At 42.4% G+C, this 112218-nt stretch overlaps 5 protein-coding genes and 3 long non-coding RNA genes across 14 annotated transcripts; 4 read left to right on the top strand and 4 right to left on the bottom strand.

Moving 5' to 3' along the window:
- Positions 1-4706: 4706 nt before the first annotated feature.
- On the bottom strand, positions 4707-23863 carry DUSP29 (dual specificity phosphatase 29). Its single transcript, XM_042862688.1, has 4 exons — positions 23758-23863; positions 17613-17819; positions 9576-9796; positions 4707-5004 (listed from the first exon to the last, which is right to left on the bottom strand). The coding sequence occupies exons 2-4, from the start codon at positions 17795-17797 to the stop codon at positions 4757-4759; spliced, it is 654 nt and encodes a 217-aa protein (XP_042718622.1). The 5' UTR covers positions 17798-17819; positions 23758-23863; the 3' UTR covers positions 4707-4756.
- On the top strand, positions 13344-27974 carry LOC122175230. The gene is made up of 3 exons (XR_006177354.1): positions 13344-13361; positions 22069-22138; positions 27928-27974. It is a non-coding gene; the product is annotated as an uncharacterized LOC122175230 (long non-coding RNA).
- Positions 27975-40606: 12632 nt separating this feature from the next.
- LOC122175574 (dual specificity protein phosphatase 13-like) lies at positions 40607-63655 on the bottom strand. 3 transcript variants are annotated; one of them, XM_042863335.1, is made up of 4 exons: positions 63525-63655; positions 48257-48445; positions 47352-47572; positions 40607-41117 (listed from the first exon to the last, which is right to left on the bottom strand). In XM_042863335.1, exons 2-4 carry the CDS (start codon positions 48442-48444, stop codon positions 40903-40905), a joined length of 624 nt encoding a protein of 207 aa, XP_042719269.1. In that variant the 5' UTR covers position 48445; positions 63525-63655; the 3' UTR covers positions 40607-40902. The 3 variants fall into 3 exon arrangements, with proteins under 3 accessions (XP_042719269.1, XP_042719268.1, XP_042719270.1); XM_042863334.1 differs by having other exon boundaries at positions 63485-63654; XM_042863336.1 differs by lacking the exons at positions 48257-48445; positions 63525-63655 and adding an exon at positions 48164-48229.
- On the top strand, positions 41819-44807 carry LOC122175577. Of its 2 annotated transcripts, none has more exons than XR_006177439.1 (3): positions 41819-41882; positions 42974-43113; positions 44242-44807. It is a non-coding gene; the product is annotated as an uncharacterized LOC122175577 (long non-coding RNA). The 2 variants fall into 2 exon arrangements; XR_006177438.1 differs by having other exon boundaries at positions 41824-41999.
- A 1952-nt stretch (positions 63656-65607) lies between the features above and the next one.
- Positions 65608-89825, bottom strand: LOC122175575 (dual specificity protein phosphatase 13-like). Of its 3 annotated transcripts, none has more exons than XM_042863339.1 (4): positions 89801-89825; positions 68849-69056; positions 67503-67723; positions 65608-65983 (listed from the first exon to the last, which is right to left on the bottom strand). In XM_042863339.1, exons 2-4 carry the CDS (start codon positions 69007-69009, stop codon positions 65757-65759), a joined length of 609 nt encoding a protein of 202 aa, XP_042719273.1. In that variant the 5' UTR covers positions 69010-69056; positions 89801-89825; the 3' UTR covers positions 65608-65756. The 3 variants fall into 3 exon arrangements, with proteins under 3 accessions (XP_042719273.1, XP_042719271.1, XP_042719272.1); XM_042863337.1 differs by lacking the exon at positions 89801-89825 and adding an exon at positions 79908-80059; XM_042863338.1 differs by lacking the exon at positions 89801-89825 and adding an exon at positions 73989-74156.
- Positions 76756-81639, top strand: LOC122175578. Its single transcript, XR_006177440.1, has 3 exons — positions 76756-77229; positions 77402-77611; positions 81139-81639. It is a non-coding gene; the product is annotated as an uncharacterized LOC122175578 (long non-coding RNA).
- Positions 87023-90003, bottom strand: LOC122175576 (dual specificity protein phosphatase 13-like). Its single transcript, XM_042863340.1, has 3 exons — positions 89801-90003; positions 89277-89494; positions 87023-88078 (listed from the first exon to the last, which is right to left on the bottom strand). The coding sequence occupies exons 1-3, from the start codon at positions 89959-89961 to the stop codon at positions 87879-87881; spliced, it is 579 nt and encodes a 192-aa protein (XP_042719274.1). The 5' UTR covers positions 89962-90003; the 3' UTR covers positions 87023-87878.
- Positions 90004-94610: 4607 nt separating this feature from the next.
- Positions 94611-109933, top strand: SAMD8 (sterile alpha motif domain containing 8). Of its 2 annotated transcripts, none has more exons than XM_042863261.1 (6): positions 94611-94684; positions 100427-101031; positions 102521-102616; positions 103293-103410; positions 104211-104361; positions 105303-109933. In XM_042863261.1, the coding sequence occupies exons 2-6, from the start codon at positions 100454-100456 to the stop codon at positions 105605-105607; spliced, it is 1248 nt and encodes a 415-aa protein (XP_042719195.1). In that variant the 5' UTR covers positions 94611-94684; positions 100427-100453; the 3' UTR covers positions 105608-109933. The 2 variants fall into 2 exon arrangements, with proteins under 2 accessions (XP_042719195.1, XP_042719196.1); XM_042863262.1 differs by lacking the exon at positions 94611-94684 and adding an exon at positions 95946-97599.
- The last annotated feature ends 2285 nt before the right edge of the window (positions 109934-112218 follow it).

Here is a 112218-nt window from a genome sequence, read left to right as displayed (position 1 = left end):
TCAAGAAGGACATCTGTCCCAAGGAGCTCCTGAATGCAATAAGTTTTTAAATCAAGTGTGTGTGAACGTATAAAAAAAAAAAAAATCTAAGTGCTTTTCAAAATGCTTTTAAAAGGTGAGCATTGCCACTGAATCTCTGTCAACCCCACTCTGACACTGCAAGAAGAACACTGTTTCCCTATTCTGGTCTGTGAAAGAGCTTTACAGGTTTGATTCTGTACACTGAGAAATCAGAGAAAATGTGTATTTGGTTAAACCCTTTAAGTGTATGGTGTTTCCAAATCAAGAAATGGATTCTACAGATCCAGGCACATAATCTGTTCAATTTTATATAATGGGCACAGTAGTCTAAAAAGCAGATCTGGATGGGAGATGAAGTATCCTGTGTAATGGTAATTTGGAATAACTTTTTTTTTTTTTTTTTTTTAAAGAATGCTTGATATATGGGAGAGAACAATAAAACTAATACTTTTTTCACATTTGTTTTATGAAGGCAAAGAGAATTCATAGTACTTAGACTATGTGTGTGTTCGTCTTCATGAATTCACTGTCACATTTTGTTATGCTTGGGGAAAGAAAAGGTGAAAACACAGTGTGCAGCCTTTGTGTATAACTAGGACTGCTCATCTTTATTGAATTATTGTATATCAAAGTAGCACTGTGTCTTGCAATGTTTTACTTACATGTTTTTGTAGTAAATGAAAGACTCTTGGATTTTTATCTACTGCTGTGGAGTTTCAGATTCCCCAACCTTTAGCAAAGAGGCAAACAGACCTTCATGCCATTTCCGTATGTGGTAACCTGAAACAGAGTATCATGACTCCAGCATATTTCTGAAATCCTGTATTTGCAATGCATGGATTAAAATTTGGGTGGAGAATGATGTATTGTGGTTGCACAACAGGCAAGTTTCCAGTACTACTTTTTGAGAACCAAATTCTTTTCAGTGGGACAAATGACTTTTGTGAATCTTTTCCCATAGTGACTATTCAGCTGCAAATTGCATTACTGCACTGAAATTTCTTCTTAATAAGAACTCTCATCCTCGACAGATCTAGCTGTTCTATGTATTGTCTGCCCATCAGAGTATCAATCTCAATTGTGTGCTTTAGCACCATTCCAGATGAGAATTAGTTTTCTTCTAGTGCCTCAAAAGAATTCTTCACAAAGTTGTAGTAGATGATTCTTGTGAAATGCAGGATGTTTCCTTGCCTGTGCAATCACAGTCTTCCCATAAACAAAAGTCGTGGTTAGACACTAAAACCAAAATGCTTTATTTCCATAGTGTCTTAAAATAAGGAAATAAATGTGCCTCATTCTGCATTGCAGACCTGCTTTCAGACTCAACATTTATGTGACATTTGTGATGTGGTCACTTACTGCTGTAGATTGTGTTGAGTGAGGTTGACTGGTGATTCGATGTGCTGAGCTGCAAGAGTTGCATACGTTGTGGAAGGTACATGTTCCAGAACTTTGCTTTTTCTGATGTAGTCTAGTTGATTCTGGGAGAATCAGAAGCTGAAGGGAAAGAACCTGAGAAGTAAATAATGAAGTATGTTTACTTTAGAATTGTAATTGGCATAGCTATACCAGCAGAATGCTTAAGGCAAGACGTGGTTCTAAGGAAGATTCTTGCCATTGGAGCAGAACCTACTTCATATGGAAGCGGGTGGATCACAATATTCCTGGAAACTGCGCTCTAGCACTTTTGGAAAGACAGGAGTGGTAAGTGTTGTGATGTTCTTGCTACCTGTTCTCATAGCAGTGTGCAAAACACAACCAGTTTTTTTACTTATTTTGTAAGAAGCTGTGTAATGTGAGCAGAAACAGAGGACTTGTAAAAGTGCAGAATTCTGACATTAGCCTGCTTTCAGTGTTTCAGTGTTTCAGTTTTATTGGATGCTTATTATGACCGTCAAACAGACTAATGGTAGTTTGATAGAAACAAATAATAGCATACAGGGAGGTAAATTAAGAAAGAATGGGCCTGATGACACTACCTATACTGCTTAGGATTGTCCTATTACAATCTCCTCTGTGGAGACTGAGACTTAGGAGCAAGTAAATCAACCAAGGGGAGTAAAGAGCCATGACAGTTTTTCTTTTCCAGTTACTGAGTGTCATTCTCTGTATTAAAACTATACCCAGGGTTGTTTGTGTCCTTTATAGTAATACAGGTTAGCTCTTCTGTAGTGAAACTCTGAGATATGCATGATCAAAAGTTGTTGCTTTGGGCTTTGTGAGATGGCAGAGGATTTATAAGAATATGCAAAGCGAACGACTTCAGTCATTTTTTCCCCCAGTCCACTAACTATGATTAAATGAGTGTAAGTATTAAGCTCATTGGTCTGCACTGGACGACGTATTGCCAGTGGGTCCTGGGAGCTGATGCGTCCTCTCTGCTTAGCGCTGGGAAGGCCACAGCCGAAGTGCCGTGTCCAGTTCTGGGGCCCTCAGTACAAGAGAGACCTGGGCATGCTGGAAAAAGTTCAACAGACTGCCACCAAAATGATGAAGGACCTGGAGCACCCCTCCTGTGAGGAGAGGCTGAGAAAGCTGGGCCTGTTCAGCCTGGAGAAGAGGCTCAGAGGGATCTCATCAGTATCCATAAATACCTAAAGAGAGGATGCAAACAGGGCACAGCCAGGGTCCTTACAGTTGTGCCTATGCCACGGCAAGATGCAGTGTGCACAATCTGTAATACAGGAGGGTCTCTCTGAGCATCATGAAGCACTTCTTCAGTGGGTGGGTGACTTTAATCATTGGTGCAGGTTGATCAGAGAGGTGATGACTGTCCCTGCTTGAACAGGGGTTGGATCAGATGGACCGAGAGGTTCCTGCCAACCTCAGCCATTCTGGGAAATCACGCTTAACACCTTTACACAGTACTTGTAGAAATAATGGAATATGGGGTTCTATTGATCTCCTTTTTTTTTTTTCCCCCTTCACATGCTGCTTTTCATTTCCATGCTAGAATGACGGCTCCTAATTTATGAGTAGCTTGGAATCCCATCCTTTGGAAATTATAGGAACATTTTTCTGTTGCTACATCAGTGTTGTTATTTGCCTATTTCCTAATCTTGTGTGTAGGATAAATGACTGGGAACTACTTATGGCTTTCTTGTGTTTTGTTTCCAGTCAGTAGATGGGGACTGCTCTTCAAAGGATCTGTTAGTTTCCCCTTAAAGCAGCAGAGCCGCCAGGAAATCAAAATTTTCTCCGTCTATTTTCACAATTTTGCAGAAGAATGTCCTATCTCCAGGCTCCAGGAAACCCTGTTAGTGTGCAGTTGTGCATGCAAATCAGGTACAGATTCTCTTCCAGTTACAGTAGTCATCAAGCTACCATGCAGGGTAGAAGAGAGAGAATAACTTATAACCGATACACTGAATTAAACAAAATCCCAATGGGGAGAGTGATAACAATCTTTTCATGGCTGGAAGAAAGGTAAATGTGGTTCAATTTTGATCTCTATAGTGTATTAGTATTATTATTAGTCTATTAGTATATTTTGATACTCTATAGTATGTTTTAAGGTGTAGTATTGTTGAGGTGACAAAACTCCTATTGTGTCTAAACACAATTACTGATGTATTAAATTCAGGTGGAAAAGTAGATCTGGCATCTCCATTTGCATAGTTGGACTATTGTCAATAAATAACATTAGCAATTGCTTTTGAGCACAGTAATGTATTAGGATGATTGAAGCTAACTTGTAAGTAAATATTTGTTAGTAGTGTTTGGAGGTGCAGCAGCAGCTTTCTACTTGTTAGTACACAGAGATAGCTTTTTAAAGGCTTCATTTGTATCTTTTGTCTTATTAAGCATAACTAAAATCTAGTGAGAAGTGGTTATAATTGATGATTTTTTAGAGGACTTAGGGAGTTCCATGGGAACTTCTCTGTAGCAATATCAAGGACACGGTATATTTCTTGTGTATTGTCAGAAGCAGAAGAAAACAAGTCACAAAACATAATTTTCTCAGTGTGGTGGGTCTTCTCTTTGAGAGGAGGGGGTTGTGTGTGACCTAATAAATTGAGTTGGGTAATGTGTGTGTTGGACTTATAGGGTTCAGCCACCTGAGTTTTAGGAAAGGCAAGTTGGAAATGAAGCTGCTAAGATGACGTGTGTGTATCTGCCTGAACTGTTACCCGTTGTGTTTGTTCATGCATCTGATCTTATCAAGGATTTTGCTTTGTTTCTAGTATGCATATTCTGCTGCAAAGTCCGTTGTGAAGACTTGTTTGGAGGCTCTCTAAACACTGTGCTGCTCTTAGATTATGTGAAGAAATGGCAGTGCCAGGAAAGAACATAAAAGACAAACTTCTGGGAAGTTCTTCAGGACTATGGGACTAAACAATTTGTCTGTGTTGCAACTATCTCAACATTTTTCCTGCAAAAGCTCTTCAGGAATTGCTAGTGTCTCTGTTTTAAAGGTCATATACTTGGACTAGGATCAGGATTTTAGGGGTACTCAGATGTTTTCATTTAAGTTACGCCTGGTTTTGTGCTGGATACATTTTATAGAGGGAAGATTTGTTAATGTTGAGATTTCTGTTAAAGTTAGAATATCTTAAGGTGATAGGTTTTAAATTTGACTGCTTTTCTTTCCCATCCTGACAGCATTTGAAGTGATTTCAATATTCTTCCTTCTAGATAACAAACAAGCCTTGTGACTGTGTGATTAACTACAGCTTTTCCTCCCCTCATTTTATAGAGTTTATTTTCCAGTAGCACAACCCTGCCAGGAGCAATACTAGATTGTCGTGCTGTTCTCATCGTCGTTGGACGGTAGGCTGTTTTTGGTATTTCTCCTCTGCAGTGCCAATGCTATGTCCAGTTCTCTCAGCTGCTTCAAGAAGCCTCTGTTTGGCAGAATGCATCGGTGCCGTGATACTTGTTCAATGGCATCCACCACTGTCATGTTCTTGTAAATCATCAGGTAAGCCAAGACCAATGTGGCTGACCGGCTGCGACCCATAGCACAGTGCACGAGGACCTTGTCTGTGGAAATAAAGAAATATGATGCAGAGAAGACGGTGGCAGATTTCTTTTTCTTACAGTGAAGTTTTCTGTAGTGCCCCTGCTCCATTTGGAGGCTTGACTACGCTTACTGATATCTTTTGTAAGATCTATTTTTTTACAGGTTGGGAAACTGAGCTTAAGTCTTTCTATGGTAAGTATTTCTGTAGTACATGAACACAGAACACAATCTTTGTGGAAAATTGCCTGTTTAATCCTAAACCAGTTATCTTTGCTTTTATTTGTAAACAATTGCTGCAGAGAAGCTCTAGGGACCTTGCTTCAAATAACAAAGCAAGCCCAGCTGCGCCTTGTATTTATCACAGAGGTGTGGGAGGGTTTGTTGTGCTATCAAACCATCCTTTCATGAGGATAAATGGAATACAGGGAGGTGCATTTCTTGTTACTATGAGCTAGAGATAAAAACTGACAAAAAAATATTCTTTTTGTCTTATACCATTTTCCTTCCAGATCTGAGTCGCATTACTTTGGCCCAAGTATTTGATGTGTAAAACATTGCTGACAGGGGTTAGTGCTATTTTGAGAGTGGAAGGCATTAGTAGACTACCATGTGGATAGAAGAAAACCACTTCTTAAACTCTGAAAAGCTTATTTAGAAATCTTCTCTGGCTAGTCACTCCTGAATGGAATTCAAGTCATGTTTTTGTCAACCCACTGTGTAACTCCCTCTTTTATAGAATTGTGTCCTTGCAGCAGTGGCCTGTACTGTAAATGCAGTCTCTGCTAATAGTCTTTTATCTGTGGAGAGTTGTTTTAGCTTTATGACTTTGCTTGGTTTTAACTTCAGGCTTCTGGTGGCAAAAGTCTGTTTCCAGGTGCTGGCAGGATACAGCCTTCCTCATTTGCCATGTTTAGGGAGGTGGAGAAAGCAAGTAGAAAGTGGGTTCGGATCTGATTAACGGGCTTGGAAACTCTTCAAAAAATTTCCAGAAATGATTCAAAGCCCTTAGGGGGTCACACAAAGGGCTGAACTGCTGAAGGAGGTAGATTTGGAATGGTGTCTCTAACACTCTGTTAAGCTAAATTGCCACAGGAAAATAAAATGAACTAAAAAACAAAAAAACAAAACAAAACAAAAAAAAAACCAGCAACAAAAAACTTGTCAGGGCCAATAATAGTTTCTCTATCAGTTCTGCCTTGTAAGAAGTGTTGGGTGCAAAGCCGTGACTCCTGCCGATTAACTCCTTTGCTTCCAGGCACGAGACAATGTGTTGGCACAAGTAGCATTGCTGTGTAATGGATGCAACAAGAACTGCCAACACTAAAGGATTAATGGTTACAGTCTGCATCCTAATCCCAGCAGATAGTCTTAGAAGCATCTTGGCAAAGTTCCAGTCTCTCTGATAACTGTAAGTGCCTCTCCCTCTCTTGGAAAATGATAATCCCTTCTATTATTACTCCAAATATTTCAAATGGATGAAAACTATCAACTTGTTCAGCTCCTCACGCTTATCTTCAGAACTTCCTACCTTGTAAATGGTTGTTGAGATAGAACAAGGAAGCTTTGCTTTTGTGTGGGTGGGAAATGGGATCTCGGAGAAAATGTGCATTTTCATATATTAACTAAGGCAAAAAAATGGCCTTAGAATTTTCTGAAATGCCTTCTAGTTGTAGGAAAGTTAAGATGTTGCTTTCCTGTGTATGTTCAAAATCTGACTGCCTCTTACAGCAAAATGATGTAATTCTGCAGAGCTGTGTGCCTTCTGTGCTATTGTGTAGTCTCTTTAGTTTTCATGTAAAAAAAAAATACGCAAGTCCTCTTTATGAAAGAGGAAATCCACTCTTGTAGTCTGTCTGATTTTGGCCAGTTATACTTAGTGGCACCTTGAGGGTTATGGAACCCCATGGAGCCAGAATTCTGCTGAGTGGAGTCAAGTCTCCGAATTACTCTGGTTGCTTTGCTCGGAGTTTGGGCTTGTGCTTCTTCCAAAACTTGTCTAGATGCAGCTTTCACTTTCCAGAGCCAGATGGAGTAGTAAATGCTGAGATTTCTGCGGTCAAATGCTTTGGGTCTTTCTATCTATGTTTAATTCTTCTCCGTTGCCTTTTTTTAATCTCCATGTGTAATGTGTTGTTCTTGTTTTTCCCATGATGTTCTTTGCAAGGAAAAAAAAAAAAAATGGTGTTCTTGTCCAGTTTACTTTTTGAGAAACTGTGACACCAAGAGAATGAATACTATAGAAATCTTAAAATAGTGCCTTCCGTTATGGTAACCAGGTCTCCCTGGTATAAAATTGTAAGATGTCCTAAGGTCTGAATTCTGTATTTTGGTAAATCCTTAAGCACAGCTGAAGGATAGCTTGCATGATTGCAAACAGAAGGTGTTTTCATAGAATCCAGCATCATAGAATGGTTGGAAGGAATGTTTATCATCTATTTCCAACCCCCCTGCTATAGGCAGGAACACCTCCCTCTAAGCCAGTTTGCTCAAAGCCCCATCCAGCCTGGCCTTGAATGATTCCAGGGAGGGGGCATCCACAACCTCACTGAGCAATCTGTTCCAGTATCTCACCACTCCCACTGTAAAGAATTTCTTCCCAATGTCTAGTCTAAATCTACCCTCTTTCAGTTTAAAACAGCTTCCCCTTGTCCTATCACTACATGCCTTTATAAAAAGTCCCTCTCTAGCTTTCCTGTAGGCCCCCATCAGGTACTGGAAGGCTGCTATAAAGTCCCCCCAGTGCCTTCTCTTCTCCAGTCTGAGGAGCCCCAACTCTAGCAGCTCATCCTCAGAGGGGAGGTGCTCCAGCCTTCTGATCATCTTCATGGCCCTGGAGTGGGTCCTCCTCTGGACCCATTCTAGCAGCTCAATGACCCCAGAACTGGATGGAGTACTCCAGGTGGGCTTTCATGAGAGCAGAGTATAGGGGCAGAATCATCTTCCTCACCTGTTTTCATCTTAAATCCATCTGCCCATGCTCAAAGTCTGCTAATACTGCTCTGATGAAGGAGCCTTTCACCATCACAAAGATTTTGAAGTTAGCCAGAATTATTACATTAGAACTATTGTGGCAGCAGGAAAATTATCAGATTTTCTGTCCTGTTGGAGAAAATCTTTCTTCCTTTTCCTCTCTGTTTGCATTTCTTGATCTCTGATGCAAAGTAACAAATGACTTTAATGGATGTAATTGTTACTGATCAGAAGTGTTTAGCACCTAATACTGAACCCAAGTCCTACATATTGAGTTTCAAGTATTTTGTAGGTTTTGCAGCCTTGCCTGGTTCTTGCTTCTTTCCCTCAGTGTGGCAGGCAGTGATGTTACAGGAATAGGAGAGGTACAGGGGTGAGGAAGTCTGCATTTCTTATTTCAGCTACTGCAGTCTGATGGTGACCTCTGGCCTCCGGCCATGGCTAGACACAGATGTGATACACTTACCCAGTCCTTCCCAAAGGCACTGCTTTAGACAGACTGTTTGAAATGCCAGCTACCTTTCTTCTCAAGTCAAGTCAGCTCCTGAAGCACTTTCTCCAGCTATTTGGACTTTGATTTTAAAACATCTGCTTTCAAGACTTTCTCTTGAACAAGAGAAGAGACTGTTGCTGTAGACTGTACTTGCTGAATGGCTAAAGTTGTAAAGTCTTGGCTGGTTCTTAGAGGCGAGCCAGGTAACAGCTTGCTGCACCTGAGCTTAACAGCCAGGAACAGAAGCTGACAGGAGACTGGAAACTTGATATGTGACCCTCTGGTATTAAGGTCTTTGTAGCTGGAAATCTGAAGTTACTCTGCTGTTTTTTGGTAAAATAGCCCGTTGAGAATGTTTTAAAAAGTTTTGGGCACAGGGGGAGAGCAAGAGGCAAAGGGGTGAAAGTGACCTTGAAAGCCAGTGAGGCCTAGGCTTTTGTAGCCCTTCAGCACTATAAAACCTTCTGATAGAGCTCTGCTGCAGGTCAGCAAATAATGGATTCTGGTAATCAAGCTGAGAAATTACAAAGGCTTTAATGAAATATTTCGACATCTCTGCTGTCAAGAGTTTTTTCCATCCCCGGCTGCTCCATATATGACAAGTCTGCTGCAGCTTGGGGTGGATGTGGTGGCCAGGTAGGAAGGTGGGTTTTGTATTTGTAGAAAATGAAGCAGTGGAGTGGCAGCTTGGAGCCTCTGCAGAACACCCCCTTTCTTAGTGGGGTCTAATTTAAGAAAAAAGACAGCTAATTCAAGGAACCTATTTAATCTCTGATTGTGTCTGAGCTGTTTATGAAAGAAAAAAAAAATCAACAACAACAAAAAAGAAGAACAACAGAACACCTCCCTGACAGGAAACCTTAATGCAGCCTGTTATGTGGACTTCTGTCAAATTGATCAGTGTAGGTGTTGTTCAGCTGCTGCTAGCTCTGCACTGAGAAAGGTCCCATGTGCAGTTACCATCACTATCTTCTCTTAAACAACTAGTGCCATGCTACTGACTTGGTATTCCTTGTTATCCTGTATTGGACTTGTTTCATTCTCACAGAGTTGGATGCTGTGAGCTATGCTTATATTAGATGAGGCAAACAGTGTCCTGTTTTTAACCATTTTCAGCACCCTCCTTACTTCTTTCATCCTGAAGTGCATTATCAATGAATTTAGAAGCAGAATAAAAGAACTGGCTGAGATTGAAAGTGGGAAGATCGTCTGCTTCCACTCCATGGTACTCCACAGTCATGTCTTGGTAATATTCTGGTCCCGTATCCACGTTGCGCTGACCATGAGCTGCATTGAGGATGTGAGTGAAGCCTGCCTTCTCAAGGCTGTAGCGATCTAACGCTGTTTTCCTGTTTAAAAAAAAAAACAAAACAGCAGTCTTGTAAATGACAAGAAAAGCAACAACAAAAATTATGATTTGGCGTACGGTATTGAAACTCATGATGTTTGAAAATGCATCATTTGTCATTGTAAAGGCTGTCAAATATTGTCACTTCTGGAGAATGATCCCTCTGTAGTCCATACTTATCTTTGCCTGACACTCAGAACACATTAAAAATGAATGTTTTCCTGGCACCCTTGAAATGCGTGCAATACCAGTTTCTGTCCATCTTATACAAGAAGAAACTCGAAATACAGAAAGAAATAAAATGAATTATTTTAAGTTGTAAAAGCAAATCAGTGGCAGAACTTGAAATAGGACTTTGTGAATGCTGCTTTCCCCTTCTCTCCCATCATTTGATACTGCAGAGCTAATGAAAGAGTCAGTAATAAGTGAGTAGTAAGATCATCTGGGATTCAAAAAGAAGTTGCTCTTTTCTAAGAGAAGTTACCAAGCTTTTTCCCCTCAATTTATACATAAGAACAAGCAGCAGAAAGAAACACCCTACCTATGGTCACAACACCCTGTCAGATTCGTTTACTGTCCTGTTGGGTTAAATCAGAGATCTAAAGCAAAAAGAAGATATGAAATCAGACATTGGTGTTCAGTGAAAGCTGAGAGTCATACATTTGGCTTAATATCACACTTCATTTTTGTCCTCTCTTCCCTTGGATAAAGGATGTGAGAGAGGAGAGAGAATCCAATGTTTTTGTTTGCTCAGTACCCACTGTATGTGCTTGTTGGCAGCCTGGAATTTCTCAAAAATTACATTGCTTATGTAAAATTAAATGTAAAATTAATTTTGTTTGGAAAATTCTGTTAGAGAAAGCTTCTAATTTTGGAAGGTTTTCTTTGGTAAAAGCTGTCAAGTTTTATTAGCGTATAGAAAGACTACTGAACTTGAAAAAAAATAAAAATAAAAAAGGTATCTGCTTTATTTTGTTAATATATTTTCACTTAACTACTGCTGCCATAGATGAATTAGTACATAATGAAAAACTGCTTTTTCCAATCAAAAATACTTCTCTCTGTGAATGTTTTTTGAGCATTTCAATGTGTAAGTGTAGCTTCTGTCACACAAGATGTCATTGTGTGCTACCTGTTGTGCTTCGTAATTCTGGAGGTGACAGCTCAGAATGGCTTTAAGTTGACTCCACCTGATACTTGGATAGAGAAAATGCTTTCCATGGACCATATTTAGCTGAAAGCATGAATTCAACAGTGAAAGACTGATGTTCCCAGGTGAGAACCGTGCCCCACTGGAACAGCTGCAAGTGAGATCTTAAATATTGAACGTAGAGTAGGATTGCATCCTAGTTAAGGCCAATGAAAAAGTGGATGAAGTTTTTGATAGGCTGTAGATACTACCAAACTTGGCTTCTGCAAGCACTTCTTAGACTAATATGTAGGATTTGAATTAAATGATGAAGTTGTACTGATCAAGGGCAATACCAAAGAGTAGGTTGCATGGCAATCATATTTAAGTTTGACACCACTACATTGATCTGGAGTCCAATTTTCTTGTTGCTTTGATTAGGTTCTTTGGAGATTGCCTTTTGTTATAGTAAGTGCAATTAATGCATTTGTTTCTGACAGGCTTACTTAGTCTTGTTCAGTGGCTCAGAATCTTATTTTTAAGAGTTCGGTGTCCTCAACTGTTTTAAAAGGTATTCACAATGAGGGATACTGTCCTTTGCTAACTGCCTAGGCAGTCAGCTATGGTACAGTGAAAATAAGAGCTGTGGGGTAGGGGAAACACGTACTGTGGCTGACACAACCATTATATAGGCTGTTAAACTTGAGGTCTTGCTGTGTCTGCTGCATGTTGACTGCCATTTAACAGAGAGCTAGAAAATGGCTGGCAAGTTGTAGGGAGGCCCATACACTTGTAAATGCAGATGTGGTTGTGCCTCTTGATGTGTTTGATTGTACTGGCTTTAGCCCTTCAGTGATCTCTGACCTTGTGTGTAGCATGGTTTTGCTTTCCAACCTCAGCCAAATCTGTTGTGTAGCACCATTCTGGAAGTAGACTTAACTGCCTGTTTATTCTGACCACAGCCATTGTTGCTGTTGTTTCATTTTGGCTGATACTCTTGTTTACATCCAGCATGGATGGGAAGGAATGCTTCTGATCTTCCTTGCAGATTTCACGATGCCCGAGGCATTATTTTAGATGAACAGAAGGAATAGCTCAAGCTTTGATATCTACAGGTGTTCAGTTAGCTGAGGTAACTAATAGCATGGGATCACTCAGAGACTGTTGTATGAATTGTAATACCTTTTGGGGGGATTTCTAACTCACTTTCAGCTGAAAATGGTGGAGGTTTTTCCCTTGCTCAGTACCAGACTTCAATGGTCAAGCTAAGACTATTCTTTTCTCCACTTCAGGTGCTGCTATTTCCTAATAAAATACAACTAATATTTCCATTTTAGTGATAGTAGTTGAATTTAAAGTAGACATTGCAAAGAAGTTTGCTACAATTGTCAGTGTGGGTGAAGCCATAACATTTGAATATTCTTTCAATTGCTTTCATTTTGTCCATTGTCACCATCTGTGCTGCTGGCACTTGATTTCCTCTTACACTGTGGAGTTGCAGTCTCCAGTGTTTGCCCTGAATGTGTTTCTACGCAGAGGAGGTGAAGTGTGGCACTGAGAGATAACAGTTAAAGTTTCAGTATAATTCCGTTTAGTAAGAGATGAACCGGGCAGATTGGTCCCATATAAAAACTCATTAGCTCTTTAATTCAGAGCACATAAACATATGCTAAAAGTTAAACACACCCATAAGTCTCCCTCTGGATAGCAACGCGGGGTGAGCAAAAGCTCAGTGCTTTGCTGAATCAGACCCTGCATTTGCTGTAGGACAGATGGACTCATAAAATGTTTTTAAAGTTCTGAGGCAAGGGGGAGTGCTTCAATATGGGAATGCCACCTAAATAAAGAAAATGAGAGAGAAAGTAACTTTCACATGGGGAAATATTCGTAATATTAGACTATCACCAAGAGGGAGCGACTGGCCCAAACAAAAATGTCATCTACTTGGAGACGGTTCCCAAAGGAATATTTACATCTTTTAGGCTGTGCAAGGGCAGGTAAAGGTCTGCCCGAGGCATAACTGTGCCCACTGTCAGTTTTAAAGCGAAGATTGTCACAAGTTTTTCATGTGAGCAAGCACCATAGTAAATTTAGCATTCTGGAAGCAGCAACCTAACTAGCTATAATGTAAAAGAAAATTCTTCCTTTTAATTTATCGTCTCCAGCGTACCAAATCCCTTTCCTGTCTTTTTCAAATACTGCCATTAAGAAGCTGGAGCCTGGCTGCTTCCGTCAGGAAGATGCTCAAACCATCAGAGTTGGAAGAAAGGGAAAAACAATTTTCAGGCACCTTCATCTGAAGTATGAAGTATTTATCAGCAGCTAACAAAGAGAAGAGAAGGTGGCTCAGGACGAAAACCCAGCTGTATCTAAAAGAAGGGAAGGAATCCTGCAAGACTCCTTGTGAGCAAAGTGGGCAGAGCAGCTCACTCCACAGGTAAGTCAGCTCTTCATAGCTGGTGCTGGCTGACTACAACTGGTGTGTGTGTTTGTGAGTTGCAAGTAGAGCCAAGTCTCTTAATCTTCATGTGAAGGTTGAGCATTGCAAACATGTTTCGGTATAGGCTGTGAAAGCCCATAGATTGACGTGACCCAGATTGACAAAACAGAAGGAAATCTGAGGCAACACGTTACTAGAAGAGGAATCGTCCTTCTCAAACTTTCCCGTGTTTTTAAAATGCTTGATGCAGGATGATATCGTACCAGATGGTCAGTGTCAGAAAGAAGCTTCCTGAATACAGGCAACACTGACACTTTTTTTTTCTTTTTTAAAGAAAATCTGGCAGTTCTCCCTGCTGAGGAGAGATGTTGAGAATTTCTAATAATACTGACCCAATTTCCTTTGGTAACTTTAGCACTAGAAGGAATCTAGCGATGGTGGAGCGTTGTATCCCCTTTTCCTTCGGAGGTGTTGCTCTGTTTCTGTGGATACCTCCTGTTCAGTGTGAATTAGAAGAATTTTGTTACCACTGAAAGTACTGAACAAGATCTTCATAACTTGTAAAGGAAAAGATTTAGCAGTTCATTTTCCTTTATTTCCAAATGGTGGATTTTTTTATTTTTTATTTTTATTGCATATGTGTGTTTTTGCAAGTGATGCAACACAGATAAAGGAAATTCCTCTCAGCTTTCTATATAGCAAAAGCATCAAGCCGGCTCCTAGACTGAAGTTGGCTTCGGTCACTTCTGTGCCACATCAAGTGCTAGAAATTATCTGCAGCCTGGGATGCTGCCTTGGGAAGACCAGAAGGGTAGATGACAAGTGTTACTTGTCTTGGAAATGGTGCTTTAAGAGGTTTTTTTGTCCAGTGTTACAGATCTGATTTGGATTTTAACTGCTGGTAAAATTGGCAGATTCCCATTCTAACAGAGTTGAAACTGTGTCCTTGTGAGTATTGTTATAAAATGTACATGCACTCCTGTTTTTTGTATGATTAATATCTTATAAGTCCTAGAAGTTCATAGTGCGAACTAGTGGGAGGTAACTATTTGTTACTCTGAGTGAGCCCCATCTGTTTTCTTCTAGATCAGCATAAATCGTCTTTGTACTTAGTCACTTGGAAATCTTTCTTTTCTTTTTCTGGGGAGAGAGGGGAGAGCATGGGGGAAGCCAGTATTTAAATTTTAGTTACGTATTTCAGTTATCATAGGCTTCAGTCTGTAGGTGTGAGCTACCTGCGTGTTTTATTGAACGTCACCTGTATTACTTCTCAAAATCAAAAGCCCTGAGCCTCTCCAGAAAGAAGCACAGACATTCACTCTCTTGAAGTGTGAGCCCAGTTCAGCTATTTGACGAAAAATTGGTCTTTCATATTTAACCTATGAGGAATTAGTCTTCAGAACGCTTCCTAGGAGTAATTTGGGAGCACAGTAAGACTTGAAATTGTGATCACACCTAAAATCCTAATGAGAGCTAGAGGGTGGCTAAGAGGAAATCACAGTCATAGGAGGCCTTTGACTAACACATTCTTTCAAATTAAGAAATATGGAATCACAAACATCATCTTGGGCAAAAACGCAGTTGCAGAAAAGACACAAGGGAGAAACTGGAAGCTGCGTTTCTGGGAGAGACTTTCCATGAGATTGTGGTGAACCAAGCAGGCTTGAGATTAGTCAGTAAAACTGCCCATGCAACCTAGTGACCACTGAGAGAAGGAAGCAAGACAAGAGATGCTTTTCTGTCTCTTCAGAAGGCGTCTGGACGCAAGGAAGACACAGGCAAGCACTAATCTTGGTAGCAAATAAATCAAAATCTTGGCAAAGCATGCTTTATTCCTATCACTGGGCTGTCTCCTGCAAGTTCCAGTGCGTGGTCTTTAAAAGTCCTTGGAACTTGCTGGAGGAAAATTTCAATTGGAGCTGAACACAGCATGTTATATTTTGAGGCTTTGATTATTCTGGGCCTGACAGGCTCGTGGAGATTTCATTGCCTCTGGGCAACATCTGCAGTGAAGTCTTGTAACAAAGGCACTGAGTGGCCTCACAGGGCTCCTCGATAGTCTGTGTTGCATTAGATGGAAGATGTGGTTATGTAGTCAGGGTAATTAATTAGCATTTCCATAAGCATCGCAAGTCCTGTTAACCTTGTAAATGCAGGAGACAGGAATGAAGCACAGATGTAGAGGCTCTGTGGATAAACTCTGTGTGTATTCACTTGATTTTGTTGATGAGTTCCACTAAATTCTTTTAAGATCAACCTTAATTTAGCATGGCTAAGGATGCAAATACACCCAACATCTGTTCACGTCTCCGTGGCAGCTCTTCAGCGAGCAGTGCTACAATGAGATCTTAAAAATAATGCAAAACCCCTGCCATTCTGAAGGAAAAGCTGTTGATCAGGAGTAGGATCTGGAGCTAGCTGAGGAAAGATAGTAATGGTGTCTGGATGCTGCCTGCTTAAAATCAAATGCGTGTTCTGGTCGTGAGAGCTGCATCTTGCCTGCAGACCAGCTCTCATCTCACATTTTCTGATACTGGACATCACATTTGTCCTCAGCATTATTTTCATCAGCCCTGGCTGATGATAGTCATCCTCTTGCTGGGAACCCCATTTCCTGCAAAGCCTTACTTCTATTTCTCCTCATCACCTATTTCCCAATTCTTTTTTTCATTTCTGTTGGCACTAGACGCTTGCTTTCTCTGGTTAGTTTGCACCAAGTGAACGTGTGTATTTTATTCAGCAACACCTCTTAGAGTTGATGCCATTGCAAGGTGTAACAAGTCCCTGTTACAGGAACAGCTGCAGGAAAGACAGTTGGTGGGCAGTGTCTGAACTTGGAGACTGTGCAGAGAACTGTTGTTCCTCTTTGCTCAGAGGGCAGAGTTGTAGCTTCATCGCAGAGGTACAAAGCAAATTCTTCTAACCGCTTCATTCAGAATAATGCTGACGACTGAATGACCAAGTAGGAAATTAATGCCAGAAGAAAATGCTGTAATCACTGAATAGAAATATCTAATGAGTGGCAGGGTAGGATAGGAGGAAGACAACTCAAGCCCATTTTCCCTTTTCTTGAGCAAGCATAAGATTTTTTTTTTCCCTTCAAGTGACAGCCCATTACTTGGTTCAAGCCCAGATCTCGTGTGTCTTTCTATGGCCTCTGGCGCCACAGAAGTAATTGGTCGATGATATTAGGAGCCTCGTAACTTCCAAGATTGTATATCTTTCGTTTTATAAGCTGGCAACAGATGAATTTTAGGACCTTTTAAAAAATTATTGAGAGCTTTGGAGTCAGTGGGACTGCTGCTTGTGCCTTACGGTGATGATGTAAAGTAGATGTCATGTTTGGGAAGGGTGTTGAGGAAAGTGGGAAGTGTACCAATAGTGCCTAAGGGGCAAGAAAAGCTCTCTAGCTCTGCTCAGGGTTTGGTTTGGGGTTTTTTTGATGGCCTGCCTGCTGCAGCAGTTGGCTCTGTGTCAGAATAGCCTGTTTCAGCTTAGTCCTGTGTTCTGCAGTGCTAAGTCCATCTTGCAGGCTTGGGTGTTTGGGGTTTTTTGTTTTTTGTGTTGTTTTTTTTCTCCCCAAAGTCATATTTGGTGTGATCAGTGAGACACAACTCTGCAGCTTTGCCCTTCCACAGGCTACCATCTGTTTTAATCTCTGGAGCAATTTGGAGATGCAGAGCACTCTGTGTACGCAAGAACAGGCTTGGAAGCACAGAAACACTGCAGCAGGTTCAGCTGACTCTTCAGTCGCTTTTTAAAAATTACATTTTAGTCTCAAACCAACTGAAGCTGTGGTACAGCAGGTCTAGACAGTGCCCTTCAGTCAGAGTAACTATGAAGAGACTTTCATATGGAGATAAATGGCAGGTTACTGAGCGATTCTGAAATGATTTATGACTGACTTTAACTTGAGAAGACCATACGAGTTCCAGGACAGCTCTGTGGCCCCATTTTAGCTGTGGGCCCCTGTGCACCTGACCAGTGCTTCCTTGAAGCAGCAGCATCCCGAGCTGTGTGCCGGTGTTCAGGAAGGACTGTGGCAGCAGGGTGCTCTGCCAACTCTGGCAGCTGTCAGTAGCACATCAAAACAGGCATTACTGATAAAGACTTGCTAAAGGGTAGGAGGAGAAATGAAACTGCTCAGCTGTTTACGGACTGCACTTAGCGCAGCTTACTCATCTCCTATATAGAGATGTACTTTGTGAGCTTACTCATCATCTGTGCAGAGGTACCGATAACACTTACTCATCTCCTATGTAGAGGTTGGGCCAGACTTCGTTGACATGAGTGTACTTTGGGCATCCTTTCCAGAAGAGCCGCTCCAGTTCAAATGCACCTGGGGTACAGTAATCCCCATCAGGATCCACTTTGATTGCTGTGTATGCATTTTTCTTCCCGGCGTTCAAACCTGTTGATGACATCTTCTCCATGGAGCTTGGGCCGTGCAGGAGGCTGGAACACAACGCAAACAGAACGCTAAGATGAGGAAGCACAAAGCCTGTGAGTTCTACTCAGCGCTCGGAGCAGCACTGGCCAGATGCATTGGGGCACATTGTAAGCAGGTATCAGGTGGTTGCTCAGCACACCAGTTCTTCTTTTTCAAGATCTTAATGCAGCCCTGCACAGTGAACCTTGTAGGCTATTTCTGGGAGCAAGGCTTTGCCTATTAGCAGCACTTCTCCTGCAGCCAGTGATTGACAAATGATTCCTTAACGAGGGTGGGCTCAAGGACTTTATCTTCTCCAGGCTCGCTACTTTTCTTTTTTTTTTCCCTTTTTTAACCTGGATCCATACAGGTGCAGTGCTGCTGCAGGAGACAGAGAAGGCAGATGGCATCCCCATACAATGTGTTGGGTGTCTTTAGGTCAAGAGGTTCTCCAGTAATTTGTTTCTAAGTTTTTGACATCTTGAAGAAAAATTTGAAGGGAGAGTAGCGACTCCCACATATTTTTGTGTGTTGTTCACTGGTGCTGTTTGTGTCTGTTTCCAGACAAGGCACGATCTGGCTATTCGTAGAGCATTTCTGCAAGCAAGAGGACCATTTTTCACTGCCATCCCACGTTCTCAGAGGGTTTTGTTCCTTGGCTTAGACTCTTCTGTGCCTGTCATGTTCTGTTTCTCAGCAGAACTTGCTAAAGCCAAATAATCCCCATTTTTCAACTCCAGAGCTAGGCAAGATTGTGGAGTCAGTTTTTGTCTGGCATATGTACACCTTTGTTCAAAAACTGGCTTACTTTCACTGGCAACGGGATCTGTCTTTCAGCTTAGCTTCCTAAAATGTGATGATGTTTAGCTAAGTGGTCCTCTGAGATGCATAAGGGGCTCTGAGGATTAATTCCTAGCTTATTGCCTTGTACTTGGTCCTGTATGCCTTCGAGCAATGTGAGGTCCCATTCCTGTGCCTCCAGGAGCCATTGCCTAGGAAAGCCCTCCTTCCTTCAGATCATGCTGACTCTGTATGCAGACTCAGTGAAGTAAGTAATAATGGACTGGCAGAAAGCTGGGCTTTGAGAGTGGAAGGACTGCTATCTAGAACATGATAAGAGAGACTGTTTGTCTCGTAAGAAGTGATCCCAGCATGAGAGCCTTGATGCTGAGGGACTGAGAGCATTTTATTCAGAACTCCATAAAGTAAGGGGAAGAAGAGAAATAAATGAGATTAGTAATTATGTCCGGTGTTCATTACACCCTGTATGTAGCCCTGCTCTTACATTGCAGACCTCAAAATGTGACAGCTACACTGCAAACGTTTGTTTTGTGACTACGTGAAACCGACTCAGTCTATAGGTCTGTCAATGCTTTGCAAGTTAGAGATCTGCTGAGAAATGCTCATCTCTGTGTCCTGGGAAGCCGTAAGCTCCCTGAATTTTATGCTCTTTATTCCTTGCCAATGTTATCTTCTGCAGGGATTTTTAAATTGAATTAAAGCACAAGCATCAGTTGAAAATTCCTCTGATAAAATAAATATTTCGGATCTAACTGTAGACTAAGTGTAAAGTAGTGGAATTTCACAGGAGGGGAAGAGGGGGAAAGGGGCTGATGTGCTGCTTGAGCTCTGGAATGAATTACCGTGAATCATTTGGTTGGGGAGGACAGAAAGGTTTGCATCTTTCCAGAAATCAGTTATAACACTTCATTCTTATTGACTGCTCTGTGTAGACCAAACAGAGCTGAGAGGAGACTATTCTCATATTATAAGCCCTCTTAGACTAGAAAGAAAGGCAGTGTCAGGATTTCTGGCACTGTGGTGGATATAAATGTGACCACTGGCCCAACACAAGCCCTGGCAGCAAAGCCTTGAGTGCCTTTTGCAGGGCACTGGGTCCCCACAGGTGTTCAGCTGGTGTGAAGGGGTTCCAGGGCTGCCTGAAGCAGGTCCCAGCCACGGGCTGTGAACTCTGTGAGGATGGCCCTGTTGTGTGAGGGATTCCCAGCTCCCTCCTCACAATGCTGGTCCTCAGCTGTGTGCCAGGGATGCCTTTCTGGGACCAGGGCACCTTCTTAAGCCAGTGCAATTTGCCTGTCTCATTTTGCAGGTTCTGCTTCTCAATCCTGGGTATGAACATAATGCTGCACCACTGCTGCTCACCAATTATGCTGCCATGGACTTAAGTGTAAAATCAGAACAAGGATGATAAAAATTCAGTCATCTGCATTTTTATACCCCAATCTTTTTCTTCATAAATAAGACTGAAGTGCATGTTATCTAATGGATTTTATTTGTTAATCATTTGGATGGTTGAAATATTTCCCCTCCTTGGCTTATATGTGTATAAGTGAAAATATTGTTAGTGATTTCACAAAATGGTAATTCAGAATAATGGAGAGTTGATCCTCTTTTCATTAGCGAGCCACTTCAGGACGTACACTGTGGCAAATTACACTGCATTTTAAGTTGTTCTCGAGTGCTGTGCACTAGAAAAAAAAAAATTAAACTATTTTTGCATTGATAGAAGTAATTGTGTGGCTAATTTGGATAAGCAGCATCTATTAGGCACAGCAAAGGAATCTCTTCTTTATGCTCACTATCCACTCTACAGCTGCCAAATGGAATTGCTTAGTGCTTTTTAGCTTATTTTATTTTTAACAAAATGAGGAGGGAGGAAAGAAAATCTGCCAGTCTGTCTGCTGTTAATTCACAGAGAGCACAGTCTGGTAGCTGAAACAGACACAGCCATTAAAGGTTTCCTTTCTGCCCCTTCTTCTTGGTCCCTTGAGCTACTCAGATTAAATTTACATTTCCAGGAAAGATCTGGGAAGTTGCAGAGTGTAGGGGCCTTGTTCCAAATTTGGGCAACTGGAAGGATGTGCCCTGCCACCCCAAAGCTGCAGAGGGGTTTTGGGAGACACAAGTCACAAGCAGTACTGGTTGGTAATCCCACAGTCTGTGGAGGGACTGAGGCTCATGTTTGGATGTGCATGTCATAGTTTCAGTGACAGTGTGTGCATTTCTAATGCTGGTTTTCCAGATGTGGCAGTTTCTGAGTACTATGAAACTGAAAGCCATAAGTCATTATGTACATCACAAAATACTATATTTCTTAATATTTTTGGCTCTTTGTGCTACACAAGCCTTAGCATTGTATATAAAGATGCCAAACAGTTTGGCAAGACTTATGAGTGCTTGACTGTTAAGATCCAAGTGAGCTGTAGAAATTATAGAAGAGAAACAAACAAACAAACAAACAAAACAAAGGGATGCAGAGAAAAGGACTGCTTTTGTCTTTGTCCTTTGCAAGAAACTGTGCACCTTCTGCTCCTCTTTCCTGCACCCCTCCCTGGCCCAGGAGGAGTTCACAATAACATATCTGCTGTTGCCCCAAGCAAATGTGCTCTGGCTGCTAATTCACAGCTGTGCCTGTGTGCCAGAGGCTGTCGATCCCAGGTAGGGTCAGAGCCCAATGGTAGTGGCATGCTGTACAAACGTGCAATGAGAGAGGCTAAAGAAATAAAAAGTGGGAAGGAAAATGGAGGCAGATAGTGATTTGCTTTGCTCTTTCCTTGAAAATAAACAATTGCAATGCTATTAGTTGCTCTGGAATGCCAATATTGGCCACAGGACTTCCTTGCCTTGCTGCCTACTTCAACACATACTTATATGGCAGAATAGTTTACATTCTTTACCACCTGTGTTTTCTGCTCTTGGGAGCTCTCTCAGCCCATATGACATTGGCCAGCTTTGCTTGTGAGGCTTTTTTGGTGCTGGCTTTATTAAATCTAATTTGGTGTACATAAGTGTACCAGCTTCAGTTTTGCACTCAGGTGCTTCTTATCTAACAGGCATTAGCTAAAAGGTACTTCTTGCTGAATATACCAAGCAGTTCCAGCTGGCTTAGCTGGGAGTGAAAGGTCATCAGCATCCTCAGAACACCTGAAGGATAGGATTTTTTTGTTGCTATGAGCATTGAACTTGGAAGATGAACCACAAAGTAAGGAAAAAAAGTTCTGTAATTATGGTTAAGAAATGTTTTCTTGTGCATGAAATGCTTGTTATTAAAGAACGTTTGCCATTTCGTTTGATGTTGTGTGGAAAGCTAACGTATTTGAATGTTTTTATTTATCAGGAGGAATTCAGCTTTGCTGAAATTGGGAAACACTGAAATCAGGGGACAGCTATTTTTCAGGGGTCCAACACTCCTTTGTGTGTTCCCAACAACTCCAAAAATAATGCTTTCATTTTTATTTACTTTTATTTTTCCAGTTTAATAACCACCTCAGATAAGACTATGAAGAAACAGCACCCATAATGAGGGGGAAGTACCTGGGAGGAGGTAAGGATGGAGAATGCCACTTCTCTTACACTTTCAAAAAGATGTGCAAAGGCTTGAATCCCATATACTGACCACTTGCCACATAAGCACTTCCTCAGTGTTAGAGAGACAAGAATGAGCTCTAATAACGGCAGGTCTTAAAAAAGAGCAAGAGAGGATCTATCAAGTAAGCTCTCGAAATCTTAAGAAAATTTTTGTTCTTTCCCTTCTAGCCAGCATGCAAGCTACATGCTTCCCCTCAGGACAAAAAAGTACTTACCCTTTTTGAGTATGACTAAGCACAGGGCTGTTTTATGCACTGGAAAGTTCTTGCAGAAGTTAATGTGCATGCTGTCTGGAGTGCAGTGTTTACACTCGGGAGGAATATAAACAGTGCCTTGGTTTCTATGTATTTCATGATAGAAGTGCATCATCTGAGCTGAGAGCTAGCAAGCTGCAGCAACAAAAGCTTGCTTTGTTGGATGATTTAACTAGATTAATTTAAAAGTGGTGCTCCCTGTTATGCCACCCCCGTGACATTTTGCTAGCAAATAGCTAGCAATGCCAGCAGTAGCCACAAAGGGCTGTGTGCTTTCCTGCATGAACCTGGCACTTGCTGCACCTCAGAGGAATGAGGTACTGTACACCAAAGGTTCCTTGGATGGTTTTTTTTCTAACACTAGACCAAAAAAATATTAATTTTGTACAAATATTCCTTGGAAGGGGAGCAAGTCTTTACAAAAAAATCTTTTTATAAAAAGAGAGAGCCCCAAAAGAATTAAGCTAAGTGCTGTACATACAAACTGGAAATCCTTGGGTATGTGCAGTGTATGTAAGTGAAGAATTACATAATCCCATATTCCTGTTCCTATCCCAGTGTTCACCAAAAGCAGTCGTTCACTTCAGTTCCTTTATTTTATCCCTGCATTTTTATGCTTGAAGCAGACTGTAAAACAGTTCTTGCAATGCATTTGTCTTTAAACGATTTAGAACTAGAAGAATCATAGCCTCTGTGTAATTATTTCCCAAAAACCTCCCCGCTGTGAATATTCAAAACTCACCAACTATTTCAATAAATTTCTAAGGCACTGGTGACTTTTTAAAAACTTATTTTTGCTCTCATTCTTTGTTGCCTGAACTGGTTAATTTAAAACAGAGTAAGCTGAGATTTTGTGAAATATTTTTGGGAGTGCCCTAAGAAACTTAAAACACAGCATTATCTGAGAGAATGGTTATTGGATTGGAAAAGTTAGCTTCAACAGGAGGGTGGAGCGATTATCAAAGAACAAGAAAAATATTCTGGGATGTGTGTCACAAAATGCTTGGAAAACTGCATGTTCCATCGTTTAAAATTTCAGTTCTCCCTCTAAGATAAATCCAGTTGCTGTACCCTATTTCCCAGTTTATCAAGTAACTTCTGTAATAGAGACACTTTGTTTTATATTTTTTTAAATCATAAATTTTGTTTCCTAAAACTTTTTGTTTCTGTATTAGCTTTTTTCCCTCTGCAGCAATACTAGGCGGCTGCCTTGGAAGGGTTGCCAGTTCTCACTCCTCTCACTGACCTGCCAGACTAAGCTATAAAAGGAAGCGAAGGGGCTCAAGAAATACAGCAGAAAATGAGTATTGGTCAGACTTACCTGTGAGCTTGGGCAGGTGCTCTAGGTGGCTGGGCTCTGTGGAGTGTGGCAGGGTGGCAAAAGAAGTCTTACAAACTTTGAATCTGGAGCCTATTTTTAGAGTAGGATTTGCTGACTCTGACCTTTAGTGCTACCCACTCCAAGGGACGGTCTTTGCATCTGCTGGTAAAAGTATTCCCTGATGTCACCTGAAACATTAAACCTGGCAATTTAGTTACCTAGCCTCAGTGAAACTGATAATGGGATGTCTGTGGGTTGACTATAATAATACAGAAACAATCCTTTTATCTTCTTGTCCCTTTGTCGAGCCCAATGCCAAGTTCACCACAGCAAATGTCAATTTCAATTCTGCTTCCTGCTACCCTGCGCATGGGTGGTTTGGCACTGGCACAGCAGTGGGGTGACCTCCATGCTGTGCAGAGATCTTCATACCCTGCTTGCGCACTTGCCCTACCTGCTGCCTTGTTTTCCTCCAGCTGCTGCTCTTGGTATCAATATGACTTCTAAAATGCTTTTTTCCACCTAGAAAGTGACGTGGAGCTCTGATGATATGGCAAAACGTTACAGAAAGAGGAGGGGAGGGTACACAGGTGGAAGGTGAGCACAACACACTCCTACCACCAGCACAGGGAAACATCACCTCCACTTAGGTTGTCCCCTGCGGCGTGAAGGTGTGCTGGGATGTGCCTTGCTGGGACCGTCTACACAGTGGCTGGGCGACCTGTTCTGGGGCTTTGCCTCCAGCCTTGGCCTCATGCCCTCAATGAACTAGCTGTTGATGAATACACATTGGGTCTTTTCTCATCTTTTGTAAGAGAGAAATGGCTGCTGTGCATGCCAATGCCTGTATCCAAAGCTTAGGTTACCCATGCATTTTGTCATTTCTTTTCCAAAACTGCCCCAAGCACAAGGTAGGTGCCATTAAGTTTCAGAGGGACACTAGCTCCAGTCTCTTGGGGTTTTTTTAATGAGAGTGCAGCCACCTCTGTTATCCCGTCTGTTAAAAGCTAAAAGTCCATTCCAGAAGGAGCAGGCCCAGTCTTAGTCATGGCTGTGCCTAATACTGCAGTACAGATGTGAAGGAATAACAAACAGCTTCAGTTCAAGTTCTGGGCGCTGGACCCGCTGCTGTTTTATGCTAACGGCAGCGCTCCAGCCAAGTTTCTGTATTACAGAGCGGCCAAGCTCCTCCCTGCCAATTATTCAGATAGTCCCTCTTAAAATGCGAGAGAGCTTAGATGTTAGGAACCCGCTGTGCCTTATAAGTTACCTTAGGAGGTTGTTGTGCAAATTAATTCTATACTGATAACAGCGAAACTTGGGTGGAGGAGGAGATACAGACCCTGTATAACAGAAACTAACATGGGTTGCTTTATTTTTATCCCTGTAGGCGACCCAATACCGGGGAATATGGGTAAAGTGATATGGCAGCGCAGGCAAGGAGAGACCGCGTGAGGTGCAGATCTGAGCTCTGCGTGGGGATGGCAGCGGCCTCCTGCTTCCCTCCGGCTGTCGCCCCACCAGGTTGTCTTTCTGATGTCAGGCCGATGGCACGGCAGTGTCTTGTGGTATTGTTTTTTCAGGCTGACATTTTGAGTGCCAGGAATATTAAGCTGAAACAGAAGTATTTGTTTGTCTGCCTGGCTGTCAAAACAATGCGAGCCCTTGTGCCCCTCACTGTAGGGTCCTGAGAATGTGTAGGGAGGGATCATTCACCTCCTGGAAAAGTGTTCTATTTTGGGGAACATTTGTGTGTGTTTCCATTAGTTTTGCTTTTGTTAGGTAAAAAATACTAGCTGCTGAAATGTTTTAGAACAGCTGACGAGTTAGATTGCTTTGGAGCCCAAACACTTGGGAAACGTGGCAGGCAGGCTCTTATTTTGAAAGAGGTAAGCACCTGCCCTCTGAGAAGTTGAAGTGTTGTCTTGGGCTCTTGGAAGCAGATGTTTGCCATGCTGTTGGTCAGTTCTGAAAGTCTTGGCTAAGCTGATGGCCCTTTGAATGCCTGGTTTGCTCCCCTTCCTGGGGCTGTCTATGCTGGTGGGGCTTGGCTCTCACTTGTGCTCACCCACTGGTCCCACTCTTCCAGCTGAACAAAGCAACTGCATCAGCACCAGTCGGAGCACTGCCCTGGAGCGAAACTCTTTGTCCCTTTATTCTTCATGAGTGCTCTGAAAGTGTGGTAGGACCAACCAAGAAGAGTGCCAGGCACTGCTCAGATGCATAACAAAAGGCAGCTCCTAGCTCTCACAGCTAATATTCTAGATAAAAGACTTAGGTAGCAAAAAGAAGGACACCCAAGTGGAATGAGCACTACTTTGGCTGGAAGGGAGCCACAGACCAGCTTCATAGGTGGCAGTTCTTGTAGCACAGGGTATGGAGCTGTGGGAAGGATGAGAATTGAAGTCCCTTCAAGAGACAGGAAAGGAGAGAGGGAGCAAAAGCTACTTTTTAATTTATTATTTTTCTTAAATCTTAGGAGAACTAAATTTCTTCCACAAACCCTGGCTAAAGAAAAGGAGAGGGGAGAGAAATGATAGATTTCTGGCCAGACCACACTAGAGCGGTGGAAAAATCTGGCGTTCTGTTTTCTAAGGTTTGAAATTTAAACGTTAGTTGAAAGTAAAAGTTTTGAGTGAAGTTCTTCTTTAAAAGACTTCCCTCCTCCACTCCAACCTGGTGGACTGGAAGATTTCCTCTTTGCTACAGAATATGCTGGAAAACCAGGATTTTTAACAATTGCATGGGAAGAATAAGTGTATAATTATGAGACTGTCCTAATGGACATTTGCAGCTGTACTGAGATGTGAACAGCATGCAGAAACCATTACAATTCCAGTTGTTTGGCAAAACTTAAGAAACTTCATATATATATATGTTTTAAAGTTAACTGTAAAGTAAATCCAGATGGTTCTCTCTTGCGCAGATGAGCAGTCTTCAAACTAGACATGTAGCTGTAGCCTAGCTATAACTTGTTTTGATTACTGCAGATAGAGAGAAATGTTTTAAATGGCTGTGCGCCCTCCTCACAAAATGCCGCATGCCCCTGATTCTTGCTGAAGTCAACTGGTGTTTATGCAGCACTACATAAAACTTGTTGTCCAACACCTTCCCTGCATGAGAGCCTGGCTGAGCGCGGTGTTTACTCCCTCGTTTTGCTGAGGTATGGCTGAAGGGCCCCTGCCAGGGGCTGGGGCTCTGCTGAGGCAGGTCTTATAGGACCATAAAACAAAGAAGGTGCATAACCCACTGCTTGAAATGAATTTGTTCTTTTTTCCTCGTCTCCTTGTTAAGGATTACCAGAAAACATCGGTGGTTTATTTTTGACTGATGATGTATTCAGTGTTATATTTGAGTCTTTAATAAGTGCTGTCTGTTGTGTTCATTGCTTTATTTCAGCTAGATGTCGGTTTTGCTAGCTTCTATCAGCAGGGAATTGAAATTATGTTGACTCAGGAGACCATCCTGCACATCAAATCAGAAGGGAAGACTCGGTATACAGGGCAGGGATTTCAGCATCTGAGTGATTTAAGCCAAGACATTAAGAGCATTTCTGAAACTCTGAGAAGGGGATGAAATGAAAGACCTATCAGAAATGATAGGCTTATGGTACATTACTATTTATGTTGTTTTTCTTCAGTCGATAAATGTGTACTTGTAGATAAGAGTTGATATTGTTTGTCCAAGTAGTAGAGCGAGTAGAAATATTGTTTATGAGTTTCTTAGGCAGTGCTATTGAAATGGTAACTTGGATTTGACCTGGTAGAAATCAAATTTTTTGACTGGTGTTTTTCTTGCTGTGTCTATGGCAGGGCTGATAGCCCAGCAGTCATGGCTCTGTTTAGAAGACAGTATTTGAGGCTAGAGGCACTGCAAAGTTCGTGGGTGCCAGGAGAGAAGGACCCTAGTCTTGACCTAGACTGCCTGGGTTGATGGGGAGGGCCTGGGGCAGGGGCTTTGCCAGGAACCTTGTTCTCTTCTCTGCTTTCTCTCTCCTTATCAGCAGAAAAAAGTGTTCTGAGTGATTTGCGCTTAAGTTGAGAATAAATCCCGAAGCACTGTAATGGGAAAATAAGGGATGAGAGCATTTACTGTAGTCTACCCTTACTGCAGAACGCTGAGAACAGAAAGAGTCTGGGGCTCTAAACTATTTATTCCCTCATTTCTCAGTGCTAAGAGAGAGACCTGTGAGAAGAGCACCTGCTTGAGAAGTCCTGTGGAGAGAGAGTATTAAACAGTGAGTAAGTTATGTGCAGTGCAGAGCATCCTGATGTGCTCCTGAGATCCAAAAATCAGGTATCTCCAATAGCTCAAAGAAAGTGGCATTGCCAAAATTCAAGGTATTTTTGTTTTTAACATGCCAGAGTGTCACATGCAGGATTGCACTTCAATTCTCTTGATAACAGGCTGGAAATGTGCCAGTTTTTTTCTACTCTGTCTCTATTAGGGTAAGGAGGTTTTGTTCTTCTCTCTATCCTTAGTCACAAATTGCCTTGGAGATTCCAGGTGCACGTGGTGCAACCTATTCCCTAAGCGTAGCATGTTCAAAAAATGAAACGTGGATTCTTGGTATGTAACTCTGATGAGACAGCTTTGTCCAGACATGCTGAGAGTGGGTTTCAGGTCTGAGTAATCTCATGGTATATTCAGTGCCAAGTCTAGACTTACAATGGAGCTGAGAGCCAGAAAATGGATTGATGTTTGCTGTCTTCTTGGTACAGGCTCGTTGGCATTGCAGATGGAGGAACTTGAGAACTGCCATGCTGGCGCTGTTGTTCTGGTGTCTGTGCTGCTGACCATGGTCAGTAACAAACATCTTAAAGGAATGTAAGCTGAATGTGTGCTCCCCATTTCTAGGATGCATTTTCTGCCCCCCAGACGAGTTGTTTAATCTCTTTGCTCCTCAGATAAATCTTGGCTGGAAGCCCAAAGCATGAAGTTTTATGTCTTTTCCAAAAATATTTCTTTTCTTACAATGTAGATTATCTCTGGTGGTGGTTATCCTTTTTTTTATGCAACTATCCAATGTTCTCTTTAAGTCTTCTGTGCTCTTTGCCTCCAAGTGTTGTGATAATGAGTGAAACAGAATAAATAATGAGAATAACTGCAACTTGTAACTTGAACTGGTTTGAAATATGTCCCCTTTTCATATTTTCTGAGCCAGCCTGGGGGAAGTTTGCCCAACCACAGGCTCAGGTGCAGTTGTTCTGAGGCACTTGAAACATCTGGTCCCATGGCACTGCAGCTACAGCCTACTGTCCGCATAGAAGTAATCAAGCACACTTTGTGTTGTAAAACCCCACAACAACTAAACAATGCCTCATAATCCACGGGAATGTTCCATACCACCTCGGGGCAAGTGCCTTTTAATGGCTTTTTTACTCTGAGTTTGATCAGATTCCAGACTCTTTTAAGATGAGAGCACCATAAATGTTGGAAATGAGGTACTCTATTTCAGGGAAAATACAAAAGCCAGACTGCCATAGTTCTGTGAAGTAGAAACAGAGTTGTTACACTACGAGAGATAGCAGGGCTGCCTTAATAGATGGCATTCAAGTGCAGCTGTTTATGGGTCTTAACTGGTGTTGGCCCACAAAACACATACTTAGAAAGGAAATCAGGGAAAGCTAACACATGCCTGGGGGCTTTGAAGTTGTTATTATCAGCCACGTACAAAAGAACGGGAGATCCTCTCTAGTCCAGCAAGTACTGAGAAATGAATTGAGTTTGGCTGGCGCATACATCAAAGGTCTTCACTTGTAATTTGCTTAAGAGATTAGAAATGAAATATGAGGGAATTATTGAGGAAGAGCAAGCTGCTGGATTTTTCCCCCTTGCAGCAGGAGAGAACAATTGAGCGTGTATTCTGGCTGAAAGTGATTACTGGAAAGCTTTCTGACAACCTTGAGCAAAACAGCGGTTGCATCTTAGTTTCACTGACATCAAATAAGCATTTGATTTACTGAGACCCGATTGGACCTGTCCAGTGCCAAGGAGTATCTTTGAGACACAAACAAACTTGATAAAGCTCTTCATTTACAGAGCCACAATCTCTAAAGCACTGCATTGCCAGACCATGAAATGTGCTCTGCGTTTTAGCTACCAGAAATATTTTACTTCAGAAGTAAATGAACAGGACCTAGCGACAAACATTTGAAGCTTGCTACTGTTTCTCTTGCTGTCAAATGTGATTTTTGCTTTGGATGTTCAAGAGACTGAAACCACTAGGAGGGCGGCAACATTGTCTGGTGATTAAGCTGTGGTTGGACTGAGAGATAGGAAGGCTTGACAACAGCTGTGATCTTTCTGGAACAAAACTGACTATGAATGCTTTTGAGGTGAAAGTAAAGATTTCTAGTGAAGAGAGCTTCCTGAAACAGCTTACAGCAGAAATGCAGAGCGTGAAAAACCTTTGATTTTTCAGAGTTTTAAGGAAAGAAAAAACGAGATGAATTTTTTAAAGGGATTCAGAGATGTTGGCAGAGGTGCGTAGGTCAAGTAAGTCTTCCATCGCGTGTCCCTTGCTGCTGCCAAGTCAGAGATTTCATGGAATGACTTGGAGCTTCTGGATCAAGACAAGATACCTTAAATAAAAGATCCTGACCTTTTTTGGAACAAACACAGGATCTGATAGGTGTTAGTCTGCAGGCCTTATGACCTAAAATCACAATCTGTGATTCTGTGAAATGGAAGATGCTGACTGCGGATAACTTGCATGCTCATTTCTGACCTTTCTTTGATAGTGTAAAATTTGTACAATTTGCTGACTGTATTCAGCATGCTCTTTATTGCTTTTTCTCCCCCTCAGCACAGGAACTGTTACTGCGTGTTCTCAGTCCACGCCATCTCATTTAGGTTGGGATTTAACCTGCCCTTTTATGCTCTGAATGGAGAATGTTAAAAGTTTCTGTCTGTAACTCACTGTACACAGAGCAGAAGACCATCAGTCCAGCTTAGTTATTGTTTTAAATAGCTGAGGCAGGAGAGTAACAAATGAGTGCATCTGTCTCCCAGTCAGAATTAATCATCAGTATTTATACACTGAGCATTGCTACTCTTAGTTTTCATGCAGTGTTAAAATATTCATTCTTGTGAGGCAAGCGTGGCTCTCCCGCACCTTTCAACCCATCCATATTACCATGCTAGCAATGAGAGTTTTTAGGAAAGCCTTCAGCATAATCCACTGCTCCTCCACTTAGACTCCAGGAATTTCTCCAGGAATCCATTCAGCAAGCTTCATTCCAGCCATTGCAGATGCTTATTTCAGTATGGATTATGGCCTCTATCCCATACATCTCACCATTTACAGATTGCGAAGTGACATCCAAATGTTATGAAAGAACATTCACGTTGAAGATCTCATGTGAATGAAAATGAACTCAGAGTGACAGCAGCCCTGAGACAAACGCCCTGTGCCAGAGAGGAGCGTGCAGGGGTGGAAGGAAACTCCCTGCCACAAGGAGGGCAGTGGCAGGGGATGGCAGGGCAAGGCAGGAGGAGCAGAACTGCAGGGTTGCTGGGTGGGTGGCCGCTGAGAGAGGCTGAGAAATCTTTCTGGAAAAGAGGACTTGTGTTCAAGATGCAGAACTGGATTCTTTCAGGAATTAGGGCAGGCGTTGTCTATTGCAACTGTAGCATTTACTGTTAGAAAAGTAGCATGTATAAGTAGTACATAAAATTACTGCTAAGCATATTTCTGAATTTCTGACTTTTTTCAGTGATGTGGAAAAGCCTAGTTTGAGAGGGAGAGAAAGTGAGCTATGCTGCACAGCACAGATAAGTCCAGCTTTACCTATTGACTTATCTCTTTAAAAAAAAAAGGAGGGAGAGAAGAGATTGGGGGAAACCAAAAGGAGGAAAGTCTTGAAAGTAGAATGCATCAAATATTGTTTCCTTGGAAACAAAAAGGAAGGCTACATCACAGGGTTCAAGGCTATAAATAGAAACCTAGCAGTGCAGATGCAGAAGAACTCTTGTTCCTAGAGGGAAAATTTAGAAATGAGCATGACCTCCCTTTAGAGCTGCTGTCACAATGCAGTCAGCACAGCCTGATCTGGAGGCCCAGCAGTAAATTTAGCTGCTGCTGTATGACAGTCTTCTCTCAATTAGCTGCAGCATTCAGCTCAGGGAACTGGTTCAGTTGGTGAGCAGAGGTGCAATTTTCAGGCTGCTATAAATACAGTCAGTGTCTCCAGAGCCCTGCTACACTGCAGTGGCAGAAATTACTGCTAGTCTTCCGCTTGCACCCTAAATCCTTCAGGCAGACATGACAGGGCAGTGAAAACCTCAAGCCCTTATTAATGCTTCTGAAAAGCAACCTGAACAAAGCATCACCATGATCAAGAGCAACAGGCAAAGTGGGAGCTCAGGCCTTCAGATATGATGAGCTGAGGCTCTCTGGGCTACTTTGGGGCATCTGTCCCTCACGGTTCCCACTGTGTCCTGCCCCATTTCCTCTCTCTTCGGTTGCCCAGCAGTGCAGTGGTTGTGGTCAGGGCTGAAGCATCCCTTGGCACCAGAGGAAGGTTTGGAGGAAAGCCTGGAGGACTGGTGAGGTGGCATCAGGCCAAGCACCACCCTACCCAGCTGCAGGCTGGTACCGGGCTGCATGACAGGGCTCATCTCACACCCTGCCAGTGTCAGGCCTGGGTTGTGAATCCTTCCTGAGTTATGGCTCTTGATGCCATTGATTATTGATGCTATTAGCTGCAAAACCGAATACTGTTGTGTTCATTCATTGTGACAAGTGTGTTCTTTCAGACAACGTCACTGTCCTTACTTTTGGGCAATGGGAAAGGTTCTCCCTGCTTTTACAGCATAAGTCTCCTCTGTGAGTGTGTATGTACCACGCTGCTGAAGGATAGCTTAGAATTGGATGATTCACACATCGTCATACAGGCTAATGCAGTTGAATCTTCCGTCTAAAGACTGAAGCCTTGTATAAATAGCATTATTATTTGGTCTTTCCAGATGTTAAAAATAAAGAAATCAATTGGTTATGGCACTGCGAGTAAATTATTTCTTTCAAATTGAGACGCAGGTTTGTTCCATCACTTTATATGTGATAACACAGGGCCTGATCACATTTCCCTTGCCTGGTGGGAATCACCCCAGTGTGAGTGACCTTAGTGTGGCTGACAGCTCACAAAGCACTGCTCCATAAGCTGGCAAAGCAGTGCTTGCGCTGCTGGTGAGTGAAGACCTTTGATAAATGTCCCAGTGTCAAGGATCTTGATAATATTGTAGTATATATGTATAGATGCACCTTTGCTTGGCACTGCTCACTTTAAGACACAGCCAAGTAAATGAAACAGTGTGTGCTCCCAGCTGCTTTAGCCCTAGGATGTGTCTATGGTGTACCAGGTGGCAGTGCTCTAGCTCTTGTAGCTTTTTCATGTCCCAGTGTGGTGCATACTGCTAAATCTACCACAGAAACTCAACTTTCCTTGGCAGAGGAGAGGAGAAATGTAAGTTTACTGCTCTTGTCAAGAAAATCATGAAAACAATGAATGTTAAGGTTAAATGATAAGAATAAAAAGATCTCACACTTTACAAAGCCAGCTCCATGATGAGGAAGGATGGGTACAACAGCTGAGTTCAGAACATCTGCTGCTGGCACAAGTCTTGCTCAGGTGGATAAAGGGGTGAGTTGTGTGTGTGTGCCTGAGTCTAGCTGTGATTCTGAAACCAAGTGCCTATTGCCATAGCAAACTTTATGATCCCACTTCTGTACTTGTCCAGTGCTAAAGAAAATCTGGATAAGGCTTCAACCTTGCATTTTGTGTAAATCTTTAATCTTAAGATCTACTTAGAAAAAAATTTAAAGATTTTGATTTTCCATGGGAAAAGTTCCAGATCTGCTTTAATGTAAATTTTCATGTTATGATGGTACTTCCTTTAGCTTGCTTGGGTTTGCTGCTGTAATCTCACATCTCTGTGAATCATTGTGCCTGCACAGTTGCCATCTTTTCAAAATATCTGCTATATATTGAAAGTTGCTATTTCAGTGTGCGCTGTTTGGCCGGTGTAACAAAAGCACTGCAAAAGTGCAAAAAGGAGAACTACTAGAATATACCAAATTCTTAGCTTGACATGATTTTTTCCAAGCAGACACTTTTTTTTTCTTTTTTTTCGCTCTCTCTCTCTCTCTTTTTTTTTTTTTTTTTTTTTTTTTTTAGCAAACCAGCATCTTTGTTGGCAGGCGAACATTCCTGAGCACTGGGATGACTGTCATGAGCATGGCCAGACTGATAAAGATGCATTAGTATTCATCTGTTGAAAAGCTTTTGTATGACTGGCCAGATGGATTGTTATTGCACTGATACTTGACATCTGATCAAAAGGATCTGGGATAGCAGAGATGCAGGTAAATTGACAATGTGTGTCTGTGGTGTGAAGGAGGATGGGTTAGAAGCTTGAAGATTTTGTGGTTGTAGTGATCTTAAAACCAGGTTGTAACTATATGAAAGCAGAACTGAGTCTAAACTACAATGCTTTATTTTATTTTTATTTTTCCCCATGAAAAAGGGCAGTAGGAGAAGACATCAGGTGAATTGTCGAGCTGTGACAGCTGATGTAAGGCAACTTTTGTTGGAAAACTCAAAGTATGCCTTTCTGCTATTGCCTTCTGCCAAACACTCCCTACCTCCTTTAAAACCCACAGGCAGCTACTCTGCCTCATCAGAAGATCTTTTAAATTTGAGCTGCTCTGTTATGCCAGCACTGTTTTCCTTGGTGCGGTTTTCATTTCTTATTACATGTTGTCTTCTTTGATTCATTCAAATGTGCAGGAAATGAAAAAGATGGTCAGCTTGATTAACAGTCAGTTGAGTGTTCCAGTCAGGTATCAGCTGATTACATGCAGGCAATTAACAGTTCCATCTGAGAAATGTACTGCATAGCCTTCAAATGTGCAGAGCTAGCAAGGCTGTGGTTCCCCAGGAGAGGCAGAGGAGAGTCACCAGGAGCCCTGCCTGGCAATGAGGACATTTCCTCACAAAGGAAGAGGTTCTCCTGAAAACCTCTCAGCCAGGCCACATTATTTTTTCTTGCAATCATTTTATTATTGCCCATTATAAACCACACCTTTCAGAAATGTTCCTCCTGTAGCCAAGTCACAGACTGGGCATGTCACTGCTACAAAAATGATGTGGCCAGTTGATAGCTGTATTTGCAAGGACAGAAGATTGTAAATGCAATTCAGTGAATAGAACAGAGGGTAAAAAGGAAATGTAATTGTCCAATAGCCTCTGATTAAAAATACTGATTCTGTCTTGTGAGAATGGCTAAGAAAAATGTCTTAGAGGCAAGCCCTGGGATCCTGCTGTGTCTCTCTTGTGAATGAGTAATGAAAAGTGGCCATTCATTGCTGAATGATTATTTTTCCCCTTCAATGGAGGGGGGGAGAAACCTCCAAAATCCAAGTCTTCTATGAGTCCAGCAGACTAAAAGCATCAGAAACCTCTGGAGAGAAATAAAAAGTTATGAATGGAGAATAAAATATTGGTGTAGAGCAAAAGGGCTGTTGTGTATAAAGAGCAGATGGGAAAATGTTGGGTTTGAAGTTTAAAAGACGAGGATCTGAATCTCATTCAGTTGAGCAGGGGGGAAGTGGTTTGGGTTTCCTTTCCTTGGAGGTTGGCTCCATTTGATGAATTGTCGAGATGTGCTATAAATGTTTAAGATTTATAGGAGAGGCTCCAAGTATTACTAATGAGAAGCTAAAAATAGTTATGATAGGAAAATCTAAACTGACAAACAGATCATCCAGCATAACAATAACTTCATAATCACGCAACTGTTGCCAACTGAAGATGGGAGACATGGCATGAAAATGAGCTTTTGTTTTTCACATCTGAAAGTTAAAGGAGTCAGAGTGGAAACAGATGTTCTCCAAAACAATGTGTCAGAATAACTCTAGTAACAGCCAATTGTCACCAGAGCTGAGGAAATAATTCCTTGCTGGCTTTTTGCAGGCTGATAGTTTTCCGATGATGGGTGGGGTTTCTGTGAAGTTCTAATTTATTTATTTATTTATTTTTGTAAGCAACCTAAATGTTTTGGTGGAAAAATATCAATATTTCACTTCTTGAAGTTCTGTGCTTCTCAGGGTTTGTATTTCTCTTCTGAAAACTGTTGATTCTCAACATGTAATCTGAAGGGATTTGGTGAATCATTTTGGTTGTAAATTTTTGTGAATAGCTCATTGTTGATATTTAACATTAAGTGAACTGGTGAATTACAATATTCAGGAATTAAATGACTTAGATGCTTTGTTTTCATAAAAAGGGACTTGCAGAACACTGCTGTTCTTCAGAAGACAGAGGACATAACCACAAGAGTAGATTTTGCCTACTACCAAGCAAGCAACAAAAACAGATTGATCTTTTGTTTGTAGAGTCTGTCTTCTCTTCTGTATGTTTTCAAATCATTGGTGACAGGTGGGTGACCTGGACAACAATCCTTTATGGTATTGTGAATCAGTCCATGCTTTCTGCCCACTGAATGCACTGGAAGATGTCTATGCTCATGAGGATGGTTGGCAACCGATAGCACCAGACCACAGCAGGTAGAAAACCCATCCCTTGACGGGTAGTATTTGTGTGAGGGGAGGCTTTGCCCACATCTTAGGAAGTGGAGAGATCAGCTGCTTAGAAATGTGGGTTGAATCCCAGATCTGCTTTTGTATGTTACCTGAAGTTTAGTAACTTTTTTTTTCAATAGTGTAGAATTTTGCTGTGCAGATTTTCTACATTGTATTTTCTACTACTATGGAAATGTTTTTATTTGCAAGGGTATTTCCGCTGGGAGATGCTTCATCTCCAGGGTAACTTCTCTGAGAGTGGTTTTAAAAGTTGGTTTATGGAGAGTACTGCATCATGTTTTGCAGTTTTTGCAGTTTTCAAATGCTGCTTTAGACAGTAATAAAAAGATGTTATTCTTCTGATGCTATTTTTGCCCTGACTTGGCAGCGTCTCATTGTCTGAAGTTTGGGCAGTCATACAGGTGTACCCAAGAATTTGAGAATTTAATGTAGTGATCAAATGTAGTGAGAAAATGAGAAAGGTGGGACACCACGTGGCTACAACAAGGTGCTCAGTGTCAGTATGCAGAATGGCTACTGGTGAAGAAACAAGGAAAAGGGTTGTTAAGAGGCTAACACAGGAATAAGGTAGCTTGAATAGGCAGGATTGTTGTGCATGAGGGTGACGGAAGGATGTTCTGGAGGCAGAAGCAGGAGGAGGAGAACCAGACCCATATCCTCTGCTAACATCTCTGGGTATTTTTAGGAGCGCTTCCTGAAAGTGCTCATGGTGTATAAACAGATGAGATTCCAGGAGGCAGCAGTGAGGGGAGCAGTATAACTCAGTGATGCTTGTACCGCAAATAGTACATTGCAAAGCGCAAATTGTTTGACTTTATTAGAACTGCAGCCTCCTGCAACAGATCAAGGGTCTAGTTTCTAAGCAAAATAATTGTAGCCTCAAGAAAGCTTAACTGTTGAAAGCCTTGCAGGACATAGATTACTGCTTGATTTGGCTTCAGGAGTTACATATACCCCTTGGATGTCAGACAATGAAGCACATTTGCTAAGCACGAGCTATTTTGAAGCCTCTCTCCACAGCAAGATGTAGCTCAATCTTGTGATCAGGAAACATGAAATGGAAAATAGGAGGAAGATAGCATCTGGCAAGTGGGCTTGACGGTGTTCTGCAGTTCTGGAGGGGCAGTTAGAAGCCAGGCAGATCTCATCCCAGCAGCAGGCAGCAAAAAGTCTCCTAGTCTAGGTGTGCAGTGCCAGAGTTAAAACAGAAATGGTAGCCACTGATTCACGAGGAACGAAGTGGTGTCGTTTGAAACATGAATTTCCTTGCACCTGCAAGGAAAAGGCTGACACTCTGAGCTGTCACCACTGATTGTACCTGGACAATATCCTATCTGGCACGTCTTTCCATGAGAAACCTGTCCTTGGCAGCATCTCCTTCCCCACAACTTGTTGAAAATTTCTATCCTCTCTTCTTCTGGCTCTTTGCAGAGCAGATTTATGGTCCCACTTTCCTTTTACAAATAAAACCCTAAGTGCAAATCCGAAGGATAAATAATGCAGTGCAGACATGCCCGCAGCAATACTCTCTGTATTTATCATTGCTGAAAGTCTGGGAGGAAAAGCTGCAGAAGGCAAGATATCTTAACTGAGAAAACTGTTCTCATACTTTCGTGCCAATTCTGGAGGCTGGAAAGCAATCCTGCTGTGCTTTTCCCCAAACAACCTGCTGGAGCTCAGGCAAACTCCAGGTTATCTGTTACAGGGGGCTAGGACCACCATTGTTCTTCATGGGCTGCCTGGTGGGCAGGCACCAGCCCCACTGCAGAGCTGGGGGCTGCTCATTGGCACATGGAGTGGAGGGGTTTGTAAATAGCCCTCAACACTTGCTCTGCACTGGCTGAGGAGTAGGCATGGAAGAAATGATGGCACAAATATCACTCTGCCCGTTGATATGTCCAGTCTGCTGATCTGACCACTTCTTCCACCTGCAGTATCTAATGACGCAGTTTGGGGCAGGGAACATTTAGGTAGTGCTCTGGACAAGTGTGGTTCTAGCTGGCATTGAGGAGGATGTACACCTGCAGAGTGGAAGAGGGATTTCTCTCTGCTGGCTCCTTGGCAGTAAACCTGGCAGTTGCCCTCCAGGCTCCTGGCTGCTAGCTAGGACTAGATGCTTGCAATGAATCAGCAACTCTGGAACTGGAAGTTGCAGCACATGGTATATCTATAACCACACCCAATATTGTTTGTGTTTTCTTTGTCTTGGTTCCAGCTATAAATTTAAGAGACTTCTGCTTAACTAGAGCACAGGGGCAATAATATACTTCAGTGTGCAGCTGATGATGGTTGTTGAGCTGACACTGGCTGCTGAACCTGGCACCTTGGTGCTGCTGCAACCCTTGATGGAGCTGTGTATATGAGGAGAGGTGATGGAGTGCTCAGATGTTCTCATCTGCTCGGGAAGAGAGAAACCCGTAGAAGATGGGGACATGCTTACCACCCTCTGGGCTTCACAGCAGTGCTGTCACTGGTCCAGGCTCTTGCAGAAAGGGAAAACTTTTCCCTGGGGCTGGAAGCCTGTTATTGTCTTTGGTTCAGTGTTTTAACCTCCTGCCTCCTGTTCTTTTTTTTCTTTGCCCTCCCAGAGGAGCAGGCTTTCCCTGCACACCTGTGACAGTGATGCTCACTCGGTTCTCCTGCCTTGCCAGTGCCCTGCCTCCATCTGCATGCCGTGCATGGCAGGGCATCTGAGGCACTCTCCAGCCAGCTGAAGCAGCCCCATAATGGCTACCAGGCCTCAGCTGAGGTAAATTTAGGTTCAGTCTCTCTGAGGAGCTGTTCATTTTAAATTTCACACTGCAACCACAGATGTTTCCAGACATGCAGCTCACTGGGAATTATGACCTGTCCTGATGGGCTCAGTGCACGGAGATTTGGGACTGCTGTGTTTCACACACCCCTTGTACTTTCATGTTGTGCCATTTGGCTCAGCGTTGCCAGTGTTACAGAGAGCTGAAGGCAGTGGTTAGCAAGGCAACTAAAAAGACAGCTCACAAAACAGCTTCAGCACGGGCTGTGGTAACCAAGGGTCCCCCAGCAGAGCTTGGCGGAGCAGACCCAGGTGCCAGGAGCAGCCAGCCACCAGGCGCACTGAAACCCAACCTCTGTCTGCAGCAGCCAGTGGGAGGCCTGTGAAAGTCATAACTTCACTGATTTTTCCATCATTAGCTGTGACCTCCCTTCTGGCCACTTACTCCAGTCTCAAAGGATGGGACCCATTCTGAGGGACGAGCCATCCCTGCTCCCTGGGAGGAAAATTAGCCTCTAGCATCGGTTGCTTTTTACTTACTGTATTTATGGAAGCGGAAACACCACCTGAATTTCTCTGTAGGCTCTGCAGGGAAATCATGTTTCCATATTGCATTATGAGAGAAATGCATTTGAAGTGTGCTGTGCTCAGTTAATTTTTTTTATGTATGGAGGCAAAAGAAACTTCAGTTCAAAATGAGTATATGTGTCTCTCTCCATTCACCATCCCTAGTGCTATAAATATGAACTGCATGTTACTTCCAGAACTGCAAGCCTTTAAGACCTCTCAAGGGAAAACATCACACCAAATTAATCTGCCGTCAAGTGGAAATTCTATATTGTTTGCATTTGCCAATGTTCTGTATGTGGCTGTAATTGCACTGAAGCAAATATCTGCTTCGAGTTCTTCACAAGATTAAATGTGACCAATTGGGCGTAAAAGAGTAATCGAAATGCGGAGCTGTTACTTCGGGTTTGTTAGAGACATTGCTCATTTTTGCTCTGACACGATGACACTAGGTTCTGGCTTTCTATCGCAGCAGGGAATCGTGGCAATGCAATGTGAGCTGTGGGATGACCAGGAGTGGGATGTTCCCACCTGGCAGAGTGCCCACGTGTGCCCCCTGCCATGTCCCTTCGCAGCTGTGCAGTCCTGTGGCCGATAGCAGTGCCTTGCTGTGTAGTGTTCAGTTGGCACCTTCCTGCTGGCTCCTGAGGAGTGTGGGGATCCCTCACTCCATAAGTTTGAAGCTGGGAGGAGCTGTGATGGTCCCAGGCCAAGCCCTTTGTTTTTGGGAGAGCCCCTGGCCTAGCCCATGTCACCATGTCAGCTCACCAAACCCTAAGTCCTGCCCCGTGCCAGCTGCATGTGAAAGGTTAAAGACTGCTTGAAAACCTCATGGTTTCTTTTCTTTCTTTTTTTTTTTTTAACCAGTTTAACCATTTTTCCTCCTGCCGTATAAATGCAATTACAAGCAAGTAAAAAGTCTCTCCTCAAGTTGGCTGTGCTGCCTTTTAATTCGGCTTGAAAACCCAACTGCTGCCTGTACCCTGCACAGCAGGTTGTTAAAAAAGCAGGCCCAGGTGGGTGAAATTGCCGGTCTGAATCCTTCTTTATTTCAGTTTCTTTCAATTAGTGGGCTTATCCAAAAAATACATTGCAAACTCCAATCGGCTCTCCCCAGCAGAGTTTCTCAGTGCAGCTGCAACAGTGTGCCTGCAGTGTCCACGCGCTGGCCTCAGTTTGAGCCTGGCGGCTGGTTGTGCTCCTGCTACTGGCCAGCCCTGTGCTAGCAGATCCCAGCTCCTGCGCGCTTCTCCTTCCTCAGCCTCAGGTCCAGCTCTCGCAGCTGCTCCAGGAAGCCAGAGTTGGGGCAGATCCCTCTGTGGGAGCGCACAGCCTGAATCGCGTCGGCAAGAGACATGTCCTCGCAGATCATTAGGAAGGCGAGGACAAGAGTTGCAGATCGACTGATTCCCATCGCACAGTGGACCAGTACTTTGCCTGTGGAAAGGAGAGTGGGGCTTTTAATGGCTGGGGACAATGCATAAATGTATCATAGCGTTCATGATTGCACTGCGAGTTTTGGGCTTAGCCCTCAGCCTGGTGGCATGTGGAGATGGCAGAGAAAAGCGCCCAGAGCTTTGCAGCCTGCTTCAGTGGGACTTGAGTCAACAGTGTGAGCAGTGAAGCTATGTGAGTTCCCTCTCTTTGCTCTGTAAGATGTGTCCCTGGCTCCTGAGCCTAGCCTGGTGTCCCTGCTTGACCACTCCTTGTTTTGGGAGTGACATACTAGCTGGTGAAGCTTCAGGTGAGACAAAAACATCCTTGTTAGGTGATGACATTAGATCCAGCTGGAAACCTCAAACTGATTGCCCCCATCTCCCCTGGTTTTAATTCTGGGTACTTTGTGCACAGCTTTTCATCTTAAATCCTGTTTTGTTTGTGGCAGAGTACTTATTTAGCAACTGCTCTGGTTCTGACTAATGATGATCACAGAGCCACATGCTCAGAGAGTGTGAGCATGTGTTGTAAAAACCTGCTCTGGCCAGCAGGTTCAGAGAGGTGTTGATTCTGCAGTGTGTGTGACACTGCACACCCTTCGTTATCCTGGCATGAGAAATCTGAGCTCAATCCCTAAATATAGACGTGTCTTCAGCAGAAATAAAGAGACAAATATAGTTTCTAAACAAGCAGTGAAAATAGTGACAGCAGAGGTGGACTGGGCATTGAAACCTTTTGAGGAATGATGAAATCTTCTAACGTAACGTAAAATTCTGCAGAATTAGAAGATTGAGTGATTTTTTTGTTTGCATTTTCCCATTCAGATAGAGGTTCTCAGAATTTATTCATATTCTTTGTAACAACCTAACATTGTTGTTCAAGGTAAATTACGTCTCTCTCACTTGCACTAACCAAATGGGCACTCTTGGAAGTCTACTTTTGTGGGGATGAGGGGAAATGCTTTGCACCTCTTACTGAATGCTGATGCTAATCTATATTTTCGTTTAGATGTTATTTTCAATGTGCTGCACTGTCTCTAGCCTTGCCAGCTATCATGCGGGACATGCATTCTATGTTATCTTCAGAAGAAGCACTTCAGACCAAAATAACTCAGGTCTGAGAATTTCAGAAGATATAAAAGAGTCCCAAACACAGCTTCTCTTTGGGAAATATTGGAAATAGGGCTAAGTCCAACAGGTTTTTGGGAAAATCTGTGCTTAAGTAGTTTGCAGGCCTGGCTGGAAAGCAGTGGCAGTGACTGGGAAAACCCAGACACTTGTCCTACTGTGCAACCAAGGCAATGAAAACCAAAGAACAGCATGTTCTGAAAAATTTTCTTGGAATTGGAAACACCTTTTTGTTGTTTGACAATTTGTAAGCTACCAGCACTCTACGAGTGAAAGAAAAATAAATATTTATGGTTTGAACCACACCTGGAAGCAGGGTACACTGAAGCACACAAAATCATGGAGATGGCCTTGATGATGAATTTGAGTTTGGTGCACTAAGTAGTTTGAAACTCAATTGTAAACACTGGATAAGACTTGCTGTTCTGAGCCTCCTTTCTGCAAAGTGTTTCTTGGGTCTCTTTTTTTCACCCATAAGGAGTATTCTGTCTTGGGAAGACCTCGGCCCCATCTACAGTCTGGATCTGAAAACTAAGCTGAGCACAGGTAGAGGTGCTGCCACTGAACATTGTCCACTGTGTTTTTGCTGAGGACACAGAGAGCAGAACAAATTCCAGGGACCAGCTTGTACAGCTGGCTTTGCTCTCTGCTGGTTTAAATCCTAACCGTGTGCGAGACGAGGAAGTGGGGAGTAAGAGCATATATAAATTTTCTTCCCTGCTTGTCTAGGTTGTCTGCACTTCAAATGTGTCCTAGCTGAGCAGCTTGTTTTAAAAGATGTCTCATCGAGAGTCCAAACAAGCTGCAACAGTTGACCTCATGCCCAGTCTCCATGGCTCTCCAGTACGCTGGTTCCCATGGGGGTGCAGGTATTATGTCTGTTTTACATGTGCAATATGTATTTCACATTGTTAGTCTTTGCTTCAACACACAGGGAGGTTATGAGAAATGCTGGTACACTGAGAATAAAATGACTGTTTGTTGCAGATAAATCGGTCGTGTGAAATGATTTAATTAATGTAAAATTGCTCTAATGAAAGCAGATTTGAATTTAGTATGTGATTATTTGTAGCGAACAAATTGAATGTTAACGTTGAGTCAGGAAACAAAAGCCGTGTTGCTATTCAGTTCTGTTTACAGGCTCAGACCCTGTCCCTGTCTGTACCTGGGTTAAGAGGCACTCCGAACCACCATAATACACTGTGCCTGAGCGATGCCCGAGGCACATCTGACTGCAGCCATCTCACACCGGAGCACTGTGTGAGCCTCCTGCAGGAGCAGCTGCCTGCACCATCGCAGCACCAGGCTGGGCTCCTGGGTGGCTGCTGGAGCAGGGCCTGGAAAGCACTGCTGGGAGCAACTGTGAGCAGCCTTCACAATGGCCATTGTGATGCCTGTCCCTGTCGTGGGGTGGGCAGGGAGGTTATAACCAGATCTTCTGCCCCACAGAATCTATGCCACAAGCTGAGGTCCTCCAGCTTTGCCTCCCCGGCCTTTGTTTTGCACATGGAGTGCTAAGAGAAGTTGGACCAATCCCACATGAGAGGGCTGTGTTGCAACCTTGTCTCAGCGAGCGTGTAACAGGATCCCTTAGGAATAATGGGATTAATTGAGGAGAAGAGGGGGCACTTAGCTTCCAGGATTCTTAAATCTTGCAATCCTTATTTGAAACGTGGCACCGCGCGTCTCAAGCTACTCTTTGCAGAGGCAGACAATGGCTGTCATCTGGCTGGGATTTGTGCAGAACAATAACACTTGGTTTTTAACAACGGATTATGGATATTGTATCCAGCTCATGCCTGCTGTAACTCTGCTGACATCAAAGGGTTTGCAGTAGGGATAAAGTTTGCAAATTCAACTTTGTTGGCCAAATTCAAGTTGGGAAATTCAATGTAGTTGAACAAATTAGCCATTAAAACACATAATATCTTATTGTTCTTGTGCTACTCATCATTAACTGAGCTAAATGTCCTGAACTAGCCCTTGCTTCCTTGCAGGATGGATATGATTTGGCTCCAGACCAGGCTCCAGCTCCATCACCCCAGGTGTGTGCCCCAGCTGCCCTCACCCTATTGGGCCCAGCAGAACCACGCTGCCTACTTGCAGCAGCTCTTCAAGCTCCACCACAGTTCCCTCATCTCTTTCTACGTTGTGCCACCATGCTGTAGCCAGGAGCATGACCAATTGCCTAGTTCTTGATTCATCAAGCATCCATTTTCTCATGGCTGTGAACAGGAAGAAGTCTGAGGGGAGCTGTAAGTGGCAGTGTGCCGTTTCTGCCCAGGCCTGGTGGAACATGTAGGAGCACCTGCTGAGGGGCAGTGCCAGCATGAAGTGATTCCTGTGGTACCCCTGTGGCAGAGTCAAGAGAGGACCCTTTTCTGCTCAGTCCAGCTTTTTTCCCAGCCAACAAACGACAACAGCAATAAAGAAGGTGAAGGAGTTCGGCTGTTAGTTAGCTCCAGTGATGTGGAAGAAGGGAAATGCCTTGGAGAGAGTTTACCGTTATAGTAAGTTAATGGATGGCTTTAATCTGCCCATTTTAAACATGTTTGGAGGGCAAGAAAATGATAAGCTTGGGAATTATGCTTGGGAATCTTTCTCTCTGTACAGTGCTTGTGTGATAGCTGTCATGGCATGCCTTCATCTCTGCACTTAATTCACATTTCCTTCCCCTTTTGCTCGACTTTGTCAAACTGCTGATTTATGCTTAGGCTTAGCTGCACTCCCAAAAAATGCTAACTGCCCAGATGCATCTGCAAAGGGGCAAGATGGATACTGGTATCTCCAAAGACCTGTTTAGTTAAAATAGAAATCTAGAACAAATAGATAGTAGTCTTAAATGACTTCTCAATCAAACAGAAGTACCTCATTACATCCTGAATTTAATATGAACAGGCCTCTTTTCACCTGGCATAATTTTGTGTTCAGCATCGCTGCTTACAATAAATGCAGGTTTTTTTCCTTCTTCTAAATGATGTGAATAACAATCCTCTCCTTGTCTCATCCCTTCGCAGGTCATGGATATTTAGCTGCTAAATTTCTGTACCTCGGGAAATTATGCTTTTAGAACATCTTGTTTATATATTTTCCAAACTGTTGCACTTTCCTTGAAATGATGAATGTCAGCAACAGCTGGACTGTATATGATTGAATTTCACCTTGTCTCCATTCCCAGAACCCTGCTTCCATATGGAGTTCAGTAAAGCAGTATCTAAAAATGCGGGAGTAGGGATAAATAGTCACTCAAGAGATGATGAGTTCATTGTGTTCGCCTTGAGCACTAACTTGTTCTGATAACTTCTAGTATTTGGGTATGCAGAACACTGCTTTTGTTTGCTTTTGTGGCCACCATGATTCATCTGTTGTTTTCTGTCTTTTGTCAGTCCATTTGGAATTTTTTTTTTATTTCATTTTGCACACAAATGAAGAGATTTTGGATCTTACTTTTCCCTGGAGCACCACCAATAATGACTTCACTTGTAAATAGTATATGCTGTAATAGGCATGGGTGCAGATCCAAGTTTCCCAAGTACATTAGTGGTTTTGAAATCTAAATGCAGCCCTCAATTTCACAAAGGCAAATGCTTTCTATTGGGATGGATTATGGCCTCCAAGCAGCAGTAAACTCCTGTGTCTAGCACAGAAGTGCACTGGGTTCTGTAACCATGTCTTCCTTTCCCAGTTTGTACAGTGTAGGTCTCTAAGTGCGTTGATCAGATCTACTCACTCACCAAGCTGTGTAGTTAATATTTTAGGGCACTCATTGGTATTTCAGCAGAATAGCCTGCTGTGTGCCATAACTAAGTGCTCTCTTAATAAATCACTTTTCAGTGGGCAGCTGCATTTTTGTGATACAGAGGTGACTCTATTGTGAAGAGTCCTTTGTCCTTTACGTTCAGGGTTCCCACCAGCTTCAGGCCTCTGGCATTGTACCTGGACAGTGTTGAGCAAGTCAAAGGATTTTTCCAGTTATCTTCCTATCTCCAATTTACTTCCTAGCAACAGTGTGGTGTTAATCTCCTGACTGGTGCTGTTGCTTAGGTGCGCTTCTACCAATTTGCTTCCTAGCAAGTTCTTCCCTCGTTTGTGATCATAGGAATTCTGCAGATCGTTAGCATTACAATATTTTTACCTGATTCCAGCTATTATTTTAAAACAAATCAGTAATTTGGCAAGATCACATGTATGCATCTCCTCCCAGAGCTCAGGACATCCACACGTAGGTAGTAAATGTCTGCTATTCTGTTGTCTTTTGCTGAGAGAGATGTTGAATAGCATGAGGCACAGGAAAAACCCCTCTGAAAGCTCATTCAGTGCACTCTTCCCAGTTTTTATCTTCAGTGAAAAAAAACATCTGTTCAACTGTATTTTAGCATTTTCTTCCTTCATGTGCAAATACAAAGGCATTACACATAAGCTGTCGGAAGCTTACACCAATTGCAGTTTTTGAAACAAGCAAAAAATTCAAAGCAAAATCCACCCATATGACAGCCTGCCCTCTAGCCTTAGAGGACTTGCATGGGCCAGGGCAAGGCTGTAGCAGGAGCTGTTACCGGGCTGGTGAGCAGTGTGCCCTGTAGGACAGCACAGAGGCAGTGGCAGCTGCTGCTCTGGAGCAGCTCAGGGTGACTGAGTGACTGAGTTCAGAGATTCCTGTGCTCTGGTCTGATGAACTGCTCTGCTTCAAAGCACAGCCTGGACTTCCTACCCCAAGTCCCTGTAAAACTTGGAAGGAATCCTGGCAGTAACTAATTTGTTTCTGAGCAGGAATCTCTAAGAGTATGAGAGCAGTACTAGAGGACTAGAAATAAATTTCCAGAGCAGTGTGACTTTATTTCTATTCTTCCCCATATGGGGTAGTGATTTCAGTAACAAGCTACATATTTTCTCTTTACAACTGGTGTCATCAACTTTGCAAGACTTGCTGTGGGAGTTTGGGAGGCAGGGATGACTGCTTGGTTTGTGTTTGCTCGTTTTGGGGTTCTTAAAGCCACCTGCAGGTGGTTAGTTTATGCCGAGTACTGCTTGACCAAGTTGAGCAAGTTAACAAGCAGGACTAAGAAGCATGCTGAAAGTATGTCATATGCATAGATGATCTGGTTACCTCTTGGGGTATTCAGTGCAGCTCTTATGTATCGAGCAACTGGGTAGAAGTAAATGCTGAGATCAAAGTTCGGGTTGTCCTCTGCTTCTACTCCATAGTAATCCACAGGAAGGTCTCTGTAGAACTTGGGCCCAGTGTTGAGGTGGAAGCGCCCAGCAGCAGCATTCACAACATGGGAAATGCCCATTTGGCTCAGCTGTGCTTTGTCACGAGCAACATACCTGGAGGAAGAAAAGGGTTTTTCATTCTCCTGCTGCACTGTGGTGCAGCATAAAACACGCGGCTGCTGGTGCAGTTTGTTAGAAAGTTATAAAGGCTTTTTTCCTGACAAAATGATTAGATATAAAGTGTTTACAAAAATATTTCAGGACAGAATTGGACTTTTAAGAAACTGGCTCTTAGATTTCCTACACTTTCCATGAAACATCTGCTTAGATTCTTCTCAACTGAGAAGGTTGGGGGTAAGGTTTATTTGTGTACAAGCTGAAAGTTTTCTGATTTGTTTTCTCACCAAGTCACCTCTGCTGAGCATCCATCAGTTCTGGGACTGATGTCATCTGAAATGGGAAGCAAGTACCAGGGTGTCGTGTTTGAGATTGCTCTGGTGTGAGCGCTGTAGTAGTGATGCTGTGACCCCACCAGGCTGTCGCACCATGGGTCTCCTGTGCTAATGCAGGGGGAGAAATTAGGAAGGGTAGTATTCTCCTGGAAAGGAACGCTCAAGTTGCTTTTCCTATGTGCTGTGGTATCCTAAGCAAGGTTCAGCCTCACTCAAAAATAAGACTTATTCCAAAGGGTCTCCAAATTAATACCTAGCTCTCTCTTTAAAAAGATAGGATGATTTAGGCAGGGATGAGGTGGGGGCTAAGAATTTCATCAGCACCTTCAGCCCTTCCCTCTCTTACAGGTCTCCCACATAAAGGTTTGGCCAGACTTCATCCACATGCCCCATAGGGCGCGCACGTGTCCACAGCAGGCGCTGCAGCTCCTCCAGGGATGGGGTGTCCCCCCTCTGCCCTCCCTGTGCGATGCTTGAGGCTCTTCTTATTGTGGGACGCAGCAGGTCCCTGCCACACAGCGAGTCCCAGGCCATCCTGAAAGGTGGAAGGCAAACAGTTACCACCAGCCAGACATTTCTGAGGTAGTGCTCTCTTCCTCTCCGCTTACCCTTCACCCAATTTGCCCTGGATTGCAACAATGGGCTCTTTGGGTTTGGAAATTGCCTCTTTTTTCCATGTTGCTAGATTTATCATAGCAGAGGCCACAACTGGACTTTGCAAATGTTGTTGCAATCTAAACAATAACAGTTCAGTGGCTCACATACCCCCATGTTGGGGTTCAGACAATGCCTTTGCAGCATATTCTTCTAAAACAAAATTTTATGTCATTATGGCAAATTGGAAGCTAAAGCTTTTGCAAACTGCAACGCTCAGGACCTCAGTGGGCTTATTTTGGCCTAACTACTCAACCTTTTTTATTTTTTAGTCAAACAGTTCATTAAAACCTCATGATTATATTTTTTAAGGTGTTTTTTTGTTGTTTTTTTTTCATAGTCATATAAACTTTCCCACTTCCTATTTGGAATTCTAGATGCTGCTGTTACCACAGCAGTACAGCCCAGTTGTTGATATGGCAGCATGAGAGTTCCCCTGCCTTTCATAGAAAGAGGGAATGCCATGGAAAATATTTTGTGTAAGAGTAGCTACTCAGCAGGAAAAGAAAAAGTTACCAATTTGATATGCTGTGCTTTTCCTTCAACCATGCAACTAGAAATTGCTTATATATACTTTATCTGATTTGTCTTTTATAATTTGCTTAACCAGCTGAACTGAATTGAATGGAATTGGTCATGCAAGATCTTGCTCACTAGCTAACTCTCAATTGTCTGCTTCAATGCAGGAAACTCTGTAATGAGTATTTTGGTTATTTCCAATGGTAATTGTGAGCCACACTTGCTTTCTTGATGACAAATGCTCTTGGTAGAAAAAGTCTGCATGAGTAAGTTATAGTAATTCTTGCTGCTATTCATATAGGCATTCGTATATGTTTTTTTTTTTGTAGGTTGTTTCATTTTCATTCCACTGTTTTCTGCCCTCTCCAATAACTCACCCATTTCTAATCTTGAAAGATCTACTTTAATACTTTATTTACATGGAGAAACTTAGATTTTGTTTCTTTTTCTTCTTTTTATTTTTTAGAAATCAATCTGTCTCTGGAATTGTTCTATTTCCATGTGGTACTCTTCCTTCGAAATAGCAGTTCCTTGTGTTTGCTGCAGATTTTAACTCCTTGGGATGATTTTTGAAGAGAATAGAAACTGTATTTTTACAGTTTCTGTATTTTTCTCTTTTAAGAAATTGTCTTACAAAGAACATTTTTATGTTCTAAAAATTAGTCAAGCGTCCATATTACAGATCTTCTACAAAGTCTGTCAGCGTAGGTAGCTTTAGACCAGGAGTAGCTAGACTTGGATGAAGTTGTAGTCAGTGAGTCAAAGTCATGTTCTGCCACTTTGTGTAAATGATTAGACAGCTGGTTTGGGGTAAAACATTCCAGGACAGCAAACCTGAGATCTTCCATCTTTCTACTGAACAGTTCTATCACACATAAATAGGCTGCATTCATGTTTAAGCACATCCATTATTAGGAACTTCTTTCCTAACAGTGTTAGCTGTGGTGAAGTATTTTCCTGGTTTCCCATTAAGGCTCACTCACCAGTCCTAAGTACAGCTTTTTTTTGTGATGTTATTTGATGATATCTGCCTTTACACACACAAAGACAATGGACATCAGGGGGAAGTTCTTTACAGAGAGAGTGGTGAGGTGCTGGAACAGGCTGCCCAGAGAGGCTGTGGATGCTCCATCCCTAGAGTGTGCAAGGCCAGGTTGGATAGGGCCCTGGGCAGCCTGGTCTGGTACCAGATCTGGAGGTTGGTGGCTCTGCCTGTTGCAGGGGGATTGAAACTTCATGATCCCTGGAGTCCCTTCCAACACAAGCCATTCTATGATTCTATGATGGTCAGAGAGAAGGTGAAGGCTAGCTTGCTTTGGGAGCTGTTTTGCTGAAGGAGAAATGGGATAATCAAATTCCTGTTCCCAGAGGCAAAAGAGAGAAGCAGTGACCACAGTTGACAGCTTTTGTCCACCAAATGCTGACCAGAAGCCGCCCATCCACTGTGCACTTGGGTTCATTTGCCTTGCTATCCCATTGTCAAGGGGGCACCCTGTTATTTCAGCACACTTTCTCCTGCCACCATCACAGTCTGACTTGTCCTCTTAAATACAGTAAGTTTTCACTAAATAACAGTGTTTCCAGGATGGTCTCGTATTGTTTGTATTACAAAGAACTCCACTCCAGAATGTGCTCCCCTCCTAAAATGTGTGTATGTCCTCCAGTGTCAGCTTTTACTGTGAAAACAAAAGCAGATGTTCTTGCCCATTTCAGATGGCTTTATGCAAGGCAAAGCATGAAAGCATTCCCATGCTGGAACGGACGTTCCCCATCAATTCTGATAGCTGCTCTGGCACTGGGCACCCTGATGCTTCTTTGCCAGCTGTGCCCTGGCCTGCTGCTGGTCATCTCAGACACCTGTGTGACTCTTCTGCTCCCGCACAGGAGGTCTGCAGCCAGAATGGGACTTGTATTTCCTGTGTCCGGACCACAGGGCCATCTGCCAGTTCATTAAATGCTTTCAAGAATAACAGCCTCCTCCAATCCTTCCCACCTCATAATATCTGCAGCAAATGTTCCTCCTTTTTTTGACATATCTCTTTCCTTGCAGTGTGGTTAATGACCACTCTAGGGCACTTCTCACTCCTTATAAAATTGCTTTCAACTGTTTCATTTTTTGTTTCTTATTTACTGTTGCCTGTTATCCATTCCCCTTGCCCTCTCCGCTGTATGAATACCTTGATTTTTATGTTACCTGGCCACAAAGGACTGGAGGCTGCAGTCAGCCCCACTTTCCTAAGCCTCCCACAAGTAGAGAATGACAGGGCATTGCCCCAGAGTCCCAGCAGTGTCATGGTGTTAGCACAGCCCTTACGAGCACCGTGCTTTCCAGATCCATAACCCCATCCTTGTAACAGCCTGGGGGGACAGCTCTGAAGTACAGCAAACCTTAGGAAAACTGCTCTGCTGGAGATGTTAAAAAAAAGTAGTCTTTCTAGAAGCAAACATAACTGTGTAGACTTGGCAAAGGAGGCAGTGTGTGCTTCACTTACTGCATGGATTCTGAGAGCAGTGCAATAATGGTTTCCTTTGTAAGGTGGGCCCGCTGCTTTGGAATTGTGCTAGGTTGACTTTCAGCTTGTGCTCACATTAATCTTGTATTCTAGCTAAGAAATTTACTCTTGTTGATCTACTGACATGAACAGCAGAAGTTGTGTGTGAAACTTATTTGTTTTGCAATCTGGTCACATTTGTTCAACTGGAGAACAGAATCAGTTCATGTAAACTTTATGTCCAATAAAAGCTGAGGACTAGAGTTCAAATTTCAAATGTGAAATAATTGGAACTAACAGGCTGTGAATGATTCAAAAGCGGAGAAGTCTCTGTAGAACTATTCAGTTAATATGCTGAATAATGAATGCACTGGAAAAAAAAAAAAACATAGCTTTCCAGAGAAAATTTACAGACAGTAAAACAAGGCAATTTTTTTTTTTTTTTAATAAATGACTGCTCAGTTCTAGCATCAGACCAACATTTTAACTCACTAATTTTATACATGCAACTGTAATTTACTGAAATGCACATATTTAAAGAAAACAATGATATGAATAAAATTGTGTGATGTTTTCTAGGGAGCATGAATAGATTAAAACAAATGAGTATGAAAGGAAAATGATTATATGTAATAATGTGGTTCTTCATTTTAAAAATGTTTTTAATGATTCTAAGCTCAATTTCTCTATATTCTTTATTTGCAGAGGGTTTGTTTCTGTGAAGTGTTGCATGGATGAGCAATACAGTTTTAAAATGCCTGTTTCTGAGTAATAATCCCATGAAATGTTCCTGATCTTTGCCCTGCTAGTGTTGTATTGCAGTAATTATTCAATTACAGAGGAGAAATTTTACCATTATATTTAGATTAATTTTGAACTGGTTTGTACTACAACTGTAATTTTCGCTGAAATGTATAATAGAATTTCCTTAATTATGAATAAGAGGAGAATTGCAATCAGAGGCCTATCACAAAGTAAAGGTCATTTGGATGATCTAGTGACCTAGGTGAGAGCCATGCATGTCACCTTGCCATGCCCATATCCGTAAGCCCTTATCTGAAAACCACTAGCGCCTTTGCCACAGTAGGATCAAGAGAAAAGTCAGGTCAGAAGTTCGTTATGCTGTGTGGTAATGTATATCCCAGGAGGAAGATAAAAGTGGTCCTCTTAAAGTCAGAGAGAGTATCTCTGCTGCCTCTTTAGGCTTCCTCTCTTCCCCTCAGTGGATGCCTCTTTTGGTTGCATATATTCTGGCTGTTTTTGTTGGTTTTTGATGAACTAATTTACTGCAGCCTTCTCTATTAATCCGTTGGTGGCATTCAGTGCCTTCCTGAGGAGGAGGCCTTTAGAGACTGATCCCTCAACAGGTGTCTCAGTCCTTGGAAATGTGTCACCTTCATCTGTTTTTCCAGTACCACAGTATTTAGTAAGAACAAACTCAAATGCCAGTGCAGTTTGACCATTTGGCAGTACATTGGTACAAGATCAAGATGAAAGGATGGTGTGAAGGCTGAGCTGGGGCAACATGAAACTCTGCAGCATGATGCTATGGAAAGTCGAGAGGGAAAAACAACTCTCATGTCTAAGATATTTAGCTGGTGCACTAGTAGAAAGCGCTCATATCTTTTGTTTTTCCTTCCATTTTTGCAATGCCAGGATAAAGGAGGGATCTTAGTACTATATGAGAATATCAATACTCATGTTTCAGTGGTGCATGCAGTATTTTGATCATCCTAGTCATTGTACTGGATTTTGTGTATGGGTAAAACGTAGCCTGTTCTCCCCTAGCTTTAGTAGAAATATTTTTACTTTTTTAATCCTGAGAACAAAGTGCTTTACATCCTGTTTTTTCTCAAACTGGTATGTGCTGTAACCTTGTCATCTTCAAAGATATCACTGTCTGCACTTCAGATAGAGTGATTTGTGATGGTGAAAGACCAGACAGAAGCCCAGTGCTTGGCCAAAGCGGGTCATGTCAAGTTCATGCCTATCGTGTATTCAAAAGCCATAAATGTTTCTCAGAAAGCCTATCCCTTGGAAAGATTCCTCCAAGATAACATATGTTTGAGAAGGGGTTTTATGTTGCTGCATCTCTGCACAAATGACAAGTATTACTGTCATCATTCTTTCTTCCTTGGTATTTAACCCCCTAGTCTCACTGGAGTCATAATTTATCAATTGCTGGGAGCACTATGGGATATAGATGGTATGAATCAAATACAGCAATGACTGAGGTAGAGCTGGCTGGACTTGAAAGCTGTGATAGAGGCAGTTTCCAGAGAAGCTCAGGGTATTTGCATTGCCAACTGTTTGTAAGAAAATCTCTCCAGCAGCTGGAGGATGTAATTTGAACAGCACTTCCAAATTTAGTAGAGGTTTCCAGGCTGACAACTTTCACCCAGCTATACATCGAGGGGTAGGCTACCACTTGCCTTGGTGTGACTTAGCAGATCCATTTGGATGCCTTGCTCTCAGTGGACCATGCAGAGCCTGTGTCAAGGCAGACTAGCTAAGTTGACCACAAGAAAGATGAAAACGTCCACTTATTCCTCCTCTCAGTAGTGCACCCATACCAAAGCCCTAGTCCTGACTAGAGAGGAATTGCGACACCTCTCCTTTTTCCAAGTAGAACTTTTTTCTGTGTGACATCCAGGGAAATCAGCAGTGTTATTTCTGATACAAAGCACTACTGAAATGTAAGGAAGAAATTAATCAACCCATTCTGATTCTCATATGTGTTGATTTTACCACAACTTCCACTGATGCTATGGGTAGCCAGGCCTCAGAAGCCTCAAAAATGTCTGTCTCATTTTTAAGTAGCAAGTCTGTGGGCCAACCAGCAGGGCTCAGACCTGCTGCTCTTGGCGGTCTCAGGATGCACAGCAGTGCTGAGTATTTGGGACAGGGTGGCCTCATTCTCTTCTGTGACTGCAGTATAAAATATTTTCTTGTCATCAGCTGATTAGTACGCTTGTATTTACCAGTCGTGTAATTAGACAGAAGCAGTCACCGTTTCACAGGCAGTAGTATTTGCACTAACTATGTAAAAATCTTCTCACCTATTGATTTGGCTAATTTTTCTGCATCTCGTGTGTGCATTTTCTTTATTCACTAGCCACAGGAAATCGTCTTGATATATTGCCCACACTGTAGCTTTGACTGGGTATAAGAGAAACGAAAAATATGGGCAGCTAAATAGATTTTCCCTGACTCACCTCTTGCTCACTGAATAGAAAGCCAAGGACTTTCTGGACGCAGTTGCATTCTTGTAGTGTAATTGGGATTTTAACCATGCTTCTGAGTCAGAACAGAGACAAGGGTAGGCTTGGGGAGTATGCTTCGTAGAAACTGGTAGTGGTGGACCGGTTTGTGCACAGAACAAAGGAAGGATCTCATCCACCCCATTTTTAGTGAGAAAGATATGGATAAACAAAGCTTGGATCACTCCCACTGATACCAACAAGTTTGAGCCATCTTGTAAGGTAGCCCCAGTATGGACCCCATATGGTTCCAGAACTGTATTGCTCTGGGGTAAACATGCAAGAAATATCTATTGCAAAGGTGCTGAGTTAAGATAGACGCTAGAGGAAAATAAGCGGAGCCTATGAGACAGGGACACACCTGGAAATGCAAGCTTTTCTTGTGCAAGCCATCCCTCTGGGATGGGCTTTATCCTCTGCTGCTTAGTAATTTTAGGAAAAATAGCTTAAGAAAATTCTTCTGTATTTGTTGTGACTTTTTTTGGGCCTACTTCACTTTAAAGAATTACCATGGAGAACCTGGCAGAAGGTGTGCACAGAAAAATCAATTTTCCCTGTCTTCTTCACTACCGAAGTCTGGATTTTGTTGTTGAGTTGGACCCTTTATTTACTAGTTACAAATTTCATGTGCCATTTTAATAATGTGCATTTTAACTATTTAGAGCTGCACATTAAACAAGCCCAGAAACTGTGTTAACAATCTACATGTTACGATATATTTTTTGTAACTGCTTGTTATAGCATCAACTATTAAGGATTTATTACTAGTGCATTTTAGATGGTGCTTTTACAGTCATTTAATTACAGCCATCTAGCAATCGTTACATAAATATGCACCAAGAGCAAGAACTCCAGTGTAAGGTGACCCAAAGGGCTTTTACCTGCCAAGACCAGGGTTCAGGCCCTCAGGTGGCAATGATGTCACCAACACGTGCAGGGAAACACAAACATTTAAAGCTGTGCAGGGAGCTATGTTCCTCCCTGCTCTAGGTGTTCATGAAGTCGTCAGCTGGAGCAAGAGCTCTGCAGACCTCTAAGGACCTGAGCTTAGCTATTGGCAAGCAAGCAAAGGAAAGCCAGTTCCCCTGTAGGCTGAGTCCCAACAAAGATGTGGGGATTTTGGCTGTGAGCACAGAAGTCGAGCTGCAAAATGGGCCCTGTGGAGCCCCTTGGTACTCCTGATGCTCTCAGTGCCAAATGCATCCTTACATCCATTAACTCAAGCTGATCTCATAGACAATTGGACATGTTGCATTTGACTCAAAGACAGCAGCAAAAGGCAGGTCCAAAATGCACTGCCTCAATGCACTGCTGGTCACAGCACCAGCATGGGCTTATCTAAGAGGCTCTTCAGCTCCCTGCTGGACTGTTGCTCCTGGCTCCAGTACTATTGTTAGTGTTTTCTGCAATGAACTTGAGCTGTCAGTTGGTAATGTCTATCTATAACTCATCCATTCAATACTGGTATTTCTTACATCTCATTTCAAAAACAAAAATCCCACTCTACAGTATGGCAGTGCTAAAAAGCTAGGCGGTACATATATGAGAAGCTCCTGCTATTCTTAATCACCCACCTAAAGATAAGCTTGCCTAAAATTCAGTTCTTCCTGTGTAAGACTGGCTTTTCTGTGCAGAAAGGCTGTGAAATTGCAGTATCTCTATTGCATCCAGCAATTACTTGTCTATAATGAAAACAGTTATACTTAGAATGGGTAAATGTTTTGGGTTTTTTTTTGTTGGTGATGCTAGTGAGGTTTTTTTTTCTGTTGTTGTTTTCCTGGAGGCACCATGAGGCTACCAAAAAATCTGAAGGATTAAACATTTCTGAAACAAAGACTAGCAAGGTGATGCAGGTTGGGATGAGGAGTAATGTACATCATCTTGTTTTCTTCTTGGATCAGCTAATAACCAGCCAGGTTGTCTGACTGAACCTTGTGTTCAAACCCATCACTCTCCCCAAACAGCAAAAATTTTGCTTGCTTTTTCATGACTTTAAGCAATGCTCTATCAATATTTGCAGCTGGCATCTGCAGAGAGCACATGGTGCTCTTGTTACTTCATGGTGTTAGTACAGCATGACCCTGCAGAGAAATACAAGCTTAGTTTTGCTCATAGATTGCCTGAAATCTTCTGAATCTGTTCCCCTGGAAGAGTGTATTAGAGGCTCGTGCTTGTTGTGCTGCCTTTCAGCCTCAGTGCTGGGGCTGTGTGGGAAGCAGAGCCTGGCCATGCTGCACACTGCAGGGTGAATTCCTGTGGCTGTTTGGGGTGAAACCATCGCTGCCATACAGGCCTGCAGCTGCCCTTAAGGGATTTGTGAAGGTTGTTGGTCAGGATATTGCACTGCTAGCTGAAATCAGGAGGGGAAGGCCACAGATGGGTTGGTTGCTGGGCACACTGTGTCTGATTTCATGAAAGAAGGAGAAAAGATCATTTGAGTGTAGTTTTCAGTCCCTCATCCGTGGTTTTATGCATCTGTGGATTCACTTCCTGTTGCATGCTCTTAATGTAGTCTGAACTAATTTTCTTTGGTCATCTCTGGTATCCAAAATTGTCTGGGACAGAAGTCATGTGCATTTCTTGCTCCGGCAACAGCTACTCAGAGGCCAAGCACTTCTTGTGCAGAGCCTGGCACAGGCTCCAGTTGCAATGCAGTCCTGAAGGACTGTGTGCCAGTGTCCTGTGTCCCCACCGAAGTTTAGCAGGCTACATCTGAAGGTGAATGAGGCTACTGTGACAATAACTAATGCAGCAGTGTCTTCCAGCCCACCATTGGAAACATCAGGCTTCAGAATTCAAAGAATTCCATTACAAATGAATGGTTTCTGCCCCAAGGATTTAACCAAAAGGATGGCACAATGCAAAGCCCTTCTCCCCTGTGACTAGCTCTGGTATGTTCTTGTATCTTAAAAACAATATATTGCTTTTTTGGGTCTTTTCTTTTTGGGGGCATTGACAGCTTCACTGCTCTTTGTTCTTGTCCTGTGGTCTCTACCATCTCCATGAAGAAGTTGGTGCTACCCACTTGCAGGAGACAGCTGACGCATAGCAGGAGAGCCTAACAATGTGGTAGGAAGGAAGATGGGAAACAACAGGAGGTAAGATCTCACGGTTCCCTGGTGTTTCTTGAGCACTGCAATGCATTTAATAGTTATCACAGTGAGCCAGTGAGGAAGACACTGGTGTTCCCACCACGCAGGTTGAGGTGGTAAAGTTGGGATTTCCTACATCTCTCCACATGCCTGAAGTGGGAGAAAGGCCAGGGGTAGAATAGTGATGAGCACTTGTAGTGATAGCTGAATCTGGGAAAAGAGTCAGTCACAGGTTTAATTTGAGTCAAAATCTCTGCTCACCTATGCTGAATCAAAGGCAACTTATACTGAGGTGAAAGTCATGGTCAAGTTTGGCCTTGAGTGGGATTTCCTTCCAAAACTTATGCTAGAGAATGAGGTTTTCCAGAAAGGTTTCAGCAGATTTCGGTTTTGGCACTCAAAATAGCTTCTGGAACATGCAAAATTAAACCAAGGACAGAGAAACCTTGTAACACCACACGCTATTCTTGCTACCTATCTTTAAAGTATTTGGAAAGATCTTCTTCAGCAATACCCTATAAACCAGCATGAGTCCTTATTAAATGCAGTGGTGTTACAGCTTAAAAGCAATTGCAGTAATTGCTTCTTCATCTTTCTTTCTCTCACCCCAGTCTCTCTGATTTGAAGCTTTCTAGCAGCATGATAGCCATGGCAGGACTCAGAGAGGCTCAGAAGGCCAGTTCCAGAAGCCTGTATTTCTCACCAGTGTCTTCTGGCAGAAGGACAGACCACAGAGCTGATAGCAAGCTCCTGTTGCCCAGGTTTTTTGGCTGGAGAACTAGGAAGGATAAACACCTCCTTAAGCACTGTAAGATAGAAATAGAAGGGAAAGGAATGGAAATCCTCTCATAATGCAAGAGCTAGAAGCAGTCCAGCTGTTTTGTTTTATTCCCACCATGAGAACTACAGTCAGTCCCAGTGCAAGCTTGGCCACCTGTCAAATCAGGTTTGTGAACTGAAGCTTATTGGAATTTGACACAGTCTTGTCTTGGAGCACACTGGTATGGATCAATAAAGGCTCCTCCGATAGCAGTGACACAACACGTATGCTATCCACACGGTCCCAGATGCCCCTTGTAAATCATTAAAATACTGGCCAGTTCTAATCAGACCCTTTGGGGTATAACGTAATATACTATCGGAGAACTTGAAACAATAAATCAGGTTAGCACAGAGGTCAGTCTGAGAATGAACAGAGCTGAGGCTTGTGGGGTGATGTGCATGCAGTGTAAGAGATGCAACGAGAGGAGGTGAAATCCCAAGTCAGCTATGCAGATTGCTTTCTTCTCATTGTAAAACCTCACTACCTTTCTACAGAAAGAAAAAATAATAGGATCTAATCATATCCTGTAGCACAGATGATTTGAGGTCTACAATTTCCCAGCAGTTGTGTTAGCTCTTGGGATCACAGGTATTTCTAATAATTTCTCCTTTAGGTTAACTCATACCATATTTCTAAAGTAAATAACAGTTAAAAAATGTGACCCCTAAATGTCACAGATCACCTGCTGCAAAAAGATCTGACTTTCCTCTAGAGCTGAAAACCATTTAACCATTAGCAAAAAATCATTTGGATCCCATCAGAAGGCAGTTGCTGTGGCTGCACTCTTCAGCCTTGCTTGGGACACAGCAGGCACCTTTGGGAAGGAGATACTGTCTTGCAAGTGCCCAGGTGCTGGCAACTAGTAACAGCCTATGTGCTGCAGCACTGCTGCACAGACCTAAATGTTTGAGGCTTTCTCTTTGTTACAGATAGGTTGAGTCCCATCTGCATTTGTCAAGTGTTTTCTGACTCTGTGGACAACAGAAGTATGGGGTACGAGCAATTTCTGTGGCCAATGTGAATGGTCACCACAAATGTCAGCTGGCAATGAGTGATACCGAAGGCTAACATTTCTGGTGTGTCTGCATGTGCCTTTCTGTTTCTTCCCTTACCTTTAGAAGACAAATATTGAGTAATTGTTTCTCATCTTACCTTAGGGCAAGGATAGCCTGTGATGAATATTCCATACGCTGAGACTATATAACTCTCAGCACCGCTGTTTAATTTCCCTTGCTTTCTGCTGCACTTTTCCATCAAACCTCTCTATGCTTAGCCTAAATTGGGCGGCATGTTTTTAGAATCCATATAGCAGAATAGCTTGGTGCCTGAGTTTTAACCATGGAGCTGTCTTTTTGGTAGTGGCCTGCTGGAAAGGTATCTGATGCCCCTGCCATGATAGCTTCCCTTTAGCTCTGAAGGCCAGAAAAGGACTTTGCTTTTATCCTGTCAAAGCTGCTGTTATCCAGGTACGGGTTTTGCTGTGGAAGATGTGAGTCAAGTGTTCTCTTTGGGGTTTGTGCCGGTGCATCTCAAAGGGAGCTCAGCTGAAAGGTTTGGAGAGCAGTGCCAGGAGCTATCTCAGACCTCGCCTTTGGTAATGCAAGCCAGTAACTCAGAAAGTCACCATATCACAGTGAACAGAGTCACCACGAAGCACTGATGTTAAATAAAAGGCCTAGCAAAAACCAAGGCAGTAAATATCTGATGGTGAAAAAAGAGGAATTTGGCCTGCTTGAATGACGTACCAACTTCTCTAAACTGGAAGAGTGCATGGGGCAAGGTGGCTTAATATTACATTTTATCTCTAATTAAACCTAAAATAAGTTTGAATTTGTTTTAAACCTGGTGGAGAAATAGTTGAAATGATGGAGATGCAATAATCAGTTTCATCAGAATCGTAGCACAGCTTGGTGCGGGAACTTAATGAAGATTTGTTGGTCAACAGCAATCTCCCAACCCACTTAATGTGCTCTCTATTTAATTTGCTCTGCTACTGTAGTAAATTTGAAGCCCCCAGGTCAGACTCAGCTTTTGTGGCTCTTGCAGTCTCTGCAGTGTCAGCAGGAAGCATGAACCAAAGACTTCAAGCCTGGGCTTGAGAAATGTATATTTCTCTTAATGAAACCCAAAGCCAGGTGAAATTTTTGGGAGAGAGGAAACAGGATATGGAGCCCCTTTGGGGGCTGGGAGGTGTTCATAACACTCTGAAACTTGGCCCACATTTCTGATCTCCTCCCTTACTGCTACACAAAGGGTTTGTAGCTTTTTTAGACACACTTGGATCCATTGTATGTTGTGAGAGAACCTGCTGGGAAATTTGGTGATTCCTGCTCACCAGAGCAGAGGAAATGTGTGTTTCTGCTTTGTGTTTTTAGGAAAGTAGGAAGATGAAATTCAAAATGAAGCAGAGCAGATGGGAGTCTTTCAGAGAATGACACTGGGAAACATTTAGACAAGCTTTGTCCCCAGTCCTTGAGCTCAGGATTTAGCAACTATACCATAGAGAGATTTAAGAAAGACAATGAAATGCATTTTGGCTTCAAATACAGTTCCTCCAGAATCCGATGAGAGTTGTGCACGTGAATCTGAAGCCAGAATATAGCCAGCAGTATGGGGAATAGATGTAATGTGAGAAACTCTCGTGCTATATTATTATAGTCTGAATTGTTTCCATCATTCTGGGTTAAGTAATTCCCCACTATCCATCTCTAAACTGTAAGCAGTAGAGCCTTGATGTGCCCCAGGGAGAGGAAGCAAACCAGTCTTTGAATCTTTACCCAACCTTACTGCTCATATTTTGCTTTCAGTGAATAACTGTTCAAATCCTTTAATATTTCATTCCCATAAAAATATATTTACCAGGGGTTTTTGTGGCAGCAGTAAGTCTGTGTTTATTATTTTAGGAACACCACATGACTGGCTTTAGAGAAAAGACGAGGTAGGAGCACAGAGTGCTGCAATCTATCAGGGAACAGCATGTTTTCCACCTGTTGAGGCAGCAACCACAATAACAGATGCACATCATAATTACCTGTACCTCAAAGGCAGCACCACGTCCTGCACCTTCTGCTCCCCACCTAGCAGACAGCTTGATAACAGAATTACAAAAGAGGAACAGCGAGAGAACGGAGTAGATAGCTCTTTGAGGAGAACCAAAGAGCAGTTCTTATTAAAGAGAAAACTGGAAGGTGGAAGATGAGAAGGAAAGATCTGAGGCACCATGATGCTAAAAAAGAGTGGAGCTGAAAAACTCCAGGAGCCTGCCTTATTTTTAGAGAGGTGGTCAGGTTTTTGCAAATGCCTTTTTCAAGGCTGCTTTCATTTGTGCTCCTATCATCAGGGATAATCTCTCCTGAGGGATAGGTGCCCCACACATCTAACGGAGCTCAATCCTTCCCAGGATGGGTGGCTCTGCAGTGGCAGGACAGGCTCATGCCCCCATGGGTAATGGTCTTTTCTCAGTGACAGGATCAGTGAGTGTGATGACCCTATGCCAAGGCCCTGTTCCTTTCCCCATCCCTGTCAGCAGGCACTGGGAGCACGTGGGAGCTCTGCTACTCCCGTTTGCCCCAGAGGGGCTGTGCAAAGAAAGGTCAAGGACAGAGTGGGGTGCAGGGCTGTGAAGCAGGTAAAATACCTTTGTTCCTCACTGCTAACCTGCTGTGGGGTCTTGTGACCTGCTCTGGCTACTGCAAAGGAGGAGGTAGCATTCAGCTGGGTGAGGGCTCCCTGAGCACATGAGCTTTGATGTGATTTGTACCACAGCAGTCCTTTGCAGGCAGAAAGGAAGAGATCCTTCCTTGCAGAGATTTGCAGAGGAAGAGAATGATCTCAGCCCCGATTTAATCTTGACAGAAGCAGATGATGAGAAGACTGTGTGCTGAGTTGGAGTTTTCCTTTGAATTCCTATGGTGTTGAAGGCAGAGTTATAAATAGACACAGTATCCTTTCTACCCTGGTACAATTCTGTCTGCAGCTCCCCATATAGACAGCAAGTCTGCTGGTAGGTATTTAGCAGGAATTAATTTAACCCAGTCTTCTCTTCTGTACTCTTTCACTCCAGGAATCCTGATGGCTGCCATAGCCATACAGACATTATTTCCTCAATAAAAGTGTTCTGAGGAAGGCTGTTGATATTAAAAAAAAAAAAAACATTTCTGCCTGAAAATTCTATCCTAGTTACAAATAATTCATAGAAGCCCCAAATGATAAAGAGTATATAAAAAATAATAAGAAAAAAGTCCCCTCTTCCCTCCCCTCCCAAAAAACTTATTAATCTCTCTTTTTTTTCCCCTCATGTTTTGTTTCTGAATAGCACAGCACTTTCTTCATAGCCTGTTCCACATTTTCTCCAGGGCAGCCAGTTGGCCAGTTACCCCTTTCCCAAGGAAGACTCTTGTGGATATCAGCTGCACAGCATTAGGAAATCCATCTACAGTGCTTCATGGCTATTAGATAGATCTTCAAGAAATTTAAATACAAGCTGGACCGGTGTTTAAAAAAAAAAAAAAAAGCCCTGCATTTAAGCATCTCACTCGGTGTTGGTTTCTCATGCTGGGCCTCCAGCAGGACAGCCTCCCAGAATGTCACAAACCCCAGGGTGTAAGGCCAGCAGCAGTGACCCGGTCTCACCCCACCCCTGTCCCTGCTCGCTGCTGGTGGGGCCGAGGCCCGAGGCGTGCTGCTGGGTGTGTGGCAGGCTGGCAAGCTGGCAAACAAGCTCAAGGTACTTGCCTGGTGGTCGAAGCTCCTGCGTGGCCGTGCCTCAGCTTACCTTTGTATGAGCAGTGCCCTTAGCTTTCCTCCTACCGTAACAGTCACAAGCAGCCTCTCTGCCTTTGGTTTATTCAAAGTCTATTTTTAATTGTGTTAATTATAAACCATCATCCCCCACCCTCTTTGGACCCACAGGCATCAGCCGGAGGGAGGCAATGAGCGGGCAGAGCCGAACGCTGCGTGTTGGCAGCGCAGGGCAGGCAGGGCAGCGCGACCGCGAGGCTTTCCTGCGCGTGGGTCGCGCCCGGGCCTCCCACGCAGGGCAGGGCGCCTGCAGCACGGCCGCTACTTCGGCCCCGGGTTTTCACCCACCAGTGAAAACCACCCCCTCCGGAACAAAGCGGACGGGCAGGGGCCGGGGCTCGGCGCCCGCCTGCCTGCAGACGGGGGCGGCCGCGTACCGCCCGCTGGCGAGCCACGCTACGCCACGCCGAGGCCGCCACCTGGTGGCTGCGGGGGGCAGCGCGGGCACGGCCGTGTTGTGCTGCGCCGCTGGGGCGTGCGTGCGAACGGGAGCTGGGCCGAGGAGGCTCTTGTTCCTGGGGCGTCCTGATCTGCTTCCATTTTTATGTTATTTTACTTTATTTCATTTTACTTTATTTTACTGCTCGTCCTGCAAATTGAAGCTTTTTATTCCTTTTTTTTTCTTTTTCTTTTTTTTTTTTTCATTCTAAGCTAATTGGTAATGAAGATGTGCATATTGCCTTTGATTTGAGTCTAAAACGGGCTTTTAAGACGACCACGTGCTGTGCTTGTGCTGCCTTGCAGAGCAGCCCTGCAGCCCATGGGCAGGTTTCTTTACTCAGGGAACTAAAGCCCCCTGTACTCACACTGTGAGACAAGGCCTCAGCACCTTGCTCCAAGCTCTTGCTCCCAGTCTACATAGCAGATGTAGATATGGCCAAAGACAATTATAAAAGGTGCTGAGTAGCCCTTGCCCTTCATGGAGACAGGAATCTGCCTTACAAACAGCATTGGGAATGGCAAGGCGTGTTTTTCCTTGTTGCTTTGCTGCTTTTGAGCAGCTGGTTCGCCACAGTGGGCAGCATCCATGCCTCTGCATTCCAGAGTGTGGTAGCAGGAATGCAAACAGCTGCCATCCCCAAGCTGGCTTTGTGCTGCGAGTGTTTGTCCGCTGGGAGCTGAGATCCAGATGTGGCTCTCATAGTTTCCAGGCAGCACTGATCCATCAGATGACAGTAGCTATTGAGTGCTGCTCTGGTGGCCCAGAGACACAGAGATGAAAGTCTGATGTCTGTCAGCACTTCCCTTGCCATTCCTGTCTCCCTTCAGTTTTCACTTGAGTCTTCTCATAAAAGCAAATGCCCCAGAACATGATGTTGCAATTCTAATGGCCTTATTTTTGAGAAAGAAAATCATGAGTTTTGTAATGTTGAACTGCCAGAGAGACTTGGGATCCATTGAGCTTTGTTGTCAAATGCCTTCGTGCTCCCACTCCCACTGCCCATGGGCTATTGGGAGCCTCAGCTGGGAACCCACCTTCCTTTTCAAAAGCACGTCACACAGCATGTCCTGGATGAATTTTCTTAAAGAAGGGGAACAATATTTAAGTGCCCTCTTGAAGAAAGATATTTTCGTCAGGAAAAAAAATCAAACCAATCTGATGAACAAGCAACAGGAAATCGATGTAGACTTGGAGCTGTTTCTGTGAGTGGCTTGTGCTGTATCCCAGCTGCTCTGCCTCTAAGCAGCCCCTTTACCCCCCAGCTCACAGGCTCCACCAATTGTAAAAGCAAGAACTAACCAGAGTCAGATTCAGGTTTCAAAATACAAACCATTTTGGATACAGAGAGCTAAGGGGAAGGGGGGCAGCTGATTCGTAAGAAAACTTCTAAGCATTATTGTAGCATAAATAATACAGCATCTTTCACCTCAAATGGCCTAACACTTCATAAAGTGATATGAGCTTCACTCATTGCTGAAATGCAGCTATTTCTGAAGTGGAATCTGATATCCTTTTTTTTTTTTTTTTAACCAACAGAGAGCAATGTTTTAAGGTGGAGAGGGAAGGATATAATATACAGCCAACAGTAAGTGTAAGCTAAGGTGGCTTTGCAAAATGGGAAGGTCAGGTAAAATGTATTTTTAGTAACAACATACAATCTAGAGCATCTTAAACTTATATCCTTAGTTTGCAAATGCAATTCATTTCAAAGAGATCCAGGAAATTCAAGTCATGTTTTGTCCTCTCTTTTTTCGTGATACTGTTTTACAGTGCTTTGCTAGCAGGTTCTCTGGTTCTTTTCCTCTCTTCGCTTAATTTAATGTCCAGTTCTCGCAGCTGGCTGAGAAACCCTGTGTTTGGGCAGATGTCTCTGTGAGAACCCACCGTTTTCAGAGCGTCCACGAGCGTCATGTTTTCATGGATCATCAAAAAGGCAAGCACTAATGTTGCAGAGCGGCTCACCCCCATGGCACAGTGAACAAAAACTTTACCTGCAAAAGGAAGAGATGCAGCAAGGTGAGCAGGCTAAGGCATTTCTGAAGTGAAAGGAATGCAGGGAGGACAAATACTAACAAGCTGGCAGAACAGCCAGGATGATTGGCGCATACTCATTTATTCTTGAACAGCCTGAGATTGTGCTGTAGATCTCAGGCAAGGTGGTGCTTCATACTGAGCACACGCATCTAGCTTGGGCCTCTCAATAGTTATCAAAGAAAGCGCAGTTAACATAGCTTATCTGAAAATGCAGTTAACATAACTTATCTTGAAGCTCTATTAGCTCTAGAGAGAAGGAACCTAAGCACTGAATTTTGTAAATTGAACATTATGAATGCCCTTCCCTGACAGAAGCTATTGCATGGTGGAGGGTTTTTTTTCATGTAACGTGGAAAGAGTGCTGTGGAAATTGGGTTGGTTGGTTTGAGGTAGGAGACTAAATTTCAAAAACTAGAATATTTTTCAAAAAATTGTTTCCAACTTAAATGAAGACTGCTGTGTAGCTCCAGGATGCTTTTGCAGCTGATGAAGCCCAGATCTCTGGGGATCTGCTGGCCATTATGCTATAGGAGAACTCTCACCATGCAGGACAGTGGGGCAGAAAAACCTAGGCGGGATTCTCTGTTCTGACCCAAGCCTTGTCAGTTCTCAGGTATTTGTTTCCAGATTAAAATAGCTGAAATGTTCTGTTGAAGGAGAAGCTTTCTGTGACAAAACTCATTAGTGTAATTTTCTGTGGAAAAAAGAAATGGTTTTGGCAGAAAACTTTGGCCCAGCCCTGACTGTGATCATTGACAAGTTCCATAAACTCTGTAGGACAGTCTGACTGTAAAAACGGTCTCATAATTTACTGTGTCTCAGCAGCCCAGTGTGAGCTATAACTAGGGATTTAATAAAGCACTTCGAGTCAAAGTAGTAAGATCTCGCAGCCAGTCGGAGTCAGAGCAAACTCTGGAACAAATGGAAATTATGATAACTAGGCCATAATCCAAACTCTGCTGACAAAAATTCAGCAGGCTGCGGGTCAGACTCATAGCTTTTGACTTAGTTCATTAACTTGTGCTGCTTCTCTAGCTTTAATGGACAGCCGGCCCAGGTTCCAGTTGTGAAGCATTTAGGCACATGAAGCGTTTCAGCCAGCACTTGCAAGTGCCAGCAGGGAGTGGGAGAGCAGAGCTGTCATGCCACTCAGACCCAGCATCCCCAGGCTGGAGCCTGTCTGAGATGCAAGGGCAGGCCCTCAGACTGTGCCAGGAGGCAATTCCTGCAGGGTAAAAGCCCTGCAGTGCTATAGTCTTGCCCTCATTCTCCACTCCTGGTGTTGCCCCCTGCACTAAGGCCCAGTCACAGCCTGGTCCCTGCCATGCCTGGAGCAGCCTCCCAGCCTCTCTGCCCTCCTCCATGCCCATGTCCTCAAATGCTATGCTCAGCCTGAGCTTTGCTGCTAGTGCATTGAGAAGCCGTTTAGCTCATGTTGAAACTTCTTCCCAGAGCTTCTCGGTGCCTCCCTCTTACCTCCTGAAGTGTTTAAGGCTTTGCCTATGAAATTGGCAGCATCGTAGAAGAAGATACTTAAATCAAAGGAAGGATCATCAAATGCTTCTATTCCGAAGTACTCTATTTGCAGATCTTTGTAATATTTGGCTCCTGTGTTGATGCTATATGGCCCATCCGCTGCATTAAGGATATGAGTTATGTTGAGGCTTTGAATAGTAGTTATACTCCTAGCAGCCCACCTGTTGGAAGACACGAAGGTACACTGGCATCATGCCTAACGTTCTGCTAAAACATCATCATTTAACGTTAGAGCCTGCTCCCTCTAGAGAAGGATGCAGGGATTGCAGCTTGCTTACAGCGTAGCACATTGTCCTCCAACCTATGCAACCGAAAATGCAACGTGGTGGTATGGGAAGCAACCTGAGCACAAGCTTGCCTGTGAAATGCTGTTAGGTGAACGCGTCTCCCAGCAGTTTACCCCCGGGAACGTAGCTTGCTGCACAGACTGGTCAAGATCTTCCTTCAAATACTTGTGTAACAAGTTCTGCAGCTAACCTCTCACTCATATCGTACATGAGTGGCAAGGGCAAGAATGCATCCAGATGCAGCACCTCATTCCTGGTCAATCATGCTTAGCAGCTGAGTTCTCCTCCTAGCCATAAACTACGACAGAAGCTATTCCATAAAACAATGATCTTTTACAGATGAATTCATAAGGAGGAGGAGGAAGAGTTGGAAGAAAATTGTAGAATCATAGTAATGAAGTATTGCTCTGCCAGCCTCATCTGCATAACCTGCAGTAATCCAAAGAGAAGGAAACAACACCAAATAAAAGCGGTCAAAATTATGAAGGATTAAAATATGAATTATATTTTCAATCTTACTATCTTTGAAAGCAAGTTTGGATTTGGAATGCCAAAACCTGTGCTGCATAACTCGTTTGGGTCCCCCTCCACCAGGCTCCTGACCCTGCCAGCTCTATGTTTGACTCTGAGGGCTACTGTGCTACTGTGATCTCGTCTGCTGCCTGTCAGCAGTTTCCAGGGCAGATAGCGCTTCTCACAGTTGACACTAGTTTAGGATGAGTTCTTTAAAGACTTTTGGCAAGAATACAGATAATTCTTGCTTCGCCAAAATCCGCTGTGGCTCGTGGAATATGGAAAAAAAACCTCAAGCAGACTATAAATTACCCTTTTGTCCATCATACTTTCCATGACATTTAAACACCTCATGTTATCAGTTTTGGAAGCTTGTGTTGTAAAAACATTCCTGCACACCCAATAACTGGTCCCCAGTGGACCAATTCCCTTCCTCCTCCTCCCAGATTCCAATATAATCTTAATAATAGGACCATATGTTCTTACGCATCTCCCAGGTAAATATTTGGCCAGACTTGGTCCACATGGTTATCAGACCCTCCTCTGAACCAAATCAGTCTCTGGAGGTCTGCTAGTGCTGGTGTTTCGTAGGATGCTGGGACGCCTGCGCTGCTGCTTGGAAAGGAGTTGTCTCTGGTGTGAAGCATCTTGCTCCTCTCTTGCACACACTCAGGTTGTATCAGAGACAGCTTTTCTGAAATGAATTAAGAGGAATTATTTCATGCAGAAATAATATTCCCCACAAAGCATTCCTTCTCATTACCCTCCAAGCAGCATTACATTATTATAACTGGTGTGTGAAGTAGGGCCTGCAGGTGTTGCTGAAGGCATCCAGAGAGCAGGACTGACCCTGTGGTACAACTCTACAGGCATGTAATTCATCCCCTGAGAGAGCAGCAGCATAAGACGATATGATTTAATTTCTTGTCAAGTAAGGCTGTTGAAAAAAAAATGTCCTGTGCCACTCCAGCACAGTGCTGACTGACCCTCATAGGTGCAGGTATTGTTGCTGTTACTGCAGTGCTGATGAGTGTAAAATGGGAGAGCTCCAGTATTTTATGCTGGAGAGGTACAGAAGTGTTTGCGCACACTCACTTCTTGTTAGCTGGAACTGCAAGTTTTTGGAAGAACGAGCCATTGGACTGGCTCACAAGGCTTCTAGGGCCAAGGTGGGAATCTTAGGGTGTCTACAGGACATATATTCTCATAGTGTATGTGCATACATAAACAAAGTGCATGTATATGTAATTGTTCTTTCATTTATAAGGATGCATTTGCACAGACGTGCACAAGTGTACAAGCATATATGCATATAAATAGAAACAGCAAATTTGAACCATTTTTTCCTATATCTCAGGTGAATATTCGTCATCTATACTGGTATGCTTGTGTCTTGTCTGCCTCAGCCTCTCTTCTGGGAGCTGTTCCACTTTGTATAAATAATGTGATAACTATTTTGCCTCCAGAGTGAAGCCATCTCTCTCATCTGAAGGAGAGGGCACTTACCTGCAATGTAAAGAAAGAGGAGCATCTGGATTTAGGAAAATTATAAAGCTGAAAGTCCTGGTTTTGTAGCCATGTTAAAAATCCCATCTAGGACTGCTTTGCTCCCTTACAGATCCTGCAGTTGAATACATGGGCCATTTTTGCAACACTGCTCCTTTGTTGATGTTAAAGCCATAGTGTGGGAGCCACCTGAGAACTTATTCAAACTGTGAGATAGGTGTCCTGTGCTTGTTCTGCAAAAGCTTATGTGATGTCAGCTTGCACTGTAATACCTGAATACCTCAATCTAGAGTTTTGGTTTATTTTCTCAGCAATTCTAGGAAGCCCCTGGTAGACCTTTAGAATTCATCTAGTCTGTCCCTTGCCCCACCACAGCATCAGATGGATGTTGCTCCTAAAGCGCTACCAACAACTTTGTCCTAAGCTGGGTGCCTTATTTTAAATAGTGTAGGCTGATGTGGGACACAAGCAAGCATGCTTATAGGAAGATTAGTACAGTGATGCAAGGCATAGTATTGATCACACCACATATATTCCTGTGAATTGCTTCTGCTGCTCCCCTCTTTCTCCTCCTCCCCACTAAGAGAAAGATAACAGAGGTTCTACATCAGGGGACTCAGAATGCCATGGATTAATTTTCAAGGAGGGTGGATGAGTCTCAGTTACTGCAGGTGTTAAAAAGCTGAAGCTGTGCCCGTAAGCAGATGGTTCCTACGTTTTCAGTTGTAGCCCTCATTGCTTTTAACTTCTGTTGTAGTACGTCAGCTTGTTAAGGTAATGGAGACAGAAAAAGAGATGACATTGCCAAGCTTCTTGTTTTCGGCCTGATTTTGCAGTAGTTCTCTTGGCCTGCTAGAGCTGAGACCTTTTGGTAATGGTGGGACTCAGCAAGGGACTCCAGCCACTGCAGCCAGCAAGGTACTTTGCAACAGAGCTCCCTTTCATACAGCAAACCTCTTCCCCTGTAACACATTAGCAAGATTCGCTTCCCATGACTAATTCCAGAGAAGCGAGCTGCTCATGTCAGCGCGCAGCATGGCTCCTCCCAGCCACGCCACTCTCTCCCTGCTGTGCTGGCCTTGAAACTGAATTACTCCATGGGCCCTTCCGGAGAAACTTGGAAATAACTATACCAGGTGATTGGACTAATGAGAAAAGTAGTATGAATTTTTTAATTGAGGACCAGGGACTTAGCTCAGGGTTTCCTCCCTGCCCCCTTCTATTCTCAGATACTGCAAAGTTAGCAAAAGTGCTGCCACAAATCACATTTCTCTGTTTCCCCCTCCGTGTGGCTCAGAGAAGCTCCTCTAGGTGGAAACAGATAGCAGGAAGGCAGGATCCTCTGTGAAAAATCTCTTACAAGGTCACTAACACCTTCTGCATATGTCTCTTTTGGAGCTGCAGCCTGGAAGTACCTAAGGCCATCTCATTATATTCTTTGTTTCTATCTTTCTGGGTTTTGTTTTTTTTTACCCCTATATACTAGAGACACTTGAGACTGGATAAAGCTTCTGGAGGCAATCCAGGCGGATTAACCTCCTTGCTTCATGGGGAGAAGGCAAGGAGGCAAACACTTTGAAACCCTTCTGAAGTTAACCGTCAGTCACCAAGCGTCCAGAGCACCGGCGTGCATCCTGACAGGTCTTGCTGGGCTCTACACCTCAGCTGTGCTTCTTGCAGAGGTTTGTATCTCAGCTAATGTTATCCTGATCTTGAGTACTTCAGTCAGCAAGGGATTTTTCTGTTGTTTGTTTTTTCTTCAGACGCTAGGAAAAAAATTGCCATTTTCTAATGCAGATTTTTTTTCTGGCAAAGGAAAAAATATGCACAGCTTCAAAGTCAAGCTTGACTTGAACTGTCCAAAGCATTTAATAGATTTGTGTTGGACTTGCAGATTTCAGCCTAAGAAAACAAACTTCTGAGGAAAAAAGAAAAAAAAAAAGAAAAAGGAAATCCTCTGATGTTGAGGATTTGATATAGTTCATTTTAGTATCTCAAAAGGAAGAAAAAGGCCATTTCCTTTTTTTCTATTAAAAAAATACTTCTGTTTTGGAATTTGAGTTTATCATTGCATAAAATCCTTCAAAATATAAAAACAAGATGAAGTGGTATGTTTCTGGTTGAGGAAAACACGTTTTGTATAATTAAACACACGCACTAACTAACCAAGCATCTTTCATTGTCACTCCTGCAGCATGGGGAAGGCCTGCTGCCATTTTGCTGTAGTATTATCATGCCTCCTAAGGCCAGAACCGACATACAGAAGCTGAACTATCCTGATTCCCAAGAGGAGCCCATCACAGGGCAGCAGCTGGGCCCCAGGTCCTGTCCTACCACCACAATATCCCCTGCATGTTTCCAGTTGGCAAGGCTCTGCTCTTGGCTCTGGTGACAGCCTGGGGAGTGGCAGGTGTCTTTCGGTGATAGGAGGTGAATGTGGCCTCAGGAACAGCAGGACTGCTGTTTTGGGGTGGACCTATGGTTGCCAAGATAAGGCAAACACTGGGTAACAGTAACATGACTCTGAAAACTCCTGCAGCCAAATGTCCTGAACTCACTGAAACAAAACCCAGCAAATTAGGTGGTTCGCAATACCAAAGCATGACATCAGAATATAATTCACATGAAAAACAAACAAAAATAGGCCTGCTGAAGCATTTTAAACTGCTGTCTATCCTGTTTTTCCATCTCTTTTTTTCTGATTGAGCTACTCTGCAGTCATCTTTTCCCCTCCTTGCTCTTTTCTCACAGGTAGTGCTTCACACTATGGCTCTTTGTCCCCCTGATGGAAAAATCCAGATGGAAAGAAGTGTAGTTCACAGGAAAATGATCGTGTAAGCGAAATTAATCTTTCAGATACTGTAATGTGAAACCCGATCTTCCTTTCTGTTAAGAAGACCCAATCTGTGTCTCTACATTTTGGCCAAAATCTGATGCTAAGAGAACCCTGGAGTCTCTTGAGGTAGAATTGAAAGCCTCGTGTGCAGAAACAGACACATTTAAAAGCAATAGTGGAGTTAAAACAGCCAGATGGGAACCTAGCAGGCAACTGAGAGGGGAACTCTCTGTTTTCCTTGCAAGCCTACAGGGGCTTGTTTGCAGGAATTAGAATCTCTCACCAGCAGTTCACTGCAGCTCTAATACCAAGTGGTATTGAAAATGAGAAGCAGGTTATGGCTGATGGTTTAAATGAGGCACCTATGGGAATTTTGAAATGAGATCCTGGATGTGTCTCGGTATAGAGCGTGCACATGGCAGAGCAATATTGCTTTCTTGGCTGACTGCATCATATATTATGGTCTTTTATTTTGCCCACGCTCAAGCAGCAGGGAACAGCAGAAGTTCATTGCTTCTGCGCACTGCTTAAACCCTGCTCTGCCTCGCCAGAGGCTGTGCCCCTGCCTCACAAAAAGCAGAGGCAGTCCCTTGGCCCCTGCACTGGTACGTGCTCAGTGCAGCACTGTATTTATTCCATTTCCATTATTTTGGAGTGAAGAGAAAAGCAGAATGTACAATTAAGATTATGCTGCCTGATATTTTTTATCTTATTTTACGGGAGTCTTTTTTTTTTTTTAAAAAAAGAGAATTTATGATTTGGAAAAGATGCCAGATGGAGGGCTCTGGAATGTGCAGCCCTCAGTGTAGCCATGGCTCTGCCAGCTGCAGGACCCCTTGCCCCACACTGCAATGCTGCTTGGCTGGCTAGGGAAAGCCCAAGCCTTGGCACTTCTCCACTGCTCTGCCTTGCCCAATACCTCTGTTCATGGCCAACCCTTCTAGTGGAGCATAGCAGCTTCTCTGTAGTGGGCTGCAGGGGATCAGTTTCTGCTTGTGAGGTGCTGGAGGTGGGCAGAGGAACAACCAATCCACATGTGTTTCCAAGGCCATATCATTCCATGGGGGAGAAGCTCGGTGCTGACCTCAGCTCCATCCTGCCTTCCCCAGCCTCCCTTGTGAGAGCTGCATGGCCTGGGCAACGGCACCTGCCCATATCCTAAGGGTATGCAAATGGGTCTGACAGGTGCAGAAATGGGGCATCTTCCCTGCTTGCCGGATGGCAGCTCTGGCATCTGCAGATTCCAGATTCAAAGGAGAAAAAAAGTAATAAATAAAATATTACCTTAGCAGCTGGCATCTTTGAGCTATTCTGTGCACTATCCCCAGCAAGACAGCGCTGCCCTCCACAGGCTCCTACCGAAATTTCCAACTTGGCTGTGGATGTCTGTGAAGCCAGGGATGATGCACTACCCCCTGGCTCTCTTCTGGAACACTGCTGTCCAGGGCACCACTGATAAGGATTAAAAACAAAAAACAGAAACGACCTCCAAACTACTGTTTTTTTTGGCACATCTCGACCTGCCTGATGCTGCTACCAGAATTAAAATAGCTGTAGTTGTAATCCCATTGCTAGCAGCCATTCCTGTGCTGCGTGCTGTGATCAGCAGCTCCCAGCTTGCCATGCCACTAACTGTTTCTAATAGTAGAAACTTCACTCCCATCTTATGTAAGGAGCGGGGCAGAGCGGCTGCGGCTTGTGACGTGCTCAGGCAGAAGCTTCCTGGGGCAGCATGTGCCCGAGGGCAGAGCTCCAGCCAGAGCAGAAGCAGTGACCTTGACATGGGTAAGGGCTCAGTGGCACTGCCAACTCCACACTGAGATGCTGTCGGTATCGTGGGCTGTCGATAGGTGTCAGTTATGGGCTTGATATGTGACCATGTGACACATGTGTTGTCAAACAGGCCGGATTCTGAGAGGGGGAGAAAAAAGCTTTGTAAGCTTTGGGAAAGACTAACAAAGATGTTAATGTACTGCTATTAAAACAGGCTCCTAAGCACCAGCTCCTCTGCAGGCATATGGATTTGTATAACAGTGGATTAAGGATTGTTTTTTTTCTCCTCAATTTACTTCTCAAATGACTTTTGTTTGACTGCTGCTGTCAATACAAAATTGATGGTGCTGTCAAGCTCTCAAGATTTCAGAATATCTGAAGGCACGTGTCAATGATTTTTCATATTTCTCGATCGTTTGGCAGAGGTATCTGCAGCTGCCTGTCTCTCCTTGCACAGTTCCTGTAAGCAGTGAAGTGCTCTCCCTTGCTTGAAAGAGTACATATGAAAAAGACACCTTTTGATAAAGTTGACAAAGCTGTACAAAATCTTTGCAGTTTCTTTGCAGTAGAATCAAGAGCAGAAAGAATTCATAATCCACAGTGGAAGATCTATTTTGGCACTTAATTTTTTTTTTCAGGGAAATTGTAGAGCTCTCAAAGGATGCTCTCAGCTTTGTTGGTATGAAGTAGAGCAATTTTTCTTCAGGTTTTAAATGGCTGGTTTTTGATCAGTTGATGCACCACAGGCCTGCCCCATGCCCAAGGCACAGTGTTGATACCCCAGAGCCTCACAGCATCGGGCAGGACATGAACAAGGGCAATTGTGCACTAGAACTTCTGAGGAGAGCTTTTTCCACCTCTCACTCATCAGGCTTTATACCGTTGTTTTTGTGAAGCTTGCTGAGGTTTTACATGGGCTGCAGGCTGATGCCTGAGCTGGTAGGGTGGGAGGGAGGCTGAGCTCCCAGCAAAGCACAGCCCGATGGATGCCCAGGGATGAGCTAAGAGCCTTTGCTGGGGGCTGTGCCTGCTAGAGGCTGTTTGGAACAGATACATGGGAGATAGGCTGCACATTTCAGTCCATTTTCCCAAAGGAAGCCTCCTGCTAACTGTGCCTCCAGCACAACCCTGGGAAGGCTCTCCTCTGCCTGAGAAACTCTCAGTGAGCAGGAATATATTAGGGATTGTGAGATTCTCAGGCACTGGGAGCCATTCATGCACCATAAATAGCATTACCATTCTTTTTTTGCAGTGCCTGGCATCCCAGGCAGTCATTTTTGCAGGTGCCTTTAGCAGCTTTTCTTATGGTCTCTTGGCAGGCTGGAATTTTGTGTACAGTTTTTCTTACTATCTCTAAATCATTTATTTCAAGGTAAAATACTGTTGTTTTTGTTGTTGTTGTTTTGGACTTCTTTTTCTTCCTTTTTTATTTATCATACATTACTGTCATATTTTTAGTAAAACTATGTGGGAAGAGCTCTTGCAGAAGAGTGAGGATCGAGACTAAGCCATTCATAGAGAATCTCTGTGATTGCAGGAAAAGAAAAGAAAAAAAAAAAAGAAAAGAAAATAACCCAACAAAAACCTCCAAAACCTCAAAAAGAACAAGAAAATTAAATTAAGCTCATACCCATTTTTAGCAAGAACTTGAAAGTGATTGGTTTTAAAATTAAAAAAAATCATGTAACATGTTTTGACATGATATGTGATGTTTCCATTGGGAGACTAGAAATACGTAATTGTAGAAGGAAAATCTTTACATGCCTATCAGAAAAGGAAATAAGGATATCTTGTGTCATGGAACTACAAAGCAGACATTTTGTTCTGGGATAACCAACGGAGCACTGCTATTCCATCAGCTGGAAGAGTTGGGCAGGCTTTCAGTACACAAGACTGCTCTGACTTGCGTGCCACCTTTACTGACAGCCCTTGCCTCAGAGCAACTCAGCAGTGGGGCCAGCAATGAAACACCGTAGTTTTTCCATTTTGCCAGAAGATGGCAGAAGAAAGCAACCTTGCGTGTTTTAAAAATAGTGCACTTGTGGCTGGCTGTTAGAACTCATAGTGACAGAGAAGAAATTGCTGTGGCTGGATGGGAGAAAAATGTGAAGGGTACTCGATGAATTAAATTGCTATTGACCAGGGCAGATTCATCAACTAATCTACACTGTATCCTTTCCTACGCAGATTTTCTGTGTAGGAAAAGCTTGTAACTGTGCTTATTCTTCCTATGCACAATGCAATTCGGCCTGGGTTTGCTCCAGTGCCAAAATTTTTTGTAACAAACCAGGCTCCATTGGTGTCCAGCACATAATGCTATCAGCCTGAGTGAAAATCAGGCTGATTTGTTCTGTCTTTTATTTTCTCTTCCCAGACTAATTTATCTTTCCTTTCCCAGTTCCTCCACTCGTGCTAGTAGAAGAATCCAAGCAGTGCAAGCACCCTCACCTTGCTGCTGGAAGAGGGGCAGTCACTGGATGCCTGTGCATCCTGGCTGCAACATGGGCTGCTGGGCATCACAGTGGACTAGCAACAGTGGTCAGCTCAGACACCTCTCTCTTCTCCAGGAGAAACCGACCCATCAGCCACATGGCTGACACAGAACTTTCAACTGATGTGATGATGAGGAAAAGCAACTGATGATGCAGATGCCTATTAGCTGGACAGCAACACCACTTTCTCACGAGATGATGCTCAGACAGACCTCAGTGCATTCTACTCTTGGGATTCTGGTCCTGCTTGGCTTTTTAAGGTAGTGTTCTTCATATTATTCTATTAGTCAAAAAGACTTTGGTCTTAGTATGGTTCTGTGGTTAGCAGCAGAATAACCTTAATCTTGTGAGAAAAACAAGTGATGGCAACTGGCACTGCTGGTGACACCATAAGCACACTGTCAGCTTACAAGGATTTCTATTGCCTTTCAGCTGCCCACCCAGGGGTACTGGATACCCCCTGCTATTTGGAAGTGAATTAAGCCTTCCTGAAAGTGAGTAAGTTTAATAGATTGTGAGATGCCTTTGAAGCTGCCTCATCCAGAACACCCTGCATCCCAGGTCCTTTTGCTGTACTTTCACCAACTGATCATTTTTGCCAAAGCATCTCAAGGATATGCTAAATCCTGTTCTGGAATTGAGGTGAGCAAGCACAAACCCTTTACATGTTGAAGTTTTAGTAGGCAAGTATGTATTTGCGGAAACAACATTCTATAGGTATCTCTGTGCTTGAAAAGAAAACCCTCTCTGACCTTTTAGGATTGAAGACTTTATATTAAATGCTAATTTGTATTTTTGGGGTTTTTTTTGGCTTTTTTTTTTTTTTTTTGTCTTTTCCTTCCTTCCTTCCTTCCTTCCTGCCTTCCTGCCTTCCTCCTTTCCTCCCTTCCTTCCTCTTTCTCTTTTTCCCTTTCTCTCTTTCTCTTTTTTTTGAGTGAAGATAACATTGAGAAACAATTCAGTACAGATAGTGCATCCCTAAAACAAAAGCAAATTCAGGGCTGTCAAGGAATTTGAAAGCCCTGGGTTAAAGGATTTTGCAAAGATTTCTGCTGAGTAAGGGCTATACACCTGAGAGGGAAAAAGCACTCAAACAAATGAGCTCAGAAGGTCAGAAGCTCTTGCAGAACCAAGACAGACATGATTGTGGTGCTGGATTGCTGCTCCTCCCCTGTCCATTGCTTGATCATTGCCACAGGTAAGAACTGTGATGCCTGGAGTGCTACATCATCACCCAAAAGGTCAAATCTGGCCTGAAATGCTCACCTGGGTCCTTTTCCCTTTTTGTGGCACCATCAGATGGAGGAAGGTTACTAGTGGCTTGCTGACTGTTGGAACTCAAAAGTTAGCTGCAGAGATGACATGCCTTCTTATTAGAGCTTACTAAATGTCTGCCTCACTTTCTACATCCATAGTGACAGCAGACTGCAGGAGGGTCTGCTATTCATGACTCCAGTTTGCTGTGTCATCCTAAGGTTCTAAATGACTGTAATTACCACATAACTCCATCTCATCCCTTTGTTAGCTTAAGCATCCAGTTGGTGAACAGAAAACTGGTTGATGGCCAGTTAAATATTCCATCTGACTCTGCTAGTAGAGGTGTTGGCGCAGTGGCACGGCTCTCTTTGCACACACCCAGGCTGCCGTCTGGCCGGTGACAGTTCCTCATCACAGGATACTGTGCCTTGACTTCACAGCTCCTCTGCATGGCTACACACTTTCTCAGCATGCCCTAATAGCAGCAGCCTTCCCTGTTTGCAGAGATCTGAAAGCATGCCATCTTTTGGCACAGAGATGCAGCCTGCTACCCCCAGAGGATATAAAGATAAAATCCTGGCTGAAAAGTAAATTCTGAGAAGAGAGCTAAGGTTATGGCTTTTTAAATATTTATCTTCAGTCTGTATTTGATGCCTGGCTAATGAAGTGACTGGGCTTTTACAGAAACCTACGAGAGGTTAAGCAACTTGGAGGAAAGCAGTGGTTTTCCTGAGCTGCAAGACAGAGTGTATGCAGAGCCACTCACGGCCTTTGTGGCCAAGAATTTCATGTGATGTCTCCTGCAGAAACCTTCAAATCTGAGCTTTATGTATGGCCAGTACGGTTGTGCTCCTTTCTTTTTCTAAAAATAATGGATTTCCATCCTTACTCTTTGGATTTACTTTGCTTCACTCACCATTTTCCCGAGTTTAGCAAAGAAGCTGTCTGTGGAAACAATAGATGAACAAAAAATTATCAACGACTTTTTTTATGTGGGGGAAATATTTTTCGAAGGCAGAAAGAGGGAATATATCAGGCTATGCATCGAAGCACTATTTATGCCCTTGAAAACCTTTCCCATAGAGTGCTTAATTGGTCTGTGAAAAGTCATTGCCAGAGGAGGTAATTGACCATTTTTTATAGAAGGATCAGTAACAAAAACATTCAGAGCTATTGTTCTAGAAATTAAAAATATATAAATTAAGAATTATGCAAAAAATATGTTTTGGGGCATAAGCCAGCCTCTCCTGAAACTATGCAAATTCATTTGGTGAAAACAACAGCAGACACAGTGAAATGAGTTGTATACGAAGAACTGAGATCTCAAATGTGATATTATGCAGAAGGTAAAGAGGCTGTACTAGATAAGTAACAGTTCAATGTGTTATCAAGGGTGCACTTCGATTTTGATGAATGTTAAAAGAACCTTTAGCCTTGAAAATAAAGAGGATAATTTCTCTCTAGGCAATGGCTGCTCATGAAAGTCATAAAATAGGAGCATTGGAGCCCTAATTTTATAGTGCTTTTTAAATGATTTTCAAATAGTCCAGCTGCTTTGTGCCATAATATCACGAGGCAGAGATATTTACGCCAGCGATAACAAGCATGCATCAGCCTGCCCGAGCTGCTCTCCACAGGCAGCCAGCATTAAGCGAAACACATATGGAAAACTGATACTTGCCAATGCGGATTGATCACAACGGCACCGTGGCTGGAGTGATCCTGGAAGCTGCTTTTTGCACCAAACAACTCAACTGCTTTTCTTGTTTGCGTCTTGCCCGTGGAGCACAGGATGTATGCCGCCAGTGATTCTGCTTCTATTTTGACACTTGAGCACCTGCCAGTTACACACACCTCCTAGGCCATACAGTCCCCAGTCGACTGTTTGGAAATAGGAGGGCTAATTCAGCCCTGGGTTACACCCCTGCTTTTTTTGCGGGAGTTTCTTCAAGATTTGATTTGCCCCCACCACAGATGTTCCCAACTTGCACAGAAATACACACATGCTGCAAATGAGCTCAGAACAAATGCTGCATAGCTCTGCTGAGATGCTGGAGTTGCCACCTTGCCAATTTGGGTATTCATTTCAGAAATCTGATTAGCATTTTATCTTTGCAGTTCCCATTCCTTTGCAAAACATTGACAGTAGACAGATGCTCTGGGCAAGCAGAGTAGGGCTGAAAGAGTGGGTTGTTTATGAAATATCCCTGTAAAATTAAATAATTCTTTATTTGTTTACTAGCACTGAAGACACAGCACTATTTGTGTTAAGAGAATGTAGGTGGTGATGGGAGATCCTGAGCATGAAAAGAAAGCTTTATTTTATTTATGGCAACATGCTTCTGTAAGTCTAAAGTCTGTGAGGCTAGGATAGAGCTGGGTAGAGAACATGGTGGCAAGTAGGTGCCTCTGGGAGGCCTCTGGGAGCTGAACATCAGTTGTCTGCAGAGTGGCAAGCCTCTCTTCCCCAGTGTGTCTAACTTCTGGCCCCCAGTCTGTGTAACTTCTTGTACATGTTGGAATTCCACATTTGTTTCTCTTTTTCTTTGCTGATCCCAATGTAGCAAAGCACATTACCATCTTTTTAAGCCCAGTGCTATTTAAACATTGAGCAACTTTCTCCTGAAGTCGAGTCTTCTGACTTTTCATGAATGGAGTGGCCAATGAAATGGGAACGTATTTGAGCACAGTTTTTCTTTCATTTAACCAAATTGGTAAGGAGTAACTGCAAAACCCCACTGTCCCCTAAAAGATGGGAAACAGGTTTGTTAGCAGAGCTTTATGTCACATTCCTTTGATCTTTATCTCATATTTAGATTGTCCAACATTACCTCCCATCACTTTGATCCTATATTTCATAAGAATTTACATAGGCGTATACTGTATCTCTGTTCAGTATCTAAATCTTGCAGCTGTTTCGGGAACCCTCAGCTTGATGAATTGCTCAGTAATGGAAAACTCTTTGAATAGCATTGCCTTGAGGAAAATGACAGAAGTTAAGCCAGCCCAAGGGGAGCAGATCTGCTTTTTCCAAGAACACAAGGAAGCAAGATTTTCCTGCAGAATAGGAATGAATGTATGTTGTGCTGCTCCTGGCTGCATTGTATAGTGCCAATTGCATTAGTTGGTACTTCTGCCTCACTTGCATCTCATCTTTCCAAGATCCAATTTATGGTAGCTGAGATAAAGTATCCTTCAGGATATTACATTCATCCATTTCATAAAGCAAGAACCACTTTTTGATATAAGAGATGTGAGTCCAGAAAAAGAGAGGAAACATATGGCACTAGGCTTTGTAAATGGCCAACTGGCATGTCTATTATGGCTGTTTGCAGCTTTTGGCTCCTTTTCAAACCAGAAAGTAACATTATATATGCTGTGCATTCTTACATACCAATTAAAAAAAACAAACAAAAAACCCACAACCTTTAGAAAAATATATATATATATATTTATATATTTAAATCTGCGTTTTTCAACTGAAATCTCAGTGCCTTTCTTCCCATTCACTAAAATACAGCATCATTCCCATTTATAGTTGCTTTTTTTCTCTCGTTTCAGAAGACACCCTCTGGTGATTACAGTAGCCCATGTGTCATCTTTGCCATTGATTTGGGCACAGTTATAGTTACGTGCATTACTTCCTATCTTTCAGGACACTGCTGTGCTCTCTCCTGCCATGGAGACAATATCTGTAAGTAGGTAGTCAGACTTATCCAAATGGTTCAGTGAAGTTTAGTTAATGCTTCTGAAGTAATCTGTGATCGCTTAATGAAATTGCTGTGTTGGAGCAATGGTTAACCAGGGGAGGAACTAACCATTAGGCCTTGTGAATGTACTCTGAGGTTGTACAGAAATGCATACCAAGGTGAAAGTCCTCTGCAGGTATTCCATAACGATGACTTTCCTAGCCACAGAACATTCAGTCCCCTTTGCTTCCCCGTGCAATGTGTAGTAGTCGGTGACATCAAGCCTCCTCTGGCCTTCCTTGTTATGGACTACAAAGCTGTGGAGAATCGTGTATGAAGGCTCATGACAGAAGGCAACTCAGTGTTTCTTATTACCTCATAATGTTACTGTTTGCAGACCCCAGCATCTACATTTTGAGACTCGTGTAAGAAACAGTAAAGTAATGAAAGAAAGGTAAAAGGTTGTGATTTCTGCAGAAAATGTACACTTTCCTGTCTGGAACTTCTTGTAAATTTACAGGTATACAGGCTCCATTTGACTACAGTCAGCGGCCCAAACACCTTGCAAAAATTCAGTCCACAGGGTAGCTCAGGTCGTCCTACAGCTGGTCTTGAGGTGTGATTGTTGCTCAGGTTTTAGCAACCATTTTGCCTCAGGGTGCAACTGTGTGGTGTTCCTTTGCTGGCGAAGTATTAGTCTTGCTAATCTGATTAAGCTTCAGCTGATAAAGCTGCCTGCTTAAAATTCAGTGTGAAGCTGAATTTCTGCAGGATGTTTTACATCTTGGGCCCAGAGTTATTTATTGCGTATCATTTTTAAAAATGTTTCACCTTTCAACTTGAAGGGACTTGGCCCGGTGTGCCAGCAATGGCTAACAGACAGATACATACTTAATAATCAATTTATTAACCACTTCAAAGTCCTCCAGGATAAAAGACACCGTGCAAAGTCTGCCATTCCTACTTTATTATTTATTTATTTCTTATAGTGAAGAGTACATAATGTGTTATAGTGCACGGTGTACGATGAATTATATTTAACTCATTTAAAGAGGCTGACTATCATATATCTGATAAAACCATCAGGAAAAGTATGCCTTAAGGAATACAGCTTTAATTCTAGACTGATATTTAATCCAGCTCCTGAGAAACTGCACATAGCTGGTTCCACAGAAATGAGCAGTGGCAGCTTGTGGTACTGCTTTTGGGTTTTTTGGTATGAGCTGTGGCACAGTGATGGCAGTACAGAAACAATCCCTGCTTGTTGACTTTGCTTAGCACTGGGTTGTGCTCTAATTCCAAATCCTCTCTCTTCCACACTTCCAGAAGATGCCATGAAACCTAACTCTGAAATGTTGTTAATCTTAAATGTTGTTGATCTTACTGATGTTAGAATAAAGAAGCTGGCAGAATAAAGAAAACTCCATTGATAGTGTGAACAAATAGCAGTTTTGCTGATTGTAGGCTTTGATTCTTTGTAACTTTCCTGTTGTAGATGAACTGTTGCATTAGCAAACCTCTATGTTTTTACTCCTGTTAGCTGAAAGTTCAGCTCTTACTTACTACATGTACACACTGTTGTTATCTATACATTTCTTCCCACCATTCATCATTTTATTTTTTAAAATTTTTAGTCTTTGAGGTCTATGTGTTACACATTGCAGCACTTAGGAAATCTTTTTTTAATCTATAATTTTTAATTTATGGAAATTATTAAAGAGAATTTTATTCTCTTTTAATTCATTGTAATGTGTTTTGTTTTTCCTTTAATGAGCAGTCCCTTTGCTTTCTTCTATGCTTAGGCTATTTTAAGGCAACTAAGCTTAACAGCGCTAACTAAATAGTTGGACAGCATGTGTTAATGAGAGCTGCATTTCCTAGCCCTTCAGCCTCAAATAGCACTTACATACAGCCTGTGTAGAGCTCAGGCTGCTCTTCACCCACGTGCTTTGATTCCACCTTGCAGTTTTTGGACTGCAGGAACGCTGGACTCGCTGCATTCCTGGCTGCCTGTCTGACCATCCCCAGGCAGTGGCCCATCGGTAGCCACACATGGGGTGCTGTTGCTGGAGCATTCTCTTCACTTGATGGTCCCCAACAGGTGGCTGTCCCTAAAAGTGACATGCACTTTGACAGGTCCCCCAGCGGGCTGAGTGCTGCCTCCCCTGTGAATGGGAGCACCCACAGAAATAAAAGTTCTGCTTTAAGTCAAAGTTTTACCAAAAAATAACCACCCCCACAACTTCCCACAGAAGCAGTATTGCTGTGCTTGCCAGCACAGAGTTCTCCCCACAGAAGAAATGTTGGTCAGTGCAGTGGAGACACAGTCTCCAGTGTCTCATGTGATCCAGTTCTAATAATAAACTATTGGGAAATGGGATGGCTCCTGTTAGAGGTGAGTTCAAAATAAAGGCCATGAGAGCAGCAGCTGTCATGGGCCTCCACACAGACCCATTGAATTCACTGTCCTTGTGTCTGCCTGTGGCTGTAAGCTGATGCAGACAGAAAATGAGGCTGCACAAGTGTGAGATACACCACTTTCTAATGCTCTCCCAGCCTCCAGCTCATGAACTTCCAGGTCTCATTGGAGTTTCTGTGTATTTCGTAACCCTGAGCAAATTTCTGCTCCACAATTTTTCCCATTAGTCCTCTAATGTTTGTAAACTTCTACCTCCTGCAGCATCCTGGGTAACCTTGCTGTGGATTTTGTCAAGTGCATTCTTTAGAAAAATACTAAATATATGACCATATTGAGGAAAGGCCAGCCTTGGCAGGAAGGCCTGTGTGCCTGTTTGTCTAAGAGGATGAAACACTGACAGTACCTGTGGGATCTTGGGTAAGGAGATCCCTATGGGTGAGCCTGCATGCTCAGGTTAGTTCAGCAGGCACTGAGCTTGCATTCAGGAATCTAAACATCTTCCAGACTGGGGCCCTCCCTCAATGAGGAGCACCTTTCAGCACCTTCAGTTTTCCTCATCGTACATCCCCTGTTGACATGTGCATATTCCAAACAAAGTGCTGCTGGCGAGGCAGTATTTTTCATTTGTTTGCGATCCTCAGCATAACTCTCCAAACCAAAATTCAAAATGGAATTTTTTTCTGCTGACAGTAGAAAAGGGGAAGTACTAATGTCACGTCCCATCACTATGGACAGAGTAAGGGACCAGGGAGAAGGTCTCTTTTCTTCCTATCAAGCCACAGCAGATAGTGTTTTCTGTTTCAAGAGGTTACAGGACTAATTTTACTACTTTTGTGTATGTTGATGGGAATCCTTTTCCCTGCGTGGAGCAGGAGCCAACGGTGCACAGAATATAAAGGAGCAATGCAGGCAGACAGGAAATATAGGCAACACTACCTTCGCAGATTTAAAACACTTCTGTGACTTGTCAGTGCCCTTGAAAAAGAGTTCCTAAGCAATTTATTCCATCCACTGGGGTATGCCAGTCCTGCTGTACAAAATCACTGCCATATCATTAGTGGCATGGATGCCATACTGGCTTGGCTCCACTCAACACTACTCTGCTCCTTGTGAAACAATGCCCTCATAGGATGAACAGCACGTAAGAGAGCAGGTACTAATCTACAACGGGAGCAGCTTTCACAGCTGTGGCTTTGTGGGACAGATGTTCAGGGGCACACAAAGCATTATCCTGATGGGAGGTTCCATCAATCTTTCTCATACGTGTCTAATTTTGCCCAGCCTAAAGCCATTAAGATGCTTTATTTCACTCACGTGAATTTCAGACTTTTCAGTGCCATGTTTTCAAAAGGCTTCCAGACTGAAATCTACTGTAATGTGAATGAATGAAGTATAAATTATATTGAAATGTTAACTCATGTAAATCCTATCTCTAATGGAGAACTTCAAAGCAAACCCAGCTCCTCCTCCACTGCTCTGCTGCTTTGTGAGGTATAAAGATTATGTTAGCACTGGTGGGGTTTAAATGCAATTTTCTATTTGATCATTTTTTGCATTACAAAGTTTTCTCTTTCTCTTGCCAGTGGAACTCCTTGGCAAGACTTAGGAAAATCTGAATAGACAGTTGAATAAACTTCTGAAAGGATCTTCATGCTTATGTTGCATTCCCATAACCACTAGGCAGAATAGGATATCTGCATTCCCATAACCACTAAGCAGAATCAGCATCCATATCTCTTCAAGAGCCTCTTCAAGAATTCAGGGTAATAGGGATCTGGGAAGGAAGAATTACAATCCACAAGTCACCATTACTTATGCCTTCTAATAATCTTTGCAAGCCTCCTCCAGCAGAAGGGAAATAATGAGACCTGATGCTTCAAATGCAAACAAGCATGCAAAAATGTATTTACTCAATCTGGTAGAGAAAGTTCATAAGGGCAGCTAATCAATAAATCAAACTAGTAGCAAAGGGCAAAAACAGATTTGATTATTGCTTCACGGTTCACCACAAGGTAACAAGGTAATTTTCAGGTAGAATGGTAGCATGAATTGCAAATGCTGTTCCTGTATTAAAAATCAAGTTGCTTAAGTAACTAATTAACTGGTGATAGGAAAAGTGATAGCCTCAAAACAGCTTAAAACTAACTTGTATCAATTAAGTGTAGCTATTGACTTAAGCTAACTCGGTTCCCTGCTGAATTTAGAAAACAGTAATACAAGATGAATTTAAATCAAATAAAGAGTGTTTAGGCAGGAGGGGATTTGACTGTCTGGGCTTTAGGCTTATTTTCAGTTGAAGTTTTGAAATTTGGAATGTAGACAAGACACTGTAGTAAGCAGTCAGCACCCTTATTCAGAGGTGGATGGAAAGTAACACTTGGACTTCCTGAGTCTTTGATGCTTTTTTCCTTCCAAGTTCTGGACTAATCCTTTGAGAAGGAATAGGTCAGACCAGCTTATGTTTCAGCTTAAACTTGGGAAGCTGTAAGGAACTGAGTACAGGCAATGGGGTGCAATGTCTTTGCTCAGGTTCAAGTTGCTGGGGCACGGGTGCAGTCACTGAGCGTGGGGCTCAGCAGCCTGCTTGCAGATTGAGGGGTAAAGCAGCAGAGGGATGCTGCAAAGTAGGTGCTTTATTAGCTTAAAGCCTTACCAGCTTCTTTCATGGATTTGACATCCCAAAGGCCCTTAAAGCAATCTACATTTATTGTGGGCAAGAGCTTGCAAACACAGGAAAACATATGCCTGTAGCTCCCTGGTAATGATGAATGCCTAGGTTTCCTACCTGATTAAAACAGAGATGATTCAAAGCCACTTACACAGAACTAATGAGTTTATGCTTACAAAGTATCTTAAAAATCTGTCTTCTTTTTCAATATCCTCAATATACAACATCATATATAGTGCCTTGCTGTCAACATATTTACATAAGAAAAACTTGTGGGTTTGCTGACCCTGAGACCACATAGAGAGCTGCGCAGAAGTTTATTCCACTGATATGTCACAGTTCTCTGTGGCAGCATAATATTTAAGAGATCCATAAAAGACAAAGGTGTATGCAGCAGAGCACAAGGGCCTAAGAAATTGTCCTTATCACATCACCAGGCCTGCAATGCAACAAGCTTTTCTCATGAAAACTGTAACCAAACTGAAGAAGATGGTGTTGTTACACTCCTGAGAAAAGGGGACTCAAACATACAGTATTGCTAGATGCAATTATTGAACTTGCCTCTGGCATTAGCACAGATCAAGAACAACTTCAGTCCATCTTCACAGCTCCAGTGGAGCCCTCTGGTATGATCACACTGTGCACAACAGTTCTGTAGCAGGTAGTGTTTAGGGGCTGATTCTGGCAGTGCTCGTCTTGGAGGAAGTCAGCTGCCAGAATGTACCCACTGACAGTTCTGTTGGGTTTTGTTTGTTGTTTTACTTTGATGCATAGCTTTCTTCATTTTTTTTAATATGTACTGATCCTGGGAAGTAGTGTGTGCACAGTGGTTCTCAAAGCTGAAACTCAGAAAAGCATATGTAAAGGTTTGCCCTTTCAGCAGCCCTTCTTCTGCCGTAGCTGAATGTCCAAATTTCGCAGGTGTTTCAGAAAGCCACGATTGGGTGAAATCCATCGATGCTCCTTCACTGTTTTGATGGCTTCAATCAATGGCAGGTGGTGATTTATCATGAGATATGCTAGGACTAGAGATGCTGACCTGCTTACTCCAACTGCGCAATGTACCAAAATTTTAGCTAGTTTAAAAAAAAAAAAAGAAGAAAGGCAAATTATAACCATAAAAGAGGAGCAGTATGGTGGATGAAGTTTTAAACTAAAAGAGAAGGCAACTCTGTCCTTTCTTCTCCAGTTTGGTCACGATTACACAGCAAACAATTTATTTTTTACCCTTCCAATAGATATGAATGATAAAATAGAATCATAAAATCATAGAATCATTAAGGTTGGGTAAGACCACTAAGATCACCTAGTCCAAAAAGAGATTAACTGCTAACTGTTAAGTCTAATTTGCAGTTGTTCTATTCACTTGTATGAGCAGTGTTATGAGGTTACAATCTGATTTCAGAAACACTGGTTAGTTAAAAACCAAAGCAATGATGTTGCTCTACTGTGAGCAAGAGGAAAACCAGACCCAGTGCTTTCAGAAAGGCTCACTTAGGTGAAGAGGAATGCTGCAACCTGGCCTGAAAGGATGGCACTGACACATCAGCCACCAAGAAAGATGACTGGCCTAGCATCATTAAGTAATAAGTCGATTTGTCGTGGCTGTATTTCTCTTTGTGAGAAAGAACTCCATCAGTGCCAGTTTACTCATGCTAAGGAACGGTCTTTTATGTAATACATGCATATTAGTGATTTATAGCACCAGTGCCAAGACGCTCAGTCTCCTCTGCAACACACTGTAAATTCCCCTGGGTAAAGGTGAATCTCCTCCCTGGGAGCACAGCCCTGCAGGCCTTGTTCTCACAGGAAGATCGTTCACAGTGTGTGGGCCTCTTCACGTGGGTGGTGGCTGAAGAAATCAGGATTGTCATCTTCCTATTCATTTATTATGACAAATACAGTTGCCACGAGAGGGTGTCAAAAGACTAGACCAGATAAGACTGCTTCCATATCAGATACATGTTTTATTCTTTTCTGTGAACAGGTCTTTCCCTCCTGATATTTCTTTCTTCTTTCTAACTCCTTTCCTCTCTACTCTGTCTCTCTCAGCCACTGTTCATCCTTCTCTCACATCAACTTTTCACTCTTTCTTGCTATTTTGGAGCCAAGCTGCAGCTATCCACCTGCACAGCACAGCTTCCCCTTTACCTTTACCATGCAGGTACAGGCAGTAGGCTACGTACTGACCTGTGCACCAGTGAACTTGTGGGCCTGACTGGTTATGAAAGGCTGCCAACACACATACAAATGTGAACAATGATCATTCTATACCTCCTGGTGTGTTCAGGGCTTTGTGGATAAATTCTGCCGCCGAGAAAAAGAACTGGCTTATGTCAAAGCTGGGGAGGTCATGTGCTGGCACACCATAATAATCAATGGTAGCTCCATAGAAGTCCTGGCCTCCGTGGCTGTACGCTGTGCCGTGGGCAGCATTTAAAACGTGGGTAACACCCATCTTCCACAAAACAAATCTGTTGTGAGCTGTTACTCTAAGAGGAAGACCAACATAAACAAATTAAGATTGGTACAGAGATACTCACAGGGCAGGAACAGCACAGTGATTGCATCTCTTACTCAACATAAACCAGTGCACAGTTTCCAAGGAATAAATGAGAACCAAGTATCAAATCAGTCATAAAATTATCTCAGAAACTGCAGTCTGCACTGTAAATGACATCAATCAGCAAAACTATGAGCTGCCTACTGCCACATCAATAAGGGGCACTAATATGCTGGAGAAGCATAATGTAAAGCAATGGCATTAAAGCTCAGTCATTCTGTGCAACTGTACTTACAGGTCTCCCAAGAAGAGATTAGGCCACACTTCATCAACGTGGTTACAAGAAGGCCGCCCAGTGTTCAGGAGCTGCTCCAGCTCCTTAAGTGAGGGGACGTCCTCCATGCATGTCCCAGGCCCTGGAGAGCCCAAGGGACCCAATGCTTCCTCCCCAGACATATGAGAGATGGGGAAATGACCTGCTCCCAGCAGCTAGAGGCAGCGTGCTGGGCACTGGAGTGTCGCCAGCAGCCACAGCAGTCACAAGGTGGCTGGGAGATGGGCTGGAGCAGGTGCTGACAGCAGCTCCCGCCACTGCCCCCATACTGTAACATCCTCGAGCCTCCTCCCTAGGGCTGGCTGTCATGCTGGACCTAATTGTGCCTTGCTGGTTTCAGTCTGCTCCCTGCAGTTCGTCTCCCTAGATCTTCAGCCCCCAGCCCATAGGATGTCATGATGGCCCTTAGTGATGTCCCTAATGCAGCAGTGGCAGCCAGTGAGGCCTGACTGTTCATTATACAGCCATAGAAGTCCTGATAAAGGAAAAATGGGAACTTGTCTGATGCAAGATGCAGGGCAAGTATCTAACAGTAAGTCAGAGGTACTTAAAAGTATAACTGCTAAAGGGCTAGGACTGCACCATCAGGTTCTACCTATACAATCACCAGGAGACTAAAATAGATTATGAGGTCTTGCCTATGATCAATAACCAAGAGAAGTTTATTTCTTGAATCTACTGTTTGTCTTTTTCTTCCATCAAGTAAAAGAACATGAACCTAGCTGTATGTTACACGTCTATTCTACTGCAGTTACTGCTTCCTCCAGTGTCTTACTACAATACATTTGCTCTCTTCCACTGTTGAAGAAGTTTTGGTGAGATTTTCCTTCCAGGTGTAAACTTTTGCCTAGGTAGCCTTGGTTTTCCACAGCTTTACTTCCTTTGTGGCCCTTTTAAAGCTACTCAGGGTGGATGTAAAAAGCAACAAGCATGAAGACTCTCAATAAGAGAGAAGTTAGTTTTATCTGCAGCAGGGGCTTTCCAAGGTACCAAGAATTCAGACATCCTCCTGCCTGTTAGGACAGCAGACAACTCTAAGCCAAACATTTGCAATTATGTGTGATGTTAAAAATAGCTTCTGTTCCAGCTGAAGTTAATGCATGATTAGCAGCACCTGAAGAAGGCATACTTTTAATTGGTGGACTATGCCTTTGTGATTACTTTGTAGCTAGTGCTTGGTGCAGTGATCAGGATCAAACATTCCCTGGCTAATAACGTAAGAGGTGGCAACCATGAATCTTGGCAGCAGCCAAGGAGGGCTGTATGAGCACACAGCACGGCACTGCCAGGAAAACGTGTGCTGGTCAAAACCAGGGAGCTCATGGATACTTTTCTATTTTAACTGTTGCTGTCAACCCAACTTAATGCCAACCTGTGGCAACTTTGTCTCTCCCATGAAAACTGGGATCAGAATCTTTTCACCTATTTGAAAGAAGAAAAAGATTTACGGTGAAAATGCACCAGCACAGAAGCTCGGCTAGCATAAACAAACCTGGCTGTATAGGTACACCCACCTCCACTTTCAAAGGATCAGCTACTCTCCCTCCTGTGCCTGCTTTCAGGATTTGTGTTTTGGGATGGTTAATTGTTGAAGAAGAATTCAACTAATTGAGTTGTGGTACATTTAGTTCAATTCTAAGTGAGACAGGATTTTCTGGCGTTCTATAACACTAATGTGCCTGTAATCCATGGCAAATTTTGTCTGCTTTAGCACATAGTGTTCACTTTCTTGGCTTTTGCTCTGAGAAGTTCATCTTCTGCTTTAAAAAATAAGTTGATTAGTACTTACCAATTCAGTTCATTTTTCTTCCATGGTGTGAATAAGAAAGTTAAAGAGAAAACAGATGCTTGAAAGTTCACATAACTGATTTGATGTGTTTCAACACACATACTGAGATCACAAACATGATATGGCAAGATTTGGTCTGTAGAGAGAAGAGATGTCCAAAAAAAAAAAAAAAAAAAAAAAAAAAAAGTGATGTAGATCAAGTAGCACTTCTAGTTAAAGGTCCTTCCTTATTCTTTTCTGTATTCTTTGCTGGAGAAGAATTTTCCTAAGTAGTTCATTCTCTCTACATTTGAGGCCTCCATTTCCTGCATATGGTCTTGACATTTATTGGAGACTGATTATTTCAAATGATTGAAAGTGAACACTATTATTTAATGACAAAGACTGTTTGAAAAGAAAAACAGCATTACATTCATACATCTTTTTCCTTTCCTCATAATAAATTGCAATTGGAACTGGTTGGGAAATTTCAATAAAAATTTCCTTTCTTTTTGTGATTAAATATCATCCTGAATATTGGATCAATGTAACTGTGTAAACTGAATAAATAATTTTCAATCTGAAGATGAACCCAGTATAATTAAATATTCTAAAGATTTTTTTCTTGGCAATCTGCAGTAGTTCTAAAAATTTCAATAGCACATCGTTTGTCATAAATTCTCAGACTGACATATAGGCATTGGCACTGCCTGTCAAACTGAGATCAACATAGCATGGGGTGACATAACTCACAGTGATAGAATGAGGTTTATTGGAAATTTCTGCTAAATAAAGCACGCATCTAGATAATTCACTCTTTGAAAAGCATCGAGTGCTAGCAAAGAAAAGTAGTTATCAGTTTTGAAGTACAGTGGCTCAACAGATATTTGGTCATTTTGGAACTATCAGTTAGGCATTGAAACTCAGTGGAAGAAAAATGGCACTGGCAGTGACTATTTCGGATAGATGGGGCAGGGCTCTCTCCTTTGCTGTGGATGCCACAGGGCTGATGCAGACCAGGCCAGCAGCCAAGCACAGGGTAATCCCTGCAAGGCAGGGCCAGCCTGCATACATCTCTCTCTTCAACTTTTATGGCTGACACAGCACTCTTGACCAGGGACTTACTGCATGAACATCTGTTGCTGATATCTTTGGGTCCTGCGTACTTAATATATATGTACACACAGAGATCATTTTCCAACTTGAAAACCTGGAGTCTGAATTCAGGGAGTTGCATGGCTGTAGGTTCATGCTGGTCTAGTAATCAACAGTGTAGGGAACTGGGATAAGAAGCTTTAGGCTTCTAATTTTTCATTTCTTATTGCAAATGAGCTGGGTACGGAGTAAGCAAAATTGCTTATTAACAGGTTATCTTCAGGTCTGCTGCATTTTTGCTTATTTCCCAGATCATACCTTTATGCAGTACAGTTTGTCACTGGCATGTTTGGACTTTTCAGTTTTTCATCTGATGCAGGTGAAGGAAAAAAGGGGACCATTGTGAGGACTGAAACAGCCCTTAATTCCTGCGCTGCCTGCAGAAGCAACCAGATCTTGGCAAAGAAAGTGGGAGGTCACCTCTAACTCCAGCACTTCTTTGGGAAGCTATGCTTTGTATGGTGTAAAATATAAAAGTCGCATGGAACAGACTGCTCAGATAAGCACTTTCAAACCAGCATTGGCGCATGAATAATGAGCAGGGTGGTTTCTATTCTGCCTGTCCAGTTTCATCTATGTGGAATAGATACACTCCGTTACAACCGAGCGTACAGTCCTGTCTAGCTGCACCAGGCTGCCCATTGACTCGTCAACTTGATGTAGCTGTGAAGCATTTTGAAATGCAAAATTTCCTTTGTTTCACTGTAGTTGCATGTGCACCAGGATTGCAAAAGATCCCTTTTTCCTCTGAAGAAAGAGAACAAGACTATATTCTCTGAAAGGCTTAGCTCATTAACTTAATGGAGTGACACTGGTGCCGGTGTTTTTTATTTCAAAGGGAGCAACAATTCAGGAGACTTCTATGGGACCTCACTATAATTACATCAATACAGAAATTTCTGAATGTTCTTCAGACTGCATGATGATGCTGCAAAAGGCTGAAAGCTAAATGTCAGCTGATAGACAAAATAAATGTATTTCTGCAGTCAATTGGGTCTAATTTGTCTGCCCCCTACAATCCCCTCCATTTGTATTATTTATAGGCTGTGGAGCACCGGAGTTGCCTGGAGGTTCCATCAGCCACTTGTCCTGCCCGCCTCTGTGCTGGGGATCACCTTGGACAGATGACTGCGTGCTATCAGCCTGCTGCTGGCATTCAGATTTGTATTTTTTTTTTTCTACAGCCATCAAAAAGAATAATGGCAGAACTGAAGAGAGGAATGTTTTGTAATGGTGTGATACGGAAACAGAGCTTTATAAGGACTCTGCTATTTTTTTCTACATGCATGCCTTTGAATGAGGGACAGGGGTATTGTCCTGGCAATGCACGTTTTTGTTGTCGGTGGGTTTTGTTTTATTGCAGTTTTTTTAAGTGATGTATGGTTAACTCTGTGTCCATAAGTTTAATAAAATTAGAGACAATTCTGTTCAGCGTGAGAAACTCCCCCAGCTTTCCCCCATCCAGGTCGTACCAAGGTACTCCAAATGATGGCCAGATAGCCAGTACTGGGAAAAACAAACGACGCTGTATTTCCATAGAGCATGCTGTACCCCCACCACAGTTCGGACAGGCTCTGCTGCTATCTCGATGAGCAACAACCCCTGCTTCTCTGCGGCTGTTCTCCGATGGGCTGTGGGGCGTCCTCTAGGAAACACACCACCAACCGCCCACGGTGGCTGATCCCGCACCTCGCCGGGTTTCGGAACGGCCACTCAGAACCGCCACCCGGCAGCATCACACCGCAGAACGCGAACGCGCAGCCCGCCGCGCCGCCCCGCCCCTTCCGCCGCCCTGGCGCGCCGCTTCCTGCCGGGGATGGGGTGGCTGCGGGGGCCGCCGCCGCCGAAGGGAGGCAGGGCGGACAGGAGGCGCTGCCGCCCCGGTGCTGGGTGCTGCGGCACGGCCGCTCGGCGCCGCTGAGGTGAGGCGGAGCGCGGCAGTGGTAGTGGGGCCGCGGGAGGAGGAGGCTCTGCGGCGGTCTTCGCATCGCCTGCCTCGGGATTCGCGTCGTCCGTGGGTGCCGGAGCCCGTCCGGCCGCGGGGGAGCGTCCCCGGTACCGGGCTGCCGTGCGGCCGTGGAAGGCGGCGGGCAGCGCTCGCGGGCTGCGCGGCGGCGGAAAGGCTGCGCAGCGGGCGGGCTGCTCCCGGCGGGGGCCTGCGGTACGGGGCTCCGAGGACGCGGGGCTCGGGAAGGTGTTGTGCCGGTAGAGCCCCTCGCGGAGTGGCGGGCGGCAGCGCCGGGAGGATTTTGGAGGGGTTAAGGCCGTGGGCTGAGAAAGTTGCGGCTGTGCTACTGTCATCCATCCCGGGGAGTGCGTTGGGTGGCTGTCGCTGCTCAGGTACTGCTGGGGCTGCTCATCTTTGAAAATCCAGTGAGTTTGGGACGCGAGAGCAGTGCTTACACATGAAGGAAATGATCTGTAGGCTTGGAACAAGCAAAAATGTGAAATCGTCATGTTTTACATGGTGGTCTTTTTGCTGCGTGTTCCCCAGAAGCGCAGTTAGAAGCCCAGCATGGCCTGGGAGCTGCCATCCGTCAGGCTCTGAACCACCGCTGCTCCTCGCATGCAGCTCGGTGATGCACCCACCAACGGCTGAGGGCTTTGAGGCTGTGAGCTGTGCTGCCTTATACGTGATACTCACAGCTTCCCAAAGCTTCTGATTTCTTGCATGTCTTAATGCGTTTAAAGTGAGGAAGACTCCGATCTTCGTTGGAGTAGGGAGATCAGTTTGTCAGGGGTTGTCGAGAGTAAGAGCAAACATGGCTTCACTACAAATACTCTTCTGATGTTAATGCGGATAGCAGGATTGTTTCTGTATTCCACTGTTTTTACACAAAAATGAGGTGTGAGAAGAAAAGAAAAAGAGATTAAAAAGGGGAAAGCAGCAAATCTGAGTTGTTGTTCTCTGAGGAGCTGGATGTGGGATTTTTTGAAATTGGTAAAAAAAATCCTTGATATCTGATATTTAGCATGTGAATGTTCAAGGTTTTGTATGAGGTCTTGTCATGAAATACTGTGAGTTACACTCTAAGATAAGTGAAGTGGGGGAGCGCTCAATCAGTTGCTTTGAAAGTTGCTTGTATGTGCCATGAATGATTGTGGTAGGATAGAAAAACGTTTTGTGAGCTGGTTAGCAGATCAGGAGTGGAGATGCTGTCAGTGTTCGCTTGAGTGTAGTACAGCCATTTGGTTTAATGAGGTGCGGCACTCGAGGAGCTGTATGTATTCTATTCAGCTGCTGAGCTGTGTAATCGCACTTAGTGGTTCTCAAGACAAATGAGTTTAGCTTCCAGGATCGTGTGTAATAGCTGCTGTCAGTTTCGCATGGAGGCATTCCATCAGAAGGGCTCTTTAAGCATATGGAGCTAATCTTTGCTTTTACTGTGTCAGTTCTTTATTTTCCACCATGCAGCGCTTTCACTGAACCATTCTTGAAAAGCAAATCTTCCTTGATGATCTGAGGCTTACAGTAAGCCGAACAGGTGTTACTTTGTGGGACTTTGTATCTTACTTTTGTGAGTTGCACGGAGACAACTCTCAGACCAGTTGTAATGCTGCCCATAAGGTCGCTCAGTAGAAATGTTTACGGAGCAACTCTGACAGCAACGTCACTCAGTAAAACTGAAAGCAGGATTTACGGGAGCATTTCTGCATGAGGAGTTACTGTGGGCTCACTTCAGGAAGTCTATCCCATTTCTCAACCTCAAAGTGCTCAGGGTTTTCAAAAAGAGCCAGGGATGAGCAGCAGCCACAGAATATGAAACTGCTGTTGTGTGACAAGGGAGTGGTTCTCCATATTCTTTTTCCAGCACAGCAGTGCTGACTGAGCTGGACAGCTGGCTCAGCACTCGCTACTTTGCGTGGCTTTTCTGTGCAGCAGCAGAGTCCATGTCATGCCTGCATTGCACACCAGCAGATGTTGCATGGAAATCTTTTCTCCCAAAATGTGAGATGTGGTGCTCCTCAGCCAGCTGAGTCAGTGAGGGGGGCTGAGCTGGAATTACCTACATTCAGACTTCAGCTTGAAAACTATTGCGAAGAAATATAGGTTATATCCCTTGAGAACTGATCGTTCTTCAGTCACCTTCCTAGAATTCTTCTCAAGGATGGCAAGAATTGAAACTAGCTGGAAATAACAATCAAGAAGTGTGACAGCAAGGGGTCACAGGCTGCCCAGCACACAGGGCAGCACAGTGATGGTGGCTCTGCACAGTGAACCCACAGCACCCTGCTGAGCCTGCTGTGGGCACTGCCACCTTCTCCCTTAACCCTTCTGCTGTGAAGCTGGTGTTTGTGATCTGCATCTCCGTATCAGGTCTGTTGCCTCATGTTAGTGTAATGATACTGCTACTGTCTCTCAACTGTAGCAGGAACTTTCCACCTTTGTACCTCAGTACAGTGACTCATTGTGTGCTGGAGAAGTTATGGGCTTAGTGGTTGACTAAAGGTAATTTAGTGCAGAAAAACATGCTAGAACTGTGGGTAATAATTCTGAGATAGATGAATTTTCTGTATCTGAATGTGCACCTGTTCCTCCTGCAGTAGTTCGCATTCAGTTGTGTTCATGCTGTTAATTGAAAGACTGGAGAAGGAAAAGGGGAAATAGAACACATGATATGTGCTGCTGATGAGCTGACTAAATATAAAGTCAACAGTAACAGGAAAGTAATCAACCAGCTCACTGCAGACATTGCTGATGTCAGGAGAAAAGTATATTTTGCCCTCTGACACTTAAGTCTGCGCTTGCTTAATGTTATTAATGTGTTCCTTTGTTTGTTTTTGGAGATAAAAACCAGTAATGTAGGAGGCTCTTGGTGCTGCTTTCTTCCAAAAGGTATGTACAGTCATCTGGGTGACTCTTCTGTTACATTGGTTGGTTACACAGCCTGGGCTGCTGGTGTTGGACTTCAGTGCAGACTCCATGTGTGTATGCTTCATAATATTTCCCAGTTAATAGTGGGATAAAAGAAATCACATAAAAGTTATAGGGAAAAAATGAGGTTTTAAATTATTCTATGTATATAGAATATTTCTGCTTCTGTCTTTTAAGCTAGCATTTTTCTTAAGCCTAGAAAATGAACATTTTGGCATAGAGATCTGTGCTGTGTTCCAGGTGCTAAGATTATTAGGAAAATGTGCTTTTTACTGTGTAAAACATGAAAGTGGCATTGAGTGCATAGTTCAAAGGAGAGTACAGTGTCTGAGTTTAAGGAAAATATCATCAAAGGTGGTCTTAATCGCTGCTGTTCCAATGAAGTTAGCTATGAGTTGTGTGGGATGGTTAACTTAGTGTTTTAGTGCTGTTTTTGTCTTTTCTAGCTGGCTAAATATCTTCCCTTAGTATTTGAAAACAGGAGCAGGTGCTATCAGGTGCATCGTAGGTTGATACAGACTTTCTCCCTGGACTGCCCAGTCAGTAATGACCTTTGGTGCTTTGGGGTACGCTTACTCAGTGTTGTGAGGTCACGTTTATTGTATGCCATGCAAGGGCTAATTTCTATTAATTAATTATTTCATTCATTTATTTAAATTTCTGAAATGCTGTATGAAGAAACACTGAGTGTTGAGATTCTTTTACCCAAAGGAACAAAATTCTTGCTGGGGTGAAGAGAGTTTCCTGAACTTGCCCTCAGAAAGTGCTTTGATTAGAAGATAGGTCAGTAAGTTGAGTGTGTTTATGGTGAGTCTAAATTCACCGCTTTTGGAACATGTGTAATGATTACAGTCTTATAAAAGCACAGATTGACGTGTGGGTGTACTTTATCTGTACTTCTAAATAAAGAAAGCTGGAAATTCCAGTGAGCAACTCTTTTTTTTTCTTTTTAGTGGAGTAAGTTTTTTTTTTTTAAGTATATATAAAGATCAATTAACCATTCATTAATTACAGATTGTTACTTGTTTTATAATGGCTATATTGATACAGCTGCTTTGAGCAAGATCTTCAATAGTATTAAGGTAACAAATGATCAACTCTACTCTTACATGGAGAAGGAAGAATATAGTAGATGTGGAGACAAGTAATGGTTTGTGGATGTTTTGGCAACTGTTTAATTCAAGATGTTAAAGGTTATATATGTATTGACTGTACGTGGCCTTCTGAGAAATAAAATCTGTGTGTAATGTATGTGCTGTTTATATACTATCAATTCCACAGGGAATATTTTAAGGAGTAGCACTCCCTTGAGCCTTTAAAAGGGCAACGTTGAATTGTGCTGCCGTTTTTCAGCTGAACTACTTCTTTTGCTCTACTGAGAGGTGTTAATGGACAGAGTCTTTTCTGATACAGAAGAAAGTGGTGCATGGTGCTGTTAGATTTGCAGTGAAAGAAGTTGCACTCAGTCATTATAGGTGCTGCTTCTGATGATAGGCATGGTACATTTTTAAAAAGAAAAGGTGAAGTAAAGCTTGTGTGTGTAAGAGCTGAAAACTCTTGAATGCCTGTGTTGGGTTCAGTGCCTATTTACTGTGTACAGGAGCTTAATAATAGAAATGTTTTGTACTGTTATGTGCTTTCTGAGATTTGGTTGATGTGATTGAAGCATTCTGGTTAATTACATTGCTTTTTCTCACAGGAAAGAGCTGTGAAACCGTATCTGTTTCTTAGACAGTGGCTGTACAAAAGCTACCAAGTATAAATTATGCACCAATCCATTCTGTACTGCTCTGGGTCTTAAATATTGAATAAGCTTTTTAATACTTTTACATCATTGGTAACCTTATTTTTTTTTCATATATTCCACATAAGATATTGAGATTATTATTAGTTTTTAACTGCACTAAATTATTTGTAGGGCAATGAACTAACCCCACCATTTGAAGCTGTTATGGTATCTTGTTGGTCCTACATGAATAAAGTGTTGACGCATTCAATTCCCTTCTTAAACAATATTCTAGAGTTAAGAAAAGGATTATTGAGAAATCTGTAAGAAGAGAGTAGATTTTCTTTCTATATGATCTCTATTTATCATGACCATTTCTAAAGATATTTTGAAATAAAAAACAGTGTTTGGTTTCCAGTGCTTTTATTTTCAGAGTATAAAATCCTACATTATTTGCAAGCATCTATTTTAATTACTCAGCTCATACATACATATCTAAGTTGGACAACTGTACCATTAACAGCTGAGGTGGCCCAGGTCAGTATGACTGTAGATACCAAGCATTAGGTTTACTGGGGTGGGAGCTCTTGCTACCAAAGCTTTCATATGTATTTTAAAGCAGTGGAGTATGTTGGACCTGTGATACACTATTTTAGCCATATTTCAGTTTTACGTGGCTGCTGGTCTTACTTCCCTCCTTAGTTTTTGAAGTTACAACAGTAGACAAGAATAATGATTAAGCTACTATTTAAACAGGGTAGTCTTTGTTTCTTGTTGCCTAGTGTAATTCGCAAACTCAGATTTTCATTTGTAATGAATAAAGACTGGTTAGATCAAGGAAATATTCTCAGTCTGGGTGATTTCACAAGTAAAAATTAATTTTACTGGACTAAAATTGTTTAAAAATATTTACTTACCTAATAAATTATGCCTGGTTTTTGGCTGGCGCTTACATAAAACATCTTTGGCTAATTAAGCATCTAAGAATGCATGAAAGACAGTGATGTTCCAATAATCTTCAGTAAACATTGAGGTCTTGTCCCTTTCTCCAATGTAAAACAGGTCAGTTTTATTGTCGGATAGAGGACGATGGCAGGCAATAACCAGCTTTGCATTCGACGTTGGACTACCAAGAATGTGGCCAAGTGGCTGAAGGAAGAAGGCTTCTGTGAATATGTGGATATTTTGTGCAATAGACACAGACTAGATGGAATTACATTGCTGACACTCACGGAGTATGATTTACGGTCTCCTCCATTGGAAATCAAAATCCTGGGGGATATCAAAAGGCTGATGCTGTCCATACGGAAGCTACAGAAGCAACATATTGATGTCCTAGAAGAGCTGGGATACAACAGTGATAGTCACATTGGTGCTGTGTGCGCTACTGTGGGCTCACTGCAGGGTACAGATTGGTTTTGCAATGGTGAAGTACCTCGGGACTATGATGGACCAGTTACTGACTTGAACGGTGATCAGTATCAATATGCAAATGGAAAAAACAAACATTCGACAAGAAGACTGGACCCAGAGTACTGGAAGACAGTTCTAAGTTGTGTTTATGTCTTCATAGTGTTTGGCTTTACATCATTTGTTATGGTTATAGTACATGAGCGAGTACCTGACATGCAGACATATCCACCTCTACCAGACATATTTCTAGATAGGTAAGAAATTTTCTTTTAAAACGAAGCAATAAGTTGATGTTGAAAGTATGGGCTGTCTTTTTCTCCCCTTCATTTTCAAAGTTTTATATGTTCTTGAAGATGGTTCTGCAAAATGGTAATGAGTGTAGTATATTCTCTCCATAGACTGAAACGTGCTTCTGTTAGATGTACGGATTTGGTCATCACAGGGGAAAACAAATTGAGCTGTTATTCTACCCTGTCTGTATTTAATTCTGTGTCTTTAATTGCAACATAGGAATTAATAATTCGATCTTTTCATTTTAGTAAAAAGGATGATGGTCAGCTGTCGTAAGTAAGCAGCTGTTTGCTTTTCCTGAAATCTGGGTGCTGCTATGAAGCTTAATACGTCTTGCTATAGGAAAACTTTTGATGAGGGAATGTTCTGGTCTTAATTTTCAAGTTCTTTCTCAGTTGTGGCAGCCCACTGATGGCTGACTTTCTGGAGAAGATATATGCTTTTTGCTTTGGGATTGGTAAATGAAGATTGGAGATTTTCAAAAGACAAGTCAAACTTTCTAAAAGTCATGTCTTTGTGGCTTTATTCATTCTAATATCCATTTTCATTATCGGATTCAGTGAAGTCATTAGGGATCTCATCCTTTGAGGCAGTGTACAGAATCTCCATGAATTATATATATAGCTCGGCCAGGATGGTCCTCATCAAACAAAGTGAAAAGAAATGAGAGCAGTGGCATTGCTGGATTTTGTTCCCAGGGCAAATTCCAAAGTATTCAGTGGGTGAGAGGATGGAGGAGGTCAGGAAGCAGCTCACTGAACAAAAAGGGGATCACTACAGATCTAAGCATTTGAGCAGTGTTTTGCTACCCTTTTGTACCAAAGGGATCACACAACTGAAAACTGATAGTCTCTGTTTTGGTGAGGATGTAGAGTGGAAATCATTGCTAGTGCAACATGTATGCAAGAATTGAATCTTTTGGACAGCAAGGCTAGATGGTTTGCCTACATGATTATCATTGAAATCTACCTTTGAAAGGAATTTATACTTTTCCTAATGCCCTTCTAGTTCTGTTTCATTTCAACTACTTACAGTTTTAAGCTTTGCAGGATTTCATTAGTTGTGTTGACATGGCATTCTTACAAGAATAATTGGTGTGGTGTAAGTTTGTGTCAGAACTGTTTGTAGAGAAACAATGGTAAAAGAACACATCCTATTAATAAATCATGTAAATTAAGTGAGCACAGTTGAGATTTTCTTTCATTTGGTGAATTCCATGTAAGTGTTTCTTGAAAATGCAGGAGTAGAAAAGGAATAATTGAATTACAAAATAATTGAAACTGTATTTCACTCAGTCTAACAGTAATTTTGATTGTTGTTTAAACTATTCTGAGAGTAACGCATAATTTTGTAGTTAGAACCTTACATGGTTTGTTGTTTTGTTTTAATGCTGGGACTAGAAAGAAAAATTAAGCCTTTGTATTCAACCTTTCTTGCTTCATCTCTTTTTAGTGTCCCGAGGATACCATGGGCATTTGCTATGACTGAAGTATGTGGTGTAATTCTTTGCTACATTTGGCTGTTGGTTCTTCTGCTTCACAAACACAGGTACAGTGTATATATTCAAGGCAACTAACTGGTAATGTGGTTTAGAGGAAGGAGTTTGAGGACTCCTTAGAATTTGAGGACTGTTTAAGACTTTACAGTTAATAACGTGTAAACTTCTAGTATGTTGTTAGAGTGGAGTGGATTTAATCAAGAATGTTGAGTTGTGAAAATTATGGAGCAATTTGAATTTATTTTTCTATCAGACTTGCAGATCATTTCCTGCAGAGCATGCATATTTCAAGGACTCACCATTGTATATTCTCATGCTGTGACAATTCTGTTCATTCTGAGAATGAAATTCCACAGGATGACTGAGCCAGTGTAGCAGTTTGCTGTCACTGAAGTGTAGAAAACCCATTTGTGTGTGTGCCTATTATACGTTAACTTTTCACCATTTTGTTCATTTTTATCAGTTCATCAACAGAAGACATGAGTGCCAAAGCTAGTACAAGTGCAGCTAACATAAATGCAGAGGAGTGGGGCTGTAGGGCTTTTGTTGGCTTGCTCCATTGTCTCACACTGTCGTGTGGAGTATTGCCTTTATGGTACTGCTTACAAGTAAAATCCAGTGATTTGGAGCTTTGTGGAAATTAAGCTGAGGTGGGAGAAAGTGTTACCAGCATAAAAACACAATGCATTGGGATTCTTACTATCAGTTTCTGTGTATTCTTCCCAGGTCTATACTTCTGCGAAGGCTGTGCAGCCTTATGGGGACAGTATTCTTGCTACGTTGTGTTACAATGTTTGTTACCTCACTCTCAGTGCCAGGCCAGCACTTGCAGTGTACTGGAAAGGTAAAAGCATGAAACACTTCAAATTTTCTCCTGTTTACTTTTTAAAAAGGTTTTGAAAAATATTATCTAAATCATGATAAAGATGGTAGTGGCTATTGTGTTAGATGTATATTGGTGAGATCAGCATGTTTCTTTTCCTCTCCACCCCCCTTCATTTGTTGCCATTATGCAGGTACTGCACATGTAGGAGTCTTTAAAACTTGCTGTTTCGGAGGGAGGAGAGACACTTGGTAAGGGGAAAAGGGGAACTTTTAAGAATATTTCACAACATAAACTGGAGAGAATCTTTCAGAGAGATATGCACTTAAGACATTGACTTAGAAAAACTAGAAGGTGGAGTAATCACTTCCTCATCTTGTTGGGTGCACAGTTTGGAACAAATTATTGGTGTTCTAAGAAGAAATATTCTTTTTAATGTGCGATTTCATATTTTTATCCTAGTTTCTAGTTGGAAATCTGAATAGTAGAAGATTGACAGGGATACAGTATGAGGTAGAATGTGTTCAGGGAAAAAAACAAGTGACACTTGGTATGTAATTGACTTGAAACAAAATACTTGCTCTAAATGCCAGGATTAATCAGAGGCAGTAATTGACATTTCTAATGGAACTCACCACCACAATAAAAGACAGTGATGTGCTAACATGTACTTTAATAACAGACCCAAAGAATCAATTCTATTAACCACACATAGTACTAGAGAGCTAGCTTCTAGTTATCTGTGGTATAACTTGAAGGATGTAATGTTAGTGCAGGATAGGAACTTACTAAAGGTTAATGTTATTGTCTTTTACACATAGCTGTATGGCAATGTTTGGGCAAAACTCCAGCGGGCATTTGCAATATGGAGTGGCTTTGGAATGACTCTTACTGGAGTACATACATGTGGAGATTATATGTTCAGTGGCCACACTGTTGTTCTGACCATGCTCAACTTCTTTGTCACCGAATGTAAGTACACAGTGTCAATATTTAAATGTGCTGAAGTGTTAAGAATTTGTACTGCTTGCTGTCAACCAAAGGTGCACAAGTGTAAATACTTAAATGTCCTTAAGTGTTCTTTTCTGCTTGTCCTCAGCCAAAGGCGTAGAGTGACATTAAAGTTAACAAATTCAGATCTCTGCTTTTTCTCTGGTTTGTGGTGGTTCAGTTGCAGACAGAAAAGAAACAGTACCACATCAATTTATGGAAGGATAAATAGGATACATCTGAAAAAAAAACAACCAAGCAAGCCAAGAAATTATAGAAAGGTTTTGTAGCTTGCTGATGGGAGAATACTAGAGAAGTTATTAATCATTTTCTGTTACTTATACACTTCCCTTGATATCTGTCAGCAACCTATAAGTAAAATCTTAGGCTAGGTGTGCCTTTGGTATAATCCACAAAAATGAAATACAAAACCTCACATAAGTAAGAATATATAAAAGAGTACTGTCTTGTAAATATGAACTGTGATTTAATGCAGTACATAGCAATCTAAGATAATTAGCTTGAGTTCATGTTTGAAGGAATGACTGGAATAACAGAAAAATCTATACTTTATGATATTTTTCTCCCTAATGCATAGAAGAGGCATTTTCATTAACAGAAGCTGTTTGGGTTAAGTTCTGCTTTACACGATCCTAAAACATTTTAGGATACTTGGTTAACTCAGAAAAGAATGACAGCTGTATTTGTAAAGCATTAATGAAATGCTTGACATGTATAACATGTTCTCATTGAATTTATTTGACTTGTGAAACATAAGCAAGATTTGTAGATGAAGGCAATAATTTCATACTTTTTTAGATAAAAAACAAGCAATGCATATAAATTTACTGGATCTAGGCCTGGATTGAGTAGTGACCCAGAGTTTTGAGACATTTCAGGTCAATTACTCTGTTTTCTCCTAGATACGCCAAGGAGCTGGAACTTCTTGCACACCTTGTCTTGGGTCCTCAACCTCTTTGGAATCTTCTTCATTTTGGCTGCACATGAACATTACTCTATAGATGTCTTCATTGCCTTTTACATCACTACAAGACTCTTTTTGTATTACCACACATTGGCTAATACTAGAGCATATCAACAGAGTAGAAGAGCAAGGATCTGGTTTCCAATGTTTTCTTTTTTTGAATGCAATGTTAATGGTACTGTTCCCAATGAGTACTGCTGGCCATTTTCAAAACCTACAATAATGAAAAGACTGATTGGCTGAAGAGCATGTGGGTCAATTCAGATTTTTATAAAGTGTTATGACTAAGACCCTGCAAGGCTATCTGGAGGGGTTATAAAGCAATGTTTTTTCATTCTGTGGCCAGCGCCTCCTTGTCTTGTTTCTTAGATTCTTAGCCATAGAATGGGGTTGTCACAATTCACAGGAATGTGTTTTGTTGTTGCTTTAAGAGAAAACAGTGCAGGGTCTGGTAGAGAGGCAGTCAGCGAATGGTGAATAAGAACCAGAATACTGTTACCCTTAGTAAGGTTCTGTGTGAATGTTTAAGTAACTTTAACCTCAGATGTGTGCTTGTGCTGAGTATGATATGCCCTTTACAGGCTCGGTTAATCTCCATTCTCTGACATGCCATCCTTCCTGTATACTGACTAAAAATTTAGAACTTTATGATGACTTTCTCTTAAAAACAGTCATAAATTTAATTATTAAAACAAACGTGTATGCTTAAAGATTGAGGAGTACTGTGTCATAATGAGGAAAGCAATATAGTTCATGCTAAAATGGTCTCTTAACTTTGTTATTTGATAACAAGTCTTAATGTGTAACTGACAGTATAAATGGTCTGCGTACAGATTGCCAAAAATGAAAGTCTGCCTTGTGGCTATGATGTTTTTGTTTTGTTTTGTTTTTTAATGAGAGCTTACTTAGTCTAGTCTATCAGTCATCTGTATGGTTGTTCTAGCACTGGCAAGTCTTCCCTTTGGTTTTAAATAAATGAGTTAAAGTAAATGCTACAGACACTAAAAGCAAAGTGAATTTAGCTTTAGCGTGTTTAAAGCCACAGCATAACTTTTCTGTGTGGTTTTAATTGCTTTTTATACTCAGACCAGTGCATGCTTTTTAGGAGCAGCTCTTTAACATTGGAAGAACAGAACAATTTCGCATATCTTACTGTCCCATAAATGGATGGGGAAAATGCATGTAGTAACTGTTTCAAGAGGAGTAATAATAGTGAATTTAGGAAGTAGTGTTCATATTGATGTGCTTTGTAGCATTCTGGTGTCAACAACATGGCAAGTATCTCGGGATATACAAACACCATACATTTTATATATATATAAAGGCATACACTGTATACGTTCTTCTAACAAATATGAAAGAGACTAGTTATTAATTAAGTTGCTCATTTTCTACTCTGAAAGATAGAAGTACCATAAGCAGTTGAGTTTGGGTTGTTAAAAATAGCACACTCCATAATGTGAAAGCAAGGATTACATAGTGATCTCTTATTCAGTGGTTTGTGAGTGGACAACACTAACACTGACAACACTAATGTTGACTGTAGAGGCTTGAAACACATTTATTCTCAATGAAAACTGATTGATAGGTAAAAGGTGCAAGCCATAAAAATGATGGAGCCATTTTCATCTGTTGTAGGTGGCATGTCATGGCTTAAGTCAGACTTGGAAAGTAGCATGAATTAGTTCTGGCTTAGTTCAAGCTGTCTTGATGACCATTATGTCTGCATAGAGACAAAATTTTGGAATTTTGCACTTCTCTGCAGTGTATTTCTTTCACAAACCTGGATTACACCGTCTTGACCATCGTGCACTCTTTGTGATGTATTACTTTTGTAAATTAATTTAGTTCCTATTTCACAGAGAAATTGTGCGTCTTGAAGTATCTCTGCCACCTGTAATGAGTACACATAGATCATACTATTCTGCAGACTTTACATTTGTAACATTCCAATTTTTTAGTAAAATTTCAAGAATTCTGTATTGTTCAGTCTGCCATAGCCTCGTGGCTCTTGCCATCCAGATTGGTGAAATATGCTTACGCTTAAGGGGAAAAAAAACAAAACTCTGAAAGACATTCACTTGCTGTCCTTATCTTTCTGATTTCAGAAAGGCAGTTTGAACATTCCTCTTGAGACTTTATAATCAAAGAGCTCTGTTTGTTAACTTAAATTTATCTTTGCAATGCACGTGCAGTTATGAATGCTGTTTTTTAAACTCTAGCAAAGGATCTGTTCTCAGGATGTGCAGGGTTGTATTCTGAATTCTGATGTGGAGGTGTATGCTATTAGACTTGCAAAGCCATTGATTCTGACAAGAAACATGTCAGTGCTAGCTGGCACAGCTGTGTCTAGATTGAAAACAAAATATTTTGCAATTTAGGCATACAGGAGAATTTTCAAGTGCAGCCCCGTGTAACAATGTTTACATAAAGTAGAGCTATCATTTCAACGTTTTTTAAAATGAAGTTTGGATTCTTTGAAACGTAAGGCTTCTCTTTTTGTTCTAATTTAATTTTTCAGATTCTCTTCCATGTTTTAAATCAACGTTGCCTATTAGTGTTCTTTAAAGGAAGTTTGTTCTTCTGTTCAAGCTGTTTTGCTTGCTGCTAAATATCTGAGATAAGTAATAAATAGAGGTTGGTTTGGTGAGAACTGAAGCGCATTAGAACACTGCCAGGGTAACTGTGCTCTTCTGTCTTGGAAGTTCATTTTGTCTATCTGGAATCACAGAAGAGGAAAGCTTGAAATTGATAGAAGACAGAAATTCTGATTTAATGTAGTGAAAGATCACAGTCAGTCTGAAGAGCTGGTAATGAAAGGTTTATTGTTAATGAGGTGGAAACAAGTTGCAAATGACTGACAGGCTTAAAATTCTGTACCTCTTCTCTGCAGTCAGTGTGTTAAAAGCATTTTGCTGCTACTCTGCTGCTGACAAGCCTTTTTGAGGAAATGGCAGCAGAGCATCATTGAGACTTGGATTTAATGCTAAATATGTTGAGGGCCGTCTGTCCTCCCTTGCATTGGTGCACCAGTTTCTGCTCTCTTTCAGCTTGCTGCATCCCTTTTGTGCCAAGTCACCTTCTTTTGTCTGTGGGAGTACCCCCTTGCTTCTTTTATCTAGCAACTTTGGAAACTTGAAAGTAGTCTTAAGATCTTCCTTGTTACCACTTTGGTGTTGTATGTAGGGAATGTCTGAAAATAAGTATGCGTTTGCACAGACCTGAAGGTGATAGGCACAGCCACTCATGTAACTCATCTTCCATGTACCTCATGACATAGCTTCTTAGATTGGCCTTCCTGGACTTCAGCTGTTCTTGAATAATGATATTAAAAACTTCCATATGTGTTAATTATTTTTATGTCCTTTGGCAAACAAGATAACACTAATGCAGAGCTTTGGTATGGAAATGTAGGTAGTTTTCAAATGCTCAAGACTAGCAAGAATTGGATCCTGTAAGTATACTGCTCGTGGTGAAGCAAATTATAAGATTAAATGTGTAAGCAAGTCATTAAATATTCTGATTTTAGTGAAGGTTGTCATTTTTGTTTATGCATTTCCTTGGATTAGGCCAAGTGCATCCTGTATATGATAGAGTAATGGGAGTAGGTAATGTCACTTTCTTTTCAGTTTTTCCTTTTTTTCCCCTTATCTGCTATCAAAGAAAACATTCCAGTGGAATTTCCAATAAATTTGTATCTAACTGTCTTGAGAGAACAACATTTTTTTTTTTTTAATAAAAAAAAAAAATTCAGAACAGGAAAAAAACATGTTAAATGTTATGAAGAAATACTTGAAATCCTCCAACAAGCACTGAAGTGCAGGTTCCTAGGATCCTATTTTCTGTATGAGGGCACTTCATGTAGTTTCTCATGCAGTACCAAAGAAAATATTTAAAGAGAAGATGGAAGGGTAGAACTCGGATATCAAAAGAAGTCTTTGCAACAGTCAGTATCTCCTTGGTGTTGGGTTTGTGGGTTGTTTTTTTGTTTGTTTTTGTTTTTTGGTAACACTTGCACACTTAGGTGCTCCACTTGTCCATTACCATTTAGCCAGGTTTTTGGTCTACTAAAGTCCACTGAGGTTTTCAAGCATCAAAACTATTGTGGAGCTGAAATGTAATCATTAAGTATCCGATTGAAGAAATAGAAGATGGGAAAAAAAAAAAAAAAGTAGGTTTTTCGGATGAGAAGCAAAAGAGAAGTAATCTGTAATAAGTGACAAATAGTATTCCATCTGTCCAGTCCACATGGTTTATACTGTAAAGTTGGGGAGTTTGTTGGAATTTGCAGGTAGTATTACTTCTGTGGCTTTTTGATTTTACTTTTTTAATAATCTAGGATTCTTTATAAAAACTTGACCTGTAACTATAGAAAACACCAGAATCTTTAAGTACAAAGTCAATTCAGCAGAACTCCTAGCAGTGAGCCAGCTTGTCCTCTGAATTATTTTGTGCATATAGACTATGAAACAAGGATTGCTAGACCACTGATGATTAATAGACTTCACTCCTTCTGATGCATCTTTGACATTGCCACTTTTTTAAATTGAAACTGTGTTTCTTGGGGGGGTGGGGGGGGGTTGGAAAAAAGGCCTTTGGAGTGATTGTGCAGTTATCTTGCTTGTTGTATTGAGAAGAGCATCCAAAAAAAAAACCCTCACAGCCCTTGGAGCACTATGCTGTTGTGAACTCTGAACTTTGCTTATAGCAGTTTCCTGGATACTTACTGTTTGTATCTCGAGAGAGGTGCAGTGAGCATTATGTACATAATTCAGTGACGTGCATGTTTTTAAAACCAGTTTGTAATAAGTGTAAGAACTTCAGATGATGAATGTGGAGGACAGTAACCTGATGTGTTAGCCCAGTGATTATGTAGTTGAAGACAATGTGCAAGTTGGTATTGCTGTCTCTTTGAATCTGGTTTTGTCAAATATGAAGAACTTGTCACATGTGAGTAAGCACAAACTGCGTTGTACATGTTCCATAACATAATAGGGATATAGGAAAATGAGTTTTTACGCTGAGCAGTTACTTTAATTTGTCTATGACAGAGAAAATAGTATTACGTAATGGCTAGAAGGTATGCCAGTGAAGTTTAAAGCAAGTATTGTAAATAAGTAAATATTGTTTGATTATAAACTCAGATTGAATTAATATATTGTTTTATATCTTTGTTGTAGTAAAACATATTTAAAAGTACTAAAATAAAATATTTGAAAGATGGCAAATGTTTGTTTTACTTCATGTGTAAAATGGTGGATTTGTTATCTCTGTTAGTGCTGTGACCATAGTAGTATACCTGAGCAGTCTGGGGTGTAGGGTTGCTTTTTCCCACAGCTGGGTTTTACTGGTGTAAAAACAGGTGGTGTATCAGTTTGCCTCAGATTTTTTGCTTTGGCAAATCACTTCAATATTTTTGCTAATAACAAGTGAGAAAATGTCTTGTAAAGAACTCAGCTAGCTCTGACAGGACAGGTTTCAACACCTTGTTTTTTTCCAATGATTTGTATATTGACTTGATTTACTGCATCACTGCTCACTGCCACACCTGGAGACATTCAGTCATCTTCAGCTGAAAGTGAAATTAACTTCTGAAATTTGTACATGCTTTTTTGTGCGCTCAACCTGTTACTGCTTTCAGTTACTGATTTCAGCCACCTAATACTTGAAAGGATGTACAGGAAACTCATTCCTATGGGGGGGATATTTAAAGAGTATACCAGGTATACTGCTGCCCTGGAGTTATATGATTATACTTGTAAATGGCAACTACGAAGTCTCTTTTGCGACCTTAAGCCAGCTGAAACACTTCCATTAGTGTTGAGCCAGATGCACTTTTAGATGTATTCAACTGCTGGAAAGTTCTTTGTTTACCTCCCTCAAAATTATATAATCTCAATCAACCTGGTAATTTCAAAAGTCCTTAATAAGAAGCCCTTTGTCACTGTATTATTACGATAAGTTGTTCAATAGGAGATTCAAAAAGAGAAGTGGATGTGGCAGGACAGCTTTCTGAAAAAAAAACAAAACTTTCATGCAGAAAGTGGAACTGGAGGCAGTAAGGCCCGGTGTACCAGTGGCAGCGCACTTATGGCACCTGTTGGTCTAACATTCTGGGAGCCAATAAACTTGTTTTGGAAGCCTTAAACAAGTATATGCTTTGTGTGGTGTAAACATGGATTGGGAAAGCTTCCAGAGAGCATGACTGCCTGCTTCCCAGGATGTTACAAGACTACGTAGAGATGTGAACTTGGAATAAAAATCTATTCCCTCCACCATAGCTTGCACTTCTCTGTGCAACTTCTGAAAACAGAGCCAGAAAGCAAAAGCAGATGTTGTAATGAGAAGAAATAAAACACAGTTTACACAGATGGGCTTTAGACTGGTGTTAAAAAATCAGATTAAACACCTCTTGCTGGCTTACGCTCTGATTAGAGAGAATTTGGAATCACTAGCTTCAGATTGTCATTCTGAGATCATGATTATTTTTTGTTCAGGTTTACTTTCAAAACTCTCCAGGGCACCTGATACAGAACAGAAACTATTGCCACAGTAAATTAAGCAAGGGTCGTTAAAATATCTCCAGTATCTGCAAACTGTTTACTATGTCATTGCATCCTGGCTCCGTCTCTGGTGAGCTTCTTGTTGATTCCAAGGAAACAGTTCATTTTTACCTGTTAAATGTGTAGGTGCCAGTCTGATGGACTGCTCATCATTTGAGATGTCTATTGAATGGTTAATCTCCGACTTCCATAGAGCTGTCAAAGTATTTCACAACAACTGAGCATTATTTACACAAAAAAAAAAAAAGTTTTGGACTGCTTGAAATTGATTTCTTAGAGCATACATGTGAA

Source organism: Lagopus leucura, unplaced genomic scaffold (genome assembly GCF_019238085.1).
Source record: "Lagopus leucura isolate 7727_CA_CO unplaced genomic scaffold, USGS_WTPT01 Super-Scaffold_739, whole genome shotgun sequence".
NCBI lineage: Eukaryota > Metazoa > Chordata > Aves > Galliformes > Phasianidae > Lagopus > Lagopus leucura.
The sequence above is the reverse complement of the archived record's forward strand: the minus strand, read 5'-3'. Positions and strand labels throughout refer to the sequence as shown.

Bases quoted from the DNA above. Each gene is read 5' to 3' on its own strand.
- DUSP29 (XM_042862688.1), bottom strand. From the start codon at position 17,797: ATGGAGAAGATGTCATCAACAGGTTTGAACGCCGGGAAGAAAAATGCA. The intron at 9,797-17,612 runs GTAAGTGTTATC...TTTTTTAAACAG, and splicing joins AACCTCTACATAGGAGATGA to GAAAACAGCGTTAGATCGCT. The intron at 5,005-9,575 runs GTAAGGAGGGTG...TTATTTCCACAG, and splicing joins TGCACTTCAGGATGAAAGAA to ACAAGGTCCTCGTGCACTGT.
- LOC122175574 (XM_042863335.1), bottom strand. From the start codon at position 48,444: ATGGCCTGGGACTCGCTGTGTGGCAGGGACCTGCTGCGTCCCACAATA. The intron at 47,573-48,256 runs GTAAGAGAGGGA...TTCTTCCTCCAG, and splicing joins AACCTTTATGTGGGAGACCT to GTATGTTGCTCGTGACAAAG. The intron at 41,118-47,351 runs GTAACCAGATCA...TCCTTTCCACAG, and splicing joins TGCACTGAATACCCCAAGAG to GCAAAGTACTGGTCCACTGT.
- LOC122175575 (XM_042863339.1), bottom strand. From the start codon at position 69,009: ATGCTTCACACCAGAGACAACTCCTTTCCAAGCAGCAGCGCAGGCGTC. The intron at 67,724-68,848 runs GTAAGAACATAT...GTCTTCCAACAG, and splicing joins AATATTTACCTGGGAGATGC to GTGGGCTGCTAGGAGTATAA. The intron at 65,984-67,502 runs GTAAGAGGGAGG...TTCCTTTTGCAG, and splicing joins AGCCTTAAACACTTCAGGAG to GTAAAGTTTTTGTTCACTGT.
- LOC122175576 (XM_042863340.1), bottom strand. From the start codon at position 89,961: ATGTCTGGGGAGGAAGCATTGGGTCCCTTGGGCTCTCCAGGGCCTGGG. The intron at 89,495-89,800 runs GTAAGTACAGTT...TCTTCCTCTTAG, and splicing joins AATCTCTTCTTGGGAGACCT to AGTAACAGCTCACAACAGAT. The intron at 88,079-89,276 runs GTATAGAATGAT...TTTTTAAACTAG, and splicing joins AGCCCTGAACACACCAGGAG to CTAAAATTTTGGTACATTGC.
- SAMD8 (XM_042863261.1), top strand. From the start codon at position 100,454: ATGGCAGGCAATAACCAGCTTTGCATTCGACGTTGGACTACCAAGAAT. The intron at 101,032-102,520 runs GTAAGAAATTTT...ATCTCTTTTTAG, and splicing joins CCAGACATATTTCTAGATAG to TGTCCCGAGGATACCATGGG. The intron at 103,411-104,210 runs GTAAAAGCATGA...TTTTACACATAG, and splicing joins ACTTGCAGTGTACTGGAAAG to CTGTATGGCAATGTTTGGGC.